Source organism: Harpia harpyja, chromosome 19, assembly GCF_026419915.1.
Source record: "Harpia harpyja isolate bHarHar1 chromosome 19, bHarHar1 primary haplotype, whole genome shotgun sequence".
NCBI classification, from domain to species: Eukaryota; Metazoa; Chordata; class Aves; order Accipitriformes; family Accipitridae; genus Harpia; species Harpia harpyja.
In genome coordinates this window covers 18,188,465-18,312,091 of record NC_068958.1, presented here as the reverse complement: position 1 = coordinate 18,312,091, position 123,627 = coordinate 18,188,465, and the positions used below count along the sequence as shown (strand labels likewise).

Genomic DNA, 123,627 nt, shown 5'->3' with positions numbered 1-123,627 from the left:
CACTCATTTTCATCCAAGCTTGTTTTTAGCCCCATTCACAGTCATTAACGTAATTGCTTCACTGACTTTCCATGAGCAGCTTGGAAGCTTTGTGGGTTTTTTTTTTTTGCTGGCAGCAAAGGACCTCATTGTTCAGAGCGCAGCGAGGGCAGCAGGGAGTACCTGGCTTCGAACCTCGGGCTCGTTTGCCTGTTTATTTACTTGCTGCTTTACCTCATTCACTACGACCCGAGAGCAAGGCAGGACCGTGCAGACGGCTGGCACCCGTGGAGGGGGCACGGATGCCCCGCTGGGAATCGGGGTGAACGGCTCCAGCCTTTTGCAAAGCTCTTTGCGGGGAATAAGGTCCATCCAAAACGTCCACAGGTTTTTTTTGCAGCCAGCTCTTCCCCGCAGGCATCTCGGCGAGGGCAGGGGAAGCTTCCCGTCAGGGTGGCAGTGGGCAGGGGGAGGAGAGGGACTGCTCCAGGCCCACCGGGACCTTCCACAGCAGGATTCACTGTGTGGGTGGGAATAAGCAAGCGGAGCGTGGGGCAGAATTGCTCCCGTCCATGCGGCATACGGGGTCCCCAGCCGTCGGCAGCTCTTGGTGCAGCCAGGCCTGTGGGAAGCTGTTGACCGACGTAACTTCTTCCCAATGGATGATGTAGCACAGTGCTGCTGACGAGGGATTTGTCGCTCCCCAAGCTGTGGCGTTGCTTGAAATCCATCGGGAGCACGATCCAGCCCTTTATAGCCATGTGTGAGAAGGAGGTGACTACGGAGAGCTGTTGACTAATGCTTGCTCACGATGTGAGCTTTAAAAACAATCCCCACAGTCAGACACAAGGATGGGGTGTCTGCGAGGCAAGTCCCTCCACTCCCGCTCGTGGAGGCAGCGACACCAAACCCCAAACCCACGGCTCTGGGAGATGCGTGCCGGCCTGCTCGCCCATCCCGGCGCCCACCGGCACTGCCAGGCGGTGGCTCAGCGTGTGTCAGTGTCTCCTGGGATCTCCCCGCTCATGGCACGCGTTTCAGGAATCCTGCCACCCCGGGTGAGGGCGGGTGCGGGGTCGTGATTCACTTCTCCCTTGTGCTGGGGGGTGAGGAGTGGGGCTGGGTGTGGGGCAGAGGAGAGGGAAGGGGCAGAGCCAGGGGCAGATCAGCTCTGGCACCATGAGCCACCTGAAACGGCATCTGTAGGAGGGCAGTACCCAGATCAGGCACCAAGGACAGACGGACGGACGGCTCTCTTGCACGGTGACTCACGCTGGTGCATGGTCCCATGTGGAGCAGAGGTAATGGGAGGGGACAGCTGTGTGTGTACAACGTCCAATAAAGCCATCGTCGATGATATGACCACCGCCGCCACCTAGACACCGGGGTAAGGGTCGATTGCACTTTTCCTTTCTACGTGTCAGTCGTGCACAGCAGGATTTCCTGGAGCTGGGGTGAAGGAGCAGCTTTCACCCCGCGCTGAACCTCTGCTGGCCTTGACACCGAGCGCTGGCACAGAGCTGTGCCAGACCTGGCGATGGTGATGGACGCGGTCCACGCGCCGTGGTAGAGCTCTGCTCAGTTCCACCAAACCTGGAATCTGAGTTGAGGAGTTCCAGGTGCCACTATAAAACCTTTTTCTTATGGTTTGAGCCTCCCTCACTGGTTTCTCTGCCTCGCCTGTGAGAATCCACATTACAGCAGGGAAAGGAAATTTGCTGAATCTTGGAGCTGCTGTCAGTAGTGCAACAGAGGCTGGAAACAGGTTAAAAATGTCCCATACATCACCCACCAGCAGTGACGCTGCACCAGAGCCTTTCTTGTCCTCCTGTAACAAACCTGGGCTTTGCAGAAGACCAAAAGATTTATAGACGACCAACTGCAATATGCCACAAAGATGGAGACGAAGAGGGAGAGGGAGGCTGTGAAACAAGAAACATGAAAACCTCGAAATGTCCACACTCTGCAATAGGTCAAAAAATACCCCACCAGTCCCTGTCAAACTCGCCCTGTGCAGGGGGAACTCCTGACTCCAAATCTGGTGAACATTGAACCATGAGTTTCTAAGCAGGATGTGTCAACCAGGCAGCTACAAGAATTACTATTTGCAGGAGTAGCAGCGTACCACACCTGAAGCCTATCTGTCTGGCAGGGGCAGCCTCCTCCCAAAAAGCTTATAATAGGACTGCATGAAAAGCTCATCAATCCACCATTTACTAGCACCAGGAAGCACAGCACCCAGTCCAGCCGGTGGGTGTTCTGCAGTGACCGACCAGGTTTTAATGCAATGGTAAATAATGTCGGTATTAGAAGCGAGTAACCTCAAACATTTTCTAGCAAAGACTAATGGCAAGCCCTCCGTCAGCAGCGGCGGGGGAAAGGCTGGGCAGAGCAGCAGGGCTTCCTCGCAGAGACGCTGCTGAATATTGCTGAATATTCATGGACAAAGCAGCCTCTGCATGCGGTGGAGATAATACTTCTCTCTCACAGCTGGCAGTAGTGATCTTCCAAAGTGACACCCAGGGTGACATGGTGCCTCACCCCGATACCGCTGCTCCACCCTGATACCGTGGCTCCCGATGGAGGGCTGCAGCTTGCCAAGGGCCTTTCACACCACGGTGCACGTCGCCAGGCTGCTTTGCCGGTGGCATTCGGCAGCGGCACGGTGTCTGCACGTGCTATTGGTACCTCACAACCTGTCAGTGTGCTCGTGTGTTGTCCAGCGAAGTACCCAAGGACAGGACAGTCTGACTCTGACTGCAGCAGGATGAATCCTGGGGTACCACAGGCAGGTTGTGGAGTAACACCACTGCGATCGGTGGCACAATCTAGCTGGGAAGGAGGTACATTTCCCTTTTCCGATTGGGATTGCTCCCACAGAAAATCTGACAGCTAAAGTTACATGTAGGACTGAGCAGAAACACCACTCGAATTGATGTGAAGATTTGTTCAACTAAGAGTTATGTCAGCTACTAAATTATTAAATAATAGATGAATGAATCACTTGGGAACATAGCGTTCCTATTGCATAGTCTATTTTATATTTGTCTGGATCTCGTGTTTATTTTAGTCCACAACAGCATTTGTTTGAAGGGCACTAACAGAATGTAACTAGTGGTAGTGCCTCAGTGACCCAGAAGAGCCTCAGCAAAACTTCAGAAATGAAACAGAAAACCGAGACAGTGACAGTATTTCTAGGAAGCCAGAACACTTCTTGCATGGGCTGACAGGCTGTGATGCTGCTTCAGCTTCAGCAACTGCTTTACTAAGTGACTTTAATAGTTGCCAAGCGAAAACTGTCTTTATTTTGCCCATTTTTGGCAGGTTGAGGTGTGACATTGGAGCTAGCTGCATTTCAGCAACAGGGAAGCTGAGACCCGCCTCTTTATGGCAGGTCTCAGGCGCCGTGCTATCGCCTCGCTGTGCGGGATCTAAGGTCGAACCGGAGCTACTGGAACTGCACTTCTGCCCTTCGGCCTTCCGTTTGCCAAAGGGGTTGATGCTCTGTTTTTTTCACTTTTTTTCTTTTCTAGCAAAGCGACGCTGCGCTACATCAGCACCAGCGTAGGACGACTCATGATGGTGATTGTAGCTCAGGTTTTGGGACAGTATTTCTGGGCTATGATTGAATGTGGGTATAAGGACAGTGATTAAAACCAGCAGAAATGCGAGAAAGTTCATCAAATGTTCAGATGCTTCATGGATCTTTATGTCAGGAGACATTGTGACACGATGGGATGATGAGTAAGAGAAAGTAAAACTGGAATCTGAAAAGAGGTCATGTTAACAGCGAAAGAAAAAAGCTGCAGAACTGCTAGGGCACTCATCACTTCCAGCGGTGAATTCTGCTGACAGGTCCCCACAGAAGCACGTAGACGTTCAGAGATAAGAGGCGTAACCTGCTCTTCCAGGCAATGCCGGCTGCTGCAGGAAGACCCAAGGGCACAGTGCAGCGTCTCTCATGTCTCCTTTGACTTCAAACAAAAAGAAATGGAAAGACAAAGAGCATGAAACACAAGCGATCTTCCGGCAAGAATGTATTTTAGTTCTTGGTGTGACTGGAGTACAGAATAGCCCAGCTCCAGAAAGATGATCATTTTGGAGGTGAACTGCAGCAGCTCCCCAAAGGTAGCTGATACATGTTTTTTTTAACTAGAACCACTGTCAGTGTTCTTCAAGATTGCAACTTCTCGCCCAAGCATGACCCTGGTTAGCTGAACCTGTCTGAAGGGCGGTGGAACGTATCCCATTGGAAGAAAGAACATAATTTAACCTCTCCATTTTCTAAGTGCAAGGCACATTCTTAAAATTATCTTCTCTGCCATAAACAAAGAGCAGCATGTACATAAAAAGAAAAAAAAAAATCCCTTTCTTCGCAAAACCATTTGCACACAATACTCTCCCTAGGGAGAGTGTGAGAAAAGAACAAACCGCACATAAACAGAGGGTAGTTATGTTGTTTAGCGCGCTTCTGGGATGTGCTTAGATACTGCGCTGATGAGCGTCTGAGCAACTCTGATAGTCTTAACCTCAGGATGCTTCTGCCAGGCAAAAGCAGGGGCAGCTAAACCTCTCCCCAAATTTAGAAACGCAGCTTAACACGTTAGTGTGAGGACCCCGAAACCAGGCCCTGAAACAATGTAGAAAGCAGCAGAGTTCCCCGTCACCCAGAGTCTTCAGAGCAGGGCTGTCGCTGAGGATGGGGCGTGAGCCACCTAGTTCTGCCACTGGATACAGTCTGTCTGTCCTCTTTTGGCCAGGACACACTGCTTAGTGGCTCCCCCTGGTTTAAGAATCTTTGGGGAGAGGTGAGGGATGTCCCTGGCCTTAGAACACCAACACAAACACTTCCTTGCAAATTTAATTTCAGAGTAGACTTTTTAAAGACAAGCCACAATGCTCTCTACCTGTGGGTAGTGAGTGCTCCCAGGCTGGTTCCCTCTCACAGAAGCAACCTGGAAGCCTTAAATCCTTCAATGTGTTGCTGCATTAAAAATAACACTTGGTAATTATACCCTGGGAGAAGGGCTGTTCGCAGTCCGTGTTTATACATTTCCCATCTTTCTCTAGAAGTTGCTAATTTTGTTCCCCATCAAAAACCCACCCAAGTACATAAAACCAGTCATCTGCTGTGAAGCAGCCGTTCTGAGCCAGCCTAAGGGCCAACTTCTTCATTCAGCTGAGGAGTAAAATACAAAGTCAGAAACCTGAAACGGATAAAATCTTCCCAGTTCTGCAGACTCCCTACGCACGAAAACCACAACCTGCTTCCCCGCAGCGTACACTGTCTCTAGCGTTTCAGGTTTCTTTCCCTCCTTTCCCTTTGGTAGTTGAAACTACTGAAAGCTACTTGTCCCCCGCCGTTTCCTCCCCTCCACGTAACCACAAGAGGAACCGACGTGCCAGCAGAGAGGCTGGCTCCCAGGCAACAAGAGCTGCAATCCCACAAATCAAACCCTGGTAGAAGCACTTATTAAAAAAGGGAACACAGCTGTGTGTGGCACATGATATCATCTCAGCCCTTGGCTGCCTTTCATCTAACACAAACATCCCCAGAGGAGCTGGTCTGTCAACATTTTGAGACCAAACCTGATGCGGAATCAGGCGGACAGGAGCCCCAGCCGGCTGACGAGGCCACCCCGACCTCTGCCGGGGAGCCGCGACAGTGCGCAGCAGCAGCCACCTCACCACCAGCCTCGGAGCACTGTCTCGGCTGCGAGCCCAACGCTTCCCAAATTCCTCATCAGGCCAAACGGGGCAAGAAAAAAGACGGCGCATTTTTCTGTACCTTTTAAGCTCACCACACTCCCAGTTTAAGATCATTTAGGGCTGTGTGTGCCTTTTGCACCACCTGCAGCCTTCCTGCTTTGCAGTGAACATGAGGTTGGTTGTGCTTGTACCACAGCACACTGGGCCAGGGGCTGTTGAGAGAATCATGGAATCATTTAGGTTGGAAAAGAGCTTTAAGATCACCGAGTCCAACCATAAACAGTACCTAAGTAGTTAAAAAAAAAAAAAAAAATCATGACACTGCACCCCAGCTGCTGTGACAAACCATGCATTGTCCCCACTCCCCTTTCACACACCCCCTTTCTAGGCAGTGTGTGAAGTAGCAGTTTCTTTCCATTACAGCTTTGCCGTCATCTTGTCCTGGCCTGGACACCCCAAGTGCAGGAAATTAAACCACAAGACTGTTCAGTATGATGGGTTTAATCTAAACAGACACAACTGAAACGGATATAGCTCATCTTCTCTTGGATACAGGAAAAAAAGGGGCCGTTAGGTAGTTTGGGAGCTCTAATTGCACTTGAGCCATGCCGGGGTTTTACACTCCATGTGAAATCTTCATGCAAAGCTTCAGTTTACAGACCAGTCATTTCAAAACTGACAGATATGAAGAACACCTTAAATGTCGTTACCAACCCACATCCAGGATGCAAAACCCATTGTGAACCTTGGTATCTCCAGCTGCTTTTCTGAGTAAGCATGTTGGAGCTCACCATTAGGCAAGAAGCCAAGCCAGCATCATCTACCCAGGTCACCTAGGCTGTATTTCTAACACTGGTATGAGATGCCAGTGACGGAACGAGGCCCTGCCCCTCGCCGAGGTGTGAGAAGGTATGGAGCCTAGCCGCAGGTAGTGACCTGCAACTTACAGCAGCGTTTGAACAGTTCACAGGTGTGTCACAGTGAGATGTGGCGAGTGTCACCTTACCCCATACTGCGGAGCACATTTGATTTAACCCAGTTGCACCACAAGACCCAAGCACACATTCTGCAATGCAAACGTATATAGCAGGTACTCAAGTTAAATACTAAACAACAAGTTGTAACCAAAACTTTAATCCCAAGGATCTCACAAAAGACATTTTACAAGTGACATGAAAATTCTTGTACAGTAAAGAAATGTTTAATTCATAACTTTTACAATGTACCATTACACACTCAACACATCCACTCCAGTTGTCAGTTCTGCTGTGTATTTGGTCTGTTCAGAGGTTCTGGAATAGATGGTCAATCAACAATCATCTATTTAAGAAGTACTCTAGTCACATGAAGTACAAAATTAACTGACCCTACGGCTAAAGATTTATATTTCACGTAATATAAAGTAGCTCACTTCCAGGTAATGGAAGTCAGAACTAGAGCTCTGGATAAAACTGCAGCTCAGTCACTCCCTTCACAGGCCGCCTGCTCGACGTTCCTGACTATTTCCGAGAACTGTCCTATGAAGCATCTGCGTCTTGTTCTGCACAGACGAACACCGCTCATGGCCATGCTTCTGCAATGAACACATCTTCATTGCATGCCTCCTTCCAAAAGCTGAATCCCAGCAAAACATTCCCCAGCACATCAAGACCAGAAGCATTCTATCTATGCCAGACAAACTGCTTACCATTCAACGCAACAAAAAGTTATGCATAATGGTACATTGTAAAGTGATTAATATTACAAATCATATGATCTGCTCAGAACCATATACAGATTCACATCTTTACATTTGCCACCTGTTACAAGATACAAGGAACAAAGCAAGTTCAACAGCTAAAACATTTTAAAAATGCACCAAGCTTTATGAAGTTTCAAAACAAAACAATGTTCTGTACATACTCCTCCTGTCCTCAGATCTAATGACTTCCTGTACACAGCTCCTTCTCACAGTCCTATTTCCTCTCATTTGACCTGGAGCGACTAAAGAAGAAAAGACACGTTAGCAACCAGGTGCCAAGAGCAGCAGATTTTGCTTTAAACCCCTCAGCCCCAATTAGTAGATGGCAAGATAAGCATTTAAAAAATAATGTTCATTTAATAAAACTGAGTATTTAATTCTTCAAGACAAAGAACTTCATAAGACACTAGAGATGATTCTCCACCACAACCTTCTTCAGTATTACCAAGACATGGAAACAATCACTTTCACAGATTTATTCAAAATGCATAACCACTAAAAGACTCATCCTACCTGCGAGACCTGGAAAAGGAACGAGAAGGCTTGTGATTCCTCTCCCGTGAGAGTGATCTCTCTCTTCTTCTGTCTCTGGAGAGGGACCTGGTAAAGATTACAATGCAAGATGATTATAGCCTCAAAGCAAAGCTGAATTAGGTTAACACGGCTATCTAAAAAGCTTCCCTTCAGGAAGTTATGTTTTTAACTATTCAACCAGGGGAAACCTGTTAAAGATTATGATATTAGCCTTTCCTTCAGGTAAGGATAATCAGCTGGAGCTACACAACACAGCTTAGGTTGTGTTGATCTATTCCTTTGCAGCAGTTTACATCTGTTCAGAGTCACACTGCAAGTGACAGTGCCTCAGCTAACATGGCGTGTCCACATATACCGACACATCCCTTACAGCAATGCAGCATCCTATGCTACAAGAACGTAAAAATAGCATGTGAACTCTGGAAGCTTCAAAGACCCTAACACAAAACCACGTTACACCGCTGTGTCGTTACCACCTAACACTTTCCAGTATGGGACAGCAGAACATGGTCACTACGCTTCTTATCATCTGTACTTGTGACTCATGGTATCTGGAGGGGAGTAGCACATTAACACAGAAACTTTGTGGAAAAACTGGCAGGAACCTTGGACAGCTGCAGAACAGAAGAACTAGTTACTTCCATTCTTAATATCCTTCAACTGGTAACCCTGGAATCTCAAATAGCTGTGTAAATATAGTAACTCCAGGCAATCAATGTAACAGAAGCAAACCCTTTTCTCCCTTTTACCGAAATTACAAAGCCTACCCTGGAGTCTATTAATGCATACTGCCCAAACGTTAAACTGTTTTGGTTCATTTCTTTGTAAACCTCCTGGACGAAACGGTCCATGCTGTAATTAACTGATGCATACCTGCTGCGGCTACGAGAAAAGCTTCTCCTTCGCGGTGATCTAGAACCAGAAAAAGAAATGTGAGGCCTTTTTATCAATTCTTTTAGCATTAACGGGGTGAGGCATTTCCCAACTTGTCAAACTCACTGTTGGGCCCAGGGAACGTGCCAAGAATAACTGGCATCCATCATCCAGTAAAAGGCATGGAAAGATTAGGCAGTAAAACAAAGCTCAGTGTGAACAGCACGTTTCCAACCACGAATTCACTTTAACTAAGAATGCTTCATAGCAGAGTTGTCCAATGCAACACTTTCCATTTCAACTAAATACACTGCCCAGAACACCACACCAAAGTCCCACAAGTGGTTCCAAAAAAAAAAAAAAAAAAATAGCACAGACCAAATGTTTTGGAACCCATGCAAGCCAAAAGGTCCATAACAAGACATAAGAGATACCAAGTGGAAAAAAGTGAAAATGCGCTCAGTGTAAATATTGATAATGCCATTAAGTGCTACATTAGAACTGCATATTTGTGATTGTCATTTTTAATGCCATAGAGTGTGTTTAGACTATTTTCTTAAAAAATAAAAATAAAAAAAAAATAACCTTAGCTCGGCCCAGTTCATCCCAAAAAGTAATTGTTTTAAGTTTTGAAAACTGTTAGTAAAACCATTTAAAGGTGATAGGATTTTTCTGGCAAGGAAAAGCTAAGTTTGTTAGAGCTTTATTAAAAATTTAGTTTGGCATCTCACATGCAAATATACTGGTTTTTACGTTATTCACAGTGTAAGAGCTTCCATATCACCCTTAAAAGTTTTCTCAAGCAACATATGTACGTTACCACTCAATTATGCACAGCCAGCCTTTGATTGAGAAAAGTAATTACTTATAAGCCGCTTACTCCTTATTTTAACCAGCAGTAAACTGTATAAGCAGGAAAAACTTACTAGTTTTTGGTTTCAACAAGCTAGAAATGGTGAGGTGAGGCTGCCGGACTGACTGCCAAGAAGAATTTGCTGAAAAGGTTTTGCCAGATGTTGCGTTGTATTTAGTTGGTTGGCGAAGGGGGTGTTGTGGATTTTTCCTGCTTTTTTGTTAGCCGAAGGCTGCTGCTGTAGTTGTTGTGAAGACATTTGGTAAATAAACAGCTGAGCTGATTGGCCGGGAATGTGTGGGCGGTCGAGGTGGCTGCTGCCGATTTGGTTAAGGTTGGAGAGAAGGCTGAGAGAAAACAGCATGCTCGGGAACCAAAGGGCGGTGCAACCTGACGACTGGCCATGCCTGGGTCATGTGAAACGACACCAGCCAAGCTGAATGGGGCGCGCTGGTCACATGACGCTGAAAGGGCTAGTTGACTGGCTAATGCAGACTCAGAGGGTGGTGAGAAGAGACATGATGGTGACTCTGTAACGGGTTCATTTTTATTAATAGATGGACCAAAAAGCATAAAAAAAATGAAAAACAAGCCATCAGTACAACCATCTATTAGCTAACAAATACTCCTAATGTGTTATTTTTCAACAGCAAAAGGGTAAGCTTGAAACCCTGACTTGTGAGGACTTCACTCACCTGCAACAGGTAAATTCAGTCCTGCAAAAACCACGTTGCAGACTTAAACTGCCAGACAAGCTAGTCTGGGTCCAAGAACGTGTCAGTTACCAAAAATCCTGCTATATTTTAGAGCTGGGTTTGCAAACCTCAAGTGACAGGATCGTCACATGATGCTTTAATTCCAAACTAACACTAAAGTGTAAAGATTCTAGATGTTTAGAGCAACTGTTACTTCATCTATTATTAAACAGCTGCCTACTTGGAAAGTATTTAAATTGTGCAAACAAAGCGGAGAAACACATCTGTATGGAAATGCTAAGCTGCTGTATGTCATGTTTCGCCATTATGGAATAAAGGAAAGGAACAGCCTAAGTTGAAGTATGGGGAAGAAAGGGAAAGTGTGACTAGAAGATGAGCCGATTTTAGGAGGAACGAGGATAGGTCCAGGATAGAGGGCGCTGACTACCAACTTGCACAGTGACCTAAGGACAAAAGCCAACATTCAACACAACTTAAGTTCACCTCGATTTTGTGGGGTTTGGGGGTTTTTCTTTTTTTTTTTTAGCATTTGCCATCTCCAAATTGTGATCAGATAGATGAATGTTATCCATCAACATGCTTTTAAAAAGCCTGCTTCTAGGATGCTAAGTGGTAACAGTGCCAACAGCTCTATGAGTGTACTTCGACCTAGGGTACCTGCGACGAGGAGGAGGACTTCTCCTGCGATAGTCATCTCGAGGACGCCTGCCCCAGGATGGAGGTGGACCACGGTTCCGACTCCGTTTCTCACCATTGGAGAGTTCCACTCTGACACGACACCCACAGAGGGTTCTGGGAAAAGAGATTGACATTGGTTAGCATCTCCAGGGGCAAGTCTCCATGCAGAAGAAAACTGACGGAATAGAGAGGGGGAAGGGAAAAGTCAAGGGCAAAACCATTCTGCCTATACACGTTAGTTGAAGTATACAGTATTCGGAGTAGACTCCAGCATGACAGACCAAAGGTTTGGCCACTTCTGAAAGCTTGCCATACTATTAAAGTGGGCAGAGAAGGAACCAAGGACCGTCTCCCTCACCAGTTTTGCCTCTTTATAGTAACACCATCTTTAATTTAACTAATGCACACCAAGAGGTCCAAGTCATGTCTAGCTTGGGAGTCCAACTCTGTAACATGTAAAATTAACTGTCCCAATGCTATTCCCATGCTATTAAGAAAGACTACCCTTATATCACCATACAAATAAATATTGTGTAACAAACGTGTCAAGTTGTTCGTTTTGCCAGTTGAAGCTTCCCAATTTAAACTGTATCACTACCCACAATTTCTCTTATTTCCACCAGGCAAGCCAAACACGCAAGAAGCACATTTTACCTTCCATCTAGTTCTCTTACTGCATCAGCTGCATCTCGTGGATCTTCAAATTCCACAAAGGCAAAACCAGGAGGATTTCTTGCCACCCATACACTGCGCAGTGGTCCATAGTAGCCAAAAGCTCGCTCTAGTTCAGTTTTGTTGCCATTGTTCCCAAGGTTACCCACATAAACCTTGCAGTCCAGCGGACAAGAGTCACGATGCATCGCTAGGACAAAAAAAAAAAAGCTCATGTATATTTAGCACACAGCAAGTGTTTATTCACTTACAAGGGAAGCAGTTCTGTTGGTTGCTTTTCCCAGAAACTTCCAACAGTGATATGGTCAGACATGATAAAAACATTAACCTGTGTGGAAGGGGCGGTGGAGGGAAGGAGAGTGTTTAAAACCAAACAGAAAAGCTAGCTGCTATATCGTAATCGTGATTAAAATTCACTACTTCAGGGAATTTCCTTTACTTTTAAGGACGGCAGTGTTTCTCAGCGCCCCTCTCGCCTGCCACGGGTTACAGCGGGGGCCAGGCCTGCAGGGGGAGCGCTGCGCGGGAGAAGGGCTCCATTGTTCTCGGAGCGGGATCCGGGGGAAGCTGCACATGCCGGGGGGAGAAGCAGCGCCATGTCCGGCAGAGACCACGCCGTGAGCGCTCGGGGAATCCCTCCCGAGTATCTCCTCAGCGCTGCGTGCGCGGCGTGAGGAACCAGCGCTCCCCCGGAGCGGGCGGGAAAGGCGCCACCACCACCCCCGCGGCACCTCCCTCCCGGCCGCACCTCGCCTCACTGGCCACGGAGAAAAGGCGGCGAGCGGGCTCTTCAAGGCAATCCGTGGTCTACCCGCCTTCTCCCCGCCCGGCTTTCCTCAGCGGAGCAGCAGCCACCGCCCGCGGCCCAGCTTTACAAAATGGCGGCTGCTCTTTGTTTGCCGCCACCGGGCCCCGCCGCTTCCATCCGCCCTGCCGGGGACCGAGACCGCGGGTGCCGCCTCCCCCCCGCCCTCCGAGGTGAAGATCCTCACCGATGCTAAGAGGGAGGGCGCGCGAAGGGAGCCCGCGCTAAATTCGTAGCCGACTCGACCCTCAACGAGACTCCCGCTCCGCTTTTCCTCACTGGACAAAATGGCGGCAGGCCCCTACCCCGCCCGCTCTTATATACGGACAGCCCGCTCCTACGTGAGAGCAGGCGGCAGCAAATCAGAGGGCGCCGTTCCCCTGATTGACAGCTCCTCTCATCCCACCGCCTCCGCGCGGCCCCAAACGGCGGCGGGCGGGCTTCACCTCAGCGAGAATGGCGGGAGCTCTCAGGTCGGCAGCTTCCCCTCCTCTCGCCCAAAATTTCGCTTTAGAAACCGATTAGCGAGGGGAGACGTCAGGTCCCTCAAATCACGAAACGGCAACACGCCCAGGGAGGCTCTTTTGCTGGCTAAACGGAAAAAGAAGGTTTTGTTTTCTTGTGTCTCCCTTACCCGGTGGGATACATTCAGACTATGTTTTTTAAGCAGCATCCCCTCATCATGAGGGTTTTACACGTATGAAAGCTTCGATTCACTAATAGCCATTTTTCCCCATGGTCAGGGGCTTTAAATGTGTTGAGCAAACCAGTGTTAACCCATAGTTTTTGGTAAATGTTATGTGTGGGCTTCCACCTACTGAGGCCCAAAAGAGGGAAGTGGTTTTTTTCAGCGCTCAGTAGAAAATGAGAGGATTTGAACTGAGGAATTTTAGTTACAGAGGGCACAGTCAGTGGTGCTGATGTGCTTTACTAAACTCTCATTCATTTAGCTAGGTTTTAACGAGTTAAAAACCCAACTTGCTCCAGAGGGGTTGCCTTAGATAACAAACCTTGTTTCAGGTTATCAACTAATAGAGAAACCCATCCAGGGCTGCTGCTGCAGTAACTTCCCAAAATGTCACTTTGCAGCCATATCTGTAGGCTGTTTAATCCAGACTTTACCTTTTTGACTTGGGCCAGAGAAGACAGGTTCATCTGGTACAAGTATAATTAATAATACTTTGAGTAATATTATATGTGATAAGTAAGGCATTTTGAGTGCAAATTAATGCACACGTACTGTGTTTTCCAAGCCGGAACTGTGCGTCCTCAGTCTACGAGAATTGTACCAGCATGTAAAAAAAAATTACTGGAATTAAAGACAACCTGTTGCTATAATTCATTTGAATTTTCCAAAATCTTTTGAAGCGTCCCTCATTATTTTTAAGAGCCTCTTCTCAGTAAAATCCTCCCAAGGGTCAAAACTGGCCAAGGGACAGAAAAACAACAAGGATTTTGAGGTAGCTGATGCTCTAAAGTATCTTTACCATGTGTACAGTTATCTGACAGTTACCTGCTTTTAATTAGTCTAATGCATTGTAATCTAAATTAGCTGATGGTTAATTTCCTGAGGCAACACAATGAAAGGAAATAATTTGAAGTTTACTTAGGGCTGTTCAGCCATTTCACTTTATGACTTCGAGATGGTGATTTCCCATGCTCGCCTCCCTTCTCGACTGGCGTTTGCAACATTAACTAGACACCGCCTCACATCACCTAATGTACATTTGACACATGATTTAAGTTTTATAATAATAAGTATTTAAAAAAAAAAAAACAAACTAAAACACACCAAACATTAGTTAGAGAGCAACTGGGACAACCCTGTAATCTTAACAGATCTTCTAACTCCATATCAGATTTACACATGACATATGAAAATAATTACAGATGACAGACTTGGCAACAAAGGATTTATTCAGAAGTAAGTTCACCTCCTGCAAAGTAAACACGACATTCAGCATTCATCTAGGACATACTACCTGTTCTATTCAAGGCACTTCTTACGTGGGCTTAGGCCCACCACCATGTTTTATAAATCACATGCTGTAAAAAGCACATCATCCAAACATAATCCATTTTCAGTTTGCTTTTGGCATTATAAAGAAACTAAATGTGGCACACAACTGTGACAAAAGGCAGAGGTCAGAACAGAGGCAACTGTATTCAGCCAAAAACCCAACCTATTTCCACAGTCGGTTTTAGGATGCCCCAACATAGCCACGCAGCACTTCAGTAATTCAAAAGTCAGCATTTTGATTGTCCTCCGAAAGATGATACCCTGAAACAGCTCTGAGCCGCACTATATATGTGTACATGTATACATATATGCAAGCTGCATTGTGTTACATTACTTTCTTCCTTATTCCAAGTTTGTAAGATAGTGTTTGAAAAATCCTGCTGCCTTGCAACTCTCTTGCTTTTGCAGTAAGAAAATGCCATTCGTGTCCAATATTTATGAGATGTACAGAACTTTTACATTCATTGGATCTTCCATAAAAGGAAGGAGAGAACACTGACTTTACAAACAAAACCATATCTACTCTAAACAGGTGGGCCGAGACTAGATTGAAGAGGCATCTAACGCCTGCACAATTACAGTGGAACACAGTTATCTAGTTTATAACATGGCCAGACCAGAATCCATGACCACACTGACATGAAGTAAGGTGTTATATTCAAGCTGCTGTCATGATTTCTGAGATTTAAATCTCACATTAAAAGATGAACACATTCTACCCATTATGATTTGGAAGAAACCTCAGCCATGTGAGCCAAATTTAAGGGATACTTCAGGAGACAGACAGTATTTACTGAAGAATACTTCTGTCAGCAATAGGATCTCTTAGAGATGCTCCTCAAGCAAAACTAGACATTAGCAAAAATACTTATTTACTGGCATGAGTCTCTCTACAGAAAGGTCTTTTGCTAGGAAATGTCATTACACGAACATAACAGGAACTGGTCTGAGGGGACAGACCTTTACATCAGTCAGAAAGCTGACTGCACGTAGTCATACCTCAGCTAGGTGCTTGTGAAGTTCTTGTGAATTCAACCCATTTTCACATCCTGCCAACAGACTAATCTTGATGAAGGCTACTTTTTAAAGAAACAGTGACTTACACTTGCCTGATCTTTCGATAGATTACAACCAGCTGGTGTAAGCTTATTCCTACCACGACTGCTCTTCTGTTTACAGGGTACAAAGTCCCTGTTCCTTATTCCCTTACTTTTAAAATATAGAATTTTTTGCACCGTTAAAGCTTTTAGCTGTGCCTCAGACCTCAAGTAAAGGGAGAGTGAAAGAACAGACTATAATTTATACATCACAGACCTAAACTAAGACACACTCAGCATCCAGCGCAGGGGCACAGCATGTCCCCAAGACTCAGCACTTGGGGATTAGTTAGCAAGAAGTCCGGTTATTTGAATGACATATCATTTGGAGACTTAGTTCCTCAACCTTCATCCCCATCTTTCCAGGTGTGAGCCTTCTGCCATTGCTGGGGTCCCACCTCCTTCTGCATCTTTTACATCTGAGGGCTGGGTGTCGATTACAACCCCAGACCCTGCCGCTGGGAGCCCCATGACCTCTGTATGGTGGCAGACTGACGAACCGCTCTCCCTCAGGGCCAGTACACCATTTGCCGGCACTACAAAGAAATAAGAAATCCAGACCAGCTCTTGGCCAATTTGGTCCTTTAAGAAACACCTTCTTGGTCCTACAACACTAGCAACTGGGCACCCTCTCTAGCATGAAGCCCTCTAGTCTGGGGACAAGACAGCTGATTGCCAGGTAACCTCTGGGCTCCCCTGCTTCTCAGGCAGGATTTAGGGCTGCCCCTGAGCCCCAGCCCTCGACTCAGCTGGGGTCAGCACCCACCTGCCCACCTCCTCCCCCGGCCCAGCCAAGCCAAGGTGTGGGCACCAGATGGCGGCATTCCCCTCTCGCAGGGGCAGATCCCGCAGAGCTCCTTTGCAGGCGAGGCAGGCCCCACGGCACTGGGGGATACCCCTCCTTTTGTTTTGTTTTTGCTCAGTCGAGGTTCTCAGCAGACTTCTCCAGGCATACTGCAACCCCGTCGAACCAGGAGCGAGCTCAGAGAGCCCAGCGGGTGTTGCAGAAGCTGCACAAGGGACTGGAGGCTTTGTCTCAGCTTCACCTGAATTTGTTTTGCACACAGAAAATACTCCATCTGGAGACTATTTTGGGAAGGAAAAAGAAAGAGTCAGCCTCAGGCTTGGCTCCAGGGCAGGTTTTGCAGGACAAAACACTTATCCTTGCTACTGTGTTGAAATAGACCTGTAACTCTCAGGCACTTCTGTAAATCTGGCTTGAAATCAGTAAATGGAAAATTAAAACAGTGAGCCTGACTCACTGCTGTTCAACTCCAATTTTAATCCCCTGGAAGATGGGAGTTCTCTCTGGGATGAAGCAGTACGTAGTGGATTAGGGGCCAGGATTTAAAACTGCCCACGCAGTCCAGATGCTGGCCCTGGAGCCTACCCCCCAACAAATGCGATTACTTACGCCTCTCCGGATTGCACAAGACTGTCCCCCCAGCAATAAGAAGGTGATAAGAGCTGTAAGTGAGGGGAAGCCTGGAGCCTGCTCTCTAGGAGCTGAATTTCATCTCCTTTAGTTACCGAGGTGATGCTGCTGTTAGCCCCTTCCTGCCAGCGGCAGAGGGCTGGTGATGGCCCCTGTAGTGCTGAGAGATGCGGGTGTAGTGGTGCAAAAGTCTTCGTGGCCTGTGGGTTTGCTGCGAGGTGTCATTTCCTCTGATCTCTCAATTAGGGAGGCCAGGAAGAGAGAGCAGCCATTCATTACCAGCAGCTCAGGGGAACTATATTTACCATCCAAGTGTGGTCACAGAGTTTCCTCTCAACAGGGCGGTGTCTTTGTTTCCACACACGGCACTGAACAGCTCATATGAATTTTAGTCTGTTAGGCTAAGAGCAGTTAGCGAAAAAAACCCCAAACCCAAGCCCAATCCAAAAAACCAAGGTCGATTTTTACATTAGAGAAGCACGAAGCCTTCTGGAGCCCACACTCCTGTTACTGGTGAATAACAGAACGGCACGTGGAAAAAAATTACCAGATCTGTCTATCCATCTCCCTACAGATAGAGGATCCCTTTGAGGCAGTACAGTCTTTGTTTAATTAAGTTTTCAAATCCCGGGCAAGAGGATCCCTCTTGCCCTAACGAGGCTATTTGCACATTTGCTTTGCTTCCTGTTCCCTCCCCCCATTCCATCTTCCCCCGCAACTGGCCTCCAGGCTTTCTCTTTCCTTTTTCTTTCATGCTCTGCAGCAAGCCATATTCCCTTCCTCCCCCACCTGGCTCCCTGGGGAGAGGACTGGAAAGCAAAACAAAAGAATCACTCACTAGGAAACCGTAATTTGCACAGCCTTCCTCGCTCAAAGGCTCCCACTGAAAAAGGTAATTCAACAGCAAAGGCACCCTCTAATGCAAAGTCAGGCCTTAAGACCAGGAAAAGCCGCCGGAGGGTGGGAACGAAGGCTTTGAAGCCAAGGCTAAAACCTTTGATGGCTCCAAGTGTGCTTGGAGGGAGGCCCCGAGGTAACCAAACTCCAATCAGCTGGGCATGCTGGTAACTTCCCGGGCAAAATGGGCTCTTAGTTTGCTCTACAGTGTTCAGGGCTCTTGCAGAGATTAATCTATACCAGCTAAAAATACCACTCGGTAGTGCTGGTTGTACAATTTCTCCTTGTGAAATTAGGAACGTTCCGATCAGAGTTAGAAATATTAACTACGATGTGTGTGGCTGTGGTATAAGCTGTGCAATCGACACATTTTATATTTTCTTCAGAAATACTGAAAACCATGGAAATCAATCCCTGCAAGGATCTCTTCCCTACTGCACGGTTAGTGCCAGTAAGTCATTGCGCCGGATGCTTCTCAAAGATCTATTGTAACTTAAGAGCAGCCTGTCCCTCACATACACCTCTCAGGGAGATGTTACAGTCACGTCCAGGGCTATTTTGACTTCTAAGTCCTTGGGTGGAAAGAAATATCCAGTGGAATAGCGTAGCCATAGCAATGCAGTTTGGCCATTACAGAATGCTTCAAGTGCCCATTGACTGATCCCATCTCAGTGTCTCTGGCCTGCCTGCAGTCACTCGCATTAATGCGGTATTAGTTCTTCCGGTGGAAATGCTGGTAACTGCATTCAATGAAAATCCATTATACAACGGAGACTCAAAAAGTTCAAGGATGAATTAGACCAGATGTTTTGGACACGACTTTGGCCAAGGCTTATTAGTCCTTCAAGATGTAACTAAGAAACCTTGCTTTCACGGGCAAATAATTCAGTGTAACTGCAGTGTAACTGCTACCCTGGAAACTAAGATGCGAAGCAGGCCCCTGTTGTACCAACATTTAACAAATGTCATCTTTAATTGGTGATACACTTTGTTCTCTTTAATGAGTGACACTCTCCTTAACAATTGGGACTCACGTAATGAAATCAGGAACACTTATTTGATTGCTCTGAAATAGCGGGCTCAAAATAAGCTGTCATGAGGAATATAATAAAAAGCAATTTGATGTCCATAGAAGCTGCGAGAATAGATGAGGTCGTGCGAGCACTGCTAATAAGGCCTGTCTCCGTTTGGACAATGTGTTTGCTTTCACCTGAGACTGGGTTTAACAGGAACGTATGGCTGTGCCTCTCTGAAAGGAATTGGTGGCTTCTGATAACACTGAGCAAATTATCTTTTCAATCTTTCCAGGGAATTTTTCCTCAGAGATGACAAATACATTCACATTCTTTCACTTTGAGAAATAGGAACTGGTCCTCTTAAATAGACTAGTGTTTCAGCCTAATGGTCCGGACACATCTCGAGTACCCAAATTCTATTGAAATTACCTGGTTAGCGATCATAGTGTATCAAACCTTGCACAGCATCAACTTGTAGGGTTTCAAAGCATATCAGAATTTGGCTTTTTGCCTGAGCTACTACTTGCATTTTTATTGTTTAGTCAGTTGATAACACTTCTCTGTATCTCCCCAGCTTCCAAGATTTAAAACAAGTATGTTTACTGTACAATCAACAGATTTAAATGAAATTTGTACTGAACATTAAAATCCAGTGGGATCTTATTTACCAACTCCTCAGTTAGATTTTCTGTGAGTAACTGTCCCATTTTGCTGATTGTCTGTAAACTGGCATTACAGAGTTCATCAGTATTGTTTTATTTAGATTCCTCCTATGCAACTTTAGTGTCCTATATGTGAGTCCATGAGGACAGCAAAGGAGGGAGACCTTTTCTGCATACCAGAGACATTTTTCCTGATCAACTCTGGAACAACAGGTTTGAATAGCCCTTCTCCATCATCTTGGGGCACAGGAACACTGTGTTAGAATAAAAAGTTCTCACAAAACAGGAGAGACAGCAAAGGAATAAGAAACCGTCCACAAACTTGTGATCTTTTCCTTAGTCACAGCTGAACAGAACATTTTAGAATCCAAGATTTGTTATCACTGGAAACAGGGAGCTGTCTCATTTCACTGACATGAGAGGAAAGGTCTTAGTCACAAAGTGCTGTAGAGATCATTTCTATTGTTTCTGTGGTTTCTGGGGTGGTATAAAAGAAGGTGAAAGGCACTCGTCATTGCAGCTGGAACATCACGACAAGACTGGCAAGGAGACACATCTGTGCAGATCAGAACTTCACCGTGATCTCTGCAAGATCATCAGTAAGTAGATAATGTTACTTTTGTAACTGGAAGATGCTTTTTAATTAATACATAGTTTACTGTTGATCACAATAGGAAAGTATAGCTTATCTATTATGTATAAGCAGTTCTACATTAGCATAACCTAAAATATCATACTGCATGTAAATATACACACATTTATATGTATATATATCTGTACTTAATACAGGTATTTTTTTAATCAGAACTAATACCCATTTGTTATTTCATATCTAGTTTAATTTGAACATATTGTCCAAGGAAATTACTCACTCAGTGCAATAGATGTATTAAGAGCAAGCTTAATTTTTACAACCAAATGTATAATTTGCCTTTCTGTCCAGTCATTGACAATTCAATATTCAAGTTCGTATAAAAAAAAGTCATTTGAGGAGATGCTGAGTTTTTTATTAACCCAAACTGCTTCTGCACAAAAAGAAGTATTTCTTCAAGAAATTAGTAACCTCATTATACAGGAATGTATCTTTACTATTCTTACGTAAGTTTAAATGCTGCAACTTTTGTTTTGTTGTTCATCTAGGTTTTGATGTAACAATACAGAATTTGCTAGTAAATAACTAAAGGCACAGGCTGGAGCCAATCCTAGAAGCAGGGTAGTCATTAGTGTAAAAAATGCAGAAATTTTGGTGATAGACCTGGCAATAAAGGGAGCGGTGGGGTTGAAAGGATGGGTAGATAGAGGCATACCAATGCCAGGAGCAGATATAGAACTGAGTGCAGTTATAACTTAGATGCAAATAATCATTGCACAATTACCTTTTCTAGTTGTCACTTCCCTAAGCCAGAAATCCACTTCTTTACAGAAAAGAACTCCAGTATCAGTCTAATATCAATCATCCTTGTGCAGTGGCAGATTTGGATGTCAGCACTTGTATTGCTCGTGGAAAAGGTTGTCTTGTTAAAGGTCCAAATCCCAGGGCTGTATACACCTTTTAACTTGATCTGCATGGTCCAGCCTTAAACTCTTTTTGGAGTTTTCTGACAGATTTCTTAGGCAGCTATCCTAATCTTTCTGTTAAGTTTCTGCTAAGTTTTTAAGAGAAAGGTCTCTTGCCAGTTTTAAATGAAATAATCTCCTGTGCTTGCAAATGTACAAGAGTGGGAAGTAGTATATTGAGAGGCAACACTGGAAAAGGAGATTTAGGACTCTTAGCAAGGAAATGTAGAAATATACTATGAAATCTATTCATCTTTTACTGGTATATATCACAAATCCACACATCTGATGTTCTGGGAGGTCCTGGGATGATGTACCATAGTACAATGCTCCATTTTTACCAGTGCTTAAAGGCTAAAATTCATTTTGTCAGGTGAGAGAAAGAACAAAGAAAAGATTTTTGATCACACTGTCAGCTTCTTGTCCTGTGGAGCAGATTTAAAGAAGAGAGAAAATGTTCCTGTCCCAGAGATCTCTGCAGATGGTTACATTTTTGGCAATTCTTTTTTTTGCCTGTTTTGCAACGTGCCAAGACACTGAAACGTAAGCAATATCATCCTTTTACTTAGTATCATTAGAAGACTGCTTGCCTTTGATTTAATGGGCTGTATTCTCCACTGCTGTCATTTACTCCATGGTATGATGGAAGGAAAATTCTATAAATTTGATACAGCAACATTTTACATTGCCGTCTATGCTGTATAAAATTAGACCAACTGCATTTTTAGATGCGTAACATATAGCACATTTCAGCTGATGCTTTTAAACGCAGTGCAGCAAACCATGTAAGGATGTTCAACGCAAGCCATGGAAATGGCACATACTAAAATTCCATATTTAGGTTCCTGTTCAGATCCAAATCTGCAGTGGGAGCCTATAGCTGCAGTTAGATGTTATCTAACAGCCTGAAATCCAGAAATATTTGCATCCCAGAATTAGCCTGCCCCCCCCCAGCCAATATTTGGCTCAAAATTTTTGCTATATCTGAAGAAAATAAGGCTTTGTTTTCATTTCATGGACACCTCTGATTTCAGTTAAATTACTCCTGACTTACAGCTGGAAGGAAAGAAACAAACCCAACAATCCTTGAACACTAAGGTCATGAAAAGGGAATTTTATTTTGGTATTTAAACCTCTGAAAAGAACCCAAATTTGGGAAAGACCAAATCTCTGTAAGAGCTCTTTAAGCCTGCTATGGTCATTTTGTCACTGTCTCCCCAGTTTGCCTTTTTTTTTTTTTAAAAAAAAGAGATTCAAGGTATAGCTTTTAGGAATGGCACAGTGTTTAGCTTCCCATCTTCAGAAACTGGCTGCCTGGCTGCCTTACAGGCTCCCTGAGCTAGCCTGCGTGGGAGTGCTCACGCTGTGGGCTTTGCAAGGGTCAGGCTGGCTGTGGGCACCAGCGCTACTAGTCTCACCTCGGGGCTGTCCTCCACATCATGTGTAGACACCGCCAATGCTCCTTCCTCAGCTTAGAGAAGCACTTAAGATTGATGGATGCAAATCAGCCACGTTTGAAATAGGAGCTTTGATCCGGCTGTGCTTAGTTCCTAACTAACTCTTTCTTCCCTTGCAGTAAAAGAGCAGTGACAGAGCATCAGCTCATGCATGACAAAGGGAGGGCATTTCAAGGGCTGAAGCGCCTGATGTGGCTCCACAATGCCCTAAGTAGCGTGCACACAGCCAGCAGCAGGGATATTTCGCTTTCGAATGCCATGTGGGATTCGCAGAAGAGCCAAGATCCCTCAGATCTCTACAACAGCATCAGCAGAGACGAGACTTCAAGCCTGATGAAGCAGCTGCTGGAACTGACGGAAAAAGAGCAGGGCTTCCCCCTGTTGAAGCAGCTGGATTTGCTGCAGTATATGAAGACCCCAAAGAGTAACTGGAACCCAGAAGACCTTTTCGACCTCCTTCAAATCAAAGAGCTGGGGAGCAAGAGAAATCCTAGCACCCAGCCACAGAACTATTCCCACTAGTCTCAATCCAGCTCAGTCCATCTATTGCTTTAGACATGTGATGTTTTAAGGAAAATCTCTAGTGCAATGGTGAACCGCAAAAGAAAAATAATGTTCATTTGTTCCATTAACTGCTCCTAGATGTTGAGTAGAGACCCTTGTAAGGACCCAGGTTCTCTCCCTAGCAGGCAGTCCGTGTATTGCGATTGACAGATGGGGTCATTTGTCACAGGCCAGAAATATCTTTTTCCGTGGCAGGTCCCTCCCTGACTGTTACTGGTATCTTAGGGCTGTGGCAGCTCTTGTAGCCCACATGTAGCAGGAAGCTTGGTTCATTAATCTGCATATTCGCAGGCTCACTTGCAGTCTACTGTTTTGACTCCTGAAAAAGCATATCTCCTAATACAGATTCTCTTCTATTTCACACCTGCCTGCATTCCTGCCCTGTTCTGCAGTCCAAACGTTTTTTTTTCCTGCTTCTCCAGCATACAGAATGATTTAAGCCTCTCGCTTCTCAGGTCTTCCTTCAGGGTGGCAAACTTTTGCCAGGCCACAGAGGCAGAAGTTGGTAGTGATCCCCACCACTGCCAGCCAAAGCCGTAGACATTCATCTTGTTCTGCTGGTGGAAGAGATGAGAATCAGCTTCTAGGGTCCCTGTTTGAGCCTTTTGTTTCAAGACTTCCTACCTTTTCTTTGTTCATGTGAAATCCTCTCCAAGAGCTCCCACAGGGCTTAGTTTTCTCAGGAGAAAACCTGCTTCATGAGGCCATCTGTGTTTCCTGAAAGAGGTAGCACATGATTTTGCTATTCACCTTTAGTATCAAACTGACCGGCTCTGTCTAAACAAAACAAGGTCCAGTTTAATTGCAAAATCAGTCTTTCAGAAACGAAATCTCTGTCATGTATTACAAATATATCAGCATTTCCATCATGTAGGGACTACACATTAAGTCCTGAAATTCCTCTGTTGCTGATAGACTTCAACTGCATGTGCAGAAGGGGTTTCCCAGTGATAGATTAAAACCCAAGAACTCCTTGATGTTAGTAATAAAAACCTTTTCACCCTCTGAAATTGCCTTGCTTTTTCGTGGAAATGTAAATAAAATGAAGCAAAATCCTCTTTTGCTAGTATCTCCACACATTTGAGTATGGAATCACATTTCTTTTTTGTGCCATTCCTCAGAGCTCCCCGCTACGATTCCCAAGGCCAGTCAAACCATTACTGAGGTTTCAGATGTTCCTGAAAAGCAGGCAAACATGTTATACTGCCCAAGCAGTGAGTTTGCTGAGCTGGGACATGGGAGCCCTTCACCACCGGCTGACCCAATGTGTGTCACCCGTGTGGGGGCAGGAAAAAACCAACCTCCCCTCCACCGCGGGCTGGACAGTGAGGCGAGGCTACGCGCTGTGAAGCCACAGGTCACAGCACCATTGTGGGGAGGAGGGAAGGAAGCAGGACAGGGCTCCCCAGGCCTGCGGGAGCACCACAGGCAGGCTGGCACCCTATGGCTTGCAGCGCTGGTACCTCTGGCTGGGCCCGGTGGAGAAAAAGGCTGACTGAAGTAAAGTGCGTCGACGTTACCGCAGCCCCCCTAGCTGGGCCTACACCAGCACCCCTCAGGTGCGCCCCCGCCTCCCTGGGCCCGGAGCACACCGCGCATGCGCCAGTTCGCACACCGCGCCCCCCCCAGCCCCTCGGGTTGGCGCGAAGCCTCCAGGCGCATGCGCCGCTGGCGAGAGAGGCGGGGCGCGGCAGCTCCGCCCCCAGGCAGAGGGCGGGACCGGGAGGATGGTGGCGCATGCGCATTGCCGTAGCGGTCCCTGGGGTGCTTGTCCCGTCCGGGTCGCCGTCGGTGCGGGGGGCGGCGGTAGCGGCGCGGGGGCTCCGGTCGCCCCGGTTCCGTCCCGTCTTCCCCCCCGTCAGCTCCGTCTCGCCTCTCCGCAGCCGCTTCGCCTGGCTTGGCGGCGCCGGGACCCCGCCGTCGCCTTCGGCTCCTCGCCGCCCCCCTCCCGGGGGGCTCCGGTAAGTCGCTCCCGCCTGGTTGCCGTGGCGACCCCCGTGTTCCCCCCCGCCCGGTGCTCCGCATCCCCTCCCCGCTCTCCTCCCTACCCCCGGGGTCCTTTGCCACTCCCGGCGGGGTGGGGGGGGGGAGCAGGGGGCGGCCCCCCCGAAGCCCCCGGCTCCGGTGGGGCTGGGGGCGGGTGCGCTGCGGCCGGGCTCCCTCGTCCCCCGGGGGTGGCCGCGCTGCGGGCCCGGGGGCGGCGGAGGCACCCTCCTCCCCCTCGGTCGGGGGGCTTGGGCCCCTTTTATCCGTTCCCGGTGATGCTGCCGGGCCCCTCCGCCAGCGCGGCGGGTCGGGCCGCCTGAAGGGCCGCGGAGCCGCCGCCGCCGCCCCCGGAGGCTGCCTCGGCCCCGAGCGGCTCTGGGCGAGCCCCGGTGCCGGGAGCATCCTGCCCCGTCACCATCCGATCGCCGTGGTGAGCGTCGGTCGGCTCCGAGCAGCCGTCCCCGTAGAAAGGACGCCCGAGTACCAACAAGTGGTTTGGCACTGCTGCCTCCCAGCCCCGGTTACTTTCTTATTTCTTCCCCTTCCCTTTTTGTTCCACACCCCCTTGTAACCTGCTTCTGCCAGATAATTTTCATATTCTGTTCTCTAGGAAGTGAAAACCAGAGGCATGGCTTTCACACCTACCTGCTCACAGCACGCAGGGCTGTAACTCACCATCTCCTCGGGGGTGCGCGGAGAAGGTGACCTGCCACTCGTGTGGTGTCACTCGGAGCCGCTCCTCCATCCAGGCTGAGTTCCATCTCAAAAAAACATATAGCTGGAGGTTCTTCCCGGCTCCCATGTTATCTTTTCTGTGAACGAGCCTGTAAGAGCAGCAAACAAAATAGTTGGCGTCTGTAAAGGACGTGATTTGCAAAGGCATGGTAATGATGCTTTGTGAAGATCTGCAAAAAGTAAACAGAAAAGAATAACTCATAAACTGTTGCCAGCGCCCAGGCATTGTAAAAACGGGAAGCGTGTTTCTAACCTGTATTAGTCTGCAATTTCGAGTAATAGTTGCAAAACTCGGTTACCTTACTGCGAGTTACGCTGTGACCAGGGGAACTAAGACGAAGAGGTGGTTTTACACTTGAAATCTTTGCATTTTAATGCACTTTAGAAAGGAGAGCTGTGTTGTCTAATATGCCCCAAAGCTGTGCTACTGGTTGGAAGTGGCATACTCTGATATATTTATTTCTTAAGAGAATCCAGTACGTAAGTGTAGGATACTTACACTAAGTTTTGGGTTTTTTTTTAACTACAACTTGTTCAAAGGTATTTTGCCAGATCTCTGTGTGAAAGCATCTAATAAAAGCAAGACTGCTCGAAAGCAACTAAATGCCTTTCTTTCCTCGTCCTCAGTTGCTCCATTATTGGGCTGGCTTTCAGGATTTTGATCTTCTCACAGCAGAAGAGACAGCAGGCAACTGATGGAGTTATTTCTGCAAGGGTCACAGGAAGAAGAACTTCTGGATTAGATGTTTCAGTGTGATATTTCTGAATTTTTAACATTTATTAAAGATAGAATATATCGGGAGAAATAAACACTTGCAGTACTGCCTGAAACTGTGGTTTTTGAGGCATCATGTTTCTTAAGTTTCCTTCCCTCTTATTTTCAGATCAAAAATGTTCAAAACAGGAAGTTTGACTTGTACCTTTTATTTTGTAAGACTTTTCCTTACTTAGTTGAGACAACTGGGCTGTTAGCATTTGTTGCTAAAATCTTAACTCTGTGATTCAGCATCGCTGAATTGCTTGCAGCTCTTGTTTCAAGGTTATTTGTCATTTATAATGTTAAATGTTTCCTCCCTTTTTCTTTCCTAATAGCCATGGCAATGACAGGCCCAACACCATGCTCATCCATGAGTAATCACACCAAGGAGCGAGTTACAATGACAAAGGTGACATTAGAAAACTTCTACAGCAATCTCATCGCACAGCATGAAGAACGAGAGATGAGGTAAAAATCTTTCTTGCTTCCTTTCCAAACTGGGTAAGAGCCAAATATATATATTAACTGCATTTAGTTTTCTGGAGCCAAAACAAAAATAGAACATTTTTGCTGAGCGTGTAACTAAGCTCCTGAGATGGGCACCTGGATGGGGCTTGGCATGAGCATCTGGAGGCAGCTGCTGGGTTTCTGAATCCCACAGTTGTTTAGGCTGCAGCTTTTGGAGTTTCTTCTGAAATGAATTGAAATGTGCTTGCAAATGCAAAAGTGAGATGACTGTTACCAAGTTTTAAAAACCCATATATTTGATTACGCGACTAGGTAGAAACTAATTTTGGCATATGCTTGGGATCATTCAAGTACAATTCTGAAGTAGAAAGCCAACGTTTACGAATGTTTGTCTTGCCTGTGTTCTGTTGCCTCTTCCCATTTTATGTTCCTGGTTGTAATATTTAAAACTCATTCTAGAGCATCAGTTTCAGTATGGATAATAATGTGTGATCGAGTCAACTGATAAAGGAAGGTAATTTTTTCAAAGACAATGAGGGATTCCTGTAAGGACTGTCACTTGATGCTAACTTCTTGTCTGTGAGTTAGCTGAACCTATGGCATCTCTTTAAATGTATCGGTCAAAACATAACAAGCAGTTTAACTGAGAAGTATTACTTTTACTTTCCTTTGGCTGGAACCCTCTAATTTGCTGAATACCCTCAAGCTGTAGCACTGGGACTTCTGACGTTCTCCCAACTTGCTATGTAGTCTATAATCGGAATTTTCAAAAAGATTTAGTGTTCATTCACTTGGAGACTTAGTTAGGCTAAAAACCTAACTAGATCCAAGAGGAATGCCTGCTAACTACAATAACTGCAGAAATGAGGAAGCAATTTAGAAATAAATACTAACTTGCGTACATATTTTCTTCAAAACATCAAATTAGTAATGACAGATTGAGGTCTAATCCAAACAGAAAATATCACCGATTTAATTCCTTTCTTTCTCTTTGCATAGCTCTTGCTTTTTATTATGAGTGCTATTGTCTACTCCCAAAACCTCAATGACAGGGTTTTTTCTGTTTAGGCTCAAGACTTTGTCTGAACAAACATACTGGACTATACAAGTTACATGTTTCTTTTAACAATAGATGTGTCTGTGGATGTGCAATTTGGAGTTTAAATGGTGTTGACAAAATGTACACTGAAGTGCAGATAGGACCTATTAAGGATATTTGGGGGAATTTCAGCATCGCTTGGTCATGCTGAGCTATTTAATTCTGTGTATTGCAGCAGTCATCTTTTGCTACTGGAGTCACTGCTTTGAGTGTGAAATGAGATGACCAGACAGGGCTCGCTGGGTACTTAAATAAGGGCAAAGCGATTTAAGTGTGCCTGATTATGGAAGTGATAACCCAAAATATTATCACGTTGCAGCAGCTGCGTAGTGGCGCAGGAGACCGGAAGAGGATCTTGCGAAGAATGACTTGCATAAAGAAAAGGAATTTTTTAGTAAATTTTTAATGCTATACCAATAAAAACACACATGGAGAGAAAAAAAAACAAACCCAAAAAACCAAAACCACCGATCCCAGTTCAGCTAGCTATTAATAAGATAGGTGTTGGGAAAAAGTTCCTGGAGGGTAATCATTACAAATGTCCCCTGAAGCCATTCCCCCCTCTGAAGTCTTGCTTCCTTTTTTTCTTTTCTCCTAAATAATCATTTTGTAGTAAGGCTGTAAATATTTCTGATTCTTTAAGAGGCAGAATGTGTACAGACATGTTTCTTCTTCCCAAGTATTTTGAGTATCTCAGGTATTAGGAAATATAAAGTAACTTTTCTCTTTTTGCATATGATGAGTTTGAGATGCAGAGAAGTTACAGTGCAGATCCACAGATGTGTTTAAATAGCCAATTCTCTGGAATAAGTGAGACTTTGGTGTTTAAGTATTTATTATGGCTCTGGCCTTAAGTGACTTGTGCAGCTGTCGAGGGGAGAGACAAGAATTGAACCCAGATCTCCTCAATCTACATTCGTATACAATGAAAACATACACTTGAATAAGGTGTGAAACTTGAGACAGGTTTAGATTGTCAAAATTAGAGAGGACAAGGCTAGAATGGCAAAGCTGTAATATTAGATTCTTCAAAATTAACTGCATGTCTGCGTCTCCCTTATATATACCATTTACACTTGTTACTTGCTGGCATTACATCCTTCTTTTACAGCAAGCACAGAGCAGAGGTGTTGGATACGTGCATGTGATTAAGAAACCATATTAATGATTCAACCTTTATTTTTCTAATTTGTCTCTGCTATAGACAAAAGAAGCTAGAACAAATGATGGAAGAAGAAGGCTTAAAAGATGAAGAGGTAATGAATATGAGAAAATTACCTTAATGGTTAAAGTAATACCAGTGATTTTCTTTTATAAATGGAGATCTAGAATCTTTACTTGGAAATGCTGTGATCTCTGTGGAGCCCACCTCCAGGACTCTTACTGTGGTTTTTTTTTCCCTGAACTCTAGAAAAGAATCAGGAGGTCAGCACACGCACAAAAGGAAACAGAGTTTCTTCGCCTAAAGAGAACAAGGCTTGGTTTGGAAGACTTTGAGTCTTTAAAAGTAATAGGCAGAGGGGCTTTTGGAGAGGTAAGTCCAGAAAAGATGACTAAAAGTATTTTAAAATGGCACTGATATTTGTTAAAGACTTGCATAGTTTACACAAGTGAAGGATAGAAGTTGTGACAACCGCAGCTTGATTTTTAGCTTAACAGTCACGTGCATCTGTCTTTATGACTAATAAATGTTGGTTTAAGAACATTATGTGCTGGAAAGGAACATGAATGCTGTTGAAAAGGGCTTGAAGGGCAAGCTAAATACAAGTTTGGCAGTGTACTTTAGTTGTGACCTCCTGGGGCTGGCCTTACAGACAGGAGAGCTGGAGAGCCACTTGCAGTAGTCTTTTCTGGTGGCCTTCTTCAGAGAAAGTGGCTTTGGACCATCTGCTTAAGCTATATGATTGCTCAGTGTGTCATCTCTGTTAAAATGATTTAATCTCTTAGAATTAACAGAACTTGTTTGCCGTTACTGTGCACTATGTAATGCGTTTTGTTTTTATAATTCCATATGCTTTCATTAAATGGAAGCCAAGGGCTTGATACCCAAATTTGTCAAGAGTCTTGGTGTTAATGCTGTATTTGACTCAAATTTTGCTATACTTCCTAGGTGCGACTTGTCCAGAAGAAAGATACGGGGCATGTTTATGCAATGAAAATACTACGTAAAGCTGATATGCTTGAAAAAGAGCAGGTGAATAGCCACCATGAGTAGCAACGCTACCATCCATGTTTTAGATGACTTTGGGAGGTAACTGTGATGTGTAGAGAGTAATAGGCATCTGTGGGCTAGGTTTACTAACTAAAAAATTATGTGGGTTTTTTTCCCCATTTTTTATGGAGGAAGTAGGTCAGAAGAATCTCGTATGAATTCATAAGGACCTGTCTTGTAGTGGGCTCTTTCAAGTCTTTTTTCTTTTTTTTTCTTTTTTGTAAGGAAAACGTTCCTTGTAACAATGCAAAAGTTTGAGGAATATATAGTTCTCATCTAAATAGGGTTACAGTAGTAGTTACAGGCTATTGCATGTAACTGAACACTCAGAACAGTGTTTCAAATGACCTCTAATGCCTTGCTTAGTCTTAATGGAAACTGCAATTGTAACACCTTTTCTAAGAGGCTTTTCAGTCTGAAGCAAGGTAGAACTGAACTCACTTTCTGCTTGAAAACATGGGAAGCAGAGCATTTTTCTAAGGACTAGGTTTGTCTTTCTCCAGTGAAAGAGGAGGATGGTTCTATGTATCTGATTTATGTTCCTCCTCATTTTATGATGATGTATGTTACACATACACATGTGCAAATGATTCAGTATAGATGTCAAGATTGGTGTTTTACTGCATTTCTGATTTATGGAATCAGATATAAATATCAAAGTGATGCTACTGTTGGAATTCTGACTTGGAGAGACATAAAGTAGTGGTGTTTAACACCTTTAAGGCTTTTATCTGCTAGTACTTCTGGGAATATAATGGTCTGAGACAATTGTTTCTTGTTCAGCACTGGGATGAATCTAGAAGGCACTGTGTGTGTGTTCGTAAAATCAGGAACTGGAACTGGTTTCCATTTCCCAAAATATTTGGTTAAAAACCAAACAGCAGTGTGTTCACACACAAGCTTTATGCAGCACTGCTAAATTAGTGCTTTGGTCTAAATCAAGGAATAGGCTGAAGCCATATCAAAGGGCATACTAACTGTTAAGAGAAGAGCTAGGTTTTTAGAGATCTACTTGTTAGATATTTTTGTAAAAGACCTGAGATTTCTGTATATAGGATTAACCTGTTCTTTATAATCAACCATACGTTTGCCTTCCTGAATCTTCCCATGGTAATACATTGTGTTTTGGAGTGGTCTGTTATCTAAGTGGTTTTAAGAGAAGTGTTTTCATAGTGTCCCATATCACTTGTACAGTTCTGATTCGAAGGGGACCCAAATGACATAAGAATTGAAAGAATAAAAATATAAATGTGGGTTATTTTTCTGTATGGAACCATGTTATTCAGAAGGGTGGTTTAAATTTCTCTAGCTTCAGTTTTTGCTTAAAAGAATAAGGTTAGTGCTCTCTTGCCCTCCTACATATGTCTCAATTTATGGAAGCAAAAGTCACGCAATAAGTATAAATGTTACTCAAGTGTAAACGTCCAAAGGCAAAAGTCCCCATAAACTTTCCAGTGGAAACTTCTGAATGTAAAAGGATCTGATCTTTCAGATCTTTATGCTGAGGAGTAAAATGGAGTTGGTGTTCAATGGGATGTATCAGATGGGGGTGGGGGGTGGGGAAGAAACATTCTGGGAAAATATAGCAGTTTAATGAAAGCATCTCACCCTTTTGCTGTCAGAAGCATGACTTTTGGATTTGTTTTTGAACATGTTATGCTATTTTATTACCTGAAAATATTGAGGGGTGTAACTATTGAAGTTTTAGTGTTTCTGCCCTTGTGCAGAAGTTTGACTGCTGTCTTTTCAATATTTGATGCTTTTCAATATAATACTTGAATTGTCTGCAAAATAAATGCATCTAATAAAACATAAGACTTGTAATTAATCAAATGCATATGCGTATCTCCAGGTTGGCCATATTCGTGCGGAGCGGGACATTCTAGTGGAGGCAGACAGTTTGTGGGTTGTGAAAATGTTCTATAGTTTTCAGGACAAGCTAAATCTCTATCTTATCATGGAGTTCCTGCCTGGAGGTAACTACCTGAAATCAAAAGACTGCTTTCCTTTTGTTTGTGGATTTCTAATTTCTTAATTACAAATGTAGTCTGGGCCTACAGTGTATGTGGTTATCATACAGTGATGTTTGTGCTGGACATTACCTTGTGAGTAAACAAGTCATTGTAAATCTTTCTGCTTTTAGGAGTTAGGGTGCTGACGTCTTTGGGTCAGGCTCGAGGTTATCTGCTTGGGTCTTCTAGCTGCAGATGTTTGAAACTTGGCCTTAATATTCTGCTAGTTGTTATCCTTACCGTGCACTGGCTATCTATAGAACTATAACATAACCAGTTTTTTATTTTTTCTAACCTTTTGCTTTTAGCTGGCTTGCAGCAGAAATAGCTTTTAAGGTCCCTTTTTCAGAGGATGATGATGTTTGTCCTTGAATGATAATGCTACTGTAACTCACTTAAGAAGAAGGTTATACTGAAAGCGTGTAATATATGTAACTAATGAAACCACAAGAATGCTTTCTGAGATGACGCTGCACAAATGCAATCTGTATTTTGTAACAGCTTTGTAGCTGAAAGTAGATGAAAGTATCAGCAGTCCATAGCTGACTTTTGTTGAAGGGATGCTTCTATACTGCTATTTCATCTTTATGCTATTTAGCTGTCTCAGTAAGTTTAATGCAATTTCAGTACAAGCCTTTCCACATACAAGGGAAAAGACAAAAGTTTGTCACAGAAGTGCTGGGGAACTGTATTACTTTATATGAAATCAATTCGGATTTCCTGAGGTTTTAAATAGCTTGGTTCTTTTCTTTGTACATGTCTTCAAAATTAGCGAGAGTGGAGTTTGTGTGTTTGTTTGTATTTACCTTTGCTGTTTGGGGGGGGCTTCTAGGTGATATGATGACACTGTTGATGAAAAAAGACACTCTAACAGAAGAAGAGACACAGTTCTACATAGCTGAGACCGTGCTAGCCATTGATTCTATTCATCAGCTGGGTTTTATCCATCGGGACATAAAACCAGACAACCTTCTTCTGGACAGCAAGGTATGTACTAACTACTGGCCAGTGGCTGGGTAGTAGTAAAAAGGTCTTGTAATTTTTAATATGGACCTGAACTAGCGTTGACAATTGTGAAAGAAGATGGTGCTTCTTTCTTAGCCTTGTTCCTTCTAGCTTTGATGGCATATCTGCCATGTTGCTGGGGGCATAAAAAACAAGCCAAGACAGACCTCTCCTCCACCTCCAGCTGTATTCATACCTCACTTATGAGCTCTCTTCTGACGGTTGTTTAAGCTATTTTTGGTTATTTCACCTGCAATTTAAAACGCAGTTTCAGTTCTCCCCTCTTAGTCAAAGATGTTTCCTTTTGGTCTCACATCTGTTATGCTTATGCTTGCGAACTATTGGGTAGATGATCATATCAAATGCAAAGGATGTAGCTGTTCCATTACTGAGACTGAAAACTGAGATATTATCTCCCTCAGAATCAGGACATATTTCTGAAGGCTGGCCAGGCTACCCGATTGCTTCTAGATGGTTATTGCAGGCAGTTTGCAGAAAGCTTGATTGTTTCACTATCCTCCTATTGCTCACTACAAGTTTGCTTAAAATTTAGCTTGTTTGGAAAAAGTTTGCCAACAGTAAATAATTATACTTTACCACTAGCCAGCTAATAATGCACTGTTGGAATTACTGATGTAATTCAGTATGTCTGCATCCAGATGTAGATAAATTCAGGACTTTGAAAAGGATGTATGTTTTAGATATACATCTAAAAATTGCACCTAGTCGCTGCGGTCGCATGTTATGCACTAGGACAGATCAAATCACTGAATTTAAGGTGTTTCTTCTTATCTATTGGAATCAGTGCACAATCCAGGGACTTCAGCTCCCTCTGGAGACGCTTGCTTTCATTCTTGCAGGAGCAGAGGTTTCTTGAAGTACATAGCTACTGGGCTTTCTATGTGTAGTAGTGATGAAAGTATTAATAGCTTGATTCTATGTACACATCCAGTCTTAGGCTAAAACAAGGAATGAAAAAAGAACACATCTATTTATTATACAAAATATAAGAAGGGGAAGAACTATAAAAGTTTATTTGCTATGATGAGGTCTCGTACTGGTTTTGTATTTTGGGTTTTTGTTCTTTGTTTGTTTCTAGGGCCACGTGAAACTCTCAGATTTTGGTCTGTGTACTGGACTAAAGAAAGCCCACAGAACAGAATTTTATAGAAACTTGAACCATAGTCTTCCTAGTGACTTCAGTAAGTTATTTGGCTTCAGAAAGGTATCTGTGTACTTGCTCTTGGTGCCTGACATAACTTCTTTCAATGTGAAGCTAGAAGGCCACAGTGGGGGATCTAATGATCAACATTGCATCTTGAGGTGTAATTTTGATTTTCTGTATAACATCTTTTATAAAAATAATTTCAGTTACTTTAATGTACAAAACCATCTTCATTTCCAGAAGTTTGTCTTTGAAATAGACTCTGCTGTAGCCCTTTGCATGTGTAATAAGCCTCAAATGAAAACTTGGTGTGACTTGGTAGACGCTAGCTGCATCTCATGTGTTATTTAAATTAATAAGTGAGCACACATTCTCTTTGAATATTCAGTAATTTTCTCAAGGGGATAACTTTGGTCATGGAGTTAAAAAAAGCCTGAAAGCATGGATTGCTAATGAAAGGCTTGACAAGATTTTATCAATATTACATAGGTTTGGAAGTTGCTGATAGGTTTAGGGTATTGACAGATGTGCTCTTTGCAACCTTCTGTACAGGTGGCAGAGGTTACATCCCTTGCTTTCCTCTTAACTGTCAGCTTGCTAGAGGCTGCTGGCCACTCTGATCTGCCACTGCAGGCACCCCTTAGACTGTGCCAGGTAAGCTGAGGAAGGCAAGGCTGAGGCAGGTTAACTAGTTCACTTCTGCTGATGTGGCTTATCTTCAGTAAGGTGAATTAAGGTGTGCTTCCACAAATAGCTTCAGCTTCGTTGTGGTGGTAAACTTTGGCTGTAGGGGCCAGTGATGAGCACCTGGGCACTGTAATGTCTTACCAGGACAGCTGAATACAAAATGGGCTGTCTGTCCAGGCCTTGGCTACCTTTTTTGTGTAGCCTTTTAGTGTAAAGGTTTTGGGGTAAAAATGTATGTTGGGTGACTAGTAGGTTTCAGTCACATATATTCCAATCTCCTTTAGCTTTCCAGAACATGAATTCCAAAAGGAAAGCAGAGACTTGGAAGAGAAATAGACGGCAGTTGGTAAGTATGTTTCACCTGTTTGGAAATGTTCTCTGCTGAGCTGTTGCATTCAGATGGCACATATATTTAAACGACGGGCATTAATCCATTTCAGAGTTCTGAACAATGCTGAAATAAAAAGATTCATGCTTTTTCTTTTTAAAAGAGGAACGACTCTAGTTTGTCCTTCATCCATCTGCTGAACAGCTGGTAACATATGTGCCTGAGATAGCACTGCCGTAATTATTTACATTGATATCTGGTGCCTCCCAGCTAAAACGAACAGCTCTTGCCCCTTTCAATATAGCAAAGGGCTAATGACCCATTCCAAGGTGTATATAGACAGTGGTACCTTTCCCTACTTCTCTGACGGTATTTTAAGACTCCTTCACGTGAACGTGTTGATTTTGTCTCTACATATCTTGAAATAAAGGCTTTAAACAACTTTGCTAAAGGATCTTGGAAACAATCTGGTGTGTTCCTCAAAATAACCATTGTTGCATAAGTTCTCGCTTCCATATAAGGCAGTTTTCTCTAAAGATACATAACTGAGGGTATTTGTTCCAGGCTTTTTCTACAGTGGGTACTCCGGATTACATTGCCCCTGAAGTTTTCATGCAGACCGGATACAACAAGCTTTGTGACTGGTGGTCGCTTGGGGTCATCATGTATGAGATGTTGATCGGTAAGAAACCGGCAGTGCACAAGTCCTACACCACAATTCCTGCTTAAGACATCAGCTGTACTTATGTGCTCAGGGTCAGGTTCTCAAAGTATCCACTCCTTGCATGGTTTGTGAGGTTTGTTCTGGTGCATTGTAGACTTCAGTAACTACACAAACTATTTTTACTTTATACAAGATTGTATTTTTCTTTCTTTTCAGGTTATCCACCATTCTGTTCTGAGACTCCTCAAGAAACATATAAGAAAGTAATGAATTGGAAAGAGACTCTGACATTTCCTCCAGAAGTCCCAATATCTGATAAAGCAAAGGATCTTATTTTAAGGTGCCAGCCATATGGTTTGCCAGTTAATATAGTACTAATTTTCTTGTCTTGCAAACTGTAGTACATGCCTCTCATGGCTTGCTTCACACGAAAAAAATCTGATGCTACGTGCTGTTACGCACACGCACCAAATGCTGAACTCCCTCATCAAATACACTTGTCTCTCAGAGGTCATTTAGTGGTCCCCTGACTAACCTATGCTAAAAAGGACCTCCCACGTAAGTGCTGCTAGCCTGGCAAAATAGGAATGTTTCTACTCTTTATTTTGTCTGTGAGCTTCTTGTGGAAGCAACTTAATCTTTTTGCCAGAGGTAGCTTCTTACAATAACAATGGTTTTGACATTGTATGCACTGGAGCATACAAACGTATCCCAGTGCATGCTGACTCTTGCTCTTTCATTTATATTTTCAATCACTTACCTATTCTCAGGACAGAAATATAAATGTCTAGCTTTTTAGGCTTTATATGTTCTCCTGCTCTACACTGGTCCTGAAACAGAACGGGCACATTATCCTGTTGTGAAAGAATACCACATCTAAATTGTAGCATTTGACATGACTTTTCCTAAACATAACTTTATGTGTTGGTTTTGCAGTGGGAGTTCTTAACCTTCTTCATTTATACGTTAAGAAACCTTAGTAGTATCAGTTCAGAAAGCTGTTCCATTTCCGCATGGAATGCTTTCGTTTTCATTCTTCCTTCATTGTCATTCTTCCTTCCATCCCAGATTTTGCTGTGAATGGGAGCACAGAATTGGTGCATCTGGTGTGGAGGAAATAAAGAGTAACCCATTCTTTGAAGGGGTTGATTGGGAGCATATCAGGTAAGATGCTTTGGAGAAAAGCAAGCTGCTCTTATTTATGGACTGTTTAAAGCTAGTCCTGTTCGAGAGAAGGGAGCGGCCTGACTGGCATTTATTATATCTAGGTGTGGGTGAAAGTATTTTGTTCCTTATCTGAAGCTTGCTAAGGTTTGGGTACCTTCAGTCTTTGATTCTGTTAAGAAATGGAAAGTGGGTGAATCCTGCTTTCTTCTGCCTTTGAAATCTTAATGCTGAAACCGCTCTTCTTGGCAGAGAGAGACCTGCTGCAATTTCAATAGAAATTAAAAGCATTGATGATACCTCAAACTTTGATGAATTTCCAGAATCTGATATCCTTAAACCAACAGGTAAATGCTTTGGTTCTGCATGTAAACAAACCTTCCTCTTGTCCAGTAGAATAATGTAACTTTCCTGTTAATCATAGAAAGAATCTTACTAGATGCTAGTAGTTGTGTGTTGTGTTTTTTTTTTTTTTAATCATGATCAAATTGTTGGATGGTAGTCTTGTGGTGCAGGGGTGTGCAAGCTGTAATTTGGGTTTCAGGAAATGGGATGCAGACTTGTGAATGATGTGGGAGCTGCCTGAGAAAGGGCATCTCTAAGGCAGCAGAGCTCCCAGCAAGTTCAGATCTCAGTGGGACCTGTGAGCCTAACACTGCGAGTACCCCTTGGTACTGGCTAATTCTTGCTACCATGTCTAACACTTAGTATAGGGGGTAGGGAGAGGGTGAGACAGAAGGGGATGATATTTTTTGGTGTAAATTTCTAAAGGATCTTGTATTTACGTGTCAAAGCATAGTCATATATTTGCTCCACGTGTTTAAAAAAAACACATTACAGCAGTTCTTGACTGGGATTGAAGAATGAACCTGAATGCCTAGATTTATGATATTTCTTTCTGTACAAGTATTCTTACCTACTCCACATCGAGTGTTTTGTATGAAAATAAGCTTTGCAGTCTTCAAAGGATAATTTTTTTTCTCCTATGTCTTATCAGTGGCAACAAGCAACCATCCAGAGACTGACTACAAGAACAAAGACTGGGTTTTTATCAATTACACCTACAAGCGTTTTGAAGGTCTGACAGCCCGAGGAGCAATACCATCCTATATGAAAGCAGGAAAGTAATAAATCTTTACCTGGGACAACTTCTGAGCCGTGGAATTCTGTTCCTGTACTTTGGGCTTATACCCATAAAAGAACTTTTTCTTTTTTTTTAAAGAAAACTTGAGGGCTATCAACTCTTGGAGAAGACTTCAGGACCCTGATTTGTTACACACCCTGTTTGTTACTAAGGATTTTTTCTTTCTGCGCCATTGAAAAATTCCACAAAATGTTTGCATCATCTCTGCTGGAAGCACGTTTTGCTGCTTCAGGAGCAAGAGTTTCAGTTTTCTTTTTAAATTCTTTGCCAGACTGTACAGTCCATCAGGAGATGAGAGCAAGCCTTCACTCTGACATTGCAAATCACCTGATGTTTATATGGACTGTTTTGCCAGTCCTGCATTAAGTGACAAACTCAATCTGCCAATTCTGCCAGCACTGTTTTCCCAGTGGCTAAGGACTTCAGTACAGAGGAAACAAAGCAATAATTAAAGCTTGAGATAGACAACTCTCCAGTAAGCTATCTTGTAGAAGGATACAACTCGTATTGCCTTAACCTTAGTTTGTAGTGCTGTTTTTTATAATGCTACTTGGAAGCCTCTTTAATAGCATTTCTCAACTCTGTTGCAGTGGCCTCCAGTTGCAGTGCACTTTACTTTTGGTACTAAGACAGTGACCGTCAAGCCATTTAATATTTTTTCTAAATTAAAAAATTGTGCAACACTTTTTTTTCTAGACAGTGATAGGAGAAATGGGCCACTCCCTCCACCAAGCGCCAACAGTTTTCAGTTACTGTATGAAAAGATGGATCCGTAAACAATGCAGATGATAAAAACTACAACTGGTAACACAAGTGGATCTGGAGTTAGAGCAGAGAGGGAGGGAAATTATTTAACCTGATCCTTGGTGGGCATCTTGTGTACAGCTGGGTCAGCCATGAGGCTTCCTGCTGCTGCCATCTTTTGGCCACTTCTAAGATCTGCTGCATCTCCATCGGTTTAAAGACAAAACCATGTTCTGTGGCCTCTTTGATCTTGGTTTTGAGCAGAACAGTATCAGATTCTTCTGTGAGTGTTGCTGATGGAGGCCTCCCTGGCTTTTCCTTACAGAGCTCCTCTTGCTGTCATGGCTGAACCATCTGTCCCTGTAGTCTTCTGAAAAGACAGTGCCTCGTGGGGTCACTTTTGGGGCAGTGGGACCCACCATGTCCACTCATTGATTATTGACTAGTGTAATTTATAAAAGTACATTCAGTTATGATCAGGTTGCTCTCCAGGAGAGCCCCAAAGTGCCTTTTCTTGCCTAAGCATCTCTCAGAACATGACTGCATTTTGGGAAGGAGGATTCTGCCTCAGTTGAGCTTTTGCTAATTCCTTTTTATAATCATGAGCTCCACTTGGCACCTGTTTTGTAGTTAACTCTGCACTTCCAGGGGCAGGTAGCATTAACCTTTGGGCCTGCCTGGTTCCAGTTTTTAATTTGCAATTAGATGGGGTTTTCTAAAATATAAATTTAATGAGGTTTCTAAAAGTATGTATCAATTTGAACTGTCTTGGGTTCTTGCAAACTTTTATTGGTGCTGAACACTAACTGTATAGCACAGAAAAAACCCCCACCTGTTTAGAAACAAAGCTAGAGCAGTGTTTCACAGTAAAAGGAAGGCTTTCAGTTATATCTAGTCCTAACTTTCTAGATTAGGAAACTAAAGAAAATGGGTTTGTAGTGAAGCTTTTTTTTTTTTTTTAATAGGTGCTTTTAGGGAATTTTTACCTAGATGTCTTTTGAATTGAGTGCCATCATGGACTGATTGGGGTATTGAAAGTACCGTATATAGCTAAAACTGGGTGATAACTTGTTAGCATCCTCTCCCTAACCACCCCTTGTGCTTTTTGTATGTGTCCTAGGAGTTTAATGAATTGCCATAAGCAGTTTAGATACCAGTTGGATCCTACAAAGCTCAAATGCAAAAATAGCCTTAATTAGAGGTACCAGGATCACTGTAGTCAGTAGGGCTTACTCAGACGAATAAGGGCTAACTGAACTAATGATTTATAGGATCAGGCTTTTTATCAGCTAGTCACTAATACCACCTTCTTCTCCCTTTTTACTTTTTTATGAAGGACTGATACCAACTTCTCAAATTGCTCCATCTCCTTATTCTGCAGTTTCTTCTAGCCATTTGAAAAAGTTGCCTTATAAACCATTGGAAAACTAAGAGGCATTAGCATCAAAACATTTTTTTAAAAATTCCTAACAGCTTAGTTACTGCCTTAAAAAATAAAAATATCAAAATCCTTTAAAGCTGCTGTGGATTAGGAATAACTGATTTTGGGATAGTAGCTGCATTATTAGCCCTTTACTAAAAGGGACTGGCATTTTTATTTATAAATACCAAAGATGAAGAAGCTAAACAATTAAAAGTTGTGATAACTTGCTGTGAAAAAAAAAAAACCTATATAGTAATATGTATTGTGCATTTTTAGTATGTGTGTTTTAAAGTCTTCTGAAACCTCAGATTGTTCACTTTTTGAGTTAAAGGTGAAGTTTTTCAAAGGCACAAGGAGCAGTTGGGTACCTCATTCCTGTTGTCTTTCAGTAGAAGTTGGATGTCTTTGAAGATAGTCCTCTTGGACACACTTTTCCAGCAGTAAGTTTGTATCACAGTTGCACTGTAAGCCTGCTTCCTATTACAGCTGTTCACTAACACTAGGAAAAAAAGTACAATGTCTTCTTCCCAGGATCCATACTGCACTGCTAGCAGATTAAGATTTTTGTATGCCTGTTCATCTCCCATGTTAGCCAAACATTTTTCTTAGCAGCTGGCTTGTGTATTGAGGTTGTATGTATCTTTTATCTCTTTTTTTAAGCTGGAAGCTGTTGCTGGACTTCTAGGAGTAATTCCAATCTGAATTTCCAATGGATCTGAACATGAGTTATGCTGCCAGTTCATCTCTGTATCATGCCTAGCACAAAACTGCACTAAGTGTTTCTTATCACTGTGCCCTGACTCTGCCTTAACCTGTAAGTTGAAAAAGTGTTCTGTAAATATTTAAAAGCTGTTACTAAATTGCACTGTAAAATTTGGCAGGTGTATTGTGTGTTGCTGGGGGAGCCAACTTTTTATGGAATGATCTTTGCATTGTGTTGTGTAAATAAAATCCTCTTAGTAAACACAATTTTGCTAGCATGTTTTGTGTTTACAAACTGGAATCTCTCAGGTTGGTTTTTTTTTTTCAGACTTGAAACTGATTTTACAATCAACTGCTTAGGTATGAGAATGCAATGGTAAACTCATGGGCTGCATTTCCAAAAGATGCACAGCAGACATGAAGAAATGAGCACCCTGTTAAAGGTGAAAGACAGTGCTGATCTTCAGAAGAATTAAATCTTTCTGGCAGAAGGCATAGGTGTCTGCATTGTGTAAACGTCACTTCAGTTTACCAGCTTCAGGGCAAGTTGTTTTTAATCTTTTCCCCTTTCTATTTTTAAAAGGGATAATAAGCAGGGAGCAAGTGGCAGTGGAAGCAAAGCTATGACCCTTCATTTTCTTTCCTACCAGTTTGTAACATGCCAAAATCAACTTGCAGTTCTTACTTCATCGCTTCACCTTTGCAACAGCTCCACTTGTGAGTACAAGTTCCTGTTGTCACTGCAGTAATTCCACTAAATTTCACCTTGTTCAAACTTTAATGCCCTTCTCAAGCTTCATCAAGAAAACCCTTATACTACATCCAACACTGAAGATAGAAATAAAAGCCAGACCTCCTCCAAAGCTGTCTTCTTCCACAGCCAGAAGCAGGTAGAAGTAGAGACCATCTTTCACAGCATACTAACCAAAAATAGCACTAAGGGCCTGTTACAGATGCTGCATATTTTGTGGGTTAAATAGTGTCATCTCATACCTGTGCTAGGTGCTGCTTTTAGAACATCACTGCACTGAGTTGGTAAACTTTGAGGTTCTCTCAGCACAAATGGTAGTAGTGCAGCTGCTGCACAAGGTTCCTGCCAAATCAACCAGGCTCTGCCTGATGCAAAACTACTACTAAGGCTTTGAGGTCACAAGCCACACTTTATGAAGCAAGGAAACAAAACCTTCTAGCAATCTATCCCCTGCCCATTCTTCTACTCCACATTTAAAACAATTTTTAAAAGAGCCAAACAAGCCACATATAATTTATACTTTAATACAGAAAAGAAACCATACATCTGTAGTTCATACACACCACGGGTAACACTTCAGTATATCTAGAATAAGACAAAACTTGATGTTGTACCTGAAGTAGGTGACCATGAGAGAAGGAGGAAAAGCAGATGCATACTTTTTCAGTTTGGTTTAGTGTTCCAATGGAACTCAGTCTACTAAAAAAAAAAAATAAATTCATCTTTAATTACTTGTGAAAGCCAATAAACTACAGTGGGCTTTTTAGAGTGGTAAAACTGCACAGAAATCATGGAAGCTGGATACCTCCATCCCATGCTGAAGGTCCAACTGATTACACAGAGTATCAACAAGCTCCTACAACGCATCGACAGTCTTTAGCTCTCAGGCAACAGCCTGCTGCAGTTGAGTGTCTGCAATCACTATTTCTAATAAACTGGCCAAATCCTTCAAGAGGCCTAGCTAACACTGGGCTCAGGGACAGACAACGGTGGCATTTGTTTTGGCTGAATATGGTACTTAGCTGTCAGATCCCATAAGGTGCCACTGAAGTCAGATGCTCGGCATCCGATGCCTTGACACAGTCCTGTAGGGTAGCGCTCAACAACATGCACATTTCAGGTCCTTAGAGCAGAACATGTGTAAAGTCCAATTCCAAGTCAGCTGGTCAATACCAATACACTTTTACTTAGAACTTACACTGCTGTAAAAATAAATACACAAAAAAATTCCAGAGGGCCTGGGGACAAGCTCCATCATTGCTGGACAGACAGTCTCACCAGTGCCTTTGCTTGACTTACAGGAACAGCTCGTTACCAAGGCAGGTAATGGGTTTGGTCTGGCCCTTAGCTGGAAGGTTAATGGTCCGTATGTATTCCTTTCTCTACTATAAAAATAGAAATTCATCTAGAGCAGTAATGGAAAGTGATTGCACACTATCTCTGTGCAGATACTGAAGGACACTTCTCTATACTGATCCAATGACACACAGGGAGGATTTTTCAAAAGTAGTCAGGTGGACCTGGGCATCTGAAACCCTGGGACTCTCAGGAGGTCCTGAAGCACTTTTGGAAATCTTCCCATAGGCACTTATAAAAAGAAGAAATCTATTTGCTGCACTTAGGAAAGAAGCTAAGAACAGAAAGACTGCAAATAATGGAACATGTATCCATACAAATGGGAACTAAATATATCGGCAAGTATACGCCTTGGCAGAGATTTTGTTACTCTTCACTAAAACGACACTCACAAATCTGCAAGAAAATCTGTGATTGATATTGTCATGTTACTTACACTTAGAACCCCCCCCCCATCCTTAGCAGCAAAACAGTAACAGCAATCTTCAACGTTAAGTCTACCATACACTTTGCAGACAGATGGAGAATAATAGAGATTTGCTTGATGATGCAACCCTGACAACAAAGGACTAAACCTTCTAGGGGTAGACTGATTCCTACCTCTGTTTTGCCAGGTATGACCAGGTAATTCAATGCGTGTTACAGGTTTCAACAGCACTCAATTGCAAGAGCAGAACTGACCTGAACTTAACAACTTTGCAAGGGAGTTCTCTCCCTCTTTCTTTTTGAATAGGTTTCAGCTTTTCTTTGCACCAGCACCACGTTTAAGTACTCCGCTTTGTGTACATAAAATCTATACAGAGCCATCAGAAATGATGGCTTTGTAAGGCAGGCCTGTTCTGGCTGATGTAGCAGCTCGGTTGTGGCAGTACTGAACTCACTGTGTGCTAATCACGGGGTTAAGCAAGCCTACAGGTAACTCCACACTGCAGGAACAGGACCAGCTAGGCTCTAATACAACTCACTGAGCTAAACCAGCCTGGAGCGTGTCTACACTTACAGTCACAGCTTTGTTGGCCCTGAATCCAAAATGAACAGAGCCTTAACCACAGACTAGGATAATATATTCAGAGCAGCAAAGGAGAGTTGTTCCCAGGTATGTGTATTTTTTTCTACAGAAGGCTGGTTTACTATTGGTATTTCTTACCTGCCTGACACAAAAATGGTCCAGTCTGTTCCAAAATGGGAAGAAAGTAGCTGGCCATTTACAACTGCAACAGTAGAGTGCTCCTTGGCGAGTCTACAGAAATTTTGACTGACTAAGACTGATGATACCAAGGATTTCACTCAGGTAGTAGTCTGTGTGTAATGGGAGCTCCTCCACTGGCTTTTGTCTTAGCAGGGGGATGGAGGAGACAACTGAAGGTCTTTAGCATGCACAGTCACCTCTAGAAAGCTTCTTAAATCTAATAAGCTACCAAACAGATTTACTTTGTTGGTAAAATATCAACTAGTGTCTCTTCTTTTTTGCTTTTTCCTTCAGCATGATCTACTCATTTTACTGAACTTAACAGACAATATCCCTAAAAACAGTGATTCCATCCTATGGAGAAGTATATATGGGAAATTCCTGTGAACAGGCATATGCTTCCTATTGAACTAGTTCATCCTTCCCTCAAACAGCAGTACAACATGCTGGATGCAAAGCCAGGTGGCAGTATAAACAGATTCCTCCACATTCTGGATTTTGCTGTCATTCCTCCACACTCAGGATTTTGCTGTCACAACTGTGCTACATTTCTGCTGGTTGATGAAAGAGTATCATCTGTCCTGCTTTGATGTTCGGTCCTTTGTAACTGATTATCACAAAAGCAAGCTAAGTGCCTAATGGTAAAGGAAAACTTTGTCTTGACAGGCCCAGAATTTCCTCTGATGTCAAACAAGACGTTTCTAAATACTTCTGCTCCTCTTTTAGAAGTTTAGGTAAAATATTCAGCACCCACCAATCTGGAAGCCTTTGTAGTAGAAACAAACAGCACAATTTCTTTTTGTTTGAGGAGATGTTGCTTTTGATTGCACAATTAGGCTACGGAGTGTGGCTCTTTATTAACATGCTTGAAATATGACAATGTAGTAAGAGCATGAACGAGGATAAAGCACCTTGCAGGAGTCTGTGTTCCATCACCTGGGATGAAACTATGCTGAGATGTTCCAACATCAAGCAGGACTATTCACCCTGAGCCACAACTAATCTGGAAGATCGTTAACAGCCATTTGGGAGAACGGTGCGTTTAGCCTGTCGAGTTCATCTACTTGTGGGGGGTGATGCATTATAACCTCATGGTCCTCTGAAACGTCATCACCCACAGTGACTAGGTTTGTTAGAGATTTGCTCCGAACACACTGGAAATCAACATGACGGCTTTTGCCCTCTTCCTTCTCCCATGACATCTGGATGAACGGCCGTTGAACATAGTTGTATATCACTTCTGACCGGCCACCAGGCCTCCTCTTCACCTTCTCTTTACAGGTGGGATATCCTGAAAACACAGACAGCCAGTCAGTTGCACTACACCCCTTTGACTTGCACAAAGGGACAACAGGATCCCAGAAGAACAGCCAGGCAGGAGTGATTATGGGGGAAGGGGGGGACTTAGCAGACAAATGCTCACATGCCACATTATTGGCTTCCTTTCTTTTCTCCTGGAAAGATGGTGCAGCATTGTGTGTAGTCATATGATCAATGGCTGCACAGCATTACCATTTGGTGAATAAACATAGCTACTACAAAAATAGGAGCCTCCCAGGACAGAGCACAACGTTCTCTAAGCTCCCTAAGGGAACGCTTGGATCAGCAGGCGGAAGTGTTTGACTCCCGTTTCCTGTTTACTCAGTCCTAAAGAGACAAAGGCTTGCTGGTACATGCCACACATCTTTCATTTGCCCTTAGCTTTTGAGCCTCCTAGCCAATTTCAGTGTAACATGATAGAGGTGAAGGAATATGTCCAGCTTCTACTAGCTTCATGAAAATAAATGCCTAGTAAAACACAGAGCAAAACAGGAAATGCCTAGAGTCCAGAGGAAACCAGGCTTTACTGACTATGGAGTCACCTGTTGTAGAATTTCCTTTCTGAAGAAATACTTTACCTTCAATGCCAATGCGAATATTTTTCAGGCCCCGTTCCTTTAACACAGCTTTTGCAACATCACGGTTCTCAATGTACTTGAAGAATCTGTACAGCTTGGAACTGTAAAGGACTTGAGAAATAAAAAGGGTGATTAGAATCTACAAGGAGGGACCTTCTCCCCATTTTTGACATGCTCAGCTGTGGGGGTGCCAAAAAACAGGTCTGGTTTCCAAGAACTACTTCGGGTATCTGTTCTCATCACTGCAGTTAGCTGCACTTCCTTGGTGGGAGGGTAGTGATGCACATTACAGTCTGGATAGAATGGGTGGTGATGGCAAAGAGTAAAGCAAAGAGTATTCACTCACTAGGGAGCTGGGAAAAGGCTTAGGGGGAGGCAGCAAACAAAAGGAAAAGATGCAGTGAGTGCTGTCATTACCAATGCAGGCGGTCAGACCAAAGCTCTAACTAGCCAGGTATCCTGCCTCTAGCAGCCGCCAGTTCAGAAGGAATGTACAGAACAGGACTCCACATGACAGCATCTCTTCCTGGAGAAAGACTGCTATTTGGGCAACAGGTCCTTTCCTTATGGCCAGATGTCTGGGTGTGTGCTGAACACAGAGACAGGAGCCCCAGCGTAGAGCCCTTACTTTGCGAGTACTCCTCTCCCATTGGAGGTGGATGGTCTTCATCCCAGTCCACGGTGTCTTCATCTGTCAGCACGACAATATGGCATTCACGTTCCCCTTTCCTTGCGCTATCCACCATTATAGGCAGAATTAGCTCCTCCAGGTAGCTATCAAACTGCTTGTGAGCACCATCATTGGAGAGCTCATGTAACAGAGCACCTAATGAGACATAAATCATATGATGAGCTTTTTTACACAGTATGAAAATATGTCCCAGCTCTACACTTTCCAGATACATTCAAGAGCACAGCCTGCATTCTTCTTTAGACAAACTCCTTAACATATGTTCAGATGCATCAACAGTCTCCAGCTCCAGAATTGGCAAAATCAGATATGAGACTGCATTTCAAATGGAATGTAAATTACATGGTAGAACCATTACATTACCATTAAAAAAACCACCAAGGTCCAATCAATACAGCGCACCAGTAACAGACTGAATAATTAATTCATTATGATACTTAACTTGAATTTCCAGCAACAACCCCTGTCCTTGAAAGCACATTTTCTGCCTTCTCTGTGATCACTGATCAGAGGACAGGGTAGGAAATTCCACCCAAGGCCTGTGCTACGATACCATATGCCTCATCTCAGTATAGTGCCTTTCACAGATTTGCCTATGTTAAAAGCACTTTTTTTTGCCAACATACATACCCAAAAAGCTGCTCCCAATCCCTTCACGACTAGGAACTCTCTACTACTTTCCAACTTTGGTGTCTTTGGTTCCTGCTCTGCCCATCATCCATGAGCTTAAATTATTCATGATTCTCTGGTACATTTTAGATAGGAGTTATAACCGTGCTTTTAGCCTTCATTTTGTTTGCCTGTAACAGCGAGCTCTTCTTCTCAGCCTCTGTTACGAGACTAGAATTTTTACAATTTCAATTTGCTTTTTTGGGCACGGTGTCTGCGTTCTGCAGGATTTAATCACTTCACTTTGGATTGATGCAGCAAAAAAGGAAGCTGTTTAAATGCAATGCATACGTCAGTCCTAGTGGAGTCCATACCTTCATGCTCAAACTAAAGCACATGATTAAGCAATGCACTGAGTCAGGATCAGAGTGCTCAACACCATGCAGATGATCTCCTAAGAGCTGATTTCTCTCCATACTTACTTAAATCTTGACATTTGATTGTGTTGAAATCAAAGTTTATGCAGAGGTAATCACATGTGTCTCGAAGGTCTGGGATGGAAATCCCATCAGGGCAGTTAATGATTCCGGTTTTGTAATAATCCTGCAAATAAAAGGACAGGTTTTGGAGAGAAAAATTAAGAATAGCTTGGACTCTGATAATTTTTAATTAGTTCTTTATTTTGTTAACCAACATTTGAGAGTTACAGAGGCTATATATAGCTCTGTGAACAGTAAAACCAGCCCTGCTTGTCCGAGAATCTACGTCTCATTGCAGATCCTCTTGGGTCTGATAAATGGTGAGCTCCAGTTAAAACTTTTCCCATGGCATAGGGTTTCATAACATCTCATATGTAATATGCATTTATATGCAACCACAAGGTCAGGACACAGCTCAGGAACTACAATGGCATGACACAAGAAAGGTAAAAGGCAATATGAGCAAACATCTGAAATGATGACTCATACCAAAGTCTATTATAATTAAAAAAAAAAAAAAATCACAATGCAGAACAGTAATAAAAGAATATGTCCAAGGGGGTATGCAGCTGCCTGGGAGATGGCTCAGTTTTGCACATGTGACAAACAGATTGTTTTTTTTTTCAATCTGCAAAAATCTCCTTACCAGCACAGTCCGGAACACAGCTGAGCTAATTCCTTCTGCAATTTCATATTCTCCCTTTTCATTTGGCCTGGTGAAATTATATTCTCTTCCTGGTCCAAACATTCTGAAAAGATAAAAATCTATGTAAGTGCACAAGTGTAGTTAAATGCATTAATTCTAGAGACCAATAGGTGCACTGAGGTTAAACAAGACCAGCAGCGACACATATATGCAGTAACTTGAAACCTATACTCAAATCTCTTACATAGTAAATAAGCACAAGAGCTGTCTCACCTAAGTCTTCCTATAGCAGGACTCTGCCTGTCACTATAGCTACTGTATTGTAAGGAACAAGCCACAGCTCAAAGGAACAGATCATTCAACCCTGGGTCGGAAAATACCCTGGCAATAAAGCCATTTCACTGAGACTATGCAAGATAACCATCACATGCCTTTTCATCCCTTGTTTTATACAACGACCTGTGCAAGGGTCAGTAATCCACCAGATCCTGTCTCCCTGTGGTCAGAGATGGGTGAAAGTGCTGGCAATACAGAAAACGAGTGCTTCTTGTTGCATCAGTAGGCTCCAACCTTTAAGCTACGTTACAGGGAGCTGAGTAACTTCTCTTAATGGGAGAGTATTATAAGATAATAGCAGAAGGGGATGGAGCATTATCATTTTCCCCATTCTGGAAGAAAATTTATCAGCAGTGAACAGATGTAGTACTTATAAACAAGGCAAACACTTGGAGAGAAAGCAAAAGCAGACCATGTCTAGCTAAAAGTGCACACTGTTTGAAGGAAGTGGAATGAAGGGAGAATGTTGTCTAAAGAACTACCAGCTCTCTCTACTTCTGGTCTTGTCTTCAAGGCCTCACTCACAGCCAAGTTCTGAATGAGCTCAACCTTGCTTCGCTTGTATGTATAGATGAGACTGGAAAACAAACATTAGGGGTTTGTTCCATTTTAGCAACCATTTGACCCCCTTGAGCTATCTTGAAAATAGTGGAAATTACCCACCTTCCCAGCATAGTATCAGGGTGAGCAGTGAAAATCTGTGGATTCACTGCAAAGCGAGTGCCGTCTACCACAAGCGTCACTTTCTCTGGAGCCACTGTTTGTGAATTGCTGCTTGAAGACAAAGTGCAGCATCCATGGCGTTCCTGGGTATTAAAATATTCTGACTGTCTCTTATTTCCATCTTGGAAATGACAGTTGTGTGTGTCTTCAGGAGCAGACAACATGCTACTGATCTGGGGACTTACTGGACAAGCAGTGTGTCGGCATTCAGAATCTAAACCTGAGAGAGACAAATGAATATTGCACGGGTAAGATATAATTTATTGAAAAACATCATGTCATAGTAACACTTACTACTGTAATGACAAAACTGAGTCATACAATAACAAAGGATGTCAATATACCTAACTGTCAGAGTAATGTTATATGACATAAAACTAGACTGCATTTTCAAATTGAGCCAGCAGTTGGATTTTGGATAAAAAATTTCCCAAATGAACCATTGTCCTGGTTTCAGCTGGGATAGAGTTAATTGTCTTCCCAGTAGCTGGTAGGGTGCTATGTTTTGAGTTCAGTATGCGAAGAATGTTGATAACACTGATGTTTTCAGTTGTTGCTCAGTAGTGTTTAGACTAAAGTCAAGGATTTTTCAGCTTCTCATGCCCAGCCAGCGAGAAAGCTGGAGGGGCACAAGAAGTTGGCACAGGACACAGCCAGGGCACCTGACCCAAACTGGCCAACGGGGTATTCCATACCATGGGACGTCCCATCTAGTATAGGAACTGGGGGGGTAGTGGGGGTGGGGAATCGCTGCTCGGGGACTAGCTGGGTGTCGATTGGCGGGTGGTGAGCAATTGCACTGCGCATCATTTGTACATTCCAATCCTTTTATTATTGCTGTTGTAATTTTATTAGTGTTATCATTATCATTATTAGTTTCTTCTTTTCTGTTCTATTAAACCGTTCTTATCTCAACCCATGAGTTTTACTTCTTTTCCTGATTTTCTCCCCCATCCCACTGGGTGGGGAGGGAGTGAGTGAGCAGCTGTGTGGTGCTTAGTTGCTGGCTGGGGTTAAACCATGACAACCATGATGATACTCCTTGTTAAAGCAAGATGGATTCAGTGTGTAAAGAGCAGGAGCACAGGAATTAAACAAGGCTAGAAATACAGACCCACAGATGCCAGGTATTGACACCTACTCTCACAGGAAAGCTGGAGCAGAAGCACACACCACACTAAAGGTGGTTTAAGCCAGGAGTGCTTGATGCCCAGTTCATGGTGGGCACACAGCTCATCAGGACTGTCCAGCTACTTTCAGTTTATCTGTTCAGGGACAACCTCAGAAAGAGCTGCAAGTTGGCCAGGATGTGATGATCTTGCCAAGACAGCAAGACCCTAAACTCTGCTGTGGACCTTTGTCCTTTAGAACAGCCTGGCAAAGGCAGGGTACGTACATTCTGCACTCCCCAGTGCAAACTGCCTTGGGATACTGGAATTTTTCCAAAACATAACACCTCTCAAAAAAAAAAAAAAGTTCTCCCTTAAAGATTACTATAAGGTAAAGACATTATCCTTACCCTCAGTCCTGGGAACTGCAGCAGGGCTGTGACCTCCTAGCACCACATTACTTTCTTCTGACTCATGGACTGCTACAGTTACGTTTTCCACAGAGCGACTGGAGTCCAGATTTCTTGACCAGTCTGTCCCACCAGCACAGTTAACATTCATGCTGGGCCTCCGTGATGTGAGGAGTTGGTTGCGTTTCCTAAGAGAAGAGCTAGGAGAGAAAATACCAGGTGGTTAGTTTTGGAAGAAACTCCCAAGCAATGAAGCTCAAACTGGGCTTCAGAGAGGCTTACGATGCTAGTCATGTCCCTACACTAACCTAGGAAAGGGGGAAGGAAAAGGTTTTAAAGTAACCAGGGGTCTATTTCATCTATAAACCTTTGCTTTTTTAAAAGTAAGTTGAATGCCACTGATGTCTTTAGATCACACATGTGTTCCTGCAAATACCTTCCTGGCAATTGTCTGACATCCAGACCACTAGAGCCCTTTAAAAATGTTTATATATCTCTCAATTCCCAGCACTGGCAAAATGAGCTCTGTAACATGGCAATACCCTGATACACAACATTTTCCCAGTTAACAGCTCAGGCATTGCCTCTTAACCACTCTGAGGTTTGACTAGGAGGTTCTCTACTCCCAGTCATTGTTGTTTGGTTTGGGGTTTTTTTTTTGTCTTCCTCCTTCTTGATTTATCCCCCTCCCATCATATTGTGCTCACCACACTATTTAACCCAACATAGTCCTACAACAAATCCTCATACCACATAAACCAGCCATGACTGCAGCAGCCTTATATCCATTGCACCCTGGCTCAGTCTGATACATACGATGCTTTAACCAATGTCATTCAAATCTTAAATGTTCTTTCAGCATATGCACAGAGACATCTTCCATTTTTGCTGTTTGGCCATTTCACTCAAGTGAAATTCTTCTTCCCTGTTCCTATCTTTAAGACCCACTTCACTCCTTTGTATCTCCTAGCACTGACTCTTTCCCTCATTCTCTCTTTGGCATGTATTTTGTCCTGCTATTGCCTTGGACAAAAACCAGCTCTCCTTTCTTGGCTTGAAGTGTTTTGCTTTCACTCTTTCAAACACAAACCACCAATTTTCTCATTAATGAATTTCCCCAATTTCCCCCCTGCAGAACAATTGTCCTGTGTCTTTTTCTTGGATGAATTACGACTCCAGGGCCCACGGGTGCCATCTATAAAGCATGGCAGAACACAGACATGACTAGATACAAACCAGATAAAATACAGCACTAATAAAACAACAAAATGCCAAATAAGAGTTGGCGAGTTTTCTGGTCAGGACCTGCTGAGGATGAAAGCCTTAATGAGCAGTTCAGTGGTGGGTTTCAAGCCCATCATTACTGGCAGTCAGCGTAAGCATTTAATTCTTAATTAGAAATTTAAAAAAGGAATAACAATTCCTTCCCCTTGTCCCATAAAACAAATACTAAGTTGCCAACATTATTATATCTGTATATTTTTAGAAAGTCTGTTGCTTACGCATCATGGGATATTCATCAGAAGGAAGATTTTTGGCAACAGCAAAGCCATGTGAAAAGCTACTATATTCTTTCCTTTTTTAAAGGCCCTGGCTGGCTGGTAGGAACAGCAACACGAGGAGCCTGTGAGGGTCATCTTAGTTCCAGCAAACTTAACAGCATGCAGTGCATCACTATCCACCTTGCCTCTCACCAAATACCCAATGTTGGCTCAGAAAACTCCCTCTCCTGGCACTTTCCAGGCTGCTTTCTTGGGCCAACTGCACTGGTTGCCTGGACCCTGGAGAAAACCCCTCATCTGTCCCATCAGAAACCCAGCAGTCCCCGTGAATGCTGCCTTGCTTTTGTTCACAGCTGAACAAATCCATCCCCTTTTGCCTGAGCTAAGGGCAACACAAACTACCTGTGAATAAACCTGTGCAACCTTTTACCCTCTTCTCTTGTGTCAGACCAGCAAAGAGGTAGCAAGAAAGGCCAGCAGGTTGCTCTTGGGCCATGGGCAGTGGGACACGGGTGTGTGGAATCCCCAGTATCCAAGCAGAACATACCAACTGCATGTGCAATGCACCAACTGCCCCACTCATACAACTGCAGGACAAACCTACTATCCCAGGAATGACTATATAAATGAGTAAACACACAGAATATGCAGAAAATACTCTTTAAAGTAACCCCAAATATGCAAACCCACATCCTGTACATTGATAATTTCATTGATACATTGATAATTTCAAACATAGCAACAAAAATGCAACCATTCCCCTATTTCATATAGTCTATTTCAATTATTGTGAGAAAATTTCGAGTTTTCCAGGCTGCAAATGTTAAACTTTTTATACAACTAATATTGTGGTTTCAAACACATTCACTGAACTCCAAACATTGTAATTATGCTGTACTTTTTGACCAAAATGCTTTAAAATTCGGTAAATGCACAGAAAGCCAAAACATATTTTTTAAAGCTGCAGTTTGATTGAGTTAGGCAAAAGTGTTTTGAGATGGGGAAAAAAATATCCTTGTCGAGTGGATATGTCATCATCTTGGGAAAGCCCTTAAGAGGAGTCGTTCTTGAGACTAGCTAGCTGTCAGGAAGAACACAAACAGCGTACTGGGTTGTGTCTCAGGAACTCTCCCCCTCCCTGCAACTTTTCTGTATTGAAACAAGCTCCCTGATAAAACTGAGATGCTAACGCACTCACTTGGGAACAGAATTTGCTCTGTGAGCTGACAAGAACTCTATTAAGAAAACTTGATAAGCATAAAATTTACTTCTTAGGCCTCTTTCTTTCAGGAGTGCTCCATTGCTGCAGTTCCACCAATAAGCTCCACTTGCGCTGTCTGAACAGTCTCTCGATTACTTAATACATTACTTAGCAGAGAGCAGAATTTAGGCAGGGAGTCAGATCAGTAAGCAGCTTATACCCAGGCAAACAGCAGCTTTATCAAGGGACAGTTACATTCCGAAACTTCACAAGAGGCCTGCCTTATAAGCCCTTTTTAAGTGATGTCAAACAGTACGAAACGCCTACAGACTGAATTTTCACAACCACCAAATTGGGTTTGATGAATGTTGCAATCTTTGTTCATCACCTTAAGCTCTGAATTAAAGCACAGTTCAAGAGACCCTGAGTGCCATGCAGCGGAGTCCTCTACTACAATATCTCAGAGATTATTTATAGAACTATCATCAGATATGCAGGAACTACAATACATGAATTTTCCCCGATCATTTTCCCCCCTTTTTCGGCTTAATCTGCTAAGCAGGATTTTTAGGAAAAAAGCCCCAGTGTTTGACACCTTTCTGCTCATTCTTTTCTGTTACACTAAGTTTAGCACCAGTGAAAAGTGCTAAAAACTGCAGCGATGGGAAGATTCAGAAACAGATGCTCTTCACAGTTGTGGTGGCTCTTACAAGCATCAGATCTGACTTTCCTCATTAAATCTATGGGAAACTGAACGTTCAGTCCTGCTGATAATCCAACTTGGGCCAGGCTAATGGCATTTTCTTGTCTTCTGTCCCCTCTTGGCATGCCCAAATCCTACACATTACATGTCAGCAGAATTGAGGTACATGAGTAAGGATTCCTTTAGCACATCTGGCTGGTACAATAAATATCCAAACTAGTCATTTAACATGACAAATATATTGCAATCACACATACAACCCAGTAGGGAAACTAGTACATAAAGACTTCAGAAGGCCACACTCATGCCTGACCAGTTTACAAATGTCCTGGTCTCCTTTCATGCCCAGGATCAAGGTGAACTACCCGTGGTGAGAATGAATACCTATAAATAATAATTAGCACTATTCATCTTCAAAGCTTTTTACAAATATTAACTGCTCATTGCTCCTAACAGCCCTGGGAAGCACTGCAGGGAATTCTTTTATGAGAAAAAACAGGGACACAGAAAAAGAGACATAATCTTCAGGACCAGCCAGAGCATCACGTCCACCAACTAAGTGTTACACACTGACTTTTAGCACGTTCACTACTCAAGCTCCCTGGCCATGCACCAGCAATTACCCTGTGGTTAGCAGGACAAACACTAGCAGGTTACCATTTTCTTCTGAGGTCTGTTTCCATGCACGTTTCTACCCTCTGGTAAGCATAAATTGGCTGGTACCACAGAATTGATCATGAGCAGTAAATGAGCACCTTGATTTCTTAGCCCACTTCTCAGTAACTTGTTTGTATGCTTAGATCCTGAAGGACCAGGCTGTAGAGGAATTGAAGACTCATGGCTCGTGGACAGCTGCATTTTGGGAGCTGGGAACTCATGAATATCAAAAGCCCCGTGTCACGTTCAGCACTAAAGATCAGAGGAAGAGCTCCTGAATAGGCTGTGATTTTTTTTGTTTGTTTGTTTTGAAAGGAAATCAGCATCACAGTCAAACATCAAAATTCACACCTGACTCTGGCCGTTGGTTTTCCCTAACTTGGAGCATGTAGGTTCCTCCTCCCTCCAGAACATGACAATGTTAAGAATGAGCTGTGCAACTGAACAAGCATCTCTGTTCTCCAAACCACGTGCTGATGGTCATGGTGAAGTCATCTTTTATTTAAACTTGTTTAGAGCCAACACTTTTGTTGAGAGAAAAATATGGAGGTGATATTTAAATTTTTTTTTTAAACACAAACTGGAAACAGTTTTTAGCAGCAACGCATCTTTGGCACAAATAAGTCTATCTCTGCAAAAGGTTTGTAGCATAAGAGGCTGATCCTTGTTCTATGTAATTCTTGAGAAAGAAGGAAGTGTACTGGAATGTAAAAAGGCTGGGAGGATATTCAGCACATTATCCTTCCCCACCCTAACGAATCTGAGGCACATCCAAACCCACTTCCCAAGGTACATAGTTCTCACCCAGCTACTGGAAGGAGCTGAATGGCTTAACTTGTACAGACCAACATAAACAGTACATAGGTGATGTGTGCAAAGAAAAGAAACTCAAATACAGTAACATGTCCAGTAGAGAAAACCCATTTAGATGTAGGTCATTTTATTAAGCAAAAGGTAACAAAAGTATCAGTACAGATTTGCTGGTTTCTAACTTTTTATTGTATTACTTGTTCCTTATCCTTACCCTTGGGATTTTTTTTTTTTAAAGAGCCATTATAAAATATTTAGGTATCAAGTTTGCAGAACTTCAGAGAAATGTCAAAGAAAAATTATGAAAAGCTGAGCTGTCAAAATCCATTGAAGAGTAAAGCCCTGTGCTGTAACATCTGACAGCTTATGCACTGCTTCACTGTCATCTGGCATGACAAGAAGGAAGTCGTAAGAGAGTAAAAATAGTAGAAGTGAGTAACCTTATTTCACCATTCGGTTTGCAAATGGCGAAGACAGACCAGCACATTGATCGAGTGAATCAGATGGTCAGCAATCTTCCACTCTTCCTAAACCACAGCGTAACCACGATGACTTAAATAAAACTCCAAACAACTCATTTTTAAGGAGACAACACTCCTGTAAATCTACAAAAACATTCCCATGTACAATTATTCTCAGAAATATGAGCAAGCAGGAAACACGCGTATGCAGGGTGTGCCTGACCTAATTCTACAGTCTACTACTTTAGAACAAGACTTATTTCTAATATAATTGCACGCCTTTCAAAAAAGTTTAGCCTTGCTTTAATTTCCTAAAAGATATCCTTGGAACATGTCAAAAGGGTCTCTAAACATAAAAGCAGAAAAACAAATTAGCAATGATTGAATTCCTCCTCTGGAGAGAAAAAGAGAAATCTCACAGGCTTAAGATAAATAATGAGAAGCATTTCCTGTACGAAAGGATTAGCAAATCAGTATAGGGTATGTCTAAACCACAACGGGAGTGCAGCACAGAGATACTCAAGCCAGGAGAGATCCGCTGGCCAAGGCTTCACTGTGCCATACACAACGTGTGGATTTGTCAGTCGGAGGCCAGATGCAGTCTAGCTGTTTCAGTCCTGTACCACGCTGAGTGAGTTAACCTGGCCTCTCTCATGTACTACTCACCACTCAGATTCATCTTCTCTCAGCTGGTCCCCTCTTGTGTACCCTATACGATTTTGGAATTTGGTTAAGTGAAAAAGCAGTGATTAAACTTGCTATGAAAAAATATCATATTGGCAAGTAGGCAGCAATCCAACTTTCTAATTTTCATAAAAACTATTTGCTTTTGATCATCAGATGCATACTTCCCCAGAGAGGATGAGGAAGAGAAAAATAACCATACTGCTTTTCAGCTCAGTTCAGTGGCAATAAAAATTCCCCAGTCATAGGGAAGCATACCAGAGGGCTGTGCAGAATGAGAGTAATCCAACCGTTAGAAAGAAAGGCAAAAAGTAAAGCTTTCTGCTCTATTAAAGATTGAGAACAGATCTGGGGTCTCATTCTGTAAATATGAAGGAAATCCACTGAAAACAGCAGGTTTGAATTTGCATGAATGAGACTGGAGTCAAACCCTAGGAATTTTGGCCCCAGCTTCTGTTCATTCCCACACCTGTAACTTGGGAGTCCCTGAAGATTTTAAAAAATCAAATGGAGAAAGCAGGGAAAGGAAATGGCGTAGAAGGGCACAGGAAAAAAAACCTGCCAGGCGGTGCCTGCTCTAGTCTCAACAGAGCCTCCTGTCTTATGCTATGCTTTGTTCCCTTCTGCATTCCCAGTAAGAGGGAAACACAGCACCATTAGGAAATTGGAAAAGACAAAGTAATTATAAAACCTGCCTATTAAAAAACATCTTCAGTATCAATTGTATAAAACTCCCCTAGAGTTTAAAATGCAAGAAGCTACCTTTCCTTTTACAAGTTGCTGGGAGTAAACACAAGCCTGTTGATTCTTTATCTACTAAAAAATAAAAGTGAGTGATGGGCCCACATTATCAGTATTGCAGAGTTTACATTAGAAGAAAGGCAATTCCAAAGCAATGACGCATCCTGCTTTTAAAGCGTACTCCTTGCTTTTGGCCAAATTCTACAGTCTTTAAAGATTTTAAGATTCAGAGGGTCTCTCATTCTCATAGCAGGTGGTTTTTTTGGTCTTTGTTTTTTTTAAAAGCATTTTTCCAGTCATCAGGCACAAATCTGGTTCCTCATTACTACTTCTCTTTTAACCATAAGACTTGTCTAGATCAGTTTTTATCCTCTTCCAGAAGGTGAAGGGCCATGCGTGAAGTCTCACATAAGCAGGGAAGCTGGTGTCACCAGGCTGCCCTGGGCAAGTGTACCTTCTAGCACAAGGGTCTGAGCCCCAGGCACTGCCCTGTGTGGCTGAATCAAACAAGGGATGCTCGAGGCAACATAACACTTGACAGGTCTGAGGTTGGCCACTCACTGGCACCTGTAGATATGCCTGTACCACAGGAGAACAACATAAAAGTGTATTCACCCAGATTGCATCAGATAGAAAATCTACCTGGAGCCTTTAACATGCTTTTCTCATACCTACTAATGATCCTCGTTTCACTTTGCGCTATAGACGCAAACATATCCAGACAATAAAAGGCTGATGTATAGGTTGAACTAGCAGGGCATATTACAAAAGGCTTTTTGCTTGTTATGAAATAACTCTATCAATATACAGAAGAATCATTTTCCATCTGGCTTCAAAATATAGGTGGAAAAAAATGTCCAGCATGACTGATGCAATGCAGGACAGCCTGCAAATTCTGGCAAGAGACAGCAAGAAGGCTGATGAAATGCTTGATTGTTTTCTCCTATTCTGTGCATAGAGCTTCACTGTTAGGAAAGTTTACAGACTTACTCATTTACTTGAGTCTTAACAAAAATCCACTGTTTCTACAAATGCAATTCAAAACTACAGCCTGCAGTACAGTTTTCATGGTTTAACACTGCACATCCACACCTTGATTTAAGACCCATGGTTCACCAGGTCCTCCCGTAACTGCCAGCGCCTCATTTACAAGCTGAAAGCTCGCATCGTTGCTGGTGGCACTGATCCACACATCAGCGCCCCACACTGACAGCAACATTTATTTTGCCAACTTATAATCACCAAGACTAATACATGCAGAAAAATCATTGAGATTTATTAACCTGAAGTAACCTATTATAGGCTTTTCCAAAATAGTAAAGTTATACTGTGGCTGCCTCATCAACTGGAATAGATGAAGTGCATCCAGGAATGTCCTACCATTGGGTGTCTCGGAAGGGAACAAAATTTCTGAATAAGGCAACAGGTTAATGCTTTGCTAGGGCTACTTCCCTCCCTGTGAGGCTCAAGGTACTAGTGTTAAAAGAGCACAACCAAGCAACCTATAAAAGCTATTTCCACTATTCACACTATTGGGTTAAAGACAGTCATCTGAAAAATTATAGTTCTTATATTTGATCCTCATAAAGAGCTTCTTAACACTGTAGTAATGGCAGCTTTGCTAGTGCTATCTGATTAAATTCAGTCAGCAATTTAAATAAAGCTGGCCATGCCCATATAGAATATAGACCTCCTTTCTAGGCAGAAGGATGGAGTACGCAGATCTGATCAGGGTAAGGGGAAAAACTCTGGTGAAAGATGAACTGTTGCAAATATAACCAGGATATTCTTCTCTAGAGACAGGAAAAACAAATGTTCCCCTGTTAAAATACAGAATACTGAGCTAAATAAAGTTTTAAGCCAGGTGACACCTAGGAGTTACACTCTGTCTTCACCTGTGTTAGATTAAGCTACAAATACTTATGTGAAAATCTGCAACAGGAGCAGCAGCAGCAGAAATAAGAGTTTTGCCCTGTGTTCTCTGTTCCACCATTTTCTGCAAAACTACTTACAAAGCTTTCACAAAAAACCCCCATGTTTCAACAAAGCATAAAAGCAAGACCTGCCTTACCCCTTTAGATTTTAAAATGCTATTTTCTCTCTCAATTTTTCTTCTTAGGCAGTTAAATCTAACTTGGTTTCAAATTCACACAATTTCAATTCCTACATCTACACTACAAGAAGTCAAGCTTCTCAATTATAAGCGATACAAAAAAGCATAAGGACAACAGTATTTCTGAGAAAGCTCTAACCCCGAGTCCAATATACCTGCAGACATCAGAACTTCTGAACAGAAATAATCACCCACGTTTCCTATTGTAACTCTAGAGCAAACCCTCTGCCAAGCACCCCCTCTCAAACACCACAGCTCCTTACTTACTGGCGGCTCATGTGTTCTCAGTGCTACCAACACCAATATCCTGAAATCCTTCTTTAACAGAGGGAAGCACTAAGTCACAGCAAAGCTACAGAGTTTAAACTGTTTGTGCAGCAATGGTCACTCCCCCAAAGCCCAGATGTCTGATTCATGTAAATATTTCAGCTTAAAAGTCCTCATCTCGACCCGTCCCTCCCAGCTGATTCATGAAAAGTTTGAATCTAAAAAAATCTGTATTGTAACAAATAGCTTTATATTAAGCCTCCTCTTTTCAGCAAAAGCCCCCCCCCCCAATCTCTCTCTCCCCAGATTCCTGGTTCAGGCACAGTTTTATTAAACCCTTGATGCCATATGCTTAAACACACTCCTGCCACTCATCTGCCACACATCCCTTACGCAGGCAGAAAGGAATTAACTACCAGAATTTCTGAATATGTACATAACCATGTGCACACAGATTCCCAAGTCCAGAAGACCTTGGACTTGGGCCCAAACAAACTTACAGTAACTGAGGATAAAGTGAGTTATTTTGATATGTCAATGCCCGCGCGATGCATTGCGGAGGCATTACACATTTACGTCACCTGGAAATGTTACCCTCTATTAGTTCAAATATTAAATCAATCTATTCTGTTGTTCTTAATGCTTTCCCCTAAGATATATCTGGATTGCTCAGAGACTGCTCCAAACACAGATTCACAGAACAATAGAATTAAATGTATCACATACCATGAATAATATATAAATTTTAATGCAAAGAGAACCTGAAGTAGGAAACTATTTTCATCCTGACTCATGCTAGTGATAAAGCATATGTGTGTACTGACAAGCTTTAAAGTCTGAACAGTACACAGCACCTAAACAGATTAATCAAAGATGCCTTAAGAGGTATCTTACTTAAAAACAAACCATACAATCCAACATAATAAAAACAAGTTCTCACTAATTTACTAACTCATCTTTGCACTGTACATACATATAACATATTGCAAGCACTTGGTTTGGGGGCAAGCTTTTGATTCTTTAATGCTCAGTTCTCTAGTCTATCCAGATATAGGTGCAATAAAGCACCTGTAGCCTGTTAAAGAGGTTGGGGGGAACCTAAAGAAAGAGAAACAGCCTCTAATCACTAAGGCATATTGTCCCACACAAGGTGAGGCAGGTTGCCATCATTCAGGACTATGAAAATCCACACAGAGCACACAATGCTCAAGATCAAGGCAGCTTGTTGCAATTTCAAAGCATGCAGTAGAGCATTCATCCCCAAAATCAGCAAGGAGATGACAGCAGGGTATAAATTAACACTTCAGCTCACTCTTGAGGGGCTGAACACATCATAAACCCCTCCTGTCTCCTTCACCACAGTGGCCTTAGGAGAGCCAGAAACTGCAGAGTGTCTGAAGCCCAGTACTTGGAGCTGTTGCTCCCACCACCTGCAATTCTGGCCTGCAACACAGGGTCCCAACAGCAACACACAGCCTGCAGCACCATAAAGGCTAAACTACCCTATTTGCTTTTAGCGTAGCAACTGGCCAGTGGTGGATCCTCTTGAGATGAGGATCACTGTATTAATCAGTATATTTTGAAATACACAACAGTTTTAATATGAATGGTTTATTTTACAGCAGAATATCCATAGAGAGAATATTCAGACTAAAACAAAATTCCTCTCCTTCCTTACTGAGCTTTTGGTTTCCTACAAAAAGTTAGCTGATGTTTCACCCATAGCAAAAAGCACCTACTTGCTTAGACTCTTATTTTAGAAAGGCTGCGAGCAGCTTAAAACTCCACCTTCCTTCTCTGGAAGGGATCCCAACAAGTAACTGCTCACTCATTCCCAGCTCATCTGCTACAACTCCAACTGCCATTCATTTTTAACCAATGACATGGCAGCAGCTTGAAAAACTAACAATAGATGGCAGATTTTTGAAAGTTGAATACAGTTACGGTAGCTATTCACCAAAGAGATTTCAGAGTAACAAAGCATACAGCACCAAAAAAACCCCAAACAAAAAACAACCAGGGAAGCTGCATACTGTTCAAAGAAATGCAATTAAATTTGAAAGTAAATATTCCCATCTTGAAAAAGCATTTCATCTGTACTACAGTCAGGAGGAGCTCAGTGCTTACTGATGTTAACCTGAATAAGTTCCGCTATACCTATACACCTCTGCCTCCGTTTCAGGGCCTGAAGGAGGGCTATGCAAGGGACACGGGAATGGGAAGAGGGCACAGCAGAGTAAGCCATCCCCTCTACCAGCAGCACAGGGCCCTGGTGCTCTGGGCCAGGCACTGCTGTCACTGATTAAAGGTCCAGCAGCAGTTTGTGTCCAGTGTGGAAGAACAGAACCAGGCTTGGCAAAACTCAAGTGTCATAACCGAGCACAGGAGATCTTTACCTAACTTTGGTATGAGACAGGCTGGCATGAGATCCCTGCCAGGGTAATTATCTGGCATCCCCACAAGGCACTGCCGTATCTCACCGCAACAGTCAGCAGGACAAGTCGCTGGAAGCCAGTTCAGATAAAGCCACTGAAGCTACAGCTGTACTGTCTGGCCGAAGGGCTGAGACACTCCTTATGAGCGGAGGCACAAGCAAAGTGAAGACTATCAGCGTGGCCTGTAGGAACAACAGAGTTCTCTGAACCAAGCAAGTTGTTTCATTTACATTAAGATAGAGACAATAACAAAAAGCAAAACAAAATAAGGCCTACCTTTTAGAGTGCAGCTGCATTGGTAAACTGCAAATAATACTAAAGTAATCCGAAACCAAAATAAACAGAAGAGTTTTCTTTAGCACAACTGCAGCTCATCAGGAAAACACATCTTGATTTGTTTTTAGGGAGGCAAGAGCAGGGGCTAAAATTGCAGGTAGGTAAAGCCAACCACTAGGACTCTGTCAATTTACATCAGCAGAGAACTTGATACCTTATTTTCAAGAACTGAAAAACATCTTGCTCAAGATTTCAAAATAACTATGGTTTACAATAGTACATTGGCAAGACACCTCTTCCTTTGTTTACATGTCTGGATAAATATTTTACATGTCAAGCATAGTTATAACACTTTCTAAGAATATTCCATTACATTCTTTCTTATGTGACTAATAATTCTTTCACAAAAATATTTGGCTAGTGTCACGTTTCAGCAAAATTAGCCAGGAATTGTAGCCATATTTTGTGGAAGCTTAAAAAAGGGAAAATACCACTAAAAAAAAATATACAAAATTGAAAAAGCAGAGACGATGCCTATTTCAACACACATAATGAGGTGTTCGTGCAGAGAAAAGGTGCCCATTTGGGTACTGAATAAGGTCACTCTTGAAAGTGGAAAGTTCCAAAATTGAAATGTATTCCAGAACAGTCCGCCCCAGCTCATTTTTAATTTGACAAGCAAGCAACCCATCAATATTCTAGCCAAATTTGCAGCTGGTTTCATGAGTATTTATCTCAAAGACTACAAGCAAAAGAAAGGCTAGGATTTTAAAAAATTTGTTTATTTCAAGGAAACAGTCTTCAAAGGCTATCCTTGTGAGGAATATTCAACTCCTCTGCTGAATAATCCAAGAGATTCACAAATAAATTAGCATATTCCAATAGTAGAGCTTATGTGCGATTTCAATAAATCCTTAAGAAGATAGGTCTTACTGCAAAGTGTTCTGGTTTCAGCTGGGATAGAGTTATTTGTCTTCCTAGTAGCTTGTATAGTGCTCTTTTGGGTTCAGTATGAGAAGAATGTTGATAACACACTGATGTTTTCAGTTGTGGCTAAGCAGTGTTTAGACTAAGTCAAGGATTTTTCAGCTTCTCATGCCCAGCCAGCAAGAAAGGCTGGAGGGGCACAAGAAGTTTGGAGGGGACACAGCCAGGACAGCTAACCCAAGCTGGCCAACAGGGTATTCCATACCATGTGATGTCATGCCCAGTATATAAACTGGGGGAGTGGGGCTGGGGAGAATCGCTGCTCAGGAACTAACTGGGCATCAGTTGGCGAGTGGTGAGCAATTGCATTGTGTATCACTTGTATATTCCAATCCTTTTACTATTATTATTGTCATTTTATTATTGTTATTATCATCATTATTAGTTTCTTCCTTTCTGTTCTATTAAATTGTTCTTATCTCAACCCATGAGTTTTACTTTTTCTTTTTTCCAATTCCCTCCCCCATCCCACTGGGGGCTGGTGGTGGAATGAGTGAGCGGCTGCATGGTGCTTAGCTGCTGGCTGGGGTTAAACCATGACAGAAGCCTGCTAATTAAAGGGTCTATTAATGTACATAGCAGCTCTCTCTAACCCTAGGATTTCAACTCAATCCCAATCAGACATAACCAAAACCGTGACATTTTAGAGCTCTTAATGTGGACTGCATGAAATTAATTTGCTATTTTCAATACGGCAGACAGCTAGACAAGATGCTTACAAGAAACCACCATCCCTAAGTGAACCTCTTGGTGGTAAACCTGGACCAAGACTCACATGGGCAGAAATCTCAGCACACTCAACACCAGCGGGTGAAATGCTTCTTCCAGCCCCATCTGTGGGACACTGCTGGGGCAGCACGAGGGTGCTGGTATGCTCATTGTCAGGGCTCCAGCTGCTCTGGGATAAGTAAAGCCTTTAAGTCTCACAGCTGTCAATTTGGCTGGCCTGAGTTCACAGGAGGTTTTGTTTTGAATTGTTATTTTTAATTCAGCTGTGACAAGCTCCTCATTAAAGACAGCAGTAAGTGTCTGCAACACAGAGGGTGAGACTGGAGAAGAGTCTATTTTCTGCATTAGTAAGAATTTCATCTTTCAGAAATGCAGTAATCCCACTCTACAAGTGGTGAAATGGCATTTCCCATAGTTGTCCACAACACCTTTAAAATGGTCTTGGAATGACTTAACAGCACAAAGGGAAGACAGATACAGATGCCACATGGCATATTAATCATATTAACCAATATCATGGCATATTAACCAATTTTCTGAAAACAATTAAGAGTTTCAAAAACAGCTTTTAAAAGAAGAGGCTCACCCCATGATCTTGGCAAAGAACATTTTGTAATAGGGACATTTGACAGACAGGGTACATTTTAAATATAGCACAGCCCTAATGCACTAAGCTCTCCACAGCTTTATAATTACCAGTAAATAGAAATCTAGTTTCCCCCTTGCTCATCCAACACTAGGTAACAGACATCATTGGACTGGTTTCACTTCAGTATCTAATGCAGCACATTCAAAGCTAACCGTCTCAAAACCAGCTGGTTATCACTGCTCCTCAAGTCTGACAGCAAAACTGCACGTAAACGCATTTCCTCGCTATCAAATACGTTCATTTAGGTCCTTCCGAGAGCGCCACATCATACAGCCCTGTGAGGGGACTACCATCTTTAGCAGGCTGGGAGCAGTGATGCAGAGCTGAGTCACAGCAATGTTTTCCTACCACTCAACAGCAGCCAAAACAGCACATCTCACCACAGCCTCACCCATACATTTGAAAACGGGACAGGTTGCTGCAGAGAGGGGGGCAGACATGCTCAGGCCCCATTACAGAATCTGAAACAGGGGACTATTCTGGGAGGTGATATGAGAAAGCTCCTCTCCCACTTGCTGCTCACACATGCCCAAGAAATGTGCACAATCAATACTTTTCTCCATTAGTGCAGCATCCCAATCAATGGCTTTTGATCATACTCAAAAAGGTTTTAAATTGCTGTGCAGTACAGCTTAATCCAGAGATAAGCAGCATTAAGGGTAAAAGCTAAAACCTGTCTAGTCCAAAATGACTCAAACATTAGCTAATTAACACACTGTAAGAATGGATCTCATAGAAACTATGGATATGAGCAAAAACTTGAGTTGGAGGTGCTTTATATTAAAGCTAAACCATTTCACAAATATACCTGAATCACCTGATTTGAAGATCACTGAATAATCTTATGATTTTTCATATTTGCACCTTGGTCTGTCTGAAAGGAAACAGAACAAAGTAGACCCTGTAGAAGAAAAAAGATCTTCCTCATATACATTAAACTCCATAGATTAAAAAAAAAAAAAAAAAGAATGGTAACAGCAAATCAGCACTTAGTGAAATTTAAATAATCTATATTTATTTTCTATTCCTTAGTTGGCCTCCTGAACGAAGTTACAAGAAATAAGGCAAATTTTTTGAAAACCTTGAAAGACTCCTTCCCAACACATGCAGTAAAGTCTCTAAAAACCATATTTGTATAAAAGGCCTTTGCTATTGTAAACTTCCATCTCCTGAGTCTGTATCAGTCACTAACACCTGACGAAGAGCAGTATTCTCAAAAAGCATTAGACTACAAGGAGGTTTGCAAGTGCAAGTGCCTGCCAGAACATTTATGTCAATGGATCAGGGAACTCATTCATAACTACCAACTGCTACAGCAGATAACATTCCAGGCAGACGTAACCTTTTCCGTGGCTAGAGATTATGCAATACCATGATTTTTGATCCACTCACCCAGAGGAAGAAGAAATTAGCTAGCTTTCACATGGGTTAAAGCTTCCTTGTTCTGTTTCCCTCCATTATTTGTTGCAGTTATGATGAACTAGCAGATGATATTAACCGCACATGAACTAGGAGACTTGTAAAATCCACTCAGCTAATTTCCAGTCCTACTAGAAACTCTTGCTGCAGCAACACAGCAGCTGGGAACAGTTTCTTCCTGCCTTTTTCCTACTCACCTCCTTTGTGGACCCTTCACTCCAGTTTCTCCAAGCTATCAAAACACCCCAAGTGAGAACTGCAGTCATTCAAGTTATAATACAGATACTACTTAGAGAAAAATAATGTCAATTATTATTAAACTGAGAAAATCACTAAAGTTGGGGCATATGCTTAATCAAGACCATTAACAGGACGCCCTATGGTATCATGTGGACTCACAGATTAATTTTGAAAAGGAAATGTCACCAGCTGTTGTCCCAGCAGGGTGAGCCACAGGGCTGGGCTCCAAGAAACCCAGCTACACTTTATAGACCCAGAATTATATTTATTGAGGAAACCCTTCTTTTATTAAATATGGCCTCGCTATTTTTGCCTGCCTAATCTGTTTTTCAAAGCTACATTGCCAAAACTTGACAGACAAGAAGCATTATCTGGCAGCAGCAACCACTAATTATTATACACCATTTCTTATTGCTGTCACAAGAGCAGGCTGCCACTGGACTTGAACGTTCTCGCACTACTCTATTGTGAGGAGCATTAGGCACAAGGCTCAGTTCTACTATTTTTATGGCTGCCAAGCTCTACTTCCTTCTGAAAACTCTCCGATTCAACAGACTAAACTACTACATCTCAACACATGGATCAGAGACACAGCACTATTTTATGAGAGCTAGTTGGTAGTTGCATTCAATTCCCAGTTCTTGTAATACATGCTTTTGCCACTGAAAGTATGACTAATAAATTTTAATCCATATTATTTGCCCACAAATTGCAAAGGCAGACCTGACGCACACAGAGCTGTGCTCTCATTTCTCCATCTTTATTCGATTTCCTTCACCCCTTTTTTTGCTTCTTTTGGCTATTTCAGTATTGGATCCCAGGCAGTTTTTTATTCTCACAGTAAACTGCTGACTAATTGTCTAATCACTCTGACAGTGGGATACATACAACCTGTTCCAATTTATAGTTCACAAGGGTATTACTATATTTGCGTGTTCAGTAGCAAAACTGATGCAATGACTGAACATTCCCACACTCAAGAGCAATCGGTGGATTAGCACCATTTTTAACAGCTGCACATAACACATTTGAGGTTGTTCTGAGGGCAAAAGCCAGGGAAAAAAACAATCCCAGTCATTGCAGATGAAATTACTGAATGTTGAACTTCAGCGACTACAGCCCATGTTCAGTGCTTCCTCTAAGACTACCAGCCATTGATTTTACTTCTCAATTTCAGGCCTCATGGAACAGCTGCCCTTCAAAAGTCCTAGCCCTCTTTTGTGCTGACAGGTAGGGCCAAAAAATACACAGGCCAGCATACAGTCTCTGCTCAGGCCAGAGGACACATCTTGACCACAAATTAGAACTGGAACAAGAGACAGGAGGAGAAATGGCCATGAAAGCTGATGAAATGACACACAGGGAAGGCAAGTACCAGGACTTCAGTTACTTAAAGCATCTGTAATTATTTCCCTGTAATAATACTCCTGAAACACACCCATGTGAAAGCCCACTTTACTTTGCCTTTGTGGTTCTGCTATGTTACAACCCAGCCTAGTTCAGTCCCCAGTCTGCTGCAAAGAAATTCTAGTCACCAGTTCCATGGGTACAGGCTAACAAGGTCTTGACAAGAAAAACCTTCCCGCTACTTCTACATCTGAGACTACAGGACATAGTCCTCATCTCTGCCGTCCTGTTATAACCCCATTCTCTGGAAAGCTGGATATCCTTTGACCCTCAAAACCACTGGTCCCTGGCCTTTCCTCCCACCACGCACAGACATATCCAGGGGTCCATCTTAGCTGTGAGCTGTCCGAGCCTCTCTGGGGACCATGTGGTAGCAAAAGCAGGATGTCAGGCTCTGCAGTAGAGACCAGCCACTAGCCATTCTCATCTCAGAAAACTGCAGTTTTGATATTCACGCTGCTAATCTGCCTTCTGCCGTGCTGCAGGCTGGATGAAGTCCCTCCTATAGGTGCATGTCCCCTGCCCCCCCCCAAGCAGTGGTTGCCTTCCTTTTCCCCAGGATAAAGCAGGGCCGCATGGGGCATCCTTAAGCAATCCCTATTTACCCTGGAGCACAGGGGGTTGGATTCATCTCACCCGAGCTGCCTAGATTACAAGTCCCAGCTTCTCTATACAGACACTGGTAAGAAACAACCACTGGAAGGCAATTCAGCTCCTCAGAATGCAGATGGGATCAGTCTGGGCTACAGGACACAGAAATTAGGGAATTTTTCAGAACTGGGAGCTGTTCAATAGACAACAGTTCACATGGCAAGGCCATCCAAAAGCCAGGGACCCAAAATTGTACTAACATGGCAAAAGATGGTCCACAAGCTCTAGCCGACTGTCATGTTGGAATCAGAAGGGATCTTGGGATCAGAAACCTGAAATCAGACGGGCTTTCGTCAACAGTCTGTCCAAGTCCACTCCAAAAACAGATATTACAATCACGTTGCTTCCACAGAAAATGTTAATTTTACCAAATTGGTAATTTCTGAACTCTTCATTAGCTCTGATTACGCTAGTTATGAATAAAGTAGAAGAAAAAATGGTGGTGGCTCCCCACCCCTTCACATTTCCCCACAGAAAAAGTATTTATTATGCTGCTTGTCTGGATATGGGTTAAATTAGCCAGTAATGAACTGATCCTCTAGCTAAATTTAGAATCATAGAATTGTTTAGGTTGGAAAAGTCTTTAAAGATCATCAAGTTGCACCATTTACTTTCTATTAAGCAGTTCATTTAAAAATCAGGAGATCCTTTAGACAGCTGAAGTGGCCTTTATCAGCAGGCACCAATTCAGCATTTTTCCTGTAAAGAAAGAGCTCATTATCCACACACTCCTCTGGGATCTCTAAGCAGAACGCAGCAGTTCCAGAATCTGCTCCCAAGCTAAAGTTTTAGCTAAAAGAGGTTCACTTTGCATTTATTAAACAAGACTTTACTTTCTCGTAGGAAGAAGAGTTTCTGACACTGGCTTTGGCAAGAACATGTAACTAACAGAGACTACACGGGTACGTGCTATTTCAGGTAGCTCTGCAAGTCTCCTTTCACAAGTTATTGGGCTGCTGAGTCAGCCTGTCATCATGCAGTGACTTTTATAACAGGACTGCAACTTTGTGATGCAATTATTAATACAGTACCACTACTACCTACTGCTTGGCCAATATTCCTTTATGATCACAGCTTTTGGCAAAAGGGGACAAAGGTGGTGTTAACTACTGTACAGCACTGAAGTCTTACAGCAAATTCATTACAAAGGGTGAAGTATCATTTGCCTTTCTCTACACCCAAATTTTCTACTTATGGGTTTTCAGGTATTTAAAGTGGAGTTAATAGCATTACTTTTAAACAATATTATACTCTGCTTTCTTTGACTGTGCTCCTACACTGTGAACTAACCACTTGGCTGCCTGTCATGGGCACATGGAAATGAGTTCAAGATGAGGTCGAGTGACAAACACATCCAAGCACGCCCCAAACTTTGTGGTGAAAGCATCAACTAATACAACCAGACATGATTCTTACTTCTCATGACCTGTAAAGACAGACTGAATTGCCACACAAAAAAATGTTACAATATCCTGAACAGAAAACTCCAAGCCAGTGGTTATGAAACCTCTTGGATTCTGAGAAGGCAAGACTGAACATGCCAAGATACGAAGGCACCTCAAAAAGACTAAAGTAAGATCAGATTTATGACCAAATCAGCTAAAGGAAGAGGGTTTCTCAATTCTGATGGTTAAAAATACTTTGGGGAAGGAGCAAGGATTACTGCTGTGTATAGCTCAGACATCGGGCTACCTCTGGAGCACAGAAAAATAAAGTGTAACACTGAGTAATGTTATACTGGACACATCCAACAAACCTGGCCACATTCACATGGATCTTAGATGATACATTTCTATTAGCAAAACTGTGACCAGTGATGAGGCTTCCTATTTTTGAGGCTCTGGAATTACTATCTTACCTTCCACTCAAAAGAACTGTCACAAAACCTTTCCAGAAAAAAAACCAACCCCAACAAAACCCCCAAAGCCCCAACCACTTTCTCTGCCTGTAGGTATATGCAATCTACATCAAACCGCTCAAATGTATTTGCTATAACTTGCTTCTCACCACTGTTGAGAAGTATATAAATAACCAGCTTGCGCCTTTCAACTACAACTTCTTCCAGGTAGACACCTGCAGCTTGACTGGGCCCCCTGAAGTCCACTCAACTTTATACAGAATAACTACAAAACAGAAAGCTCGCAAAATATAAAATTATGTGATGAACTCCTACCAAAAAGGTCTTGATTTTAAGCCCAAATCAAACAGAAAACTCATCCCCTTCCACTCTAGCAGCAAAAGACAGTACTGAAAGAGATCAAAAAGCATTTCATGTGCTGCAAATAAGTCTATCTTGAAACAAACACCAATTTAGCTAACTCAGCACACACCTGTTTCCATGACAGCATAAATTACTTTAATCTGTTCTTAATTGCTTTAAGAGAAGCTGAAATAAGTCTGGACACAGTCTTCTGCACAGGTTTCACTTAGGATTAGTCTACATAAACTGCTGAATTTCAACCATAAGATCAGACCATAGAAGACCCTCTAACACAGATGTTATTATAGAAAATAAAGACAATTGTGCCAGTATAAGCAATTGTTGTGCAGGCTGCTTTGCAAAAGAGCATTTTTTTAGTGACATAAGTACATAGAGGCTGTAAACAGTATCAGTCTATTTTAGTTAAAGGTGACTGTTTCCCTAAATAAAATTCCTCCACTGTAATAAAGGCATGTGTAACTCCAGTCTGAAGAATAACTAACAACTCTTACAAGCAGCTTTGCCTACAGACAAACCCACAGTTTTTGAGCCAAACAATTGACTGTTTTGATGCTTACATCACTGAAAATGCTTCTATGAACTGAGGGCAGAAGTATTTATAACGCTTAAATCCAGGTGACTGTCAGCAGTGCAGTCGCACAGTCCAGGCACCGGGGTAAATGAGGACACACCTCAACAGGGGGAGCTGAGCCATTCTGTTGATTCCCCAGACGCAACCTCCTTCCGATTAACAGTTCGTGATTTCTGCTAATGCCAGCAGGGAGGATTGCAAGTTTGTGGTGAGGATAAAGCAGGCACAGGGAGCACAGGTGAATTTTCTGCCTTAAAGCTATAACTTACTGCTACAACAAGACCTGGGTTTGCAGCAACCCTGGCAAAGTAATTCAAAACACTCTCCCTGCAGAGGTGTGTTCTCAGTCTCGCAGGTTTATACCCAAGATTGCCAGCATTATTATTACCCCTTCCCTGAAAAGCCTAAGGTCATTGAGAAGGCAGTACAGAGAGAGCGAGACCAGGATCAGAGACAGGGAAAGTCACAACACAAAAAGGTGCCTATGAGCAGAGGCAGGCTGAGGTCTCACCTATTACACCCGTTTAGGGAAAACCCCCTTAGAAACTCCTGCTCCCTTTCAAAGCACAGTGGGGCCAGAAAGGAGGGAGAAAAGGGAAGGTAGACTCAAGCCTAAAAACATGCTTAAGAATAATAATGCCCCAGCCTACAATCCCAGAACACACGTAGGAGGGCAGTGTGACCAACAAGCACCCTGAGAAGAGGATGTTTCCTGCTCCGGGGGTGGTGGTGGTCACAAGTAGCAGCCCCACCAGAGGGCACCGGGCACAGTCCAGGCCCCGAGGCCTCCCACACAGTACAGGGGAGAGGGGTGACGTGCCAAAGATGCAGGGATGCAGCACTAACTCAAGGGGCAACAGCCCCAGCCCCCTGCCAAACACAGAGTGTAGGAGAGGCCCCAAAGCCCCCCCCCCAAGTAAACACGGGGCAGGTGGAGGCATCCCCAGCCCCACAGATGGCCCTCCCTCAGCGCACACAAAGGCGGCCCCAGACGCACCTCCGCAAACGGGAGAAGGGCAGCCCCCCCGGCCCCACAGGCCCCTCCAAAGCCCATAGAGAACAATGGAGTCCCTTGTGACCCCACAGACATCCTCCTCAACGCCCGCAGGGGACAGGCAAGGCCTCCCCCCAACCCCGAGTGCCCCCCTTCCCCCGAGCACTCAGCGTACCACGGGCGCCCACAGGCCCGTAAGTCGCCCGCAAAGCACGGAGAGGGCCGGGAAGGCCCCTGAAGCCCCCCCAAGGTTCACAGAGGGCCAAAAAGAGCCCCCGCAGCCCCCCCCCCAAGCCCCACGGAGGGTCGGGAAGGCCCCACAGGCCATCCTAGGCCCCACGAAGGGCCCCCGGCCGCCCCCCCCCGCCTTTAGGCCTCACTCACCGCGTCCCCGCCGAGGCCGCTCCCTCACGCGGGCGGAGGGCGGGGTCCCGCCGCTAAGCCCCGCCCCGCCCCCGCCGCTACCCTGATTGGCCCCGCTCTCCCAGCCGGCTGGCCAATGGGAACCGGGAGGGGCGGGGGAGGCCGGGGGCGGGGCGTGGCGGGGCGTCCCGGGGCGCGCGGGTGCGGTGGGGCGCGCGCACCGGGGCGCATCTCCCGGTGCTCACGGCGCGGTGCTCACGGCGCGGTGCGCGTCCTCCCCGCCTCCCCCGTGTCTCCGGGCTCCCCCCGCCCTCACATCGTGCTTCCCCGGGTCACCCGGCTCCGCTCGTAGCAGCGCTGTCCCGTCTCGGTCGCTCCCGGTGGGAGAAAAAGGATAAACCCAAATATTCGAGCTGCACCCGCCCCCGCCGTGTCTCGGGATCCCTCCCCTCCTCCGGCAGTCCGTCCGTCCCCTGGGTCGCGCTCCAGCCCGCGGCGGGACGGGACCTCCGGGAGAACAGGGTGCCCCGGTGCCGGTAGCCAAACCCACCGGGCGGAGCGGGATCCCCCGGGCGGAGGCGGCGGCCCCGGGAGAGGAGCGGGGGGAAGGATACGGCCCTGGGCGCTGCCCACCGCCGCTCTCCTGCCTCCCGGGACTCTGGCTCGTTTCGATTTCGTTTCCCGGAAGGATCGCGCCGAAGCCGCAGCGGCCGCAGGGACGGGACCCGCCCGCACCGGGCACCGGGGCGGCACCGGGGCAGCACCGGGCACCGGGGCAGCGCCGAGCACCGCTGCGGGGAGCGGCCGCCCACCGGCACTGGGGATGCAGGTAAGAGCTGCCCGCCCCCAGCCCGGTCCCGTCCGTGTCCGTCCCCCCCCCGGTTTCCCACCCCCAGGGGCTGGAAGTTGATGTCCCGGGGGGGGGGTGGTGGTGTGACCCCCCCATCTACCTCCAAACGGCCTCACGGAGCAGCCGGGGGGACTCCGTCCTCCCCATTTTGGGACTGAGCCGAAAGCTGCTCTCGCACACCTTGGCGTTTCGTTTTCACCCCTACTTTTTTCGCTTTCCCCCTCGAACCCCTCCGAGGACAATATTTCCTCCTGAAGCAAGGAAATGTCATCTCGGAAAGGAAATGTGCGTGAAAGCAGCTGAGCGGGAAAAAAAGCAAGAACATAATAAAATCGGTACAAAGTAATAAAAATTCAGAATGCGTCTCATGCCCTAGAAATCTTTAGGAGCAAGAAAAATATCAAACATTTGGTCTGTTTTTACTGTAAATCTCATTGTAAGAGAGTCACACCGATGGGAAAACACTAAAATACCTTTTTAAAAGAGTTCTAGACAAAATACACTGCCAATTTCTTTCACTTTTATTTTTCCTGTAGTTTATTGCTTAGAATGAATCCGAAAGAGTTTGCATTGCTATCAAGCCTGTTCAGAGTTTATACTGGAGTTTCTCTGGATTCCTCATACAACATCATGCAGCTGCTTGCTTTGCTAAAACCAATAACCCCGAGACAGCCAGCAATCATTACATCACTAGCAGGGAACTTGTCAACACTCATCCTTCCGCTGAAGAAACCCCTCATCCATCACCAAACTGCTGCCTTTCTCCGGCTGTAACTTCCCCTGGATCACAGAAAAGCTTTTATCCTGGGAGGGATGGAGCGCTTTGCTCCTCTCTCCCATGCTCCCAGCTTTGGGGACACCAGCTTTGCATTTAAGATGTGTCCAACCCCCATCTGCTCTGTCAGTGCACACTGTGATTTTCTTCACTCCTGATTTTCAAGGAAGGAGGGGGGGACTCAGCTCCTCTACCCCCACGCATGGTCGAGGAGCACTGGCTGCTCTAACCACCTCTGAAAATCTGCCTGAGGGTGTATTGAAGTGCTCAGAGTTGGCAACCGCCTCAGAAAATACTATTTGTAAGCAAAATTGTTAATTTTCCAGAGAATGAAGCTGAGAAATTGCTGGGATTCATGTTAATAGATTTTTAAGGGGAAGCATTATCTGCTTGGCTGCCAGTAATATTTCAAGATCTAGATGGGGCTGAAAGCAGGATATGAGCTCCCTTCTGCCTCACATGTCTGGATGAGAGCCTGGAGGCAGAGTGGGAGCGATGCTGACCCCCCCACCCAGCCCAGCAGAGGTGCTGGGGCTGCCAATCCTCCCAGCACTGACCATCTCACCCGTTCAGTGAGGCTGGAGGGGCTCCTTTGTGAGCAACTGAGAGGGAAAAGTAATTCTTGAGGGGCTGGGACTTAATGGCAGGCGAGCAAGATGAGTGGCTATCTCCCTAAACTGTGGGATGGCTGTTTCCACTTATGCTCAAATGATCACTGGGGAAAAAGTTAGAGAGATCTCTTCATACAGTGTTTTTAAGACAAATTCTAAGCACTACTACCAGCTGTATTTTTACAGCTCTAAAGAATTGAAGTACTGTCCTAAAACCCTGGGCATCCAACAATCATCTGAGGAACCTGCAGGAAGTGGGAGCCGGCACGGTCGCTGCAGGCTCTGCCAGTCTTGGCTCCATCTTCTACTTCCCTGCAACCATGGGGCAGTGGGGATGGATAATCTAGCAGGTACCTCTGCTAAAGAAAAGAGCTGGAGAAAGAGGGGGATCTCTGGCTACTAATGCTGTCTTGGGCAACCAGAGATTCATCCTGGGGCTGGTAATGGACCTAGAGCCAGTGTGGAAGAGCTGCAGACAGCATATCATGCTGCTATGACAAACCAGTTAAAAAATATTTGAGCAGTGTTTACCGTGGTAGAGGCATCTCCAAAGCAAAGGCAGGACCACAGTTGGGAATTTTCCCCCACTGATGCATTTGATCTCTTTTCCCCAGGGTAAAGTGGCAGTCAGTTTTTCCAGCCCCATTGTCACAGCTTCGTTACCACCCCCATCCCAGGCCAGACACACACCCATCAGCGAGGGGGAGATCTTCAAGCTTCCAGGCAGGCTGAGTGAGTAGATGTTGAGCAAGTCCAATGCTGGTTAAAAAAAAAAAGGGGAGTTCCCACAGGGTGGGACATGGTGGGTACAGCCATGGTGTCCCACCCAGGGACCATTCCCTGCTCTCAAGGGGGACAGATGGACCAGTTATCAGGGTTCATTTTCTCTCTTTGGGGCATTTTTGACCTGTGAGTGCTTAATATAGAGGGAAAATTTGGTGATGGAGAAGACTAGTATCCCACCCTGCCACCCCTCAGCAGTTTTGAAGGTGGAGACTGAGTTGTTTCAGAGGCTGCCCCTGGTTTCAGGAATCCAGCCCTCACTGTGGAGCAAGGACGACGTGATCCACTGGCTAAGATGGGCTGAGAAAGAGTATTCCCTTCGGCAAACTGACGAAAGCAAGTTTGAAATGAACGGCAAAGCCCTGTGCATCCTCACCAAGGATGACTTCAGATACCGAGCTCCGAGCTCAGGTTAGACTGAGTGCAAGGGTGTTTCTGAGGACTGTCCAAGTACAGCACAAGCTGTGGTCTGCTGAGAGGAGCTGGATGGGTCCCAGCAGACCAGGCTTTAGCTCTGCCTGGCCAGTTGGGTGCTGGAGACAAGGACAATCCTCTTTCTCTAGTCCCTCTGGACTGCAAATGCTTTGGGGTGGGGAATAACCTCTTACTCTGTAGCACAGAAATCTAAGCAACAGCATGAACTGAGAGAGACAATACAAAGTCATCTGAGCAGACTTTCCTTCTCTGCAGGTGATGTGTTATATGAAATACTCCAGTACATTAAGACTCAAAGAAGAGCTCTGGTGTGCAGCCCTTTGCTGAACTCACCCTTCAGGGAAGCCAGGAGCACAGAGGAAGGTATGCTAGAGAATGGCAGCTGTCCATCAAACAGAGCCTGCCCTCAGCTACAGTGGGTTGCACACATCTGGGGTTTGAAGCTCAGCCAGCTGAACCCATCCCACACTACCTGAGCAAGGCAAGCAGGACAGTCCCGGAGATGGCAGCCAGGTCTAACAAAGTCCAGGTCATCAAGGAAGTTTATAGTGATGAAGCAGGTCTGGTCAGAATCAGGCCTAAGCACCAGGTGGGTCCACAGCAGCCCAGCAAGGCTATAGCTACACTAGGAAGTCTATCTGCAGATTGAGATCTGGATCAGGGAAGGTCAACAGACAGGCAGAGGCACAGCTATAGCTGGAGACTAGTTCTCCTGCAACATAGCTAGGAAAGGCTTGAGGAGCCAGGGCTGAGCTTAAATAGAGCTTCTGGGCCAATGGGTGGAGAGGGGAGAGGCCCCAGATAAGGCTGGTCAGGGCCAGCGAGGCTTATTAGTGCCCTCAGGGGGGCTAGGTAGGAGTTAGGGTGGTTAATAGCTGGCTTTGCCTTGAGGTGGATCTGGGAGTGCTTTCTTGGGCTCTTCTGCTGGCTCAGGTATAGGGTCATGAACATCTTAAGCCCCCACAACAATTTATGAGGGAATGCTGTACTCTGGTATGTTCTCCTATGCCAGTTTTTCTTCTGTATCTGGCCATCACCCTCCTTAGCATTTTCTCTAACCCTCCTGGACTTTCTGCTGCTTCTGCCTTAGGAAAGTCCCAGGCTTTCCTCAGCACCTGCCTCATCTGGCTGGGCTGGTACCAGGCTCATAACCAGCCTGGGTTGTCCCTCCCCACCTGGTTTAGGGCTTTGGAAGATCTCCCGGGACCTGCTGTAATGTACACCAGGGTTTGGGTTTGGTTTGGGATTTGTTTGGTTTTTTTTTTTTTTGCAGGGACAGACTGTAGAGCTGAGGCTGCCCCAGCTGCTGTTTCCTCCTGCCTGGGTTGTGCAGAACAGCCTGTGTCCCGTAGCTCTGCAGAGCCACTGAACCTCTCCCATCACAGCTTGGAGGGCAGTTGCAGGGCAGATGCCATCTGCTCTTTTCCTACAACCCTGTCAGCCCCAGTGGATGGGAGAATTGCAGGTAAATATGAATTTATAGCCTGGTTCCTTGGCTTGTGCTTTGTCCCGTCTGCCCGTCTGTCTCCCTTCCATTTACTCCCTGCATCAGTGTGTGCTTCCCTGCCTCAGTTTTCCCACCTGAAAAATTGTAGTTCCTGCTAGTGTTTTGAGATCTAGCAATAAGTGCTGTGTGTGAGCTCTGGGGTCTTATATTTATTATCATTGCTAACATGTGCAATCTTGTTGCTGATTGACCCTCACTGGAGCATAGGTGCCTTAGTGGGAGCTCTGTGACTATTTATTCTCCACCAACACTCAGACTGCAGGTTGCTGTGGGATTATGTGTACCAGCTCCTCTCTGACAGCCGCTACGAGCCTTACATCAAGTGGGAAGACAAGGAAGCCAAGGTCTTCCGCGTCGTTAACCCAAACGGACTTGCCCAGCTCTGGGGGAACCACAAGGTAAACGCAGTTGAGAACAAATTTGTCATTCCTGGGCTTCTGCATGTTGCCTTCATGACCTGTTCTCCTGAGCTGATGGCACAGGGACTGGGAAGGGTGAGACAGAGTGGGCACAGGGCTACTGAGAGATGCCAACCTCCTGGTGATTAAAGAGGGAGGCTTTCTCATCCCCTGGAAAGCAAACCATGATGGCTGTGGACCCAGAAGCAAGTCTGGGTTAGAGACCCACGCTGCAGCCTGCAATGCCCAAGAACCACCTCGAATGTCCCACATGTGGTCCTGCTGCAGACAGACCCAAACCAGGTGTTGGTACTTGCTTTTACTCAACCCTGCCCAATTCTCTTCTTCCAGAACCGGATGAACATGACGTACGAGAAGATGTCACGAGCGCTCAGACATTACTACAAACTCAACATCATCAAAAAGGAGCCAGGGCAGAAGCTGTTGTTCAGGTGAGATGAAGCAGATCAGAGAACTGAGCTGTCTGGGACAGTGCAGATGGGGCATGGGAAGGTAGTGGGCTCCAGATTTTGGTAGCTGCTTCATCCAGCAAGACCCTCCCCTGCAAATGTAACATCCTGGTGGGTTTGTGTCCAGGCTCTGTCCTTTGCAAGCCAGGAGCTCGGTCGCCTGGGATCTGGGTCCCATCTGATGCCCTTTCCAGGGCTGCGGGCCAGCAACCTGCCCTGGAGCCAGCATCCATCCGCTTTCCTACATGGAGTCCAGCTGGTGCCGGAGGAAATGCCCCTGAGCCCACCCAAGCTGAACAGGTCCCTCCTGTTCCCCAGTGACACCAGGTCTGAAGTCCACCTCCAGACAGAGGAAGGGGTGGAAATAAGCCAGAAGCCTCCTGTTTTCAGTGCTGGCTGCTTCCCTGGGACTAGTTTGGACTTAAAAGGCCAGCTCTGGGCTGATGAGTGCTGAGCTTTGTCTCCCCAGGCTTGGTGCATCCTGGGTGCAAAGCAAGAGCTGGGATCCTCAGCAAAGTCCAGGGATGGTGGATACCCTTTGGTGCGCTCCAGAGCTCAACTGATGAGGGCAAGGGCTCCAGCATTTACAGCCTGCTTTGGGGTTGGGTTTGGACATGCCCTTAAAGCCATTAAAAAATGTGTTGCAGGTTTTTGAAGACTCCTGGGGAGATCATCCATGAGAAATCCAGCAAATTGGAGCAGCTGGAGAACGAGGACCATGAAGATTTGAAAGAAGACCCACTGGAGGTTTCACTGTAGGAAATCTTTGAAGGTGGCACTTGCAGTGCATTGCAGACAGACTTGTGCTCAGCTGGGAAGTGCTGGTGTCTCTCGCATCTCCTGGACAGAAGGCCACAGAGCTGGTGCTGGATTTCAAAACCTGCCCTGAGCCAAAGCTGTGACATCTCTGGGGCTTCATTAGCAAAACATGCCCAGAAACTGTCCCCCAGCCCCGAAAAGTGCAGGTGAATGTGTGGGCTGGTCTTCTGCTTGCTTCCCTTCTGTCCTGAGGAAGGGAATGTGATATTTCTGCTCTGTAAATTTTGATGCTTTTCTTTAAGGTTCAAACTTGCTGGTAAAGACTGCTCCATTCTTACAGCAAGATGTGCTGAGCAGAGAGCACCAGAGCACATGCTCTGGGTCAAGCGTCTACCGAAGTGCTTTTGCAGCAAGCAGTGGCCTGAAGTGTGAACATGCTGCTCTGAATCTGAGCCATTTCCCTGATTTGAGAACGGACTTACATTGCAAATACGCTGTAATCTCACTGTCTCCTGTGGGGTTGCTCCTGTGATTAAGGGTGGGAGTGTGTTGACATATCTGCCTGGATCAGGCCTGGCTGATCTCCAGGCTGCATGGATGCCCTAAGCTGGGTCTCATTTTAACTTCTTTCCCTCCTTGTAATGTTTTTTGTAATTGGCTGACTAAATAATGTGAAAAGAAACAAAGCCAGTAATGAATATGACCACATTCATAGTCAGACACATGGTTATTTGCTTTGAGTCTGAAGCAGGAATACCTGCAACCCCAGGCACAATTAGTGACCTGGAAGGAACAATGTGTGTGTGGTTTTTAAATCTGAAAATATCCACTAATATTTTCAGATTACTTTTCATTGAGGAAATAGGCTCATGACTGTGTAAGGTTGAAAATCCCACTTCTTGCTGGTTGAAGTTCTGAAACTGGGGAATCCAAGCCTTCCTCATTTCAAACCAGCTCGTGTGGGCACCCAGATCTTGTCCCCAAGCTCAGCAGCCCCTAAACCAGAGTGCAACAGTCCAAGCTGCTCAGCAGCTGATGAATGAACACAGTGCAAACACATGGTGTTTTGTAGCTACGTGGACAAGCACAGATACAGGTCGTGAAGCAGCATCATGTTTCGTGGCTGAGTTCCTTCCAACTCCTCTTTTGCACCACAGCAGAAATTATCCTGCTGCCTCGTATTTTTGCTCTGGACCCTTTCCCAAGCTTGAGCTGCATTGGCACTGCTTTTGGGGCAGCAATGCTGTGAATGGGTCTGGGAACTGTCAGTCTTGTGAAAAACTCTGGCAAGTGTTGGTGACTGAGGTTTTCACCAAAACTGGTTGTTGCCAACCTGAAACTACAGTCCCTTTTGCCGTAACTAGTGTTGCTCCTCCAAAACTACTTTGCATCCATTAACTGGAGCCTGGAGATGCTGGTGGGCTGTAGCCAGCAAGAGACGGTGGTGGTGGGACACACGGTGCCTGGCTGGCAAAATGTCAACAGTACGACTTCTCCGGAAACACTGGCTGAGAAGTTTCACTTCCAGAAATCGCCAGCTCGTTGGCAAAATACAAGTGCTTGATGAGTCAAGTGATGGAGGAGAAGGAAATGAGAAGCTTGCGGGGTAAATGAGCATAGCGTTACAGCCTTTGGGAGGTCCTAGCTAGGAAGGGAGGCCAAAATCTCTGCTAGGAGAGGGGGCTGGAGGTTACTCAGCACCCAGCCAAGCTGCAGCCTGGCAATGCACCATATCGGGGAGGTGCAGTGAAGCACCCAGACCTCATCCTTCCTTCCACGAAGGGTGCTTTTTGTCACAGAGAAGACTAAAGCCAGATCTTTCTTGGGGTGAAGTCCAGCAGAGAGTCAGTGTAGGTCCTGCACAGCCCTGAGAGACAGCTTTGGTGGGAAAGCAGACCTCTTTCTTTGGCAACTGTCCCATCCTGGCCCTGCGTCGCTCCTGGGATATACACCTGTGGGTGCATTTTTCCTGACCACCTCCTAACAAGACATCCCCCCACTTTCTTGCCATGGAAACAGCTCTGATGACTCCTGAGCATCCCACCACTTCTCTAGCCTGCTTTGTTTTGTTGGAGCAGGTGACAGTTGGTCACCCTGGTACTTGTGCCCTGCTCACAGGGAGCGTGCGAGATGCCCTCTCTTCACCTGTTTTTCCTGCGATGACTAAGGATCCCGCTGGACTTGGACGGGGATTTCCTCTCCCGGTTGGGAAGCTGCCAAAAGCACTCAACCCTCCTTGTGCCATGCCGTGCCGCTGCAGCTCCGGAGGGATCTTGGAGGGTGAAAATCAAAGGGCACCTTTGCAAGGATGGGTTGCAATGATGACCTCTTTCCATGCTCCCAGGAAGCCCTTGTGTCCTTCCCAGGGCAATGTGTCTCTTTTCCCTGCAGTAAACAGAGGCAGCAAGGCTGTAAACCTGCGCTTTCCTGGAACAGGGACCCATCCCTTTGGGTAAACAGCTGAGTAACCGCCGCTTGTGCCGGGGTGTTTGGCGTGGGTGTGTGGGGAGGAAGAGCACACAGCAGTTGGTGACTTGTGCCATGGCTGAAGTCCAGGGGTGGTGGCATGCAAGCAGGTGCCACGTGCGGGCTTTCCTGAAGGTTTGCAGGTGCTTTGTTCCCTGGAGGTCATCATCCATGCTTCAGCAGCCCCAGGTCTAGTGGTGTTCAGGGCAGGGTCTTGCATGGCAGCAAATGCAAATGCCCGTGCATGCCTGCTGCTGTCTTGTACTGCTCATCTGCCAAGGGAAGCAGCTAAAATCAGTTCTGGGCCTGGAGGAAAAGAAGATTTGCTTTGGGAGTTGATGCCCACCACCCTCTTGGATCAGAGGCACAGTACAACTGGGCTGAGAGGTTTCCACGGAGGCCACGTGTTGGCTGTGCCATCTGTCCAAACCTTGGCCGGGGCAGAGAGCAGTGGCTGCCCTCAACACCCCTGTCGGGGTTCAGATCTGAAACTGCAGATATTTTTGTGCCCAGGTGGCTGGTGTTGGCTTGAAGGGACTTTTGTGGTCCACTTAAAACACAGCTGCCTCCAACAGCCAGTCGGGTTGGCTGTGGCTTTGGCTAGCCAAATCTTGAAGATCTCCAAGGATGGTGATCCCCAGCCCCTCTGGACACCCATGTGAGGTTGTCCCACCCTCCTGCGGGGGAGGCTTTTCCTGATGTCCAACCTCAGCCTGTGGCCTGTCTGTCTTGTTCCCAGGAAATCTGGGTGATTTGAATCCTGCCTTCTCCTGAACCCGCTGTAACCTTCCACGCCTCGCAGCTCCGTGTGAGGAATACCTCTCCCTTGTTTTTTTTCCATCTTCTGGAGCAAGTTCCTGTAAATAAGCCAGTTATCCCCTGCTGTGTCCCCATGCTTTTAGTTCTGCTTTTTCCTCCAATGTTACTGGCCTGAAGATACCAACCTCAGCATTGTGTGCTTCCTCCACGTGACTGCGTTTCCAGCCAGCTTTCTCATTCTCTCCGAGTGTTGATGAGAAAAGTGGACAAATTTGGATCCAGATCTCTTCCCCCAACCCTGGTAATGGGCTTTTTGTTTGTTTCAGGTCTCTTGCAAACATCTTTTTCTTATGCCTTTCTTACATTAGGTTTGAGCATGTCCCAAATTGCAGGAGGAATCTGAACTTGGATAAAGGTCTGGATCCAGAATCACAATTCAGGTCAAGATTTTTCCTGGAGTCACTTTGGGTATCCCATCTTTAGGTCGTGTCCAGACATGCTGTTACAAAGAGGAAAAGCTTGCAAGTGGCCATAAGTCAAACTGATTCCCAGTTTAATCATGAAAAGTCCTCCATGAGCAGGGATGGTGTTTGGACTCAGCCTTGGATGATCTCCAGTAGCAAGATCTCCAAACTGGAGGTGGCCAAACTGTGCCTCATCACCAGAGTGGATGTGCCTTTTCATTTTATGGATGTTGCAGAGGAAAAAAACCCAACAAAATTGATTGTGAAACTCCTCATCCACTGGAATCAGCCTGCTTGTGAAAGGATGTGGTCATATGCTAGTTAGCAGCATGGAGCTCCTCATGGACAGTTTAATTATTTATTAGAAGTAGATGGGGATGCTGGAAAACAAAGCCAGGTAATTCCTAATCAATACCAGACTCTGATTCATCAGTGCAGGCTCAGGAGAAACGGAGGGAAATGGACTGGATCTCTCCCAATTTTAGGAAATTATGGCACAGAAAGTTTGTAGAAACAGAAAGAAAATAATCCTGGACTGTTCCAATTGCAAGCTGAACCCATTATCATGAAAAGACCGTTTTTATCCAGGAGGGACCTGGGCAGCACATCAGCCCACCTGAAAACTAGAGAAAATGGAGCACTGCTCAGATGGAAATCTTGCCAAGGTGTTTTCCAAATCCTGCGTGCCGGCAGCTGCTGCCTGGCAAATGCATCTGCGTCCAGCACCGTCCCTGCAAGATGCAGTGCGAAATATTGCCATCAGATGGCAAAATAGCAATGAGGATGGCGGGCAGCAGCCTGCGGGAGGGTGTAACAGGCACAGGGGTGCAAGGGGGTGGCTGTGGGGCCAAACGGATCTTTGGTGTAAGAGAGGTGTAAGAAGATTTGTTTGGCCCAGGGGCAGATTGTAGGTGTTGGGATGTACAGATCTGTCTTGTGGGTTTGACCCTGGGAGATGCTCTGCCCCTGGGCAAGGCTGAGTGGGAGCCACGTGGGTGCACAGGATTTGGGTCATGAAGCCGGTCCTGATTCGTGTTTTAGGGTGGGTGCGTGGGCTGTCTGAAGGACCTCAGGGTGGGTTTCAAGGATGTTGCAGCTCAGCCATGCTCAGTGTTAGGCAAAAACCTGATGGCACCGTGCCCCAGAGTGTCTGCGGTCCCGCAACAGCCCCCAACATCCCCTTTCCCGAAAGCTCCTGGGATGTGAGCAGGGCAATCTGCTTGCTGCATTGAAACCCCATTTATCTGAGAAAGTTATGACTTCTCCTTACAAAAACAACCCAGAAAAGCCCATACATGGTATCACACCCATTAAAAAAAACACCAAACCAAACCAAAACCAAATGCTAAACAGCTGGCCTAGATAGCAGGTTTCAAAGGCCAGTGCTTACACCAGGTGACAGGTGATTTTTATGCTGTTTCGCTGCTATTTGTCATAAGGAAATTGTTTTCTCCTCCAGCGAAACTCACGCCTGCTGGTTTTCCACCACAAGGGAGGTGATATCGGGGATCCCAGGCGGAAGCATTGGCCGCTCTCCTACCTGAATGGCTGCTAAAAATAGGACTTAACTCAGTCAGTCGCTGGCCTCAGCTATAAAAAAGGCGCCTCCCAGGAGAGCCTGACAACCCTCAGTGCCCGTGGCCGAGGAGTTTGTCTTGACATATGTCCAGAAGGGCAGAAATACTGATGGAAAGGTAAATATCAAAAGAGCAAATAAAGAATGATGTGGCCAATGTGCTGGAATCAATCAAAGTAGGATGGGGTTGTTGCTTTGCTGTGATTAAATCTAGATGAATGATTTATTATCGGGTGGTCGGGTGGCTTTGGTGTTGGCTTGGATGAAGGAAACTTGCCTTCTTGATCCAAAAAAAGGCCAGGTTGGTGTGGGTGGGTGTGCTTGTGCGTTGTGATGATGCTCATCCAGACTGAGCAGAGGCTGATGCCCGGCTCCAGGGTGGTTTGTATACCCAAGCGTGCCAGATTTTGGTGTTGGCTTCCTGCGTGCTGTCCAGTGGTGGAGAAAGTCTGGTTTGGGTGTAATTCTCTGCAGGGTGAAATTGATTTTGGAAGTAGAGCCAGCACAAGGCACAGGCACAGGCACAGCTCTCTGGTTTTTCAATAGCAGCATCTTCTATTTAATTTTGCTTGTAAATGTAGAGAAAAAGGGTGATGGGAAAGGCAGGGACCAGGTGCTCCAAGTGGGGAATTACTAAAAAATCTGGGTTGTACAATTCATCGGGGTGATGGTGCTCCTGGTGTGTAGTTTGTCACTGTAGCATGGGAACACGTTGCAATAGGAAGATACAGCACCACGGTATCTGGATGATACCCTTGCTGGATTAAACCCTCTATATGATAATCAGGCTTTCCCTCTGAGAGGTGCCCGGCTCGTCCCCACCCTCTCCCCAGTTTCGCTTCCTTTATCAGCAGTGTCTATAGCCCATTGTAAAACCTTGCGTGTGCAGCCTGTAAGGAGCACTCAGATAACAACTATAAAAGTGGTTGATCATTTACTGCGAACATAAACAGTCTCGGACACCTAAAGCACCCTTGGGTGCCAAAATGGGGGCGATTTCCATCATGCGCAACCTGACTGCGCATCATCCTGAGGAAAGCAAAAAATCAGGCTGAAAGTTTTTCTGTTGTTTTCTCTGCAGCAACATGTGGGCTCTGGCTGCGGAGAAGCCTCGGTGGGACGTGGGGAGGCAGCCATCGGGCAAGATTCTCTCGCTGGACAGGCAAGGGGCCAAGAAAGTGCTGGAGATCTATGTCAGGCGTTCTCTGAGCTGCTGCGAAAACTCACCAGTGGCCAAAAAAATGCTTCAGGAGAGAGCTGGAGGGCGAGGGAGGAAGTCAGGTGGGCTGCAACGGTCAAAAAGTGACTTCTGCAAGTATTCGTGTGCCAAACTCAGCCCCAAGAAGGACCAGGAGGAGGGACCCAAAGCACTGGACCTGGATGAGCCTCTGGATGATGACAGCAAAGCTCCCGTGGAGGTCCCTAAAGAGGAGCGGGAGCCCAAGAGGAAAAGCACAAAAAACTCTTCCCAGGGCAAAGCCCAACGCACCTGGTTCAAAAGTTTCTTAAATTTCCTCTTCAAGAGGAGCCCTGAGGACCAGAAGGAAAACACAGGGCAAAAAGCAAAGGAGAAAGATGCCAAAGGTCCTCACAGCTCCAAACCAGAAGGGGCTAAAAGACTCGGAGGGGACTTGAGCACATCCCCGCCGCTGGGCAGAGCTCCAAAGAGAAGACCCAGCCTCAAGAGGGTTTTCTCCTTCAAGAAGCACACAGAGGAGGAGTGGGGAGAGATGGCAGGCGGCACGAGGGCCAAGCGACCCAGCTGCCTTCCCCTGCGGCACATCCAGGCGCCAGCCGCACCAGGTGGGACACCCACCACCCCTAACCCTGACCCAAACCCACCCCTACTACCAAAGGGACCTCCGTTGAGCTTCTTTTGGGAAAGCTATAGTGTTTAGTGCTGGTTTCTAACCTAAGCATCACCCTCCCAATGCTTTCTGGGGTTTGGGATAGGTTTTGGGGACTCCAATTTCAACCTGCTGCCCCAGGAAAGGGTCAATCTGCCTGTGCTTGACCACACATCATTGCTTCAGCTTGTGAGCGCAGCAAGTTACCCCAAGCCAGCTGCTCGGCAGTAACCATCCAAGCACAGGTTTTCCCCCTCTGGCAAACAAATGACATGGTGGTTTAGCTTAAATCTGCATTCGAGACCTGAGATTAAATCCTAAGCTGCTCTAGGGCCAATGTTAAGCTGCTATCGGTTTGCTGTGGGGAAGGGTGTGGGCAGCCGGCGCAGCAGGCAGAGCCCGTGGGACACCCCCGTCCCTGCCCCAGCCCTTCCCCTGCCGAAAAGCCGGTGAGGGGATTTCCACAAAACTTTGGCGGATCCAGGGCGAGTTGCAGCCGCTCCGTTATGGTTCAGAGAGCGCAGCCCCATCATTCACTGGCGGTATGCACTAATCCAGGGTGGGCACGAGCACCACGTGGATGCAGTCACTGCTGCGGCTGCTTTTCCCTTTCAATCAATGGCCAACAACAAAAAAAATAATCCTTGCTTCTGAATATGTGTTTTTCTTTCAGCAGACGTGGAGCAGTCTGACGGTTACTACGCACGAGTCTCGGAAGAGATCGGGTTGATTGTGCAGGGCAGCGAGAGCCAGGGGAGCAGAGCACATGGATGTGGGGAGCCACCACGGCTGGCCAGCACCGATGGTGTTGGTGAGTGTTGCCCTTGCAAGCGATTCATCGCTGGCACGTATAGAAAACATGTGCACAAGACTTGTCCCCATGCAGAGCCTGCATGGGACCCAAACCCTGCTTCGATCCTAACCCAGGTGTTTACGTGACCCGAACTGTCATATGAAGACTTTGGGGGAGATTTTCAGCATCAGGGCTTGATTTGGGGAGAAAGAAATTCAAAGGCAGGAGGGTGTTTCTCCCGGCTGAGTATAACAAGGCACTTGACAATAGGCTGAAATGGGTTTTGGAGGAATGGAGGTGGATAAACATCGCTCAGGGAATTTTTCCTGGGGAGTAAACAGAGCATGTGGGTGTGAGGCTTGGAGAAAGGGCTGGAGATAATGTGGGATATCTCTCTGCAGATGAAGCCATCAGGAGAATCGTTGCCCTGCTCCAGAGTGCAGGAGATGAGCTGGACAGGCAGGTGAGAGGAGAGCCGTGGTCAGCTGGATGGGGTCGAGGGAATTTGGGCCAAGCTCTGTACTACTGTAAAATACAGCAACACCATCGATTTTCCTGGTGCGGGGAAATGCTCAGTGAAATCAAGGAAATGGCATCTTTTAATTCCATGACTGGGTGTGAGCATGGCTGTCTGTCTGTCCTCCCTCAACTGCAATCCTAGCGTGGAGTGCAGGCATCAACACAAGGATGACACACCGCGTTACTCACTCGTAACGTGTATTCACTTGCTTCTTAACCAGGTGAAGGAGGATGCACGGCTACAGATGTTCTTCAGAGACATGTCCTACAGCTCCTTCAAGAACTTGGCTGATGCTTACGTCCGCAAGGAAATGACGGCCAGCAGACCCGATGCCAACCCCCAAGAGATCCAGTTTGCCTTCACAGTGCACCTCACCGCCAAGGTGGCGGGCATCTGCAACCAGGCAGTGAACAGGATCATGGGCTTCGGCACCCGCTACCTGGAAGATTCATTTGCACCCTTGTCCTACAGCAAAATTCTCCAGGTAGGGAGGAGGACCGAGTCTGGGGCTGAGGTTCCAGCAGCAAGTTAGGGCAAGTGGTCTAATTTTAGGGTGATCAACAGACCTGGGTGGGTAGCAGTCATGCTGGCTTATACCAGGGGGGGAGACCAGGTGCTGGGTCTTGCTCCGTGCTGTTTGGGCTGCCTTTGCCTTCCTCCAACATGAGCATGGCCCACGCACACACAAGGAGCAGGACTTGCTTTGCAGCCGGGAGATGGCCCGTAGTGCACGGCATTGCTGCAACCTGCTGTAAGCACAGCTTTCCTCGGGGAGAACTGCCTCCTAAACCCATCTAGAAGACCAGTAACACCAGCTCAGTTTGGGAAGGGACCTCACGGATGTTTTCTTCTGTCTCAGCAGAACAGAGAAAAGTTCACCACAGACAACTGTGAGAGCCCGGACTGACGTTGGCTGCTCCGAAGGGCCTGCGGTGCCTGGGAACCCAAGGATGCAGATTTACTGATGGGGGGGACAGTCCCTGTTGGTGACCTGGATGTGGGGTGATTTTCTGAGCTGTGGATTTAAAATCTTCTAAGGAAAACGACAGCGGTAGTCACAGCGGCATGAAATGTTTAAAACCCACCAGGCTGGGGGCAAAGAGTCTGTAAATCAAACAAAGCCCAAATTTCACCCTGTAATTGCATTTTAGCTGTCACCAAGCGCATGTGTTGAACCTCATGGTTTGTTTGTATTTGTGTATGTGTATTTATTTACCTGCTTTTCTATGCGTATCTGTGAATGTACAACATAATTCTTGCTGCCAGCCAAGTGTCCAGTTCAGGAAAAAAACCCTAAAACTCAAATAAATTGGTCCCTAAATGACAGTCAGGCTTGTCTAATGGGTGATGTGTACAGCCGTTATACACAGAATAACATTTGCTTTGCTACAGCTGTTGTGGGCTGCTCCTTTCAAGCCAGATGCCAAGTGGCACAAAGGGAGTCTTACAGCAGATACATGGTGTGGTCCTGCCATTTTTTACTATTTATAGCTGTTCCCTATCCAGCAGGAGATTTATTAGCCAAAGCAGCTTGATCTAACACCAAGAACTGGGTAAAGCTTGTTCCTGAGTGGCACAGGAGCTGCCCTTGCTGTCGCTCCCTCGAGGACTGAGGGGATTTACAGCTGCTGGGGTCTCACCTATGAGGTCTAAGAAGATGTGAAATGTCAAAGCGATTTAAAGCCTAATCACTGGGAATGTTCCCAGCTAATCTTTGCCCAGACCCCTAAGTAGGGACATGGATTAAGGCAGCTCGGGGCTGGGGGGAGATTGCCAGCGCTCAGCTCGGTGGCACCAGCAGGAGCATCTCCCTTACCAGGGTTGGACCCAGCCTGGGGTGAAGAGGACAACATTTTGGGGCTTGCAGTGGGCAAGAGGTGGGATGATCTAATGGGTTGAAGGTGATGATGGTGGCAAACAAACCTTGTGGGTCTGAGTCAGTGCCATGCATGGGGTGATGGTCCCCTGTGGGCCACCAGTGACAGCCCGTGTCTGCCCAGAACCTCCTCTCCTGGAGGATCTGATCTTTTCAGTCCTTTAAAAAACTGAAGTAAAATAAAGTGAGGAAATAGAGCCCTCATAAGAAGGAAGCAACCCTTCCCCACGCAGATCAACATCCCCTGTTTGCAAAGCCTTTGAGGAAATGTTTGATAGAGACACAAAGGGTTGAATCACCAGCTGCCAAAAAGCCCCAAGGAGGGGAATACCTTGCAGGGGCTCTGTCTAATTTGGCCCAGGGTAATTAGGACTGTGAAAACATCAAATCCCACTCCTGGTTTCTGCCTGGTGGTGCCAGCAACAAGCACAGCGCCAGCACTGTGCTTCCTTTTGGCCGGGAACCAAGCTGGGAGACTTCTACTGCAGGAGAAACCGAAACCGCTCTTGTCTGTTTGCACCCATCACGAGATACCTGTCCCCTGCCTGGAGCCCTGGGGACTGTGCTGGGGCTGTGACCGGGGCAGGGCGAGCTGGTGTTGGGGACATGGTGGGCACCTGGTGGGAGGATCATGCGATGTTCCTATTTGTTTTGCATGTGAGCTCATGCAGTGCCAGGTGTGGGTTGGGATTTGCATGGAGCAGAAAAGGATTTTGTCTCCTTGCTGACTTCCTGGAGGACATCATCTTCCCTCGGCACATGGGATGTGTTTGCCAGGCAAAACACCGGTGAGAAAAACAACTCATCTCTCCCATTTCCTTCTGCGCTCTTCCCAATACCATGGCTGAATCAAATATCCTTCTGTGATTGCTGGACCTTTCCCCACCCATTGGGGCAGCGGTGTTGGCGAAACAAGGAGCAAAACCTGCACAACCCTTTGCACAATGGGCTCCTGGTCCTGAATAACCCAACTCAAAGCAGGGATGCTGCCCCAGCGCGGCACAGTGGGATGAGGATGGGAGCAGCCACGGCTGCCGTTAGTGCAGCACCTCAGGGCTGGCGGCTCCGGAGCCCAGGTCCCTTCTTGTGAGCAACTCCAGCATCTTGGTTTAATCTCTTAGTTATAAAATTGAGACCCTGATTTCCTGTGGCCACTGAAGATATTCAGAAGGTATTAAAGAAGGGCAAGTTATTAACCCTGGGGTTTTGATCGGTTTCCAACTCTCGGTATTAACCTTCATCCTTCCCTAAACGCCCTGCTGTGGCTTCAAACAGCTAAAGCAATCACCTTGCCTGAAAATCCCTGGGATCACGGACACCAGCCATCTGGGCACTGATCCTGCCTGGGCAAAAAGCAGCCTGGCGCCCCACACAGCCCCCTGCCCGGCCAGTGCTCAGGGTGGGTCGGGGGGCCTTCTCCTGAAAGCATCTCAGGCTGCTTCTGGGATCTTGCATCTCCAAAGTCATTAGTCCCCGCTAATCCTGCTTTGCCAAGTGCCAGGTGGGGGAGGGCGGCTTAGAAAATCAGCCTGGCACTTAATGAGCCAATTAATGCAAAATTCGCTGTCACTAAGAGGATGATGACAAGGTTTCATCTCACGGGACTGTGGCACCGGGCCAGGGAGGATGCTGTCTCCTGGGATGCTGTCCCGGGGCATTGGTGTTGGCAGCAGATGAGGGTGCAGGGCAGATTTTGCAACCCCCCGCTGCCTTGAGAAGCCCCCCATAATTCATTACAGGACAGAGCAATCTGTGGGAAATGCTGTGATGTGGCTGCGCACCCCCCTTGGCTGGCAGACACCCAAGGTGTGTCCCCAAAGCCCAGCTTCTCCTGGGCTTTGAGGTTCCCAAGGGGAGTTCAGGGTGTCTGCGCATGCCCTGAAGTCCTCGCAGGTCTGAGCTACTGGCTTTTGGGGTGCTGCCCTCCTCTTGCCAGATCAGGCATCTCCCGTCCTTCCCTGTGCGTGGACACTCATCTTCTTGTCCGTCCTGCCTTGCCTCCCCTGCCCCTCCTGGGGCTGGCCCTGCCTCGGCGTGGAGCTGTGCTGTTTGCTGGGCTTTGTCCTTCTTAGGGACCTTCTCGCATTCACCGTGCACCTCCCCACGGAGCTACTCACTTGTCTTCTTGCAGGGATAATGGCTTTTTTGTGGCCACTGCACCGTCCTTCATCATCTGGCTCTGGGAATGGAAAATCCCATTAAATACGTTACTTCATGGCAGCTGCAAGGGAAGAAACTATTACAAGATGCCCGAAGGAGAGCCTGGGGGGAGAACACCTCCCAGCTCAGCTTGGCCGGAGTTTGCACTCACAAAGTGCTTCTGGAGCACCACATTTTGTAGCAAGTCCAGTTCCTATGGGGAAACCGTCCTTGTGCCATGCACTGGATAGAGAAACGTGTTCCCACAGGTCCCATGGGATTGTTAACCGTCCTCGTGCTGTGCACTGGATAGGGAAGTGTGTTCCTACAGGTCCCATGGGATCGTTTAGACCTTTTCTGAAGCTTGGCAGCTGGGGCTGGGCTCGCCTGAGGAGGTACAAGTGCTGAGTGAAGCAGGAGCATCCTATGCCTCTTCCATGCAATGCCTGTTGAATTCCCCAGGGGCCTGATGCCCATAATTGGCAGAGTTACTGCACAGAGAACATGGAAACAATTTCTTCCAGCATGCAAACACTCATGCACTTCCGATGCACTTGCGTGTTCAGATCAGTCGCAGTGAGAGATGATACCTTTTGCCCTTCTTCTACCTGCAGATGTTTGCCAGTGCTGGAAGAAAGTTCTTTAAATGAAGGCATTTGCTTTCCCAAGGGCTGGAGGAGACAGTGGCATGAATCACACAGCTTGGGTATCACCAGAGGGCTGATGGAGACGCTCGAACATGTTGGAGACTCACCCAATGAGGGCATAATGTAAAACCAACATCAAAAGGAAAGACAAGAAATGAGAAGACCAAATGCAGTAAGGCTGTTTATCTACAGCAGGACGTGGTCACATGCGAATGCCCTAATTCAAGCAGTCGTTCACCTCCGGGATAGCCGAGATCTCGTTTCAATATATCTTTGAGCTGCCAACTTGCTCCTGCTTGTCCTGTTGTGCAGGCAGCAGCCACTGAGGACAGCCTTGGCCATGCCAAGTGACATTTATTTGGGAGGTTTGCAGGCAATGGTCACCTGCTGACGGGCAGCAACCCAGGGTTGCTGGAAACTTCAACCCAGGGACATTTTGCACATCAAGGTGGGGGGTCTCTGCCCCCAGGTATCGCACAGGACACGATTCTTGTCGTGGGGACCCAGCGATGCCTGGAGAGGCCAAGGAAAAACATATGAAAATTTGGGGTGAAACAGCGTTGCAAAGGTTGCATCAGGATGCTGGGACTGTCCTCTAATTTCTTGTACCGTCCTGGCCAGGCTGGTGCACCAACACGGGGAATGAAAGCTCTCTCCTTCAGCCTGTCTGTTACTATATACATGCCCATGTTCTGTATGTATATACAACCTTGAATGTAACAACATATGTAATATTCATTATATAGTGTGCACGCTGTATGTATTTGGACAACATAAGCAACACAGTATTTAGTAATATTTAAAAAATACATCTGTTTAAGATGGCAATTTTTATTCTGCATGTTGGCAGCAGCATTAGGTTATTAAGGCTGAAAAGACATTAGAAATCTACTGAATTTCTTCCTGTTTATTAACTATCACCCAGCCAATGAAGACAGCCTGAAGGCAGTTTGATCTTGGTTCAGTAACCCCAGATTTGGGGAACATGGTGCTGCTGTGGGCATCCTTCTGGGGCCTTACAGAGCACAGTGCTGGAGCGGGGGAAGAGAAAAGCAAATCCAGCTCCCTGTTTTTCCCCCCCAAAAGATATCCAAGAATCAGACAAGGACAAAACTCTTTCAACAGGGAGCAAGTAGAAGCAATATTTCCAAACCTAACCCAACATAACGCCCTGCATCCACCCCTTGTGTAACACCCTCTGGCTTTAAGTGTCTTATACAAGCCTTCACTCACTCGGTACTGAGCTGTGCCTAAGCTGGGATTGATGGAGAATCCTATTTAGGAAAACACCCTTGATGAAGAAAGCATGAAGCAAAGAGGAAATTTTACATGGATGTATCCAAATGTGACGGGCACAGTAATGCGGGGACCATTTCTGGGAGGGCTCCCAGGGCACTTCAGATCACTTGGTATAAAAGGTGAGCCTTGATGCAGCCCTGAGCATCTGAGCTGGCTGTGGTTGAGGATTACAAAAGCTGTTTTGATCAGGGGAAAAATGCTGTTTTTAGCACAGGCAGCAATTAAAATAGCTCGTGAAACTAAACGCCTCAGGGAGCTGTCATAAAAGGAGGTAGAAAATCCATCTTCTGGACTCCTCTGCAGCCAGAGACAAGCCTGGAGAAAGCAGAAGAGAAGAGAGCTCAAGGTTCACCTGGTGAAAAAAGAGGACCATCGAGCCAGATACACCAATTTGATCTCAAGATGGCTGAGGGGGATCTCCGGGGTTCGAGCACCCGTTTCTCGCTCTCGTTTTCGGGCAGTGGCTTTCTCGTCCTGTACCAGGTTGGGGTGGTGCAGTCCCTTCTGGAGCTGGCTCCCGAACTCCTCAAGTCCGCGTGCAAGGTCTATGGGTCGTCCGCCGGCTCGCTCATCGCCGCCGCCGTGGTGTGCGGCGTCAGCCTCGGTAAGACAATTACTGCCTAGATTTCCTTACTATAGATTTTTTATTTCAAAATAGAAATAGAGAGCTAATGCCTTAAAACACCAGTGGGGATGTGATACTGGTGTAACTCATATCACTCACAAGGCATAAAAGAAATCTGCAGATGTTGCCACTTTTGGCAGCAATTTTGGGTGGTGTAAGCTGAAAAAGCCAGTTATTACTGTCTGAATGTTATCTCAGATGTTCAGGTAGATACTGCATGGGTAAATCTGGACGTACCTGTATTTTATTCGTTCATTTTCCTGCTCCTGCTGAAGGAGCAGATCTCCTTCTCTTCTGCTACGAGGTCTAAGGAGTGCTGAGATGTGTCCCAAAGCAAGTCTACATGGCCACAGTGGGTGGATACACCCATGTAAAGCCCCCTTCTCCCCTATGGATCAGGTCCCTTGGCATCTTTAGCTACAAAGGCACATGAGTGACAGTCACACAGATATCTCTAGAGCTGACAGCCCTGTTTGCATGTTGCTTTGGGTTACCCCACTCAACCTTCCCAGCACAAAGGAAGATGTGGCACGATTCCCGTTTCCAGATAGCGGAGCACTTTTCCCCTTGGCAAAAGCTCAAGGGCTCGTCAGCAGGACATTCCTGGGGAAACAGCAGTCCCCACTCCAGCCCAGGGCTGGGGTTTCTCTTATTGCCGCAAAAGAAGTTTTACTCTGAACCTCTTTAGACAATGTGGAAACAGGCCCCCCAGCAATAAGATCATCTATGTGTAGAATTAATTCAGAGCAGTTAATCCACTTTTAATAATCACATCCTCCAATATTTCCAATTAGTGTCCATGGGTAAACAAGTGTACACAAGACTTAAGTCTTTGAAGGCTGATCCATGCCCCGCTTCAAGCAATGGGGACATTTAGGAGGAGCGGGGGTTTTAGGGTCCAAATAATGATGGAGGAAGCAGGGAGGAAACCTGCAGTTCCTGAAACCTCTGCTGGATGCTAGAACCACTCTGCTGGAGCTACAAATAATTCAAAACTTTGGCAAATATATTTAGACAAAGCAGAAAGGAACCTTTCCGTCCATAAGGGTATGAACTCCTCTACAAATCAGCAAAGGCCCCAAAACTTTCCTCTCTGATTCCTCATGCTGGAGTAATTGGATGGAGCTGGGGCTGTCCAGCAGGTATAAACCAGTTTGGTAACTGCTCTTTCTGTGGGCACCAGTGCTGAAATGGAGGTCTGCTTCACTGGGGGTGGGTGACACCAACCACTTAGAGGTGCTGAGAGGATCTTGTGCCCAAAACACCTTCCCCAGGAAAAGAAAAGACCTTTTGGGTAGTGATGACTTTGGTTGGGTTTCTAATAAGGAAAATGAATGTGGCACAAACTCTGTCAAGTTCACATTGGGGAGGATTGGGGCAAAAAGAGGGTTAAAGGTGTGCTTGGCTCCTGAAGGGATGTCCCATGGGGTGGCTGCAGTCGTGTACCCGGTCCCTGTCCTGACCCAGGCTGGGTGTGGAGCTCTGGGCTCTCTGAGCCAGGCTGTCCTCTGCCACCCCACAGGTCACCTCCTGGGCACATGCTTCTCACCAGCAACCTGGTGCAGGTGGGGACGGTCACGGCATTGCATGCCCGGGTCATCCCTCGCTCGCCCCAAGTCAAAGCCCTGTCCTGAGCCAAAGCTCCCAAAGCTGGGCTTGGCTCTCACCCCCTACCTGGCAGCTTGCAGGCAGTTTTCCAGGTTTTTCCCCCCTTTCCAGGACACAGAGCAGCCAGACAGTGCCCGGTGGGTGCATCACCTGCCTGGGGTGTCTCTGGCTCTTTTGGCATCCCTGAGGACCCTGTGTGAACCCACTGAGCATTAACCATCACGCCACATGGCCCGAACATCCGCTCAAACATTTATAACCCCTCTTAATACCTGTGTTGCTCCAGTTGTCTTCGGGACACTCCATCTAATCCATCTGTCTGTCCGTGCTTTTAACACAATCTCACGAGACAGCCCGGAAACCTTTGCCCCTACAAAGCCACGGTGCTAAGGCAAGCCCACAGCTTCGTGCCAGTGCAGGGTCCCGGGGAGCCCACCCAGCCACAAGGATGGCTCTTTGCAGCACTGGGGAGCCAGATAAGCTTTTTGCTGTAAGAGTTTAACTGCCCAAGGTGGGGTATTCCCCCAAGCGAGCTCCCCATTTCAGCAAAGGAACCAAGCTCTCTCCCTGGGAAAAGGCTGACCTCGGGGTTTCCTGCACCCCTCTTCGCTCCCGTCACTGCGCAGCCTTTAAAACCTGGTGTCTCCTGAGCCCTCAGCTGAGGCTCTGCAGCTCTGCTCCTTTAATCCAGCTTCTGTGATGTGCAGATGCATGTAATGACTATTAACACTGGCTGGGAGGTCACTGGGGGAGCTCAGATGAGCGGGGAGTCCCAGCACGCTGAAGGCAGGGTGCCTGGCTTGCAGGAAAGCCCTAAGCAGAGGGGGTGGGGGTCTGCCTCTCATGCAAAATCAGAAGTGGAAGGCAGGAACGTGTTGTACAAGTCACATTGGCACCGAAAACTCAGTGTCTGTGCCTGCGTCCCCCTTCCCGGCGCTCTTTGGTGCCTTTCCCTAATCCCTGGCCAGGCACATCTTGAGCACCCATCTCCGGCACAGACAGGGATTTCACCAGTGGGGTCATGCTCAGCAATACGTTATCCTTTGAGGGCATCATGGAGGTGATCTTCCCCTTTCCGTCCTGCCACAGTGTCCCCCACAGTAGCAGCAGTATCATCCTGGGGTCATGCGAGGGGCTGCAAAAGGCTTTATTTGTGAGGAGTGTTGAAAATAGGATTAAAAATGTAACTGTTAGGGCAGCAGGGATGTTGACTTTCTCTCTCTCTTTCCCCACCCCTCTGTGTCAGATGACCTAAAGGAATTTTTCTTTGCCATGGCAAAGGAAGTCAGGAAAACCATCCTGGGCCCTCTCTCGCCCAAGTGCAGCTTGCTGGCGAATATCAAGACCGTTTTACAGCAGATGCTACCAGAGGACTCCTACCAGCTGGCTTCGGGGCGGCTGCACATCTCTCTCACGCGGGTGGTGGATGGCCAAAACGTCATGGCCTCTGAGTTCAGCTCAAAAGAGGAGCTCATTCAGGTAAAGGGACCTTCCTCTGATGCTGTAGGAAGATCTCTACCTACTGCTCGGGGTGGAGGTAGCTAAGTGTTGATGACTTTAACTACATTGGGGGCAGTGTCAGGAAGCTTTGCCAGAGCTGTGGTCCCACCACAGTGAGCTCCGTGAGGCTTGGAGGGAGGGAGGAAGATGTGGTTAGGTCCAGAGTCAGGCAGGAATAAGTAACGCTAAAAAAGCAGAAGGTTTGTTTCCAGCCTCCAAATGCTGATGCCAGCATGTTGGCCAGCTTTAATAGAATCATAGAATCATTTAGGTCGCAAAAGACCTTTGACATCCTGAAGGCCAGCCGTTAACCTAGCACTGCCAAGTCCACCACTAAACCATGTCCCTAAGTGCCAACATCTGCACGGCTTTTAAATACCTCCAGGGATGGTGACTCAACCACTTCCCTGGGCTAATGACTCTTTGCAAAGAGCTGTGTTAATGCTAACATGACCTCTCAGCTTTCTGGACAGGTGTCTCCTCAGCCAAGTCCCACCGGCGGTAATTTTCCTTGTTGCCTCAGCACTTTCCTGGGAGGAAAGAGCTGGTAAAGCATCTGTGCTGCCAAACAGCAAGCAGCTGATTAACCAGTAAATTACCTGCTGAGGAAAGAATCCCAGGGCAAATCCTAACAGAGCTGACCATGAGGTTGTGGGCTTGCTTGTCCCAGGGAGACAGCAGAGGATGGCAAGTCCATGGAGATGTTGGAGTTCACCCCATGGTGCCTGCCCTAGGTCAACCCAGGAGCCCAGGATACTCATTCCCAGCTGATGAGATTGATGGAAAATGGTTGCAAACAGCCCAGCAGTGGCTTCATCATTGACAAATCCCAGCAGAATGAAAATGCACTGTGAGGATGTCTTGGTTTTGTCTAAAAACCCACAAATATGAAAAATGACCCCAAAGCTTCACCTTGACACCATCAAAGGGCAGTGTCTGGACAGTGATATATAGATATACAACTCTAATATTGCTGGCAGCTATAAAAGTAAAAAACGAAGTGCTATGCCCTTCTCAAGAGAAGTGTTTCAACTTTATTGAAATGAGATGTTTTCCCCTTGAAACTTTTCTTCCTGACACAGTTAAGTGCAAAGTTCAGTCTGGCTCCAGACGATTTGTCAAGCCTGAATGTGCAGGCACCCAGACAACAGCTTTTGTCCAGGACAACTTTGACAGGAACATTTACTTCTGCAATCCCTCTCCTCCCCCAGGCTCTCCTCTGCAGCTGCTTTCTTCCTATCTACTGTGGATTCATCCCTCCATCCTACCGAGGTGTGGTGAGTGATATTTCCAATAAAACATACACTCCCAGCAGCATGTTCTTGGGTTTGAACTTACGTTCCCTTGAGCAGAAAGGGATATATATGTCTAGGCTTCTTCTTTAGTTAGTGGAGGATGATAAAGCCTTGTAGCTTGTTCTTCATCCCACCCTAAGAAGATAGCTGGGTGGAATTGCCATCTGGAGATCCCTCTCCTGCTTTGCCTATGGACAGAGCCTGGATGACCAGATCTTGCCTTGCAGATCTCCAAAGTGAGAGGAGAGGACACCCACACTTGGGACTTTGACACACAATCCAGCTATCCTGGGCAGGGTCTGTCTGCAGTGCAGATGTCTCCGTTAGCTCAGGTGCAGACGTGCATGGCTGAAATACCAAAAGTTCGTGGGAGGATCCTCCCCCAACCATGTGCATATTCGTACTCTGAGAAACACCGTGGTGAAGTCAACAAATGCGGGCTGGCTTGTTGCTAACCCTCAGTGAAGGAGGAGCACAGCAGCGTGGTGGTGAAGCATGGACTGCAGAGCAGCCGATGCACCGTGACCTCCTTGTGTGCCAAAGCCCACAAAGCCACGATACCAGATTTGCAGCCGGTATAGAGCTAGGATCTTTCCTTGACCCTTGTTGCTCTGCACCAATTGAGCCTATTTGGTCCTCGGATGTCTGTACCTGGCTGTCAGGTCAGATCTCCAGCTTACCCTGGACTGCAGGGCTTGCCCACAAAGTGCATGAAGTTTGCAGGACCCAGAGCTCAGCGGCGTTGCTGCACGAGGCTCCTCTTGGCTGTTATTTCACGAGCATTTAATTCGATCAGCTGCAATCCTTGCAACCTCAAATCCCACTGAGGTGGGTGGTAAATTCAGATTCCTTTTGGAATACAGCAAATGACATTTTCCTTGCCCAGTGAGTAATCCTCCAGGGATTTGCAGGCAATTATTAAATGCAGGAGCCCTACTGCTTGAGCTCAGGACTTGAAATTTATACAACACTGTAAATTCAGTGATGTTTGAATTGGCAAATGACTGCCAAAACAACTTTACAGAGCTTTGTGAATTAAAATAATTATATATCTATTTTAATAACTGCTGTGGATTACAGCACCTGGTCGAGAAGCTGGCCGGGTGCCATTAGGCAGGGCAGCAGAAGGAGCTGGCAAAGGCCAGGATAAAGAGCAAGGGGTGGGAAGAGATGCCATTGCGAGTGGGAAGAGAGGACATGCTGGGACTGGTTCACAGAAGATGTTGCCTTTGCAGCTGCTTGCTTTCCCCTTGGTGACGCTGCACTCACATGCACACTGTAACAATCCTCAAAGCAAATCCTCCTGCTTTTCCCCCTCAGCGATATGTTGATGGAGGATTCACTGGCCTGCAGCCTGTTTCCAGCTTGGAGGAAGCCGTGATCACTGTGTCCCCATTCACGGGAGAGCTCGATATCTGTCCGCGGGATTGTCCCGCTATCTTCCTCTGTTTCCAGATCTTCAACGGCAGCATTCAGATCTCGATAGAAAACCTCTGCAGGATTAGCTATGCTCTGTTTCCACCTAGTGCCATGGTAAGCCCACCAGGTCTTCTTCCCAGCTTCATTTTGGTTAAAACAAATTAATGCTGGACCTGCCTTCCCAAGCTTTAAGGTTCAGTTCAATCATCTCCCTCATTAATTAATCACTTTTCAAGGGGAGGGGGCAGTACCCACTGGTTTTGCAGTGCTTTTTTTAGTGGATACTGCTGGTCGGTGGCCAACCTGGGATGGGGTCCACCTTGGTTTGACAACCTGCAAAGGACCAGTGCTTTGGTGGTTGGAAACCAACTTGTGCTTGCTGCCTTCCCAAATGGGCCATCCCAACACTCGACAGTCAAACAGCCTTGCACAGATCCTGCCAGTGCCTGGATGGAGGGCTCTTTACTGACCTCAAATGTTTCTCCTTGCAGGTCTTGAATGACATTTTCTCCCAAGGCTACCAGGACACTGCCCTTTTCCTGTACAGGAACAGTAAGTGTCACACCAAGACCTGAAGGGCAGCCTCGAAGCGTGACACACATGCAAACCTCCGCCCTTTCTTTCCATGTCTCACAGATGCCTTTGGCTTTAACTACTTCGATGGCAATTTCCGCTTCGCCAGCATGTGTGGGAAAAACGACTCTGCACAATCCAACAGGACATGCACCGGCCTATGCAAAAGGGTACCACAGTGCCTGATTCCTTGCTTCCTGCCAGGTAGAGGATTTGGGGTACTGATCTTGGGTTTTGGGGGTGGCTGGGGCCACTAAGGGCTGCTGCAGTCTTTGAGAGGAGCAGTATTATATTTAAGACATTATTGAGTTATTTATTACAGTAAATATTTCTAGATCTGTAGTAGCCATTTGCAAAGAGGCTTTGTAAGAGCAGCTCAAGCTGGATTCTGTACCTACAGGCTGAGCTGCAGCAAGAGTTGCTGGACAAGAGGAATTATTGCACTTACTGGGTTATTTCTAATTACTGGTCTCTATTTACTTCTCTGTTGTCATTCCTGGGCACAGGCTTGGCTCTGTGGAGGAAGGAGCAGGTGACTGGACTGCAGGATCCACTGTCGAAGGTCCTGTTGCAGCCATACAGGCTGCCAGCTTTCATCAGGAAGGGGTAAGAACATCTTGATAGAGGCATCGAAGCCGAGAGTGATACAGAAACCAGCGGTTTCAGGCAAGACAGCTGAAGGGACACAGTGCAAGATTAGCACAAGGCACGAAGGCGTCCCTGCAAGCCCAGCGTCGGGGTGTGCAATGGGCTGTAGCATCCTTCAGATGGCAGCTCCATGGGAAACACACGGGGCAGCCTGTGGGGCAGTGCGGGCTGGTGGCGAGTCCCTCCTTTTCTACGGACCAGGGCAACCCGATGCACATCTACTGCATAAATAGGCTTAGCAGCATCCCCTTCCTCTGCAGGAGGATTTGGTATTCCCTGAAGGCAAGCTCTTAGGGAGAGTGGGTATGGCTAGCAGGAACACCATAGGATTGCTTGGTTATGAAAAAGCGCAGCACAGTGTACATTTACCATTAACACCCTCCCCCTTTTGCTGCATTTACCAGTCATTAAACTCGGCTTGTTTATTTTGGTTTTGCAGGCTGCAGAAGCTGTGGGGCCTGCTGGAAGGTATGAGCTCCATGGTAAAACGGTTCCAGAAGCTCCTCCAAACCATGGTGCCTGGTTTGCCTAAGAGAGCCGTGGCCAGGAGGTGAGGTGCTCAGGGGATGCAGACCCTCAGTGGAGGGAGGGCAGGTTGCAGAGCAGGGAACGCCTGGGAGACCTCACCCATCGGTCACTGATGCTGAGTGTGGCTAAAAATTCCAAATCTGGAGTACCCCACATTAGAAGTAGCTAATTTTTGTCCCCATGATATTATTTATTTAGTGACATCTGAAAGAAGCTATGAACTGGCTTAGTGCTGATTCCCTACGGCGCACATTCACCAAGATCCTGAAAGGTGTTTTGGCACTAAACTCTCAAGGATTCAAGGCAGTTAACTTGTCACACAGATAGCTTTTAAGCCATACCTCCCTAAAACCTGCTTGCAAGTGACTTCACGTGCAGCCGGTAAAAGACTTGCACAGAATGATTTCATACTGCAGGCAGCTACACAATTCCTCAGCTGCAAAAAAGCCCTTCAGTATCAAACGCCCCTGGGGCTACTTGTCCCTGTTGGTTCATTGACCCTGACTCAACTAACTGCCAGCTTGTTCCCTTAGGTAACCACCCTGGATGGGCCCTGGGGGTCTCTGACGCCATGTAGTTCTGCTGCCCCGGGAAGCGGTGGGCGACACCGGAGCTCATTTAACACAGCAGCATGACTGCTGGGTTTTTTATGGAGGTTTTCGGGGGTATTTTTTTTTCACTTGGGGAAGCCAGTTGATTTTATTTCCAGTGCTACTGCTGCAGTCTCCCTGCTCAGGACTGATCTGCTTTAACATGATGGCCAAGGAAAAGCACTGCGGTGCTGCATCTGTGACCAAACTGCAGTCTGCGCAGGGGAGACTGGGCATCTTTACTTGCATGCATGTACAACCCAGCCGCCAGTTTCCCTAGCCACTCCACTTGCTGATCACCAGCAGCATCCCTCGCCCTGCTTTAATGCAGATTACAGGGCAAGCATTTGCCAGGAAATGCCACATTTTAAGTGTTTTCCTCCCACTCAAAAACTTCCAGAGAGATTCATCAAATAGAAAACAGAGAGAGAGAGAAGCCTTAGGGAGCATCACACTGGGCAGGAACTAATTTTTGTCCCGTTCCCTGAAGTGATTTTACCAATTATTTATTCTTGAGCTTCATACACCCTCGGAGGCCTGCTTGTCCTGCCAGCGGAGGTAGGCACACATTTGGACCTCTCTGAATTTGCAGCTGTGGAGAAGGATAGAGAAACCTAAAGATTAACCTCCCCCTGCTTCAAAGTACCACAGTCTTGCAGATTGCATCTCCTGTTGCACTGGGAAAGCTGACATTTCACAAATATGTTAGTTCTTTTCATGCAATTTTCTGTAACTCGCTGCTACAAACAGCGTATGGTCCAGGCAAACACACCTCATGTTGCTGGTCTGTATGTAGAATGAATTGGCAGCACTCTTAATCATCCCAAATACATTTTGCACATCAGAGGCTGACGGATTGGCTTTACCCCAACTGAGTCTCCCCCATTTGTTGGTTCCCGATGGGCAACAAATGGATCACAGCAGCACAAGCTGTTTATTTGAATAAACAGGTTGTTTAATTGCACAAAGGGAAATGGGAAAAGGGAAGTTTTGACCAAAGAGCCCTGGAGACTGCAGGCTTGAATGTGGGGAATAGCTGAAGGCTGCATTGATGTAAACAGATTCAAAGCTAACTATGACGCTCAGTGAAAGAATAATGTAATATGTTCTGCTATCTCTGGTTGAACTCATTGACCTGGGAATATTTTCTCTGCAATGAGCTTGCTAAAAGAAACCTGGATGCTTATTTGCATTGGATCCATCAAAACCTACTCCTGTCTTCCTTCTAACCTGGACGGATTTACATCTCTCAACCCCTGCAGCCAAAGCTGGGCTGCTCAAAACCAGCTTGTGAACTGTGACTATGTTCCTGTCACAGATCAAAGTGGAGAGAGCACAGAGACACTCATCGCTCCCTGGGCAGGACTAGGGCCAGTCAGCCCGTCATTTGGTTTTGCTCATACTGCACTTCTTCCCCTCCCAGGCAGACAGTCCCACTTCTGCAACAGCCCTTCTACCAGGCTCCTGATCTTCCTAGCAAGCACCACCACCTCCAGGCAGGATATAATCATTTCAGTCAGCCTCAGGCAGTAACACTATCCCTATTCAAATGCAAATTAAAATCCCCCAAATAAAATTCTCATATAGGAATTGGACATCCAAATCCACTAAATTTGTTTGCAAATCTCAGCCACAAACAGAAGCATAGTTTGAGCTACCCAGTGCATCCCACCTACCGCTACATGGCATGGGGCTTGAATGTAAAAAGTTACTTTGAGAACTTTAACAAAAAACAGCCTACAAGGAACACCCAAACCAAAAAAACCCAATCACAGCAGAGTGCCCTCCTGCTCCAAACCTGCAAAGATGTGCTAAGATATAAGTATTTAAAGACTCATCACTCAAAGCAGCTGTCTTTTGCTTTATTAATCCCACACCTTTTCAAGCAAGCACCCCTTCTGCTGTTTCCTCTGTATGAGCCTGGAGCTAACGGCAAAAGGAGGCTTTGCCAGAGGCAGTGGAGAGAGGCGAAGTTTGGCAGCTCTTTGAATCACCTTGTGCAAAAGCTTGTTTCACCCCTAGGGAAGCAAGCGGGGAAATCCAGCTGCACCCAGTTCAAACCAGCTGGAATAGCTCCTGTCTTCAGCCTGCAATGCATCCTTTAAAGGCAGGTCATGGGAATCACCTGGGGTTGGGGAGATACAAGGGGGGTTGTGGCCCTGCCTGTGCTGGTGACATTGCTGCCACAGTGTGCTCTTCAGTGCAGCTTGGTGTCTGTCTGCAGGCTGTATTGCAAGTTGCTCTTTCTCTTTTTAAAACATGAACTGGAGCCAAAGGCAGCGGCAGGGTCAGAAATGCTCTTCTGTGGCTGGCATGGCCCTAAAGAGAGTAAAACCATGTTGGTCAATCTGACAGACACTTCTGGAAGTTCTTGTGAGACAAACTAGATTCAAATACCTGATCAGGGCTGCTTCTCTCCCTCCTATTGTCTAGAGGGTAATAGGATAAGCAGGTTTTGATATCCTTAAAATATTGTTCTTATACTGCTGTCCTGTTGCTTGCCCTGATCTGGATCAAACTTAGCAGAGATGCGAAGCCTCAGGTGAACGGGATGAGAGTTTGGAGACAACCCAAGTCAGCAGGAGCTCTCTCTAAAGCTAGACCCCACTGCAGATCTAGTGGGAAGGGGAGTCCTGGGGCCTGATCCATGCAACTGAGCCAAATGAAAACAAACATGTCCAATCCTGCCTGTGTCTCTGGCTGTTGGCTGCAGGTGCTTTATGCCAGACTCTGCTTCTAATCTAGATACCAAGGAGGGTGCAACTCATTGTGCAACTCTCCTGGTGGGCACATGGATAAAGAGGCAAATCCTTGTGGTTAACCTGCTAATCTAGCCTGAGCCTTGCTGGTGTGCAGGCTCCACCGCAGCAGTAGTCAGTCCTTTGGAGACATTCTGACTTATTCAGGAAAACAGGTGTGAGCTGTTGGCAGGTTTATACCCTTGCTTATTTGGCAACCACTGATATTATAGTATTGTGCAGATAAACAGCAAAATAGCCTTTTCCTGGCCTAGATCATCAGGGCTTTTACTTCCTAGAACTGAAAAATCTGATGTGCTTCTCCTCTGGAGACTGAGAGCCCTGACTTACCTCTTAGTTGCTCTCTGGCCTAACGAATGAGTCTTGACTCCTTCCACAGGTGATCTTAGGTTGGTGAAAAATGTTGCAGCCCAGCTGCAAACCAGAGACGCAGACACCTGATAGCCCAGAGCCTGCCCAATGCCCAAAGAAAACTGGTTCCTACAATGTTGCTTTCAAAAGTTCCATGCAGTTCGAACTGATGAAGCCTTTAAAAAAGCAAGCATGGAAGCAAAACTGCATAGCCTAACACTGTGTCATGCATTTCTACATTGTGTCTCTTCCCATATTCCCATAGGTAGAGTTGTCTTGTTTTCAATGGAAATGTTGTCTTTGCTTTCATTTTATGCTTTTCAAGCTTTTATTTTTAGATCTGGAATGGTAATGGTGCTGTTCTTTCCCCTTTATATTCCTCATTTGGTGTGGTCCTCCTAGATATAGCAGAACAATATTTGGGTCTTTTTTCACTTTTTATTTAATTTATCTGGCAACATTTTAAACCATCATCATGTTGGAAAAGCTGCCTAATTTTTCCTAAGCTGACAAATTCTGAAATGTTGAAGGACTCAGAAAGAAAAAGAAAATAAATAATAAAATTTAAAGAAATATTACATTCCAGCAAACACTTCTTTGTATTCCACTAGTAACAAGACAACAAACTGGAATCTGAAATGCTGAGGGTTCACCAGTTTTCCATGTCAAAATTGAAATGGGAGGGGACATTGTTTTGCATAGGATTGCAGAAAACTAGAAGGTTTGGATTTAAACCCGCCTTATGTTGCTCAAAAATGATACAGGTAGAGGTTTACCTGCAGCTTTAATAAGCTTTTCTTGCACTGAAGTATTTACACATGGCTGCACACCAGAGTTACTAAGTAGAAATTTTAATTTGCCTGGCACAGCAAACCCAGCTCTAAACCTTGAGACACTGCTCCTTCCCTGACCCTTAATGAAATGATACATGGGCAGAACCTGGTATTACCTTGCAAGGTGAGTAAATGCCTTTCTTCATAGAAAGAGCTACTTCTCCAAAGACCCCTTCTGACCTGGCCACAGCCTAAGTCCTCAATCCTCACCCAAAACAAGTTCAGCATGAGGCTTCACTAATAACCACTGACCCAAGAGCGGACTTTCTCCCATTCCTGATGTTTTCACCTACTGGAGCCTGCAAAAACTCAGACAGCCTCTTTTGGCAGTGAGAGCCCTGGGCAAGTGTCACTTAGCTAATGAAAACTGATGAGGTAAAGGAAGTCCTGGTCCTCTACCTTCCTCATGGCGGAGAAGGTGGCGTGGGGCTTCCTCTTCCACTTCATCTGCTGCCTGGATGGTCCCTGGATTCTCTTCAGTGACATCCTCAGTGTATGTGGCTCTGGAGTGAAGCACTCTTATTTCTGGCTTCCAGTGCAGGGTCCCTTCACCTTTCTGACAGGATTCATTGGCCAATGAAAGCATAAAGTCATCATCAAGATAATTTATGCCGAATTCACCTGGTGGGAAGAGAATCCAGCTCTCACTGCTTGTTGCTCAACTACCAGGTCTCCAGCAATCTGAGGCATGACCAGCGTTGACTGGAAAACAGGGGGACTGATGACCACAGTGCATGGCTAATCTGAGTTGGGTTTCTGGTACAGGGATCACCAAACATTGCTGCTTTGTACACCAGTGGGCTATCAGTCTAATACCACACAGGGTACCCGAGCCTGCCTACACTTCTCCTGCCTAGGTCCTGGGGACCTGTGTTCCCTGGAAATCTCTACCATGCCCAGTGTGACAGAGAAGAGGGGACCTAACATCATCAGAGGGGAAGGGGTGAAGAGGGAGCTTCAGGAGAGGCCACAGAGAGGATGGGACTCAAGTAATCCTGGCAATGCCAGGGATGCAGATGTCTCTGTCCCAGTCACTCTAGGTGCACTGGCAGCACCTCTTACCTTCTGTCAGCAAACCAACGTTGTAAGAGAAGCACCTGACCTACCTGCTCCTCACTCCCAGTCACTTACTCAGTCTTTTTAAGTAGGAGACTGCGTCCTGGTAGCCATGGGTATAAAACTGGTCCAGAACCTGCAGGAGGGAGATGGCAGTCAGGGAAGATGGGCCAGCTATAGGGGCCTCATGGCTCTGTGTACCTGTAGAAGCAGCTCACTTGACGTGTGGGAAGCTGAAAAATATACTGCAAGCGGTGGATGTTTCTTTTTGATATGTGTAAAATACAGTCAGAGAGTTGGAAAGTGAAGAAGGCAGCCGGGCTATCTTTGGGACTGATGTCGTATTCGCCGGAGAAAGCAGACACGGTGATCGTGGTCCGGGACACGAAGTTGGCCCTCCACATGCCGAGTTCCCCATCAACGTAACGCTAGGAGAGAAAACAAGGAACCCTGAGCCCTCCTCTTTTCAGAGGAGAGTGCTGCATCACATGTGCATGCATTTGGGGTTTCTTCACCACCCAGTCCCAAACTAGACTGAGGTGCTGGGGCTACAGAGATCACCTTCCAGGGAACAGCCCTGACCACTGTCCCATGCGCTCCAGGTCTACATCCACCACCTCCTCCCTTCCAGCAGAAAAACTACTCTTTAATGAAATCAAGGGAAAGTGCAGCAGAAAGGTGTTTAGCTAACCCCATGGACAGGCTGAGGGTGGATGCTTTTGTAAGAAGGTCAGTTCTCTCTGCAGTGAGGTCAGATTGTGGGGCAACCTGGGTTCAGTTCTTCCCTCTGCAGACACTGTGAACACAGCACCAAGCAACTTTGGTGGCAAACACAGGTATAAACATGCTTAATACCACCACTGGAGAAAGGACACAGGCTAGATGGGCCCTTGGCCTGACCTGGGATAGGGTCTCCAGACCACAAGGCTACTCACCACTCCACAGTACGTAGGAGGTAAAAATCCAAAATATAGAGGGATGAAGCAGCTGCATATCACGGCCTGTGGGTGAGATGGAAAGCACGGAGGTGAGCGAAGAGCCATGAAAACCTGTTGCCTTTGGGAATGGTGGCTCATCTGTGAATACCAAAATGGGGACCCATGGCTGGGTTATTGGGCACCACTGACTCTTGTGGACCAGAGCATGTCTGATATCCACAGCCAGGGTTGGAGAAGTAGGAAGGTAACCTGTGAAATGCCTCATTTTTCCCCCTGCATACTCAGGCCCTGTAGATAATTCAGCCAGCAATCAGAAGGGCTGATTTTCTTGTTATTTTCAGCTTGTGACCCTGTCCGGCTTCAGAGGGTGGCAAGGACAGAAATCATGGCATGGACTACTGTAAGGCCCCAGTTTTGCCCTGTGGATGCCGTGGGGCACGGACAGGCAGTAAATCTCATGCAGCTCTTCCCCTTGCAGGGTGGCTATGGCCGCTCTCACCTGAATGAGGTCCTCCCTCGAGGCAAACTCTGAAACCACCACACTTCTCCAGTCGTGCACACGGGTGAGGATAACATGCAGCTTTCCAGATACCAGCTGGTGGGCATTCGTAGGCAGATATTTGTTTAAGACTTCCCTTACAATTTTAAGGATTTTTCCTCCAGGAATACACCCCCAGAAAATGGGTTTCAGAGCACTGAGGACGTACAGCTTCGCCTCCTCTAAAGCAAAGCAAAGCAAAGCAATCATTGCGTATCCCTTATATTATTATTTATGTACTTTCTGGGCTGCACTTCCACCTGGTAAAGGGGCATTTTACCATGCTGGTAAATGCTTTTAAAGAGCTATTATTTTCATTAGGGCTGAAGCTTTCATGAGTGGACCCAGATGCTCCAAGGACTTCAATATTGCAGGAAGCAGAAGTATTTTGTTTTCTTTTCCCATTTCTCTCCATTTCTTCCACAAGACATCTTAAAAATTTTTTGAGACATGGGAGAAAATTGACAGGAAGCCTTTGCGTAACATTTCCTCCTGTTGGCTCTGCATCTGTGCCCACTAATGTATTTCTCAGCTGTGTGACCATAACTTTCTTTTTATTTCATGCGACAGCAATACTGATCCTCCCCATATTCAATATTTTCTTTCCCCTCTGTGTTTTGGGAATCTACCAGCAATCCCAAATGCCTTATTAGGGAGGGCACTTCTGTTTCTTATATTAGATATGCTTACCATTAATTCAAATTAATAAGATGCAATGACTTATTTAATAACTATATCTAGTCTGTTTTCTCTGTGCTGGTTAATTTACCCATGTTTTCCACTCTTAAAGAAGTCAATAAAGTAAAATTCTGAGGAATTAACCACTGATTAAGGATAATTTAAAAAAAATGATCTTTTGCAACTCCAAAATTTCCAAACATTCAATCTCTTTAGACACAGAATAAATGGAAGCGCATAGCCCTTACCTAGATCACACTCACACAATGCAACTGTAGCTAGAACCGATCCTGAAGATGCCCCATAGACCCTGGATGCACATTTCAGTATGTCAGGTGACAATTCCTGCAGAGCAGATAACACTCCAGCTTCATATGATACCAAGAAACTGCAGCCTCTAAACAGTATAGAGAAAGGTCTTCTCTCATTTCCATTTGTCTTCATCACCTCTGCTAACACAAAGCACTCAAGCCACAAGAAAGCAACTGCCCAGGACAGGTTCGAAGGTTTTTTCTACAGCCAGCCAATAATTAGCTGTGGCTGTTCCCAACCTGCTTCTGTTTCTGACCTCACTCTTGCTGTCTTATATCTCTCTGTTTGACATAGATCTCTAAGCCAAATGTCCAGTGAAACAATAGCAGTGGGCAGAAGTGGATGATATCATGTCTTAATACCTAAAGCCAATCATTAAAATAAAATCACTACATTGCAATATGTTTCTAAGGTGTGCACTTAGCTGCTGGGTAAAAGCCCCAGGCGATGTGCAGGGCCACGTCACACTGATGTGTTGGGGAAGCAGCCCAGGGGAGGTCAGCAGAGCCTCTGAAGTGAGCCCTCCAGAGAGAAAAACTGCTTCCCCAAGCTGGCGGACTGCTTTAGCGGTGCCCTGGGGTCCCAGCCTAAGTTTCCAGCCTCCTGGGAGGTAGGAATCAGCAAATATTCCCTGGTATACAAGAGTCTTGCAAGATGCTGCTTGAACTGTCTTGCCCCATTTGTAACAGGTTACCAAACCCATCCCAGGGAGTGGGAGAACATGATTGGATTATTAAAGAAATCACAACTCAAGTTGTTCTCCTAGTTTCACAATTTCAGGGTTTGAGTTTGCTTACAAAAGGGTAAAAACAGAGTCCGGGTAACAACTCGTGGCTTAATCTGCCTCCTAAATAGCTGAGGTTTCAGTAGAGCAACAGGTCAGTAAAGAAGTAAAGAGGAGGGAAAAAAGGCTGACAAACACAGTGATCTATTGATTATCCATCCAGAAATGCAAAGCCTTCTTAGCCTTGCAACTAGGCGAGACATTGGGAAACTGCTATGGGGAAAAGCAGCACCGAAAGCTGTGCAAGAGCAGAAACAGCTGTTCAACACAAACAGTAAGAAGTTGGACATATTTCTCTGAGATACATGGAAATCTACCCAATGTCTTCAGGTAAAAAGGCTTCCAAAACTACCTAGGAGATGCTTTTCTCCCTCTTGCTGTGTGTTGAGGCAGTGCTGGGTGAGTTTTGTGGCTGGATGCAGCCCTGATCTATGCAAAGAGGCTGCAAAGCAACCCTGATGACCATGCAGCAGCTGTGCTGGATGTGCTGGTGCTAACAGGGCTGTAGTCTCCGCTAACCCCCAAACTCTTGTTGTCTGAGCCCCATCGGCACAGTGTTAATCCAGCCCCAATTCCACATGGGAGCAGTGTATGTCACCACCCAGCTCCACCCAGGAGCCAAGCCACTAAGCTCCTTGCACACACCTTGCATGAGCATTGCAGATCCCACTGCTGAACTGCAAAGGAAAAAGAGCAAAGAAAAAACGAAGACTCAAGAAGAGAGGAATAAATATATTCCATGCCTAGTCAAGAGAACAAATGCACCGGAAATAATTTTCCATCTACTCTTTAGTGTAAGGAAACCCTAAGAATTAGCTGCAATGAGAAGAGTCAGTTCCAGAAGCTGCTCTGTGCTGTTTATCGGGTGCAAGAGGGATGTGGCATTGCAAACCCAGTGGTGAGCCACTCAAAGGAAGCTCTTGAGATTAAGGAAAACTTTGATGCCCAGCTCCAGGACAAGGGCAAAAGAATAAAGCCAGGCTTGCAGAAGCAATGACATTCCGACTACTTCAAGCCTTGGGTTCAAGCCCTCCTCCCCTAAGTGAGCAGCATGGGCAGGGAGCTAGAAATGTGACACATTATTGCACTGCTTTCCAAACACAGCTGGATAATTGTATTACTCAAATCGCAAACCAAACCCACAGATCAGGCCACACAGGCCATGTTTTACTCTTAATTGCATCTCTGTATTATTGAGATAGTTTGTAAATTCATTTGTTTTAACTTCTTACCCAATCTTGCAGCACCAAGAAGTAAATAGTGTTTATAGTGGAAAAGTAGAGGGAAGCCAAGTCTCCACCTGCTTGCTCCATCACTAGCAGGTACTGCCATCTCTCCCAGTCTTTAAGACACTCAGACTGTCCCTGGTATCTTTCAAAAGGAGCAAGCAGTAAAAAAAAAATTGCAAACTTGTTTACGCAGCCCTGGGTAGGCTTTGTGTCAGAGTGAGAGGTAGCCAGACCTCAACAGTGGGGCTTGTAACATAGAAGAAATCTGAATAGGAGTGACCCACGCGGCATAAACAGTAACTGAGAAATCCTGCTGTGGAAATGCAGCAGCTGTTTCTTGGCCGCTCTCTGTCCTGTACCAGGATGGGACAGATTGTGTGCATCTCTGCATGATGTCCTGAGTTTTAGGTCTGTTGTTTCACCAGGCCAAACACCCTCATACTCTTTGGCATATGTCATGTCTCCATCACCGGGTCAGAAACAGCTCATAACAGAGGGACCCTGATCATTTATCTCTCATTTTTCATCCCAGCTTTGAAGACAAAGCCACGCTTGGCCTCGAGCAAACTGACCATCCAGGGTGGGCCAGTTTGAAGAATCACTTCAGGTAGCCAAGTGAAACAAAGGAATCCACGTGCATTCACAAAATGACTGACAATACAGGGCAATACCCAAAATAGGATTGTCCTCCTATGGCATTAAAATGAACCAGAAGCTGACTCAGCAGTCTAGTCAGGACACAGCAGGGAATAGGCTGACAGATGCCAAGAGGTTATCTTGACTCCCCCAGGTGGTATATTTTAGCACTGACCTGATGCCAGACCAAAACATTTCTTCCACAGATCTTCTGCAATGACAAAACTGTGACCTCAGGGCTGCACTGTCCTGGGAATCCAGTGGTGTTCCTAACCCACATACGGTTTCTGATGTGCAAGTCATTTCAAGAGAAAGACTTTGAGGAATTAATTTCTGTGGGACAACAAATCACCTCACTGCTTTGAAACAGATGTGCAGTTTGTCAGACTTCAAGCACTAGCAGATACCTTGACAAATACATTAAATGTGCAGTGGATGAGCTGGTACTGCCTTGCAGGATTTAATTAGCTGTGAGCTGTAAGTGCATTGCTTCTCACGCAGACCACTGGATGTCCAGAAATATCATCTCCTGCAACTGAGAAAAAGGAAAAGCCATGTCCTGAATGTTTTTTCACTCAGCCATGTATAACACAAATTCATTCCCCTTAGACAGCAGTGTCTGGCTACTCTAAATGCATCACCCTGGATGAGGAAGCTTTTAGCTAGGCAGGATGTTTAGGGCAAGAGGCAGAGGTCAGGAGGGGCTGAGCTCATCCAAGCTGTGCGCTGAGTCACCTCCCCAAATTTCCTAATCCAGCTATACTTGTAGCAGTGCCCAACACTGATCTAAAAGCCCCATGACAGTTGGAAGATCCCTGGCAGGGACAAATCCTGTGCAGGACCAGGAAGAATTTTGAACTCTGAAGCTGCTGATGCAAAAGGCACTTGGAAAAAAGTTACTGACTGCAAGATGTTGAGCTGGAGAGGGCTCATGGCTTGCCAGGAAAGCAAAGCTCCTCCGAGATTTCCAGAACAGGGACAGACTACCCATTGCTGTTAGGAGTCTGTTTCCTCTCTCTTGGGGTCAGCAGGGATTAGCCTAGGCTGCATCCTCTGTCACACATCCTGGACAAAAGGGTGCAAGTTCTGGTTTTGGCTTCACATTTCCATTAGCAAGACTGTCCCAACACCAAAGGATCCATCAGCCTTGCCTATAGCCCATGTCCTGCTTCCCCGCATACAAGCTTAGCCTCATTGCCTTGCTGCTTCTGTGAATAATTGGAAGCAACCTGTGATGCTGCAGGGTCCAAAACAGAGAAACCGGGCATTCCCTAGAGCTACAGCCAGAGAAAAAAAAAGTAAAGGGTCGGGGGGGGGGGGGGCAGGGGGGAGAAATAAATCACTGTAGAAATACATTATAACAGTTTTATTTTGGGTTGAAATCTTTTCATGTAAGAGTCTAATCTTGGCAAAATCAGTTTATGTCTCTCTTTTTCAGCTTCATGGAAGATGAATATTTTTTTGTTTATTTATGTCTAAATAGTCCGTAAAGTGATTAATCAAGGCGTTTCCTTGGCACCTCCCCAGCTTAGTGCACTGAAGCAGGAGCATGAACAAAGGTGTGGCTCTGACAGCAGTCTGAACTTGCCCATGCCTGGGGAAATGCCATTTCTCCCAACTTGGCAATGTGTGCTTTGCTCACCCTGTGCACCTTGCCTACCTCTTAGCCAGCTCAAGTGTTATATCATAAATCACTCACTGCCTCCTCACCAGAAAACACTGACAGTGGTTCCAGAGACCATGCTCTCATCTGCCTGCTCTCCTTCCAAAACACTGATTTTGCCAGAGTTGACATGATCAACATTTTTGCCACTGATTTCACTGACAACCTTTATTACAAGTAGGAAAGGAAAAAAAAAAAAAGATTAATGATCCATCCTAGACCTTCCCTTATAAATTGGTATTTCTGTGATTTTGGCAGCTCCCAGAATGTGCCCCAAGATTTTTTTTTTTTTTCCTTATAACAGGAATGTGGCATACAAACCTCCAGTCTATACAATGTTTACCATTATTTAGAGAAACCCTTCCCCTACTCATGTGACAAGTATCTCATCCAGGCACATGACATGATGTCACTGCCTACAGCAGCCAGATGAACTGTCCTAATGGTGATGAAAACCACTGACTTCACAGGTGTCCTACAGTTGCAGGCAAAGGAAACAGCATATGGTGCTCACAGAAAAACGGACTACCGCAGTGAGACTGGGTCTCTCTGCTGTAGATGGTTTCCTGCTGATAGCTGCACACATGGGGCTTTGAGGACAAGGAGATGTTTGAAGCACATCTCCACCTCCAGTCTGAAGAAGTTGGGGCAGGCACTACTTCAGGCTAGCAGGGATTCTTTAGCCTTACCAAACCCTTAAGATCTCCCTGTTATAGTAGTAAGATACCATAGTAGCAGATGCTACATGATATCAGAGCAAAGTTACATCATCCCCTTTTTAGGTAGGGGAGAAGGCCTGGGAAGAGCTGCTTCCCCATTAAAAGGCAGCCAGAGTCACACTCACTCAACCTTTCTGATGCATTAATCACCTGTGCTTATGCCCACACTGCTAAGGAGCTTTTCAGTGCTCTTGGCTGTAGGATTGCTATTGCCACCCAGGACAGCAAGTCAGCAGCCACATAACACGTTCTGGAAAGAGAAAAGCCCAAGGAAAAGGTAGACTTTGGCTCTTAAAAGTTTTAAGACCCTTACCAGTGCAAGGATGCGGAAACCTACAGGCCCCGAGGCAGAATCTGAACACCTCACATCAGCAGTTTAACAAAAAGGGCTGCACTCTAAAGAGAAAAGCCACAACTTGCAGAAAACCCTGCTAATCTTTACAGAGGCATTTAGCATTTTCTACCAATAATGGCAGTCATTTAAGAAGCCAAAAAATCAGAACACCTGAACTCCTCCACGATTCGAGAGCACCAACACATAGCGGGCGTTAGCGACAACAGACCTAGCCTTTTGCTTCAACAATTGCCTCAGACACAGTCTAGGAAGGGCCTAGCAGGAGCGGGCACGTCAGAACCACCAGCCCGGGACGGAGTGAGGGGTGACTCTGACCACCAACCCCCCCAGAAGGGCCGAGGCCGCTGAGGGGGCACCCTCAGCACCACTAACAGACACGGCCCCGGCGTGAAGGCAGGGCTGTTCCCGGCCGGCCCCAGGAGGAGCCGGGCAGCCCCACGTCCCCGACCTGGAGCTGCCGACCCAGGGCCGCCATCGCTCCCTGCCTCACACACCACCCGCCCACCTGACGTCACGCAACCACCACCCCACTATTCCTCCCTCCTTTTCTCTTCCCCTCCTTCTTCCAGCCCCATATCCCCCCACAGAGAGAATTAATATGACGGGGGAAAAAAAAAAAAATCCATTCGTAGCAACCCCCCCCCCCCCCCCAAAACGCCCGCGTCGTATTTTTAAAGGCTCCCGATGCGCGCATGCGCAAGAGCGGCGTTTGCCTGGTCCGCCATGTTGGAGAAGGGCAAGACTGAGGGCAGGAGGCTCCGCCCCCTCGCACGGGTATAAAAGGCCGGGCGGGGGCAGCTGCCCCTCACTGAGGCGATGAGCTGTGGTGGTGTTGGGATGGGTACCTTATCCTCATTTTTTGTTCTGTATTTTCTTTGTATGTTAGTTCTAACTCCTGGGCTGCTCTGTGTATATCGGAGGTGGGATGAAATCTAAGTCTAAAGTACCCTGCAGCAGGTGCTGGCAGGGCAAACTGCAGGCCTGGGGTGTTCAACAGCTCTTGGAGGGTCCCAGGGACACCAAGGGACCTGCAGGAGTGGAGGAAGCCTCCCCTGAGCCTTCTCTGCATGTAGCTGCTGTCTGTGTGTTAGAGCTGTTTTCTTTGAAAGCAAACGAGCAAACAGACTAATGGGCCTGAAACAGCTTCTTAGGCTTTTTCCTATTTAGAGTTAGAAATAACAGCCTGAAAACTTGGCTTGAGAGAGCTCAGAAGAAGGTCATGTAGTCCAGCTCTCCTGTTCAAAGTGGTGTGAGCCAGAAGTTCAAACCAGGGGACTCAAGGTATGGTTTAGGTCTGTAGGAGTGCTAGGTTTAAAAAAAAAAAGTCTCCTTTTGTTTGCAGGAGGAATTAATAAGCCTGAGTAGATGGGCACATGTGTCTTGGGGCTCCCCCAAACACTTGGCAATAGTTACAGTCTCATGAAATGCAGCTGCTTGTGATGAAAGGCACCAGCTGCTCTGCACTGGGAAAGGATGGAAACTGCAGGGAGAATTCAAAATATTTTAGCAGTAAGGGCTTCAGAAATTTAAATAGTAAAAAATAACTGAGTCTTTTTTCTTGTTATGGGCATACAGTCAGGTCTGGCTCTGTCTTGTGGCACAATGCTTCACTGTGGGAGCGTCAGTTTGAGAAGGGCAACTGTCCTGCTGCTCCTTGTAGGTGTTGGGCGCTTTCCTATTTCTGTTCTAGCTGTTCAGCTTTAGCACCCAAAGCGACTGCAAGCTCACAGAGACTACCTAGAAGCAAGACTGAAGCAACTGTATAATGGGGAAGTCTAAGATCAGCTTTCCAGTCTTTAAGTGCTTTGTACTTAAATACGGCACTGAGCTCTCAGCAAACAGATGGTTTGACCTTCCTTCTGTCTTAGTTGTCAGAGCGGGTTGGGCTGTGAGTCGCTGAGTGTTTGTCTGGGAGCGGAGCGGGGTGGCCATGCCATCTGGCGTGTGGCTCTGGACGTGCTGGATCACACTGATTGTCAGCTTTTGGGATGGATCCGGCGTCGATACAAGCAGCTCCCTGGCAGCACCTGTGTGATTCAGAGCCCAAGCGATGAAAAACAGCTCTTGGAAGGAAAAAGGCTCAGTATGGTGTTGTCGTGCTGTTGGATGCAATCACACAGTCCAGAATAAAACTCTACATTTTAAGGAGCAGTCCTGCGATGGTCATGACAAATGACTCGAGGAGACCAAATGGTGTTTGTTCTCCTTATGTCCATGGCATTTAAAAGCCAGCGGGCTGTGCAGTTGTACTTTGTATTGCGTCATCATGCCAAAGTCAAGCAATTGATGGGACCAGTAACAATCTATATGAGAGCATTAAATGCCTTGGGAAAATGAAAGGGACCCCAGGGAGCCTTTGGCATCTGTCACTGACACTTCTGGGAAGGAGGAGAATACCGACTGCTGTGCAGTTTGACCTGGGCTGGCTTTCGTAGCCAGGGTGTGTGGGTGAATCTTCTGGTCTCCAACAGGCCTAGGTATTTTTGAGTCACAGCCCTTTTTGTGCCTTAGTTTTGATGTTGTAAAGGAGGGGCACTGCAGGTTGTAGGCACAGGGGGAATTGCAGCTATGGATTTATAGAGGGACCCATCTGGCTGGGCTGGGTTGGTGCAAGATGTATCATTTTCTCTGAACAAGAACATGACTTGTTGATCAGATGGTGGGGTGGCGGGGTTTCAGGTGGAGGGCGGGGGTGTGCTTGGAGGGCAATGTGCACTGCAAGGCAGTGGACCTCCCCTTCTGTCCCTGATCTGTCTCGTTTCTGGATGAGTCACATCCCTTCTGTCCCTACATGCAGCCAATGGGACAGAGATGGGATTGAAGTGGAAATTTGGGCCATGCTGGTATGGCCCACACTGGCACCAAATGTGGATTAGAGCCAAAGGTTCCTGCTCCTTCTGCACAAATGACTTTTGTTTTCAGCAGGCAGGAACACACTGAGCCCCAGGCTGCTTACTGCATCCCTGCCCTTTCCTGGCCATATCTCCTGGGATAAACCACCAAATCCTGGTGTCCCATGTAGGCAATACTCAAAGTCATGAAAAGGGGAGGGATGGAGGCATGGATGAACCCTGCAGCGTTCTGGCCGGTATACCTGGGGAGCTGTTGGTAGGAAGAGCACACAGACATGCTCAGGCTTTTCATAATCAATAGATTGATCAGCCTTTACTTCCATGGCATCCTGGAGGAAGCCCTGGGCTAGGCTGGATGGAGAGAGTGAGAGCTTTGTCTCAGCCAAGGCCAGCAGTACAAGGGGGAATCTCCTGGCTCAGGGCTTTAAAAAGTGATTGATTGCAGGATAAAATGGGGTTGAGCCCAGTGTGGGTTATTGCAGAACTGGTAGCAATGTTTTTTTGGGGGAGAGGTGATGGCCCTTAAAGCCCTTCATTCATGCTCAGGAAATTTTAGTGATGTGAGTTGGGGACAGTCACCATTTCTTCACGTCTCTGCCTGGGAAACAAGGTAGCATGGGAACATGGGTTTGCAGAGCTCTAGTCGTGGATTTCTGCAGAGCTTCACAAGAGGGCAGAAAATGGCTGCGGAAACGTCTGTGTGACAGTGACTTTCTGATGGAAAATTCTTAGGGACGCTGTGGTCTGCTCTGAGGCAGAAGCGTATTGCAGATTTGCCTGGAGAGCTGGCGTAAACATGTAGCAGACAGCAAAAACAAGAGAAGCATCCCTGCCGTGAGCACCCTGTGTGAGTAGTTGTGTATTTCGTATGAGCAGAATCACAGCTATCCTCATCCCTCTGTCTCCTGGGGAGGGCGAAGGGGATTTATTCCAGATACAAGTATGGGGAAAGTGGGAAGGAGAAATGAAGCTATGGGAGGGTGTTTAACCAGGGTTGTGGGAGGTTGGAGAATGGATGGTTGGACGCGGTTGTGTGGCTAGCTGTTCCTTCGCTCAGCTAAAGTTCAGCCCCTCTTGTCCCAAACACGCTGCTTCTCCTGTTTCCAGCAGTTCCGAAACAGGAACTGTGGTTTACACCAGTGCACTGGCCTGCAAATTGGTGTGGTGGAGGGAGAAGATATATGTTCTCCCTGGTGCATTCAAACCACCAATCATCACCAGACGTGCATGGTGAAGTGTTCAGGGAGACCTATCGCCTTGAGTGTGCACAGCGGCTCTCAGGGTGGCTGATCTTTGCTTTGCTTATATCTGGCCTAGGGAAAACCCTGCTTTGGCCAGGTCTAAAGCAAGCAGCCTTGGCCCTGGGGAGCTCCATGTTTGCCAGCATCGAGGAAGCTGTAAGATGAATTCGTATGTGCAAAACTAAAGTCATCTCACCCATGCGAACAGGTGCTTAACCTCTGCTTCTCCAGCTCCTGTCAGGGTAGCCAGGGTGTGTTGAGATGTGCCATGTGTCTGGCACCACAGGGAGAAGCAGCCAGCAGTCCCAGCTTGTCCTTTCCTACAGGCTTCAACTGAGCCCCAGGCAACCGTTTTCCCAGAGCCAGGGGTCAAACGAGCGCCTTTGAATCTTGACAAGGAGAAGGGAGCTGGGAGTGCTGATTTTTCACTCCTGCTCTTGTCCTAACAAGCTTATTGAACCTTGGGCTCTAACGACTCAGTAACAAGTTTCTCCAGGGCTGGGATGGGTGTTGCATGTTTTCCTTTTTTCCCCACTTCTGAAGCAGAGAGGACAACCTCGAGCTCTGGATATTTATGCTCTCCTCCATTGATTTGTCTATAGGAACAGAGCCCAGGAGTCCTGACTTGCATGCTCCCCGCCGCCTGTAACCCCTACCCACTTGCTGCGGGAGCAGATGGTGAACTGTGCAGAGCAGACGGCCGCCTGAAACGAGCTTATGGTGTAAGCCCGCATGGCAGCCTCTGCGTGGGGAGTGCTCTGGGTTGCAAACTGGCACAACAGGGAGCAGAGCAAGGATGGATCAGCATGCCAAGAATTAATCTTACCCCGCTTAAGTGCTGGGAGGAGGCTGGGGAAACACAGCAGGGCTGTTTGGACCTGGGCTTGAACTAAACATCCTGCAAAGTGAAGTCTTATCTCTTAAACCCTCATCTGTGAGGTGGGATTTGCCTGGGATGTCCTGGCAGTCAGGCTGACTCCCAGGGCAGCGCAGAGCCGGATCCAGGGCTGGTGGCACCTGGGCCACCAATTTTCCCTAGTGGTGACTCTGGCCTGGAGGTGGGACTTGCTCCCAGGGATCTGCTTTAGGAAATCAGTGCCAAAGTGTTTAAAATAATTTACAGGCCAGTTTCACTGTTCCTTTTTTTTTTTTTTTAAAGGAACTAAAAATATGTCTTCAGTTGTAAAGCAAAATAAAAACACTGCCATCTTGCATTCCAGTTATTATACAGTAGCTGGCATTCTTTAGACAAAGCTTAAAATAACCATGAACATACCAGTGAAAATAAATGGGTGAGTCATGTTTGTTAACGCAGGATCAGAAGTATTGCTCTTGGCTCTCCTACTGTGTAACATCGCGTGCTCTCTCAAGCAGATACAAGGTTTTGGCTAGCCCCGTGAAAGAAAATTTGGGATCCATCAATTCCAGGTCCTCCTGAATGGGACCCTGTGTAAGAAGGTTTTAAACCAGGGACTATTTTTTACTTACTTGTACAATCTCTGGCACTGTGGTGTCATAAGCACCATGTAGTGTGAACTGTCAGTAGGAATTAGACTTGTGCCTCACTCTTTGGCTGTGCAAGCCTGCTTTTGAGGGGTTAAATGGGGTAACTCACTCAAATACTCATCTCCAAAGCTGCTGGTGAGCTGGTCTGGCTCCTGCACTCCTATTTGCTCCTGCTTTGTGCCTCCTCCTTGGGGCTGGAGTTGAGAAAGGAGGAGGATGGTACCAGCACCACGATTTCAGAAGTTGCTCATAGGCTTCAGGCTGCACGGGGTCCATCATCTACTCTTTGACTACAAAGACCCCAGATTTCCCCTTTGGAAGGACTCCTCATGCTGGCATTTGGCGCTCTGCCTCTTGCCTGCAGTTGGATGCAGAACGAGGACAGCAGGATGTCATTAAAATCACATCTCAACCATTTTGGGGGCTGCTGGAGAGGCTGGACAGAGCAGCTATAGAAGTGGAGAGCAGTGACCCATGGTGATGTGCTGTTGGGCATGGCCTACTGGCTCGACGTCTGTCAAAGTCAACTCACTGCAGCCAAAGCAAGGGGAATTTGTGACCAGCAGGACAGATGCTGCATTTTTCCCTGTGAGTTAAACTCATGGAGGTTTCAGGGTGGTTTAAGGAGACATCAATGAACCTATGTGGAGCAGCTGTGATCTCCAGGGCTTAAAGACTTTGACAGCCCAGCTCTGCTGAATCTTGCTGGTGCTCTGGAAGGAGCTACCTTTCTGGCTGCCTGGAGGTGACTGTCCCTGCAGGAGGGACAGCTTAGTGCTCACATGTGTCTGCATCCCGCTGCCACGGTTCACAGCCTGCCCTGTTAGCACAAGCTGCAAATGACAGTGATTGAAGTCAGGCAGTGACATACGGCAGCTAGGGAGGTGAGAGACGGTAGTGTCGGCTGGCTGTGTTATGTGGTGGGGGCAGAGAGCTGCTGGAGGCAGCAAGTGCCGTGTACTGGCCTTTTGTGAAAGGACAGATCCAGGCAATCAGAAAGGACTCTGGAGGAGACAGGGTAGCTAATGTGGAAGATGCACAGCAAGGATTCAAGCAAGCAACTGGTCAAGGACCTTTCTGAAGGACCTGTAGTGAGATGTGAAGCAGAGTATCAGTGGAACCATAATCTGCGTAATCCCTGCATAATCCATCTGCATTCAGGTACGGGCCCGCAACTGCCCCAGACATGTCCCAAGACTCCCTCTGCGAGGGTCTCAAGTGATGCAAGGTGGAGCTTAGCTCTGCCTTGAGGTGGTTTACACTGCATCTGGGTATGGACTTCAGCATCATCATTCTCTAATCATCCACCCATGGGCTGGCAAAATGGGAAATGTGGGGTACATGTTGCCCCCCCCAACCTTCATCTTTTCTGATATCATCCTCCTCCCTCAGGAGGATTTCCGTGTCTTCCTCTTTTCATGTCTTTAAATATCCTAGTCCAAATATTGGCCAGCAAGAGGGATTGCTTATGCTTCTAGTTAAGGAAAAAACCCAACCCACCAGGGACGGGTAGCACTGCCTGGTGCAGCGTGATGGCTCCTGTATTTCTAGCGTGATGCTCTTTCTTACATATTGTGGC

The 123,627-nt window shown here is 45.9% G+C and overlaps 7 protein-coding genes and 1 long non-coding RNA gene across 20 annotated transcripts; 5 read left to right on the top strand and 3 right to left on the bottom strand.

Moving 5' to 3' along the window:
- Positions 1–6,806: 6,806 nt before the first annotated feature.
- SRSF3 (serine and arginine rich splicing factor 3) lies at positions 6,807–12,887 on the bottom strand. Its single transcript, XM_052815295.1, has 6 exons — positions 12,748–12,887; positions 11,738–11,945; positions 11,063–11,197; positions 8,837–8,875; positions 7,943–8,029; positions 6,807–7,671 (listed from the first exon to the last, which is right to left on the bottom strand). Exons 2-6 carry the CDS (start codon positions 11,941–11,943, stop codon positions 7,644–7,646), a joined length of 495 nt encoding a protein of 164 aa, XP_052671255.1. The 5' UTR covers positions 11,944–11,945; positions 12,748–12,887; the 3' UTR covers positions 6,807–7,643.
- A 7,128-nt stretch (positions 12,888–20,015) lies between these two features.
- Positions 20,016–25,998, bottom strand: LOC128154725 (uncharacterized). The gene is made up of 3 exons (XR_008239413.1): positions 25,897–25,998; positions 23,890–23,982; positions 20,016–20,272 (listed from the first exon to the last, which is right to left on the bottom strand). It is a non-coding gene; the product is annotated as an uncharacterized LOC128154725 (long non-coding RNA).
- On the top strand, positions 21,662–23,890 carry LOC128154724 (parathyroid hormone 4-like). Its single transcript, XM_052815757.1, has 2 exons — positions 21,662–21,787; positions 22,821–23,890. The coding sequence occupies exons 1-2, from the start codon at positions 21,699–21,701 to the stop codon at positions 23,221–23,223; spliced, it is 492 nt and encodes a 163-aa protein (XP_052671717.1). The 5' UTR covers positions 21,662–21,698; the 3' UTR covers positions 23,224–23,890.
- STK38 (serine/threonine kinase 38) lies at positions 25,008–41,827 on the top strand. 4 transcript variants are annotated; one of them, XM_052815747.1, is made up of 14 exons: positions 25,008–25,226; positions 25,862–27,211; positions 29,515–29,566; positions 29,722–29,844; positions 30,421–30,504; positions 32,375–32,498; positions 33,367–33,521; positions 34,639–34,741; positions 35,676–35,737; positions 36,284–36,401; positions 36,600–36,723; positions 37,452–37,547; positions 37,800–37,894; positions 38,545–41,827. In XM_052815747.1, exons 2-14 carry the CDS (start codon positions 27,081–27,083, stop codon positions 38,673–38,675), a joined length of 1,398 nt encoding a protein of 465 aa, XP_052671707.1. In that variant the 5' UTR covers positions 25,008–25,226; positions 25,862–27,080; the 3' UTR covers positions 38,676–41,827. The 4 variants fall into 4 exon arrangements, with proteins under 4 accessions (XP_052671707.1, XP_052671706.1, XP_052671709.1 ...); XM_052815746.1 differs by having other exon boundaries at positions 25,016–25,226; positions 27,079–27,211; XM_052815749.1 differs by lacking the exon at positions 25,008–25,226 and having other exon boundaries at positions 25,252–26,135; positions 27,079–27,211.
- A 992-nt stretch (positions 41,828–42,819) lies between these two features.
- KCTD20 (potassium channel tetramerization domain containing 20) lies at positions 42,820–73,935 on the bottom strand. Of its 6 annotated transcripts, none has more exons than XM_052815754.1 (8): positions 73,860–73,935; positions 51,758–51,957; positions 50,179–50,458; positions 49,180–49,282; positions 48,537–48,657; positions 47,383–47,580; positions 46,755–46,865; positions 42,820–46,147 (listed from the first exon to the last, which is right to left on the bottom strand). In XM_052815754.1, exons 2-8 carry the CDS (start codon positions 51,906–51,908, stop codon positions 45,855–45,857), a joined length of 1,257 nt encoding a protein of 418 aa, XP_052671714.1. In that variant the 5' UTR covers positions 51,909–51,957; positions 73,860–73,935; the 3' UTR covers positions 42,820–45,854. The 6 variants fall into 6 exon arrangements, with proteins under 6 accessions (XP_052671714.1, XP_052671710.1, XP_052671715.1 ...); XM_052815750.1 differs by lacking the exon at positions 73,860–73,935 and adding an exon at positions 73,169–73,432; XM_052815755.1 differs by lacking the exon at positions 73,860–73,935 and adding an exon at positions 66,781–66,870.
- A 2,503-nt stretch (positions 73,936–76,438) lies between these two features.
- Positions 76,439–81,134, top strand: ETV7 (ETS variant transcription factor 7). Its single transcript, XM_052815756.1, has 7 exons — positions 76,439–76,806; positions 77,104–77,268; positions 77,548–77,655; positions 78,566–78,757; positions 79,055–79,197; positions 79,549–79,649; positions 80,315–81,134. Exons 1-7 carry the CDS (start codon positions 76,665–76,667, stop codon positions 80,424–80,426), a joined length of 963 nt encoding a protein of 320 aa, XP_052671716.1. The 5' UTR covers positions 76,439–76,664; the 3' UTR covers positions 80,427–81,134.
- A 4,259-nt stretch (positions 81,135–85,393) lies between these two features.
- LOC128154465 (apoptosis facilitator Bcl-2-like protein 14) lies at positions 85,394–90,163 on the top strand. 3 transcript variants are annotated; one of them, XM_052815161.1, is made up of 6 exons: positions 85,394–85,809; positions 86,773–87,494; positions 88,215–88,349; positions 88,733–88,794; positions 89,072–89,335; positions 89,711–90,163. In XM_052815161.1, exons 1-6 carry the CDS (start codon positions 85,778–85,780, stop codon positions 89,756–89,758), a joined length of 1,263 nt encoding a protein of 420 aa, XP_052671121.1. In that variant the 5' UTR covers positions 85,394–85,777; the 3' UTR covers positions 89,759–90,163. The 3 variants fall into 3 exon arrangements, with proteins under 3 accessions (XP_052671121.1, XP_052671120.1, XP_052671119.1); XM_052815160.1 differs by having other exon boundaries at positions 88,212–88,349; positions 89,714–90,163; XM_052815159.1 differs by having other exon boundaries at positions 88,212–88,349.
- Positions 90,164–94,767: 4,604 nt separating this feature from the next.
- Positions 94,768–111,368, top strand: PNPLA1 (patatin like phospholipase domain containing 1). Of its 3 annotated transcripts, XM_052815443.1 has the most exons (10): positions 94,769–94,931; positions 95,022–95,416; positions 98,292–98,524; positions 99,757–99,822; positions 101,161–101,373; positions 101,751–101,811; positions 101,896–102,036; positions 102,339–102,438; positions 102,920–103,030; positions 105,022–108,877. In XM_052815443.1, exons 2-10 carry the CDS (start codon positions 95,215–95,217, stop codon positions 105,170–105,172), a joined length of 1,278 nt encoding a protein of 425 aa, XP_052671403.1. In that variant the 5' UTR covers positions 94,769–94,931; positions 95,022–95,214; the 3' UTR covers positions 105,173–108,877. The 3 variants fall into 3 exon arrangements, with proteins under 3 accessions (XP_052671404.1, XP_052671403.1, XP_052671405.1); XM_052815444.1 differs by lacking the exon at positions 105,022–108,877 and adding an exon at positions 108,886–111,368 and having other exon boundaries at positions 94,768–95,416; XM_052815445.1 differs by having other exon boundaries at positions 94,769–95,416; positions 103,542–105,140.
- The last annotated feature ends 12,259 nt before the right edge of the window (positions 111,369–123,627 follow it).

Excerpts from the sequence above, each read along its gene's own strand:
- SRSF3 (XM_052815295.1), bottom strand. The coding sequence starts at position 11,943 with ATGCATCGTGACTCTTGTCCGCTGGACTGCAAGGTTTATGTGGGTAAC. Across the intron at positions 8,876-11,062 it reads AGTCCTCCTCCTCGTCGCAG|ATCACCGCGAAGGAGAAGCT; the intron begins GTACCCTAGGTC and ends TTCTGGTTCTAG. Across the intron at positions 8,030-8,836 it reads TTTTCTCGTAGCCGCAGCAG|GTCCCTCTCCAGAGACAGAA; the intron begins GTATGCATCAGT and ends AATCTTTACCAG.
- LOC128154724 (XM_052815757.1), top strand. The coding sequence starts at position 21,699 with ATGTTCCTGTCCCAGAGATCTCTGCAGATGGTTACATTTTTGGCAATT. Across the intron at positions 21,788-22,820 it reads ACGTGCCAAGACACTGAAAC|TAAAAGAGCAGTGACAGAGC; the intron begins GTAAGCAATATC and ends CTTCCCTTGCAG.
- STK38 (XM_052815747.1), top strand. The coding sequence starts at position 27,081 with ATGGCAATGACAGGCCCAACACCATGCTCATCCATGAGTAATCACACC. Across the intron at positions 27,212-29,514 it reads CATGAAGAACGAGAGATGAG|ACAAAAGAAGCTAGAACAAA; the intron begins GTAAAAATCTTT and ends TCTCTGCTATAG. Across the intron at positions 36,402-36,599 it reads CATGTATGAGATGTTGATCG|GTTATCCACCATTCTGTTCT; the intron begins GTAAGAAACCGG and ends CTTTCTTTTCAG.
- KCTD20 (XM_052815750.1), bottom strand. The coding sequence starts at position 73,422 with ATGCCTCCACCTGCCCCGTGTTTACTTGGGGGGGGGGCTTTGGGGCCT. Across the intron at positions 48,658-49,179 it reads CTGTGTTCCGGACTGTGCTG|GATTATTACAAAACCGGAAT; the intron begins GTAAGGAGATTT and ends TTTTATTTGCAG. Across the intron at positions 46,866-47,382 it reads GGGAGAGGAGTACTCGCAAA|TCCTTTACAGTTCCAAGCTG; the intron begins GTAAGGGCTCTA and ends TTATTTCTCAAG.
- ETV7 (XM_052815756.1), top strand. The coding sequence starts at position 76,665 with ATGCATTTGATCTCTTTTCCCCAGGGTAAAGTGGCAGTCAGTTTTTCC. Across the intron at positions 77,269-77,547 it reads ATACCGAGCTCCGAGCTCAG|GTGATGTGTTATATGAAATA; the intron begins GTTAGACTGAGT and ends CCTTCTCTGCAG. Across the intron at positions 79,650-80,314 it reads GGGCAGAAGCTGTTGTTCAG|GTTTTTGAAGACTCCTGGGG; the intron begins GTGAGATGAAGC and ends AATGTGTTGCAG.
- LOC128154465 (XM_052815159.1), top strand. The coding sequence starts at position 85,778 with ATGTCCAGAAGGGCAGAAATACTGATGGAAAG. Across the intron at positions 88,795-89,071 it reads GAGATGAGCTGGACAGGCAG|GTGAAGGAGGATGCACGGCT; the intron begins GTGAGAGGAGAG and ends CTTCTTAACCAG. Across the intron at positions 89,336-89,710 it reads CCTACAGCAAAATTCTCCAG|CAGAACAGAGAAAAGTTCAC; the intron begins GTAGGGAGGAGG and ends CTTCTGTCTCAG.
- PNPLA1 (XM_052815443.1), top strand. The coding sequence starts at position 95,215 with ATGGCTGAGGGGGATCTCCGGGGTTCGAGCACCCGTTTCTCGCTCTCG. Across the intron at positions 101,812-101,895 it reads CCTTTTCCTGTACAGGAACA|ATGCCTTTGGCTTTAACTAC; the intron begins GTAAGTGTCACA and ends CATGTCTCACAG. Across the intron at positions 102,439-102,919 it reads CCAGCTTTCATCAGGAAGGG|GCTGCAGAAGCTGTGGGGCC; the intron begins GTAAGAACATCT and ends TTGGTTTTGCAG.